Source organism: Schistocerca piceifrons, chromosome 8, assembly GCF_021461385.2.
Source record: "Schistocerca piceifrons isolate TAMUIC-IGC-003096 chromosome 8, iqSchPice1.1, whole genome shotgun sequence".
Lineage (NCBI taxonomy): Eukaryota > Metazoa > Arthropoda > Insecta > Orthoptera > Acrididae > Schistocerca > Schistocerca piceifrons.
In genome coordinates this window covers 408,233,171-408,338,910 of record NC_060145.1, presented here as the reverse complement: position 1 = coordinate 408,338,910, position 105,740 = coordinate 408,233,171, and the positions used below count along the sequence as shown (strand labels likewise).

Sequence of the window (105,740 nt, the reverse complement as noted above, 5' to 3'; positions counted from 1 at the left end):
ATATATTTCTCCAATGAATACCCGTTTATCATCTGCATTCCTTCTTGGTGTAGCAATTTTAAGGGCCAGTAGTGTATGTTCAAGTATGCATTTTTCGCGGTGTCTCCACACTTTTGTCGAACCCCCGTACATCTGTGCCGACACGGAGGTGAAGGTAGTGTCCCGGAAAGCCGCGAGCAGAATTCGCAGCGGTGCGAGCTGCGGGACTGTGCTGGCCAATCAACGCTGTGCGGCGCCGTTCTGCGGACGCTGGAGGGGCAGACGGCCGCAGAGCTACAAAAGCCGACCGCCTCCGCCAGGCGCACTCACGCCGCGGTCCTCGCCATGGCGCTTTCTCCAGGTGAGTTCCAGCGCGTCTCAGCACGTCCTCTGCAGTCCGGAGACTGGCCTCACACAGCTCTGTCCTTTCCGAGGCTCTTCACCTTACTTTCATTAAGCTCTGGTTTCCCTCTACAATTTTTAATCGTGTCAACCCTTACCTCTCCACCAACAAACTTCTCTTCATTATCAAACGATTCTTTTAAAGAGTAAACCGCCATTTGACTGTGTACTGTTATATTTATCTTTTGTACTATCCAGATTTCGGCTTTTATGCCATTATAAAGTACAATTCAAAAGGTATTAGACCACTATTAAGTGGGCCGGCCGTTGTGGCCGAGCGGTTCTAGGCGTTTCAGTCTGGATCCGCGCGACCGCTACTGTCGCAGGTTCGAATCCTGACTCGGGCATGGATGTGTCTGACGTCCTTAGGTTAGTTAGGTTTCAGTAGCTCTAAGTACTACGGGAGTAATGACCTCAGATGTTAAGTCCCATTGTGCTCAGAGCCATTTGAACCATTATTAAGTCATGTCTGTTATGACGATCCAAAGCAGGTAAAAAACGCTGGCACATCTCATAGACATATGCTGGCCTTGTTACCTGCTTTGGACTACCTTAATAGATATTGTAATTTTTCCTCCTATCTATGTAATTATGTAGTTATGTAGTTCTCAATTCGTTCGAGCAATCAATCATTCATAATAGGAAACACAGTCATAACTCAGTCACTCAAAATGATTCAGAAATTTACTTGTTAGAATGAAATCAGGCGATAATTCTTCTTCTCTGGAGGCTCGTGCTTTGCGGCAGTCTGCTAATCTGTATAAAAAAAAAAGCCTCGTATTTTTGGTAGCGTTGTATAATCAGTCGGGAGACCTCAGATCAAGCGGATATATGTCTTTGATGAAGTCTAACCTTCCGAAGAAGTAATGGAGCTCTTGGATTATTAAATGCAGGTTCGTGTCCAGTCTTTCGGAAGTTTCCTTCTGATTAACAACTACACAATATATCGATGAATATCATTAATTCTCAAATGTCAAATAATGTAAATTGTTACACACCGTTTGTATGAAGGAGCAATATATATATATATATATATTTATTTATTTCCCTTTTAATCGTACAATTTCGTATCACTTATCTTTTGTCATAAATCTCAATATTCAGATTACAGTTTTTCAAACAATGCTCAGGCTAATCGGCACGAAGACAATCTCGGAAGCTTTTTTCTAACAACCACCAGAGAGAGTACTACAAAGAATAATTATGCGCTCATGGCATAGCTATTGTATGAAACTACTTTGCGCATGGATTCTGCGAGTATGAAGACAGAAAATTAGTAAACGTCATTCAAGGGTAGAATTGTATCAGAATAATTCATTGAATATAAAGAGATATTACAATATAATTTAATAATGCTCTAACAACTTGTAACATTGTACTTGATAATGGCATAAAAGCCGAAATCTGGATAATACAAAAGATAAATATAATAATACGCAGTCAAATGGCGGTTTACTCCTTTAAAAAGTATTGTATGATTGTGGCTTAACGCCATCGAAAACTTTTCCACGATTTTTTGATGCCTCATGATATCTCCTATCAGCTGAACGCTTCTTTCAGTCAAGTTGTGCCATAAGTTGCTTTTCTCCTCAGTTTGACCCAGTGCTTCCTCGTTACTTGCCGGCCGTTGTGGCCGAGCGGTTCTAGGCGCTTCAATCTGGAACCGCACTATCGCTACGGTCACAGGTTCGAATCCTGCCTCGGGCATGGATATTCTTATGTTAGGTTTAAGTAGTTTTAAGTTCTAGGGGATTGATGACCTCAGATGTTAAGCCATTTGAGCCATTTTGAACCTCATTACTTATCCGATCTAACCATCTAATCTTTAGGACAAAACTTTCTCTTATTGTCCGAACAGTTTATCGTCCACCTTTAATTTCCGTACAAGCCTACACTCCAAACGGATAACTTCAGAACGAAAAATCCAAACATTTACGCTTACATCCGATGTTAACAAGTGTCTCTTAAAAAACGATTTGCTTGCTATTCTCAGTTTGCATTTTAAATCTGCTCTACCTCGGCGATCGTCACTTTCATTTTGGAGCCCAAAGAGCAAAACTTATCTGCTACCTTGAGCGTCTTATTTCTCTATCAAAATCGCTCGTAGTCCCCTGATTTAGAATAACTGCACTCCATTACGCTGGTATTACTTTTTTTACGTTAGTTTTATAATCTCTTTTCAAGGCACTGTACAGTGCGTTCAGCTGCTTTTCCAAGTACTTTGAAGTCTTTGTGAGAAGTGCAATGTCACTGCCAAACCGCAAAGTTTTTATTTATTTTCCGTGATCTTTAATTCCCTTTCTCAATTTGTCCTCGGTTTCCCACACAATGTCCATATCGAATAACATCAGGGATAACCCTTAACTGTGTCTCACTCCCTACTCAACTACTGCTACATGATCTTCGGCTGTTATAACTTCGGTTACGTTCCTGTATATGTTGCAGATAATCTTCCGTACCCCGTATTTTATACCTGTTAAGTCCGCTCTACTTTGTGCATTTGAATCCCCTTCTCAATGTAACCAATATGCTCAAAGTAATAGTGTCAATAAGAATTTGAATACAGTGTCTTACCATGTATTATCCTATTGGTAGTGATGTGCCCTTGCCTTTTTCTGACCGTTGATTGGCTTACCCAGTTATTCATGGCGGAACCGATACTTTTTCTCGAATAACTAAATTTTTCACATTCTCACAGCATTATTAGAGGTGAAAGTCACGATGACTGACAGAAGATCTGCGTACCAAGCAGGAATCGAACCCTACTTGTTTAGACTAGTCTGACAGTCAAAACGCCACCAAGTAATATTTTGCGTTAATCTATTCATCTCCTCATCCTTCGTTCATCTCTACATCCTTAGTAACCTTTTTCAGATGTTTTAATCTTCATCTCCTCTACAATGTTCCCCACCTACTTCTACTTTCAGTCCTCTAATGTTCTTTTCACCGAAAAGTACTTTCATAGTCCTCGTTTCGCGACTCTTTATTTATTACCTCTCGCACATTGTGTAGGCGTTAGCACACTTTTAATATATTAATGACATATTAGTTCTCATTCTGCTTGGAATAATCGTTCACGAAGCAGCTTTTGACCTGCCTGCACGCTAATCACTATGTGATAAAGACAAATATTTGAAAAACTATCAACTTACACTTGGCAAGCGCAATTGAGTATTTTCTTTATAACATTAGATGCCGCACAATCATCTATTGACAGACAGAAAGAGTACGCAGAGGGGTATTATTATGTGCCTTCTTCTTTGACACATATGAATCATGTTTTTCTATGAGATGTTGTAGTCCAAACAAATGTAAGCTGGACGCAATGCTTGTGAAGGTAAAGGAGGATGATTAACGTCTTAACATTGCTTTGACAACGAGATCAGGAAAACAAGCACCTACTGCATGAGGAGGGAGCGCAGAAAATAGGTAGTAGCTTTTCTAAGGAAACATTCCAGTATTCTTAAGTGATTTAGGGAAACCACGTGGAAGTTAAACCCCATTCTTCCCATCTGCGGAACAAGTTCCTGAACCATTGCTCTATCTATCTCAGTAAAGTGCTTAGTGTCTGCTGCTACCTTTATGTATCTGGTTCAAAAAATGGTTCAAAAGGCTCTGAGCACTATGGGACTTAATATCTATGGTCATCAGTCCCCTAGAACTTAGAACTACTTAAACCTAACTAACCTAAGGACATCACACAACACCCAGTCATCACGAGGCAGGGAAAATCCCTGACCCCGCCGGGAATCGAACCCGGGAACCCGGGCGTGGGAAGCGAGAACGCCACCGCACGACCACGAGCTGCGGACGTATGTGTCTGGTTTTCATAAACACGTAGCCCAGAACCACGACTGGTTGGTCATGTAAGCACTCCGATTACGATTCTGGAAACTCGACTGTAGTTGTCCGAGCTCTTCTTACACAGTCGATAATCGCTCCTCATACAAACATTCTACCGTAATTGAAACTTGCTTGAGGGGTGGCCGAGCGGTTCTAGGCGCTACAGTCTGGAACCGCGCGACCGCTACGGTTGCAGGTTCGAATCCTGCCTCGGGCATGGATGTTTGTTATGTCCTTAGGTTAGTTAGGTTTAAGTAGTTCTAATTTCTAGGGGACTGATGACGTCAGCAGTTAAGTCCCATAGTGCTCAGAGTCATTTTTTTGAAACTTGCTTGGGTATCCAGCGTTCTACTTCCTTTTAAAATCGTTAATTACCGTGGACGAAGCGATTTTACTTGGAGTGAAGGTGTTAAGTGAGAAGAAAATTATACATTTCTTTTTATTTGTCATTTGTTCACTATGATATATTTTCTGCATTAATTGAACTGATTGGCAATAATCGTGAACTGAACAGCTGGCTAATTTGTAACTCATATATCCACTATCTCTGTTAATGACATTTACTCTCGTACAGTGAATACCCATAAACCATTTGCTAATTTTGGGCGCAGGAATATGGGTGTGCTTTTACTGATTCAGGAGTTTTCTAGCCATTCTAAATCCCCAAAACCTGGGGTACAACAATCTTCGATCATTGATCAATCCATCCTTTTTTCCTGCAACGCACGTAATTTAGTCAGGTTAATAAAACAGTTTCGAACGCATTAATTGCTGTATTACGATTTTTAAACATGTCTTCTTGCACAGTGTGTTCCTTCGCTTTCTCCTCCTTACGCGTTCACTGACTTCATAAAGACACCATACTCTCTGCTTAATTAAAATATTGCGCTGACGAAACGGACAGTTGATTTACATGCATCACTAACATAGAACAACAGGCGTTCCGGAAACCGGCGTTTCATCGAGCTAGCGAAATCGATTCCGGCCTCACATTTAAACCTGACAGCTAAAATCGGTTCACGAAATTCGGATTCTGTCTTCCGCTTGTGTCATATTTAAAGAAGGCCTGTGTAACATGATGCGTGTGCTAAGGAATGAACGCAGTGGAATGGTAGTTAAAGCCACCTTGTGTGATATTACACACAGCGGTCATAATGTTGTATCACTTTGAAAAAAAATAAAGCCTTGACCTTGAAACTTGGTGACCGTGTTAGAAATATTCCATGTGTGCAATGTTCCTTCAGTGCGACAAAATTTTCCCATCGATGGATAACTTGGCGGAGATCTAGGTTGTAGAAATCTGCATTTTGGGTGTGCAGGAAACGCTCCTCCACGAAACTGATCTCGTCGGCATTTCGAAAAGGCCTTTGAAGGAAGCTTTTTTCGTCTGTGGAAAGAGGAAGAAGGCATAGGACGCAATAGCAGGAGAAAGTGGGTAATGTACCAAAATTTGATAACCATTGCAGAATGTATTGGGGGTGTGCGCACTGGCGGACCCCAATGAGAGGCAATCTTTCTCACGTGCAGTAGGCTGAAAACTAATTCGTTACTGATTTTAATATTTGGTCACGTCGACTGTGATACCTGGGCCTCAGTCTCTCTTTTTATTCATGGCTCTTCACCGACAAATGGTCTGACACTTCGTTCTTCGTCATTCAGACATGCATTACCACGCGGGATGCTCCTGCGTCACCTAAGCCACAGTGATATTTGTTGGTGCATTGTTGCATATTTTCACCAACACAAAATGTATTTCAAAATGCATAGGTTTCTGCGGTCAGTGTCATTCTCACTAAAATCCTCTTGAGTGTACTATTCCTTCCTCTTATAAAACACGTAAAATGCTGAAAATGCTAAAATAACTGACGTGTCGGCTTCGTTGGAGCGTCATAGTCCAGACCCTGATGAAGGCAACAAGACCGAAACGTCAGTTATTTTTATAGTATTTTTAGCAATTTAAGTATTTTTAAAATGACGCTGCAGTACGTCCAGAAAAAATTTTTAATAAGTTCAGCATAGATTGTTGCGGCATTTAATTTTGGCTGCTCTAGCGGCGATATGTCACTGAGGCGCGAAGATTTCAATGTATAGCGAGACTGCAGATATTTACTTGCAAAACAATTAAAAAAACCAACAAAAAACAAAAAAATACGTAACTTATTTTTTTCAGATGATAATTAAAAGTTTATGGCTTACTTGCGGTTCCTAGATACACTATCTGATAAAAAGTATCAGTATTTCGCTGTGTATTGCAGAACTGACCACCAGATGTCACGAGAAGCGGACCAGCCGGTGTGAAAGGAGACGGGAAGTACTCTGTCGTCAGTAGAGAAGCTGTGACAGCGGAATGGGTCGCTCAGGAGAGCTCAATGATTTCCAATGTGGACTAGTCATTAGATGTCACCTCAGTAACAGATACACCGTTGACATTTAAACACTTCAAAAGCTGCCCAAGTCCACTATTGGTGATGTGACTGTGAAGTGGAAACGCAAAGGAACAACCAGAGATAAACCACGACAAGACATACATATTGTGAGGGACAGGGACCATCGAACATTGCGAAGGGCGGTAGTAAAAAATTGCATAAAATCAGAGGGAGGAATCACTCGTGATTCACAAACTGGTATCAGCAGTCCGACTAGTACAGTGACTGTGCGTAGGGATTTAAAAACACTGGTGTGAAACGGTCGAGCAGCTTCTCGTAAGTCATGCATTTCTGTAGTCAATGCTAAACAACACTTGATGTGGCGCAAAGAGCGCTGGAAACGAGTGATTTGGAGTGAAGCACCGCTCTACACTCTGTGGAAATGACGGGAGTGTTTGGCTTTTGAGAATGCCCAGAGAGCGTTACCTGTCACCATGTGTAGTACCAATGGTGAAGTGTTTTTCGAGGTAAGAATGTGGACCCTTCATTGCTCTTGAGAGAACGCTAAATTTGTAAAGCTGTGAACATAGTTGACAGCATTGTGTAATGCGTACAGTTTGGAGGAGACGACTGCTTGTATCTGCTTAACAACGCACCCTGTCATAAAGCAGCATCTGTGAAGCATTAGTTTGTGGGGCATAGCAATAATTAAAAGGACTGGCATGCCCAGAGTTCCGATTTGAGTCCAGTGGAACAGCTTTAGGATGAGTTTGAACGCCGACTTCACTCCAGACTCCAGCCTCCGACACCAATGCCATCTCTGACTTCGGGTCATGAGGAAGAACTGTCTGCCATCCCCCCCCCCCCCTTCCCCCCATAGACATTCAGACACCTAATAGAAAGTGTAACCAGGAGCGTTCGAATCGTCATAGAGAAGAAATGCGGTAGAATTACTAATAGATGTAAGGATACTTTTGATTACATAGTGTGGTAGAATTGATCCACTTCGTCCGTTTTGATGTTAAACAAGTCTTTATTCTGCTTTTACAACTCTTCATTCCTCTCATGACTTCGCCTTTCTTTTATTTACCCTTAAGTCATATTCTGTGCTATGTATCTTGTCCAGTCCTTAAAACATATATTTTAAGTCATTCTTAAACTGATCAGGAAGACAATGTCTGCGTACCTCAGGTTTAGTATCTGCTCCTTTTCAGTTTTATTCATCTTTCAAAACTATTTTTAAGTTCCTGTATTGTTTCGTCAATGTACAAGAAACGGGATAACGACGGAGAACCTACATCTAGATGGGCGGACGGAGATCTGGACTCCTCTCTCGAATGTGTGTCGTGCCCTAACAATTACAGCCTGTGATTCAGTGGCTCAACTATGTGAACACACTGCTCAGGGTAGGTGAATATCTTGGCTGATCAAAAGTATCCGGACATACATATGTGGGCATTGTTTGGGGTGTGTGAACCCTTCGTCTTTATGATGGCTTGAACTCTGCTGGGGAGACAGCCAATGAGGTGTTTGTAGAATGTTTGTAGAGGAACGGTAGCCCAGGGGTCGAAACCAGAGCAAGTAGTGATGTTGGACGCTGGGGTCTAGAGCTCTGACAACGTTCTAAATCATCTCAAAGGTTCTCTGTTGGGTTCAGGTCGTGACTCTGGCAGCTCAGTCCCTTACAGACCAAACCTTTGCCTCACAGACGTTGCTTAGAGTGCGCTGTCACGCTGATACAAACGGTAATCGTCTCCAAACTGTTCACATCCGTCCGCATTTAGCGTTTTGTTCAGCACAATAACAGAAATCACACCTCTAACACGTAAAACACCTCCCATAACGTAACACCACTTCCTCCGTACTTCACTGTTGGCACTACACATGACGACAGGTAACGTTCTCCAGGTATTCACCAAACTCAAGCCCTTCCACCGGATTGCTGCAGGCTATAGTATGATTCATCATTCCAAAGCACTCGTTTTCAATTGTCCAGTGGCGTCTTTTAACACTGACAACAGAAATATGTAGCTTATGAGAAGCTGTTCGACCATTCTACGCCAAGTCTTTTAACTCCCTATGCACAGTCATTGTGGTACCTGAACTGCTGGTACCGCTTTGCAACTCAGGAGTGATCTCTTGTGCTTATTTCATGCGATTTTTTACAACTACCATCCGCAATGCTCGACGATCCCAATATGTAAGCATATGAGGTCTGCCTGGTCTCCGCTTATATGTGGGTGTTCCTTCGCGTTCCACCAACACTCACGATGGGCAGCTTTAGAATAATTGAAATGTCAGTGATGGATCTGTTTCTCAGGTGACATCGAATGGCTAGTCCACGTTCGAAATCACTGACTTCTTCTGACCGACCTACTATACTGTTACTATTTCTCTGCTTATAACACAAAACTGCCCGTCTTTTATATTGGCCTGTCTGCACCTAGTGATATCTGGTTGTCAATGCCACAACACAGAGGGGTGTCCAGATACCTTCTACGAGGTAGTGCAGACCTGCAGCAGACCAGTATGATACATTATTTTAATGAATGGTCAACACAGGAACCATTTTACGAGAACTGAGCCGGCCTCTGTGGCCGAGCGGTTCTAGGCGTTTAGGTCTGGAACCGCACTGCTGCTGCAGTCGCAGGTTAGAATCCTGCCTCGGGCATGGATGTGTGCGATGTCCTTAGGTTAGTTAGGTTTAAGTAGTTCTAAGTCCAGGGGACTGATGACCTCAGTTGTTAAGTCCCATAATACTTAGAGCCATTTGAACCATTTGAACGAGAACTGAAAGGTTCTACTCCACTGCAGAAATTAATAAACGAACAACAAAATAATGGACTTGCAGATCCGTGTCTTACTCACGGCAGTGTTTTGGCTTCCATAAATCCATTTAAGTTATTGTCGCAGGCGCTACGCTGTTAAACGAAATACTTTAGACTATAAAATTTTAGCATCTGTTAATTACGGACTTGAACATATGAGACCCGTACAAGTTTCATCATGCACTTACGAGGAGCGACAGTGCGCGGGAAAAAGGTATGATTATGCAACGACAGTTGCAGTGAAAGCGTAGAGTACCGTTTTGGGAATACCACGAGAAATTGCAGCTCATCTGCGAAAGAAACCGCTAATAAAACTTCACGTGCTACTTTTTCTAAATATTGCTAGGTGGCGTAGGATTGTTACGGACGGTAATTAACATGCACAGGCGGGGGTTCTCCCGTCACAGATCGTGAGAGTAACTAAATTGTAAATTTCTTATAGTGACCGATTTTTGCAGCAGCTATGTATTAACTGTAATCATCAGTTTTCCGCTAAATTAGCAGGTACTTTGTGTCTGCATTTCCTGCCATCCGTTGCTTCCTTCTTAATGCCACTCTATGCGCTGCCGTCCGTCACATCATCCGGGATATAAAATCTCTTCCTCCCTCACCTCCCCTTCCATATATCTCTCTAAGACTGTCTTTATAAGGCCCTCCCTTCTTTTATTTGCCTCATCCACTTTCTTTTCCTCATTTTCATCAAATCCAGTAATTTGTTTGCTCTCCCACTCTTCTGAGTGCCTCTTCGTTTTTCACTCTTTCTATCGAACTTATTCCTACTATCGTCAGCCGTGTCCACATTTCAAAAGTCTGCAGCGATCCTTGCCTTTCTTCCTCAGTGCCCACATTTCAGCACCATACTGTAGGACACTCCATACAAGATATTTAATTAGTCGTTTTGTCAAAGCATTGTCCATGTTGGTAGAGATAAAAAAACTGTAATAATTAGCAAGAAAACTTCTTTTCACACGTTGCACATGAATTTTCTATTTGCACACTGAGACCTGTTTTACGTTTCGAACAAGGCATCCAGAACATACTGACGTCAAAGGAGACTTTTGACATTCTGAATGCTTACAGCGTCATATTTTTTTGACTTCATGACATAAAGTGGACCGAGCGGTCTAAGGCGCTGCAGTCATGGACTGTGCGGCTGGTCCCGGCGGAGGTTCGAGTCCTCCCTCGGACGTGTGTGTGTGTGTGTGTGTGTGTGTGTGTGTGTGTGTGTGTGTGTGTGTGTTTGTCCTTAGGATAATTTAGCTTAAGTAGTGTGTAAGCTTAGGGACTGATGACCTTAGCAGTTAAGTCCCATAAGATTTCACACACACATAAAGTGGAGCTATTATTTTTTCCGGCATACTCCGCAATAACACCGATTAATGAATATTCATAATTTTGCAATGTATACAGCCCGCACTACAGTAATCGAAACACCGTCAGTTCAATTATGTCAACCTGCTACATCTCTTTTCAGCAAAGCTTTACTTGCTGTTGCCTATTTACATTTTATATCCTGTTCCCTACGGCACTAGTAGTTATTTTAATATTCTGCAAGAAAAACTTGCAAACAAATTAATTGCCTTATTTCCTAACATAATTCCCTCAACATCGTCTCAGTTGATTTGACTTCACTATCATTTTCTTTATTTTTATTGATGTTTATTTTATCTTTTTTGAAGACACTATCCACTCTATTGATGTGATTGCCCAAACCATTTGTCATCTCTGACGGAACTATAATGCATTCATTAAACGAATTTTTATTTCTTCCCCCTAAACTTTAGTGTTTATACAGTTAAGTTGATTATTTTAGACTCTCGCTGTTGCTTCTCAACAGCTCAATGTTTGAGTAAAGAAATGGTGAATAAAGACGCTGCTTCTCGTAACAACGCTGAAGAGGAGCACCACAAATACTGAAGCAGATGTTTACAGTGGCTGTAGGAGCTCAACCATGTTACTAAAGTAGCGTAACGTTCTTGGGAAAGCGTAGCAGTTGTTTTTGACTTAGAATGCTGTTAAACCTGACCGTGGGGTGACATTCTTTCCTGTGCGTGGCTATAATTACGACCTTGAATGTACATTTAGATTCGCCGGGCGCTCATTTCATGTCGATCAAGCTAAAGCGAAAGGGAGAGCGGACGGCGAATTCTCAAGGACGCTCCTGCCACACCTTGGTCACGTTCAGAGGCGCACGCCAGGCGCTCGTAGATGGTTGCGCCCGATAGCTCTTTACGGCAAACACCGGCAACTAATGAATGTCCTACTACAACACTCATTAATTACTCTAAGGGACAGACTTGTGGGAGCCTCGTTTAGATACAGCAAACCACTATGGTCGGAATGGCATTGTCAGTGAAGTGAATTTACTGAAAGTTATTAGAAGCAATGCCAATCGTTAAAAACTTTGTCTCCTGAAAGCAGTCATCTCGAACTTACAAGCACCGGTACATTATTTGAAACCTACTACTGGAGGATACACGGCATGTCTTGTTACTAAAGGTCGTTCACGAACACTTCCAAGGCAGACGAATCCACTTATGGAGACTGTAAAGAATGCTGATGAATATTTTTTATCGCTTTTGGAAAGGGAAATGGAAATAAATCACACGGTGAAAGATCTGCACTCTCCGTGGTTGCTGTAGTTCGGAAACAACGTGGTGGTGTCGCGTTGCGTTCAACATTGCAGTTTACTACCATTCAAGCTATCCCGACCGCGCCGATTAAGATTATGTCACAATTAAGTTTGATAGCCGGTGTCTTCCGCGTGTTGGCGATACTTGTGGCACCGCTTCCATCACTGGTAAGAAATTTTTTTCCACTTTCTCTGCTGTTGAGACTGACACACTCATCCATCAATGAAGTCGTTGCCCTTATTTTTCTTTCTTTTACTCCTTCCTCTCACGCATTTACAATTGGGCTTTGGGCCATAACGGCATTTTGGGAAAGATAACCAATGGCGGGCGAGGGGCCAGGCAAGAAAGAAAATATTAGACGTCTATGGAGATAACTGTGTCAAAATTTTCCAGAAATAAAGAGAATAGCACGAAATAGAGAAAAGTGTTTTCAGCGACTAGGCATCTCCTTTAAAATATGATGAATGATAGTCATAGATGTACGCTACAAGAGTTGAAGCGGTACTTAGGCTACAAAACAAGTACCTGTATTTTGGATGTATTTTGTCTGAAGCAGTAAGATCCCTTGCAGTACGTCTTTCATGCTATTACTTTAGGTTTTAGAAAAGAACAAGAGGGCGTACACCAATCTACCAGTTTTCTCTCAACATCCAAGTGAAAGTGTAACCATAACGATGTGATCACTGCAACATACAACGCACAGCATTCATTTGTCCATATGCAATGTCCTCATCACAACTCAAATGGCTATCGCTTCGTTTCAGATGAAACTGCTCTACTCAAGCTTCTTAGATGTTGCCGTGCGAAAATAACGTCTATCAAGTGTCTGTGATGTCCACCCCGATAGCTCAGTGATGCCGACACGATAGCTCAGCGTGTTCGGTCAGAGAGCTGGTTGGCATCTGTAATAAAAAACTGAGTGAAAGAATCAACAACGAACATGAACGGATGTCATGTGACGCCCGCAACGACCAAACACAACGATAAACAACGAAAAAAACAAGTGGTCAGCGTGACGGAATGTCACGCCAAGGGGCCCGGGTTCGATTCCCGGCTGGGTCGGAGATTTTTTCCTCTAAGGGTCTGGGTGTTGTGTTGTCCTCATCATCGTTTCATCATCATCAGTGGAAGACAACGGGAAACTGCCACTGGAATCTCTTCTCAAGACCCTCATGCGGCGGACCTCTCTGACGAGGTTTCCCCCATGTCAAGACTCGCCGTATGTGTCTGTGATAGAAGTATAAAATTACAACCTTCTGTTTCTCGCTTAGATTATGGATCCGCTGTGAACTTCGAGAGAGTTGACGTTGGATACGTCCTCTTCCAAACATTCTTTGGCAACAGCCGTTGTTAGACGCCCCAATTAACACTCATCTTAAAAAAAAATCGGGTCTTCAATCGCTGGAGCGACGAAAATGTATCAAAAAGAAGCCACCAGAAATGCCGAATGAAAGTTTCTTAAGCTATTTACATTTATATTCACTTTGAAATTACATAAAGTCATCATCTGGAATTGCTCCATGCAAACACCAACACGAAACTGTATACGGCGTACTGGTTCTGCGGAGACAGTTTGATACAGCTGATCGACCAGTCTTTTAATGTACCCCGTGTTGTAACTGTCACCAGTACTACTCCATGTCTGTCAACAGTTTAATGCCATAAAGTGGAAGCCTTCTTACCTATTTTAATAATCGCACATTGTCGAAACTGTAATCGATTAGAGAAGATAGTGATAACGTTTATCTAAAATTTACATCAGCAGCCTGTGAATTATTGCAATGTGCATGGCATGCCTTTTGTTACTGAAAGAGCTAGCTAGACTAGCGGTTCTCACAATTTTTAAAGTGATTTAAGCGTTCCAGCCAAACACCACAGTTGTTCTCATGCTTGATACCCAGGAGCTATTGATATGAAGAATAAGAAATGTCGCAGCAACAACCATTTTTTGAACGTATTGTACTGATTGGCGGAGCAGTGAGTTGTCAGTGCAATTTGCAAATACCATGTCTCTCTCAAGAATATTATTTTCTGACGACTGTGCAACATATCTCAGTTCACGCAGAGAGTATAAGGTTTTCTGGTCTACAGAAAAGTCTCCATTACACACAAAAGTTGAATAGGAACCCACTTCGTGTTATGATACGGGCTGGGATGTCATCACGATACCACGCCAGACAACTCACTAAGGGGAATAATCAAGGCAATTTGCCTCAACGCTGCCAAAATACTAAGGATGAATTGAGCAGTAAAATTGAGGAAGCCGGAGAAGCTCTACGGCATGTCAAGGAGGACATGGAGATCTGTGTATCTCTGTGTAAATCAAAATAGAGCACAAACAGATCCTCTCGGTACATGGTTTTTTATATGTAAGTACTCCAACACATCACAAATTGTTTTAAACTGTGGGTCAGGTACTTCTTGGACACATGTTCTTCTATTAGTCCTACCTGGTAAAGGTGTCACACTAACGAATGGTAAACATTGACGTATTGCGGTTGAGCCAAAGGAATGGATACATAATCCAAAAATGTCAAATAAAAGTAAAATATAACAAGAAAGTGTACTGGTGCAGAAGCGACCTTTTTCAGGACAGGCAGGGTGAAGGCATTCTTCGGGGATCGTTGAACTTTAAGCTATGAACTTTCATGAACAAAAAAGAAAATTTCAGAATACAAATGCGCTCGGCCAGATCGGTTTGTGAAATCATTAGCCAGTCAAGGCGCTCAGAAGATGTTGCTTTACAGCATCGGAACGAAGTCCGAGAAAGAGTAGGAACGGAATCACGTCACTGATAGCTGAAACTCAGGGCCAGAGAACTCGTCGTGCCTGGAACCCGCGTTCCAAGCGGTAACCAGAGGTTAACACATAATTTCTCTATCCTTCTTACTGGTTAACCACAGCAGGTCTATTGTGGTTATGTTGTCATTAGTTCAAATTCAACATGGACAAAGAACCTTTGCTGACCATACAATGTAGGCTTTGACGGCCGGTAAGTTGGTCGCAGGTTGTGTTCCAAAAATGAACAGCATAGAGACAGAAGCAATGACACATTGACAATGCTCAAGCACATACAGTGCAAGATGTTACTGATTTGTTTGACTGATGGGGCTGTTAAGTGCTATACCATCTACTGCATTCCCCTGACTTAAGCCCTCGTGAGTTCAACTCGATTTTTAAAGTGAAGGAAACATTTCAAGGCATTCGCTTCAGAGCTGGTACAAATTCGTCGAGCAATAGACCGCGCCGCTCGAACACAACTGGCACTGCTAAGAGTATAATTCGACTTCCACATCACTGGGAACGGGTTATACACAATGCAAGTGTCTACTTTGAAGGTTAATAAAACTTTGAAATACATATCTACTTTGTACGAGCTGTAAATAAATAGTTGCCACTATTTAAGTTCCAACCCTCGTATATAAATGATCTTCCGATTAGTACACAACAAGCAGAATTAGTTATTTTTGCAGATGACACTAGTATTGTAATGAATCCAAGCGTACATGCAGAAACAGAAGAAATGGCAAACAAAGTTCTTAAAAGTATAATTGACTGTTTTTTTGCAAATGGTCTTACCCTCAATTTTAAATATTCAGTTCTGCACATCTAGAGGCATTACACCAATGACAAGAGTAACATATGGTGAGGAAATAGTAAGTAGGATGGAAACTTCAAAATTCTTAGGGTCCATATTGGTGGGAATTTAAACTGGAGAAAACACATCTTCCAACTCCTAAAACAACTTAGGTCAGCCCATTTGTGCTTACAATCATTGCAAATCTTGGGGAAAGGCAAATCAGTATATTTTACACATTTTAATTCAATAATGTCAGATGGTATAATGTTCTGGAGTAACTCATCTTTAGGAAAGAAAGTATCGATTGAGCAAAAACGTTCTGTGAGAATAATATGCGGTGCTCTCCCATGATCATCTTGTCGATATCTGTTAAGGAGTTGGGCGTTCTGACTACTGCTTCACAGTATATTTATTCCCTGATTAACTTTGTTGTAAATAATGCAGTACAGTTCAAGAGGAAAAATGAGGTGCATAATTACAATACAAAAAGGCAAAATGACATTCATTAAGCCACATTAAGGTTGTCTTAAGCATAAAAAGTGGTACATAATGCTGCAGCAAATATTTTTGATCATTTAGCGAGTGTTATAAAATGTCTAATAGACAGCAAAGTAAAATTTGGTAAGAAATTGAGAACGTTTCTCCTTGACAAGTCCTTCTACCCCGTGAAGAATTTCTATTATTCTAATGTGTGAAAGATGGTGGCTAGAAATTACGAAGTCTCATCCGTATATCTATTTTCTTTTTGTAAATAAAAAATTAGAAATGTTCAGAATGTAACAGGATGTACAAATTAATTTGCGACGTGAATGTATCATGACTCGTTCCACATCATTGCGAACTATCGTGCAAAATGATCCATTGTACATGTAACTAACTAACTTCGCAGTGTCGTCAATACGTTGGAAGAGTCACTCGCGGTCAGAAAAGTCTCCTGCGTAGTTGTGAGTACAGTATGTAAGAGCTACGTGCATTCAAACCTGGGCTAATGGTTGGTGCTCGTATGATGAGATCTTCCGTAAGCAAGGAAGCCTAAAGGATTGGTGTTTCAAGCGGCGTCTATCGAAGGTTTATACCGCATGCAAGGAAAGCGGCAAAACATCATTGCGCTAAGCCAGAACGCCCACGAAAGCGTGCTTTGAGTGATCGTGACAGACGGTCTTTGAAGCGGGTTATGACGAAAAATAAGGGGACGACAGCTCCAAAAGTCACTGCCGAAATTAACGTCGCACTCACGAACCAAGTCGGCACCAAAGCAACGCGAAGGGAGGTCCACGAGCAGAAACTGCAAGGCGAGGTGGAATTCCAAAACCACTCATCAATGGTACAAATGCCCGTGACGGCAGAAAGTGGTGCAGAGGCCATAAAAGCTGGACAGTGAAGCAGTGGAAGATGTTATGTAGTCGGATGAGTCTTGATTGATACTGTTTCCAATTTTTGACCGAGATGTCATTGGGCTGGATCAGTCTTGTTTCACACTATTTCGAATTTGTGGCCACGCTTACGTCCCAAGAGTGGATTAAGGCGGGTGTCCGGTGATATTTAGGTCAGCCATATCACACACACATCAAAAAAAGTTTTGCATCACCACGGTTTGCAGAGCTCCTGAAGATAGACGTTGACTGTGGATGTTGTACCGCAGACACAGTCCCTTTGACTATTCGGAGATGTAACTAAACTCTCCGAAAGACGTAAACAACCATGCATGAGTAGCGCCTATTAGACGGAGGGGGTGCGACAGCCGATCTGTTGCAGTCATTCTACGAGGAAGGAGGTACACGGTTCGTGTTGTCTGCAGTTCAACCATGCCTAGGTCGATACCGCTGTTCGATCACGTCCGCATTGTTACTTTGTGCCAGGAACGGCTCTCAACAAGGGAAGTGTCCAGGCGTCTAGGAGTGAACCAAAGCGATGTTAGAAGGTAAGTCAGCGTTGGCCGATCGTTGGCTGAGCTTCCTTCTAATTTTATTGATCCATGGAGTCGCCAGTCAACAAAGCGATGTTGTTTGGACACAGAGGAGATATAGAGAGACGGGAACTATAAATGACATGACTCACTGAGGCCGCCCAAGGGCTACTACTGCAGTGGATGACCGCCACCTACAGATTATGGCTCTGAGGAGCCCTGACAGCAACGCCACCATGTTGAATAATGCTTTTCGTACAGCCACAGGACGTCGTCTTACAACTAAAACTGTGCACAGTAGGCTGCATGATGCGCAACCACTACCGACGTCCATCTTTCCAACCACAACACCATGCAGCGCGGTACATATGAGCCCAACAACATGCTCAGAATTGGCATCACGTTCTCTTCACCGATGAGTGTCGCATATGCCTTAAACCAGACAATCGTCGGAGACGTGTTTGGAGGCAACCGGGACTGGCTGAACGTCTTACACACCCTGTCCAGTGAGTGCAGGAAGGTGGAGGGTCACTGGTGTTTTGGATTGGCATTATGTTGGGCTGACGTACACCACTGGTTATCATGGAATGTGCGTAACGGTTGTATGATACGTGAATACCATCCGATAGTGTAACCATACCGGCAGCATATTGGCGAGGCATTCGTCTTCATGGACGACCCTTCGCGTCCCCATGGTGCATATCTTATGAATGACTTCCTTCAGGATAACGACATCACTCGATTAGAGTGGCCAGCGTGTTCTCCAGACATGAACTCTATCGAACATGCCTGGGATAGATTGAAAAGGGCTGTTTATGGATGACATGACCCACCAACCACTTTCAGGAATCTACGCCGAATCGTCGTTGAGGAGTGGAACAGTCTAGACCAACAGTGCCTTGATGAAGTTGTGGATTGTATGCCACGACGAATACAGGCATGCATCAATGCAAGAGGACGTGCTACTGGGTATGAGAGGTATGGGTGGGTACAGCAATCTGGACCACCACCTCTGAAGGTCTCGCTGTATGGAGGCACAACATGCAGTGTGTGGTTATCATGAGCAATAAAAAGGGAGGAAATGATGTTTATGTTGGTCTCAATTCCAATTTTCTGGAAAGGTTTCGCAACTGTCGGAACAGAGGAGATGCAAAACTTTTTTGATGTGTGTAGCATTCCATAGGTCCAATGGTTACTCTGCTAGGTCACATTATTAACAAGGATTATGTGACCATTTGGTTGATCAAGTCCATGCAATGGTACGATGCTCCCGAATGGCGATGCTGCATATCAAGACAACAGATCCTTACACAGCTCGCATCGTCCGGGTCTGGTTTTGTGAAGCTGCGGACGAATTGTCGCATCCCTCCTGACCACCACATTCACCAGATGTCTTTGCGGTCTACTTCCGAGAGAAGCGTACTTGATCGCTATCCACCTCCATCGTCCTGCCACTATTTCTCAGGAAGAATGGTGTACTTAAAAATCATGTAGAACATACATTTATCCATTCCGAGAGTGGAAGATATACCCGGGTGATCAAAAAGTCAGTATAAATTTGAAAACTTAATAAACCGCGGAATAATGTAGATAGAGAGGTAAAAATTGACACACATGCTTGGAATGACATGGGGTTTTATTAGAAAAAAAAACACCCCATATTGCTAGACGCGTGAAAGATCTCTTGCGCGCGTCGTTTGGTGATGATCGTGCGCTCAGCCGCCACTTTCGTCATGCTTGCCTCCCAGGTCCACAGACCTCAGTCCGTGCGATTATTGGCTTTGGGGTTACCTGAAGTCGCAAGTGTATCGTGATACCGACATCTCTAGGGATGCTGAAAGACAACATCCGACGCCAATGCCTCACCATAACTCCGGACACGCTTTACAGTGCTGTTCACAACATTATTCCTCGACTGCAGCTATTTTTGAGGAATGATGGTGGACATATTGAGCATTTCCTGTAAAGAACATCATCTTTGCTTTGTCTTACTTTGTTATGCCAATTATTGCTATTCTGGTCAGATGAAGCGTCATCTGTCGGACATTTTTTGAACTTTTGTATTTTTTTGGATCTGATAAAACCCCATGTCATTCCAAGCTTGTGTGTCAATTTGTACCTCTCTATCTACATTATTCCGCGATTTATTCAGTTTTCAAATTTATACTGACTGTACGACCACCCGGTATTTATTGGCAATGGTAATGAGTTGTGGTCTTGTTGCTTCCATATTTTTGTGAAGGCTATGTGTACTTTAGTACCTCAGTACTCTAGTGCCACTGTGGGAATCGGAAGTAACGTATAGGTGATGCGTCCGTTTGCAGTGGTGGTGCTGCTGTGTGTGGTGCTGGTGGGGGCGGCGACCGCCACAGACGCAGACGCCGGAGGCAGCGGCGCGATGCGCGAGGAGTTCGCGTGGAAGGAGTCCGCCTTCGCGTGGCCGGACGAGGCGTCCCAGCAGCGGGCGGTGGAGGCGGGCCGCTACGTGGTGGGCAACAACCTGCCCCTGGGACTGGCCCGCTGGGGCGACAAGATGTTCGTGACGGTGCCGCGCTGGAGGCACGGCGTCGCCGCCACGCTCAACTACTTCAATCTCACCGAGGCCCGCCAACAAGGTACGTAGAGAACCGCTGCGCCGTCCTACACAGATGTGAAAAAGTCATGGTGGGCGGCAATATGGCATACACAAGGTATAAAAAGATAGTGGCTTGGCTAAGCTGTCATTAAGGACGCGCGACGGGAATTAACAGACTTTGAACTCGGAAAGGTAGTTGGAACTAGACGTATGGAACGTTCCATTTTGGAAATAGTTAGGAAATTCGACATTCCAAGATTCACAGAGTCAAGAGTGCATCGACGAAACGAAGTTTCTGGCATTGCCTCTCACTATGAACAATGCAGAGGCCGACGGTCTTTTTAGGCCTAGAGCAGAGGCGTTTGCGTAAGAGTTGACTGTTAACAGAAAAGCAATACTGCGTGAAATAACCGCAGAAATCAATGTGGGACGCACGAGGAGCAGATCCGTTAGGACAGTGTGGCGAAATATGGCGTTAATGGACTTTGGCACCGGCCGCTGTGGCCGAGTGGTTCTAGGCGCTTCAGTCGGGAACCGCGCTGCTGCTGCGGTCGCAGGTTCGAAACCTGCCTCGGGCATGAATGTTTGAGATGTCCTTAGGTAGTCAGGCTTAAGTAGTTCTAAGTTCATGCGACTCATGACCTCCGATGTTAAGTCGCATAGTGCTCAGAGCTCAGAGCCATTTGAAACACTTTTTTTTTTGGGGGGGGGGGGCTATGGCAGATGACGGCCGACACGGGTGCCTTTGCTAACATCACGGCATCGCCTGCAGCGTTTCTCCCGGGCTTGTGATCATATCGGTTGGACCCTAGATGACTGAAAAATCATCTTGGTCAGATCAGTCTGGATTTTAGGTGGTAAGAACTGATTCTGAGGTTAGCTACAGGTAGACGCGAATAATATGCTACATGCACAAGAGCGAGAGGAAATAATAAGAGTGGAAGACCAAGAACGACGTAATGACGGAAATAAAGGAAAGGTTCAGGAGTGGAACTAAAATTCAAGGCAAAAGGACATCAATGATGATACTGCTGTCCTCAAGGAAACTGAAGAAGAATTACATTATTTGCTGAACCGAATGAACAGTCTGTTGGGTACAGAATATGGACTGAGAGTAGAGAGAAAGTAATGAGAAGTAGAAGTAATGAGAACATCGAGACAACATCAGGATTGATGGTCAAGAAGCCGTGGACCCAAGTTATCAAGAAGGCTCTGTGCAAGCTGGTTGTTGCTCCATAATGGTGTGGGCTGTGTTTACATTGAATGGACTGGGCGCCTGGTGATCTACTTTAATTCGCAGGATGCTACTCAAAAACAATTACTTAACTTGAGTTTGATCACAATAATGGCGGTAGAGTACCGTGATAGTGCGAAAGCACGCCGCAATAGGTAATTGCTGTATTTCTCCAAGTGATGTATTTAATAACTCGCGTCAACGCTGTAGATAGTCCAAGCGACAAATTATTAAGTTTTGATAATAACTGCCGTGTTGGCTCATGGAGGCTGCAGCATCAGTCGACGGTGGACACAAACTGCCACCACTGATGCATCCGTATCACACCGCTTCGCATTACCCAAAGGACAAATGGCACTGTACTTACATCCTGGTTTCATGCTTCACTTTCGGTTTCAGCAGTGATCTTTCACTACAGAAATTTATCTCAGTCACTCAAATAATGTTTTCTCAGATGAAATTTGGAGGAAAGGCAAAAGTTTGTGTATTCGTGGCGTGGACACCCATCTCAAGGGCTGATCGTTGTTCACCCATTGAAAGCAAAGATGAAGCTGGCCATTGTTGGTACCAGTCAGTCTTGCTATTTTCCGCACCGCAAATGTGCAATCTTCAAGGAGAGGAAGAGGGATTTCCTTATAGCGAAGAAAAGTATTGTTAATAGCAGTTCAGGTTACGAATTATCATCTACAGTGGAACGAGACTTAAGGCTGAAGACTACCGCCTTATGAGATTGGTCGACGGCACGTCGTGCAGGCGCAGATAGTGGTCGGCGTGACGACGAGTGACTCAACAGCGGCGGCCGGGGCTGAGCGTGGCTCTCCCATCCTTGACCAGGTGCCGCGAAACTCGGACCATCGTGCTGACCCCCAGTGTCGTCAGCAACGGAAAGGTCGACAAGGCAGTAGTGGCTGGCATTGGCAAGGCTACTCTCTCAGCTCGGCATTGACTAGTGAAGTATCTTGACTCGTTCGTCAGAATAGGCTTCCGTCTCCGGTAGTCTTCTCTGAGGCTCCAACTGGACAGAACTCTCTCGTAAAGTGTTGTCCTTCTCAATCCCATGATTTGACCATTGCACTGTTCATAGTACCTTCTCCAGCCAATAATGTTTTCGGAGCTACAAACGAGTGGCTTTTACCACGTCTTCTCGCTGCAGTGTGCTCATCCGCCAATCGAATCCTCCCAGAAACACATTAAAATTGGTATTCCCGTATTCCGGAGCCGCTTGATTTTTGCAGTGCGGACACTTCCTTCTAGGATGACCAGGTTCCCATCTACGCGCTGTTTTCTAGCAGAATCTTTCGTGTACTTATATCATCCTGTCCTGGCCGTTTTCCCGAGATGAACGTTATCTGCGAACGACAGCCTGAAGCGCCATGCCAGATTCAAAAATGGCTCTGAGCATTTGGGACTTAACATCTGAGGTCATCAGTCCCCTAGAACTTAGAATTACTTAAACCTAACTAAGGACATCACACACATCCATGCCCGAAACAGGATTCGAAACTGCGACCATAGCGGGCGCGCGGTTCCAGACTGAAGCGCCTAGAACCCCTCGGCCACTTCGGCCGGCTGCACCATGCCAGCAACGGAAAGTTTCAGGAAGACCTGTTCACGTCGTAGCGATATGCCTTTCTCTCCAACGAATTGTTGTTGTCGTACAAAGTAACATGCCATTGATTGAAATCAAATCATACACAAATAGAATCACACTCATTACCACTATATACACGTATTTCTTGTCCAGCAATGGAATATGATGATGCAGGTTACGCAATTGTAGTATCAATTTTGAATAAAATGCCAGCATCAGTTGCGCTTTTGAGTTAAATAGTACTGAAGTTACACAATCAGGCCATTGCGCGTCCAAATTCAAACGGCCCGCCAAGATACAGTTAGTGTCAATTGTTCTCATAGCGTAGATGAAAGCGTACGAGACTGCTCAGCCTTTAGCTCGGATTCGATCCTCACTACCGTCCCAGTTTTTGTATCGGTCTCTTGTTCGATTAGGCGACACTGTCCCTGCCGAGCAGCTTGTACACACAACAAAAAAAGTTTTGCATCAACTCGGTTCCCAGAACCCCTGAAGATAGCCGTTGACTGTGGATATTGTATCACAGACACACTCCCTTTGGCTGTTGAGAGATGTCACTAAACCCGCCCAGAGATGCAAACAATCATGCATGAGCAGCGCCTATTTTCACTGGGGGGAATGCAGTGGGGAAGCCAGTGGGCATTCTGGTGAGATCCTCTCCTGGAACTGCAGGTTATGTAGCAAGAGTAAGTTGATAGAGGAGCAGGAGCGTAAGATCTGTGCCCTTCAGGTGCAGTTGAAAAACGCACAGGAGGAGCTAGATAGGATGAGGAGGGAGAAGGGGGTTGGGGAATGGGAGCTGGCTGTTGGCAAGAGATCTGTTAGGAGAAGGAGATTTTCAGATAGCTTTACTATTGGTGTTTGTAATAGATATGACCAACTGTCAGAGTCTAGTGGAGAGGAATCTCTAGTAGCTGTAGATGTAGGAAGTATGCAGCAGACCTCAGCAGTTACGGTGGCTAGGACAGTTGCAAAGTCTAAGAGAAAGAAGAAGGTTCTGCTGTTAGGTAGTTCTCATGGTAGAGGTGTAGGCCAGCAGTTGCAGGAAGTTTTGGGGAGTGAGTACCAGGTCACCAGCATTGTGAAGCCTAATGCAGGATTGGCTCAGGTGACTTTTAACATAGGGGGGTTATGTAGGGATTTTACTAAAGAGGATCAGGTAGTGATTGTGGGTGGGGCTGGTAATAGTATTGATAGGGATGGGAAGTATGACATAGATGGTGACCTGGAAAAGATAGCCACTCAGACTGGCAACACGAATGTGCATTTCGTGGAACTGTTTCAGCGTCACGATCGGCCTCATCTTAATATAGCCGTCAGGCGTAATAACATGAGACTTGGGGGTGCGCTGATGACAGAAGGCATGAGTCACATTTCAGTGGTGTCGGTGGAGTCTATCAGTAGGACGGGTTTCACTAGACATGGCCTGCACCTCAACAGGTATGGGAAGGGGAGGTTGGCAAAACTTATAGGTGACAGCATAGGTGGGGGTGGTGGGATCACTCATGGGAAAATTCCGGTAGTTGTGGGTGTTAGAGCTGTACCTTTTTTAGATTGAAGTCAGCTGATAGGTATTCCTGCTTAAGGGAAGTCTCTCTAACAAAGAAACCACTTTCTACAAAGCTTGGGTATCCGATTAATGAGGGAATTAGTATATTTCATCAAAATATACAAGGTATTCGAGATAAAGTTAGTAAACTGCTTATAGATGTTGACTCTGAAATTATTGGTATATCTGAACACTTCTTAAATAAGGAGATAATTCAGAGGCTTCCTTTACCAGGATACAGGTTGGCTGGCAGCTTTTCTAGGAGCTCTTTGCGGTGTGGGGGAGTAGCCATGTATGTGAAAAACGGTATCCCATTTGAGTCAATTGATGTTTCAAAGTACTGCACTGAAAAGGTGTTTGAATGTTGTGCAGGTGTGGTTAAATTTAGTGGAGCTAAACTTCTTACTGTTGTTATTTATAGATCCCCAGACTCCGATTTCACAACATTTTTGCTAAAGCTAGAGGAGGTTCTTGGTTCACTTTATAGGAAATACAAAAAGTTAGTTATATGTGATGACTTCAATATTAATTGTATAAGTGATTGTGCAAGGAAAAGGATGCTGGTAGACCTCCTTAATTCATATAATCTTATGCAAACCGTATTCTTTCCAACGAGAGTGCAAGGGAACAGTAGAACAACCATAGACAATATTTTTGTTCATTCGTCATTATTAGAAGGGCATTCTGTTAGCAAAAAGGTGAATGGCCTTTCAGATCATGATGCACAAATTTTAAGTCTAAAAGATTTTTGTGCTTCAACACATGTTAAATATAGTTACCAACTTTTTAGGAAAGCTGATCCAGTTGCTGTACAGACTTTTGTAAACCTTATCAAGGAACAAGATTGGCAAGATGTTTATAGTGCTGATACAGTAGACGATAAATATAATGCTTTCCTCAAGACTTTTCTCGTGCTCTTTGAAAGTTGCTTTCCGTTAGAACGTTTAAAACAGGGTACTAGCACAAACAGGCAGCCTGGGTGGCTGACTAAAGGGATAAGAATATCTTGTAGAACAAAGTGGCAATTATATCAAAACGTTAGAAACAGTCAAAATCTAAATGCAGCAGCCCATTACAAACAGTATTGTAAGGTGCTTAAAAAAGTTATTAGGAAGGCAAAAAGTATGTGGTATGCAGATAGAATAGCTAAGTCTCAGGATAAAATTAAAACCATATGGTCAGTCGTAAAGGAAGTGGCTGGTCTGCAGAGACAGGTCGAGGATATAGAATCAGTGCGTAGTGGGGATGTCCGTGTTGCTGATAAGTCGCATATATGTACAGTACTTAATAATCACTTTCTGAATATAGCAGGTGAACTAAATAGAAACCTAGTCCCAACAGGGAATCATATAGCGCTCTTAGAAAAAAGTGTTCCGAGACTGTTACCTGAAATGCTCCTCCATGATACTGACAAGAGGGAGATTGAGTTAATAATCAAATCACTAAAGACCAAGAACTCTCATGGATATGACGGGGTATCTAGCAGAATACTGAAGTATTGTTCCACGTATGTTAGCTCAGTACTTAGCCATATCTGTAACTTTTCCTTTAGCAGTGGTCGGTTTCCTGACCGATTAAAGTACTCGGTAGTGAAGCCACTTTATAAAAAGGGAGACAGGGATAATGTTGACAATTATAGACCTATTTCTATGCCATCGGTGTTTGCTAAAGTTATCGAGAGGCTTGTATATACAAGGTTACTGCAGCATTTAAATTCACATAATTTGCTGTCAAATGTACAGTTTGGTTTTAGAAATGGCTTAACAACTGAAAATGCTATATTCTCTTTTCTCTGTGAGGTTTTGGACGGATTAAATAAAAGGTTGAGAACGTTAGGTGTTTTCTTTGATTTAACGAAGGCTTTTGACTGTGTTGACCACAAAATATTACTGCAGAAGTTGGAACATTATGGAGTAAGGGGAGTAGCTTACAATTGGTTCGCCTCCTACTTTAAGAACAGAAAGCAGAAGGTAATCCTCCGCAATATTGAGAGTGGTAATGATGTTCAGTCCCAATGGGGCACTGTTAAATGGGGCGTTCCCCAAGGGTCGGTGCTGGGGCCACTGCTGTTCCTTATTTATGTAAATGATATGCCTTCTAGTATTACAGGTGATTCAAAAATATTTCTGTTTGCTGATGACACCACCTTGGTAGTGAAGGATCTTGTGTGTAATATTGAAACATTATCAAATAATGTAGTTCATGAAGTAAGTTCGTGGCTTGTGGAAAATAATTTGATGCTAAATCACAGTAAGACTCAGTTTTTACAGTTCCTAACCCACAATTCAACAAGAACTGACATTTTAATCAGACAGAATGGGCATGTTATAAGCGAGACGGAACAGTTCAAGTTCCTAGGCGTACGGATAGATAGTAAGCTGTTGTGGAAAGCCCATGTTCAGGATCTTGTTCAGAAACTAAATGCCGCTTTATTTACCATTAGAACAGTATCTGAAATAAGTGACATTTCAACACGAAAAGTAGTATACTTCGCATATTTTCATACGCTTATGTCATATGGTATTATTTTTTGGGGTAATTCTTCTGATTCAAAAAGGGTATTTTTGGCTCAAAAACGGGCTGTTCGAGCTATGTATGGTGTAAGTTCGAAAACCTCTTGTCGACCCCTATTCAATAGTCTGGGAATTTTGACATTGCCCTCACAGTATGTATTTTCTTTAATGTCGTTTGTTGTTAGCAATATTAGCTTATTCCCAAGAGTTAGCAGCTTTCACTCAGTTAATACTAGGCAGAAATCAAATCTGCATGTGGAATGCACTTCCTTGACTCTTGTGCAGAAAGGAGTGCAGTATTCTGCTGCATCCATTTTCAATAAGCTACCACAAGAACTCAAAAATCTTAGCAGTAGCCCAAACACTTTTAAGTCTAAACTGAAGAGTTTCCTCATGGCTCACTCCTTCTATTCTGTCGAGGAGCTCCTGGAAGAGATAAAAAATTAAGCAAATTCCAGTGTTACATTCTTGATTTTCTTTATTTAAACTAACGACTTGTTTCATTTTATGTGTTTCTACAATCGTGTTATAATCTCATGTATTGACTCGTTCCATGACCATGGAGACTTCTCCTAAATGTGGTCCCACGGAACAATAAATAAATAAATAAATAAAAAAAAAAAATATTAGACGGAGGGGGTCCGACAGCCGATCAGTTCTAGTCATTTTACCACGAAAGAGGTACACGGCTCGTGTTGTCTGTAATTCAACCACGCCTAGGCGGTCAATACCGCGGTTCGATCGTGTCCGCATTGTTACTTTGTGCCAGGAAGGGCCCTCAACAAGGGAAGTGTCGAGGTGTCTCAGAGTGATGTTGTTCGGTCAGGGAGGAGATACAGAGAGACAGGAACTGTCGATGACATGCCTCGCTCAGGCCGCCCAATGGTTACTACTGCAGTGGATGACCGCTACCTGCAGATTATGGCTGGGTAGAACTCTGACAGCAACGCCACCATGTTGAATAATGGTTTTCGTGCAGCCACAGGCCGTCGTGTTACGACTCAACTGTGAGAAATAGGCTACATGATGTGCAACTTCACTCCCGACGTCCGTGGCGAGGTCCATATTTGCAACCACGACACCATGCAACTCGGTACAGATGAGCCCAACAACGTGCCGAACGGACCGCTCAAGGTTGCCATCACGTTCTCTGAACCGACGAATGTCGCATACGCCTTCTACCAGACAATCATTGAAGACCTGTTTGGAGGCACCCAGGTCAGGCTGAACGTCTTACACACACTGTTCAGAGAGTGCAGCAAGGTGGAGGTTCTCTGCTGTTTTGTGGCGGCCTTATGTGGGGCCGACGAACGCAACTGCTGGTAGTGGGTGGCGCCGTAACGGCTGTACGATACGTGAATGCCATTCTCCGATCGATAGTGCACCTATATTGGCGAGGTATTCGTCCTCATGGACAACAGTCATGCACATCTTGTGAATGACTTCATTCAGGATAACGACATCACTCGACTAGGGTGGCCAGCATGTTCTTCAGACATGAACCCAATCTCACATGCATGGGATAGATTGAAAAGGTCTGTTTATGGACGACGTGACCCACCAAACATTTTCAGGGATCTACGCCGAATCGCCGTTGAGGAGTGGTACAATCTGGACCAACAGTGCGTTGATGAACTTGTGTATAGTATGACACGACGAATACAGCCAGCATCAATGCAAAAGGACGTGCTACTGGGTATTAGAAGTACCGATGTGTACAATAATCTGGACCACCACCTCTGAAGGTCTCGCTGTATGGTGGTACAACATGCAATGTGTGGTTTTCATGAGCAATAGAAAGGGCGGAAATAATGTTTCTGTTGATCTCTATTCCAGTTTTCTGTACAGGTTCCGGAACTCTCGGAACCGAGCTGATGCAAAACTTTTTTTGATGTGTGTATTTGAGCACGCAGCGGCCTCATTGGCTAATTTCAGTGCTAATTATCACGGACACGGCGAAACATATCGAATTTTTTTCTTAACAATTGTTTCTCACCATAACCAACTTTGCAAAGCCCTTACAAGCTTCTCAGTCTGTTTCTGACAACCCTGTATAGCTGGATAATGGCCTTTGGATCTGAAACCAATCGTGGATTTGAAAAAAGGAATGCAACTTACGTTGTCATTTTTATTCAGAAACATGTAGACGTTTCTGTCAAGGGATACAAAATTGCTTCACCATGAAATAAGAAAATTACTATTGTGTTCCTCTCAAGCTCACTACCCATAACTTTTCTTATATCCTAATTACAGGGAGAAACAGGATTCAACTGTTGTAAAAGGTGTCAAAACTGGAGGGTGTTAGGTCATAGGTATGACAGTGAGAAACACAGAAGAGTTTAATAATGTAGGAGAGCATAGTATGTAGCACTGATGAACAGTTGATTTGCTGATACGCCTGTATTTAACGTAAAAACATATTCCTGATTCCTTTCGCCGTGTATTCGCTCGTATGAACCGCATGATCACGATGCTCCAAGGGGTTTCTTTATCACAAGCGGCCGACGTGTTGTAGCGGACATGAAAATTGACAGGCTGAGTCTTCGAGAAGGGTCTGTCAGCAAATCAGTTTCCGCTCCGTTTCATAAAAGTGTGTGCGCCCGTTTATCGTCAGCATCAAGTGGCTGTGAGTCCACTGTCGAAGGTAACTAAGGCCCAGGACAACAGCAATGGTAAACGCAATTTGCGGCGTTTTTACACTTAGGAATTTGGAGTGTTGATGCTGGGAGCAGAATGGTCGACAGTTGCTATTCTGTTTCCTCAGGAAGAAACACTTTATGCAAAAATTCTTATCAATTTCCAACATTCTGTTCACTAAATTTCCTCTACGTGTCAAATATTTTATACAGACGACGAAGATACAAATACCAAAGCACGAGTGACACGAAGACATTGTCCTCTTAAGAGGTTCAAAATGGTTCAAATGGATGTAAGCACTATGGGACTTAACATCTGAGGTCATCAGTCCGCTAGAGTTGGAACTACTTAAACCGAACTAACCTAAAGACATAACACACATCCATGCTCGAGGCAGGATTCGAACCTGAGACAGTAGCAGCAGCGCGGTTCTGCACTGAAGCACCTAGAACCGCTCGGCCACAGCGGCCGTCTTCTTAAAGAGGAACGATTGATTATACATTAAGGCACTTCATAGTGAGCAGTGCTTGAGAATGGCGTAACAGGCAGAAATTGCGATTGTGGTGAATAAACGCATTTATTGGCATTTATGAAAAGACGTTACATTTTAGGAACGGTAAAGGGCGTCAAGAATTTTTGAGAATATTAGCTCCTGTAGAAGAAAAGAATTGTAGCAAATGAGGTCTACAGCGCGGCGGAAGTTGATTTCTCATGATAAACTGATGGAGTTCCCTAAGGTGCCAAGTTACTTTTATTTTATATCCAACAACTGATGTTTTCGAACAGATTGTAAAAATTCGATCATATTCAGCTAACATTACAATTCTTATGAGTCACAGAGAACAATGCGGAGAATGTTCCTACAATATTTTTGTATGTCCATCCTTATGACTGGAAATTTGAGCGATTTCTGATGTTCATTTATGCAACAAAATGGAACACTTATAGCTGTCCTTACGATGCTACTTATTATATGGCTACCAGATTCGGTGCTTCACTACAACACCTTCAGGCCTTAACGGACGCTGAAGGAGTTAACACCGAATAATATACCCGATTCCCTCAGTGGCCAACATCCATGAACTGATTTTCGCAGACTGTTAGTAACAACGATGTTGTGTCTCCCGCCGTCACCTCAGTTGGTAGTTACAGGTAGTCTGCGAAAACCAGTTCATAGTTGGCCAATGACGCAATCGTGTATATGATTGGAGTTAACTCCTTCAACATCAGTTAACGCTAAAAGGTGGAGTACTCAGGCACCGAAACTGGTAGCCGTGCAGTAAACAAATCGTAAGGACGACTGTAGGTATTCCATTTTATTACGCTCCTATAACGTGTCTAGCATTGGAAGCAAGGTAGAAGAAGGTTCCTGGCAGATTAAAATTGTGCGCCAGACCAGGACTCCAACCGTGGACTACTGGCTAAGCTACTCAAGCAAGACTGTTGACCTTTCTCCACAGCGTTATTTCCGTCAGTACCTCATCTCTTACCTTCCAGACTTCACGGAAGTTCTCCTGCATACCTTGCAGAACTGGCATTCCCGGAAGCAAGGAAATGAGCGCACAATGCGCTGCAGAGAAAAAATTCTTTCTGTGAGCAGTCCCTCAGATTACGTCTGCGCAGTTTCCTTTATTCCGCAAAGTATGCGGGAGAACATAATGAAGTTTGGAAGTTAGATGAGGTACTGGAGGAAGTAGAACTGTGAGGGCGAGATTTGAGTCGAGCTCAGGTAGCTCAGTCGGTGCTGCCAGGGTAACCCAACGTTTTCGGTCAGGCTCATGAGACATCTGCCCAGAACCACCGACGAAGAAACAGATCGAAGGAAAGAAAAGTCGGTAGCGCATTTGCTCGCGAAAGGCAAAGGTTCCGGGTTCGAGTCCTGGTTTAGCACACAATTTTAATCTGCCAGGGAGTGTCATATCACTATATATTCCGTTGCAGAGTGAAAATACATTTTGGAAGATTCAAGAAGTTTCTTTCTTTATGTATCTATATACGGAAAACTTTGACTGAGTGGAGATCGAGAAGTGACACTAGTGGAATTTTGCAGTACTAATAGTGTACATTACTGAATATGACGATTGTATGACCGTAATCCAGTGCTGGGAAATCTCTCTCAGATTTTTAGAATATTTGTTTCTGAGGTGCTTTTCTCCTATTAACGTCTTATGATCACTTTATCAAATGTGAATACTGACAAGACAGTGAACACTCTTTTATATGCTGCTATAATGTTTCTCCTCTACTGTCCTTTCCGAGAACATTACCAGGTGCCGCTGTAAATGTGGAGAAAAGATTGATCGTAGTCCTTCTCTCACCTGTTTAACATGACCGGTTGGCGGAATGATTTAAAAACTATGCACAGACAGACGTAATTGAAATGCACGAATAACGCTTTGTTAGGAGTGTAGGTTACATTACAATACCTTGACATTACCTGCGTTCTCGGGTATCAGAAATCTCTGCGTTCCAACTGAGTGAATGTTGTTACTAGAGAAAACCTGTTAGGCGTTCGCCATTGTCTTGAACTGCTCGTCGAGGTGCAAAGATAAGTAGCAGAGAGGAGAAGGCAACAGATGCTTGCAGCATTTGTGTTCGCGTATATGAATGGAGAGTATCCCGAAGTATCGTCATTAACTTAGCCCTGGTGTTGGCAAACAGCAACGCGATATCCTCTTTGTCTAGCGTAAGACTGAAAGTAGAATCATAAGACACGAGAAAATCTAGTTTCGTCTTACGAAAAGGCACGTCACAACTCATGCGTTAGATGAGTATGTGCCAAGCAAGGTCGTAAGAGATGGAAAAGAGCCACCGTGGTACAACAACCGAGTTAGAAAACTGCTGCGGAAGCAAAGGGAACTTCACAGCAAACATAAACATAGCCAAAGCCTTGCAGACAAACAAAAATTACGCGAAGCGAAATGTAGTGTGAGGAGGGCTATGCGAGAGGCGTTCAATGAATTCGAAAGTGAAGTTCTATGTACTGACTTGGCAGAAAATCCTAATAAATATTGGTCTTATGTCAAAGCGGTAGGTGGATCAAAACAAAATGTCCAGACACTCTGTGGCCAAAATGGTACTGAAACAGAGGATGACAGACTAAAGGCCAAAATACTAAATGTCTTTTTCCAAAGCTGTTTCACAGAGGAAGACTGCATTGTAGTTCCTTATCTAGATTGTCGCACAGATGACAAAATGGTAGATATCGAAATAGACGACAGAGGGATAGAGAAACAATTAAAATCGCTCAAAAAAGGAAAGGCCGCTGGTCCTGATGGGATACCAGTTCGATTTTACACAGAGTACGCGAAGGAACTTGCCCCCCTTCTTGCAGCGGTGTACCGTAGGTCTCTAGAAGAGCGTAGCGTTCCAAAGGACTGGAAAAGGGCACAGGTCATCCCCGTTTTCAAGAAGGGACGTCGAACAGATGTGCACAACTATAGACTTATATCTCTAACGTCGATCAGTTGTAGAATTTTGGAACACCTATTATGTTCGAGTATAATGACTTTTCTGGAGACTAGAAATCTACTCTGTAGGAATCAGCATGGGTTTCGAAAAAGACGGTCGCGCTATTCGTCCACGAGACTCAGACGGCCATAGACACGGGTTCACAGGTAGACGCCGTGTTTGTTGACTTCCGCAAGGCGTTCGATATAGTTCCCCACAGTCGTTTAATGAACAAAGTAAGAGCATATGGACTATCAGACCAATTGTGTGATTGGATTGAAGAGTTCCTAGATAACAGAATGCAGCATGTTATTCTCAATGGAGAGAAGTCTTCCGAAGTAAGAGCGATTTCAGGTGTGCCGCAGGGGAGTGTCGGAGGACCGTTGCTATTCACAATATACATAAATGACCTTGTGGATGACATCGGAAGTTCACTGAAGCTTTTTGCGGATGATGCTGTGGTATAGCGAGAGGTTGTAACAATGGAAAATTGTACCGAAATGCATGAGGATCTGCAGCGAATTGAGGCATGGTGCAGGGAATGGCAATTGCATGTCAATGTAGACAAGTGTAATGTGCTGCGAATACATAGAAAGAAAGATCCCTAATCATTTAGCTACAATATAGCAGGTCAGCAACTGGAAGCAGTTAATGCCATAAATTATCTGGGAATAGGCATTAGGAGTGATTTAAAATGGAATGATCAAATAAAGTAGATCGTCGGTAAAGCAGATGCCAGACTGAGATTCATTGGAAGAATCCTAAGGAAATGCAATCCGAAAACAAAGGAAGTGGGTTACAGTACGCTTGTTCGCCCGCTGCTTGAATACTGCTCAGCAGTGTGGGATCCGTACCAGATAAGGTTGATAGAAGAGATAGAGAAGATCCAACGGAGAGCAGCGCGCTTCTTTACAGGATCATTTAGTAATCGCGAAAGCGTTACGGAGTTGATAGATAAACGCCAGTGGAAGACTCTGCAGGAGAGACGCTCAGTAGCTCGGTACAGGCTTTTGTTGAAGTTTCGAGAACATACCTTCTTTCCAAGAACATTACGAGACTGGAATAGAAGGGAGAAGCGATAGAGGTACTCAAGGTACCCTCCGCCACACACCGTCAGGTGGCTTGCGGAGTATAGATGTAGATGTAGATGTAGATGTAGATCTGCTGAAACAAATATTTTTATGTCTCCCTGCTCGTCGTCAAATATGGGGTGTCTAGGAAACCTGCTTTTTCGAATCTCTAGACAACATTCAAACAAATCGTATTATTGAGTTTTCTTACAAAATGAAAAGCAACAATACTTAACTTTGACAATTACACAGACTTGTTGCATACAAACGGCGACATATGAAATAAACAATCTGAAGTCTGTATACACAGAATGGACAAGCGAAGTAACGAGCGTTGATGCTTCAGTCCAAGTGACTAATCTTGAAGCTACTATTGAACTGGGGCGTCGCCAACCGGTCGCAGCACTTACGTCCTCTTCGCGTAGGGGTCGCTGCTGTCGTATTGTCCTGGAGAGGTTGGTCAGTGTTTAACATTACACGTCGCTTGTGCTACTAATTACCAAATATGGTTTAAAACGCACAGTCTGTGAGGATTTTTGAAATTTGACCGAGTTTACCTAACGGAAAGATTGGTATCGAACCTTAATTTCGTAGTAATAGCTGTAGGTAGGCAACACAAAGAAACAATTTTGCAAGAAGTAACAGCGACTGATTACTGTTAAATGAAATAGTTATACGGTCGCCTGCCTAATTAGGCATAATAAAGTAAAACATTATTTATAAAGAACTTATTTTTACGAATTCAAAACGAACTTTCATTAGATACCGTTCTGTGAAGTGCAATGAACGTACCTACCTGGACAAATTACACAGTGAATAGCACTAGTTGTCACTTTAACAGTAAAGTAATCACAAGATTTGCAAATGAGCCCTTTCTCTTGTTTACTTTAATCATTACTTTTGCCTTTAACTAATATAGTCTAAACTAGCTATTCACAACCTACACAAGATCAGATAGCACATGATAATAGTCAAGTACAATTAATGCACACATTTCCTTTACAAAAGCAATAAGGAGACACAGCATACAAACCTTCTCCCTTTGCTTCTCAGTAATCACTTCAAGATTCATTAGCTAGAAACTTACTAATCTATCCTTTTTGTTATGATGCAATAGAAATATGGTTCCACATACTCTCCCTTTCATTGTAGCGACAAAACTCTACACAGTTCCAGAATTATGTAGCTTTAAGGTAGAATTGGGTTTGTCTTTCATCTGAGATCATTAAGTTTGTACTAATTTAACACTCTTTGCCCTCACAATAACCTCTACAAATCAGAGATAATCTCCAGTAAAATTTTACTTCAGACAACATCAAGACGAAGTGTTATGATACATCTTGTGAAGCAAGTAGTTTTAAAACAACTTTAAAGCAACAAACTGTAGTGTCGGCAGACTTGCCAACACTACGTACACTAATAGAAAGAGGCGGCCAAGATGCACGCGCTAACTCACGCAGGGTGGCGTGAGGTCTGAAACAGGATACGTAATGAATGCTATAAAGAAAAGTACGTAGCTGCTGGAATACTTAACTTTAATCCATCATTTGTATACAGCGTTCTTGATGATACAAGTGAGACTCTCTCTAGATAAATGCAATGTAATGCTAATGGCGCCTTGCTAGGTCGTAGCCATGGACTTAGCTGAAGGCTATTCTAACTAGCTGCTCTGCAAATGAGCGAGTCTTCGTCCGTGTAGTCGCTAGCAAAGTCGTCCGTACAACTGGGGCGATTGCTAGTCCGTATCTCGGACCTGCCTTGTGGTGGCGCTCGGTCTGCGATCACTGACAGTGGCGACACGAGTGTCCGACATGTACTAATGGACCGCGGCCGATTTAAAGCTACCACCTAGCAAGTGTGGTGTCTGGCGGTGACACCACACAAACATTAGAACACTTTTGTTTTCCAAGTAATACTCTTTCCTAAACTAATATTCAAGTTCATTTTCTAATTAAGTTTCAAATTACTCAAACATAAACAGTCTCTTTTATGTGTATGAAAAACAAGTAAATTTTACCCAGCACATTAAGAATATTGGCAACATTACTGGGTCGTACAGTAATCCAGATCTGACCTTACGTATGTGTGACTAAGTGGTAGCACAATCGTGGTGGCGGGGATATTGGGGCTAGGTGGTCTTTCAATTGGCAATAATTAGCTCTATTTACCTCTTCTTGGCGTTGTTAACATCATTTTTAGAGTTTTTCCCAAATCGAGAGCACCATTTTACAGCCATATATTAAATCCGAGCCCATTCCATTCCACTTGTAAGCCTCACTCGGCACCTGCGCTGTTTACTCGTCAGTTACTTGCTACCGACTGACTGAGCTCTCTCACTTCAGCCCAGACTGAGCGCCACATCCACCTTTTCCCAGCGCGCCAGCGCACTTGCGTTGCAGAGGGGAACTACTTTGGGTTCTCTTCATACAATACAAAGTCCCTACGTATGAACCAGTAATTACATAGCTGCCAGAAAACGTATTTTAAAAAACCTCATTATTAAAACTCATTAAGAAGTCAACACAAATATACATAATTAAATACCACTTCCCTCCAAATAATACAAAGAACTTGAATTGCAAAGAGTAAACATGCCACACTACCTTTTCATTACTTTACAGTAGATCAAAGACATCATATAATAAAGAATATACACTTGACATTATGCAGCATTAATCAGTACAGTTTATAAACAATACTGATTGTAGTGTTACAAGTGCGCGATTGGCTGACGTCTTCGCATAGCCATCTCATCTCTATCGTTCCGACTAGCGTGCCTGCGCTTGACTTTATGCCGTAACAGTGACAAATATAACATTATCCTCATTAGTTATGATCGAGAGCCTTGCACGATGATTCATTTGGCAAACTCATTGTGGACTCTTCGCTGCAAACTCATTGTTACCCTTCTTTGCAAAGAATCATGTTCATATCTCGAGTTGATGCAAGGTCTTCATCTTTACCTCGAACTGGTGAAAAGATATAACGTCAAGCGTGTCAAACGATTTACAGTGTCACATGGAATGAAAACGCTAATCCTCAGAAGAAAGACATCAGGTGGTTAGTGTGAGAATGCAACGATGGCGACAACTTGCAGTTAATTATTTAAATAGGAGTGAGGAAACTCGGATCCTACATATGAAGTTTGAAGTGAACCATTGGTTCAAATGGTTCAAATGGCTCTGAGCACTATGGGACTCAACTGCTGTGGTCATTAGTCCCCTAGAACTTAGAACTACTTAAACCCAACTAACCTAAGGACATCACACACAGCCATGCTCGAGGCAGGATTCGAACCTGCGACCGTAGTGAACCATTGGTGTTCTATAAGTTTAAAACACGTCATATATCGAACAGCTACATCCAGCGTCAGTGTATGGCATTCTCCATGTCACTGAACTAAGTCAGCCTTATAACTTCATGGTGCGTTGGATACTTTGATACTAAACTCCTCCCAACAGTGTCTCAGATTCCAGCATCTATCACAATCCCAAATCTGCACTCTGTACACGTCATAACAAAATGAAAGAAATCTCATTGGCAAAATAAGCGAAGGATGAGCGTGAAATTCTAATTATCGTTGTGAAAAAATCAAGATGCAACCCTGAAACTTAGTAGTGGTTTCAGTCCTTATCTACACATTCACATTTCAGTGTGGCACATTTTCCCCAACGAGAGATGACCTGACGAGCACCTTGGTTGCATAAGTCGGCATTTTGGTTGTTTAGGAAATGTCACACCTTGGAAATCACCGCGTACACATTAGGAGCGTAATGTGTTTGCATGACACCACGACAGTCAAAAAACAACAACACCTTGCCCTATGATGGTTGACTTGCTCTGCTCCTTTATCGTGGGGTCTTATGATACAATCAGCAATCGTCCATGGTGATTAAGCGACTAAAGAAACCCTCTGGATATGCTTGATACAGCTGCTACATTCCTGCTGATGCCTCGGTTCCGTGGAAGTTTTGAATGGGTGTGAGTAATCGAGGAATCCAGCGGGCAGCAGTCTTAGTCATGTTCAAAATGTCTTGCAAGGTGTTGAAACTTAATTGACTTTCTTTGTGATGCGCCGATCTTGGAGCAACAGGGCCGCCCGTTCTGTTGGGATTCCCGGTACTTCATAGACAGACGGTCTGCCACTGCGTTCTTCGCCTTTCAGAGGTGGTTCAAATGGCTCTGAGCACTATGGGACTTAACATCTCAGGTCATCAGTCCCCTAGAACTTAGAACTACTTAAACCTAACTAACCTAAGGACATCACACACGTCCATGCCCGAGGCAGGATTCGAAGCTGCGACCGTAGCAGCAGCGCGGTTCCGGACTGAAGCGCCTAGAACCGCTCGGTCACCAGCGGCCGGCTTTCAGAGTTGTTTGACCACATTGGAACGCGTTTGCGAAACGTAACGACTGTGCCAGATGATTGAGCATCGTTCCCATACACTGGTAACAGCTGTGCTTGGATGTTGCAGCTTCTTTCCTTTGAAACACAGACAACTAATTACCGCACGATCCACCACTGTATCAGTGGACAGCGCTATTTTGCCGGCCGGGGTTGGCCGAGCGGTTCTAGGCGCTACAGCCTGGAACCGCGCGACCGCCACGGTCGCAGGTTCGAATCCTGCCTCGGGCATGGGTGTGTGTGATGCCCTTAGGTTAGTTAGGTTTAAGTAGCCCTAGCGGCGAGCTACGATACTGAGGCGCGGAGATTACACTGTGTACCAGGACTGCAGACGTGCACCTACAACAAAAAATTATTTATTACGGAATTTTATAATTTCGAAGTGATAATTAAAACTTAAACCAATACTCGTACATACACAGGGTGATTCAGCTGCCTCTATCCAAGGCCTTCAAAAACAATCCGCGATATTTTCATCTTCCCTCACTCACTAAGTGCAATCTACATAGATGACAAAAGTCATGGAATAGCTCCTAATATTTTGTCGAACTTCCTTTTGCCTAGCGTAGGGCAGGAACTTGACGCGGCAAGGACTCAACAAGTCGTTTTGACGTACCCTCCAGAAATACAGAGCCGCGCTTCCTCTATAACCGTCCATAACTGTGAAAGTGTTACCAGTGCACTATGTTGCAGCGAAATTGCCTCTCGACTCTGTCCCGTAAATGTCCGACGAGATTTACGAGAATTGTCCAGAATGTTCTTCAGACGAATCACAAACAGTTGTAACCCGGTGACATGACATCGTTGTCTGAGAACATGAAGTCCATGAATGGCTGCAGATGATCTCCAAGTAGCCGAACATAACCATTTACTGTCAATGATCGGTTCTGTTGGACCACACAACCGAGTACATGCTATGTAACCAGCGCACACACCATTATGGAGTCACCACCAGCATCCACAGTGCATTCTTGATAAGCTGCAACCGGCCGCAATGGCCGAGCAGTTCTAGGCGCTTTAGTCCGGCATCGCGCTGTTGCTACGGTGGCAGGTTCGAATCCTGCCTCGGGCATGGATGTGTGTGATGTGCTTAGGTTAGTTAGGTTTAAGTAGTTCTAAGTTCTAGGGGACTGATGACCTCAGATGTTGAGTCCCATAGTGCTCATCCACAGCTCAGATGTTGAGTCCCATAGTGCTGCATCCATAGCCTCGTGGCGTCTGCAGGTCACTCGGATCCTACCGTCAGCTCTTACCGTATGAAATTTGGATTCACTTGACCAGACAACAGTTTTCCAGTCGTCTGGAGTACAACTGGTCACGAGCCAAGGAGAGGTGATGCGCTGTTAGCAGAGGCACTCATGTAGGTCGTCTGCCCATTACCCCCAAACTTCGCCGCATTGTCCTAGAGGATGCACTCGCCGTGCGTCCCACACTGATTTCTGCGGTTATTTCACGCAGTATTGCTTGTCTATTAACACTGCCTGCGCTATGTAAAGGTCGCTGCTCTCGGTCGTTAAGTGAAGGCCGTCGGCCACTGCGTTATCCGTGGTGAGAGGTAATACCTGAAATTTGGTATTCTGATCACATTCCTGACAATGTGGATATCGGAATATTGAATTCCCTAACGACATCCATAATGAAATATCACATTCCTCTAGCTCCAACTACCATTCCACGATCAAAGTCAGTTAATTCCCTCGGAAACCTTTTCACATGAATCATCTGACTACAAATGAGAGCTCCACCGATGCACTATACTTTTATACCTTGTGTCACCTCCTTGTGTTAGTTCTACATGAAAATGAACAGGACTTTATTGTAGCACATTTAATGTAGTTCAATTTTGCAGCTCCGAATTATTCAAGAAAAATGTACAAAAGTGCCCTTCAAACCAGTTTTTATTGACTAACTCGAGAACTGTGGTCTTCAGTGAAAACGGATCCCAGTACAAAATTTAACTACATTAAATTTCCTAGGAAAACGATCTATTCATTTTTTCCCGTAGGGCTGACAGTTTACGTATAGTGAGCGAGAGAATTTGAAAATCTTGCACGTGGTTTTTGAACGCGTTACAAATTTCGTAAAACCTATCGGTATGGGCAACTGAATTACCCTGTGTATTGTGAACCACCAATGGAGCAGCAACCAAAGACCGTGATAGTGATTTTGGTGGTTCTGGTGGCTAGTCTCTTACTTATCGCGTTAGATCCAGGCGGTATTTGCTGTTGTTCTATAAAATTATTGCCCTTGTACAATGTGATATCGAACATAGTTTCCGAATCTGGTACTTTCGAAAATTCTATCTTTGGTTAGAGGAAAAAGTGTAGCCAAAAAAATAAAATGTTTTCTTTCTTATATTTTGTAAATTATTAAATGGAACGTAAAGAATGATTAATTATGTTATTTTCTTTTCTTGCGCTTATTAAAGTAGCTGTTGCTCACAGTTAGCTGTGAAGACGATTCATTTGGTAATTCTTTCCCTTCGGCAAACATTGGTTAGGAATAACATCGGGCTTCGTAAAATTAAAGTAACTGCACGTTCTAACAGGTGTGCGCAGAGTTATAACAACCGAATTACAATCGCACACCAAATGGCGCTTAAAATGATTGCGAACGAAACGAAAAACGTTTGTATTTAAATAATTCACTTTGGCCGAAAATAAAAACTATTACTTTGACTTTCAGTGAAAGGGATTAAAAATATCCTAGTCTATACCCACGAAAACATTTATTTATTTACTTATTTTTTTGCATGGAACAGTTAACACAAATTCACATTAGCAGATTAGACAGTCTGGAAACAGTCACCAACAGCAATAGCAACAGTAATAATATTTTTTCATATCTACTGATAATAGGATCTTCCCAGGATAAAATTTTCACTCTACAGCGGAGAGCGTGCTGAAAAAAATGACTCTAAGTCAATGGGACTTAACATTTGTGGTCATCAGTCCCCTAGACCTAGAACTACTTAAACCTAACTAACCTAAGGACATCACAGAAATCCAGGCCCGAGTGAGGATTCGGACCTGCGACCGTAGCAGCCGCGTGGTTCCAGACTGAAGCGCCCAGAACCGCTCGGCCACAGCGGCCAGAGCGTGCCGATATGAAACTTCCTGACACATTGAAACTGTAAGCTGGACCAAGGCTCGAACTCGAGATCTTTGCATTTCGCTGGCAAGTGTTCTTGTCAAAAGTCCTGAGTTCCAGTCTCGGTCCAGCAAAGAGTTTTAATCTGCCAGGAGGTTCAACAGCATCTCTGTACTGAGTTTTTATGTTGTTATAGACGATCGCAGCATTTCACAGATAATGACACAAAATAAAATTAAATGCTATTTTATTTATGCGTTTTATACGCGCTCATTTGATATATATTGTTCATGAAACGAAGAGAAAATTTTCGAATTCCGGTTGTGACGCTACAGTTCATTTTCGGAGGCAAATTCGTCAGGCGTGAATGTGCTGGGATGGCTTTGAAGGGAAACAGTGAGAAGAATGCTTAGAGCCGGTTTTTTCAAGGTATCTGGGAACATGTTACTACCGTGCCCTTGTATCGAGGACACATCGTTTAGGCTCCTTTAGGACACGACGCGTCAAGGCAAGACCTTCGTCAAATACGCAAGCGGTCGCAGCGATGACGTTTCTCTCGTACGACAACAAGACGACAGGATTGTACCTATGTCATAAGAAGAATTAATGAGCAGAGGACTGAAGACCAGCAGCGTGAAATTCAGCTCGCTGAATCTCGGGTAATTAATTTCAATTTCTATTTCAAAGCACTACATTTTGCTCCATATTGATTGGTGATAAGCAGGCACGTACCCTGTTATGGTGAAGAGTGGAAACTGATATGCTAACAAGCAGACCATTCAGAAATCTCAGTCGCCCAATATCTGTTGCATTACATTGGTTGCTTACGACAAGGAACTCCTCGAAAAAACGTGACTGTTTGAACCAGGAACTGATGCGTGCGAATGTGCAGCTGACGGTTTTCGGGAATGTGTTTATGCCGAGCAGTGCTGCGTCTGTTACCAAACACAAGACACCGGATGGATACAGTCAATTTATTTCTTTTGTCCCTTTCCTTATGGATTTTTCCCGCTTTCATTGCAGGATCCTGATCATGGTTCTACCATGGCAAATTACAAAAAAGCCTAAATCTGGATAGTCGGATAGCTATTTGAACCCTGTTTCTTTCGAACTTGATTCTCGTGCCTTACCTCTCTCCTTCTTTCTGCGCTAGACCATCTAGATTTAGGTACTCCATATTTCCCCATAATTTCTTAACACAACGCCATGGGCCCAGGTTGTCAACAAGGCACTGCGCAAGATGGTGGTGCCTCTATAGTGGTGTGGGGTGTGTTTACATGGAATTGAATGGGTGCTCTTTATGTTCTGCTACTTTGAGATCACTTGCAGCCATTCATGTTCTCAAACAACGATGAAATTTTAGTGCGTGATAATATGCCAAGTCACCGGGCCACAATTGTTCGCAATTAATTTGACGAACATTCTGAACATTTCAAGCGAATGATTCGGCCACCCAGATCTCATCTCATCAATCGCATGGGAGAATTATTTTACATATTCGAGAGGTCAGGTTGTGCACAAAATCGTGCACCGGCATCGCCTTGCAATTATGGACGGCTATAGAGGCAGCATGGCTCAATATTCCTGCAGGCGACTACCAACGACTTGTTGCGTCCCTGCCGCGTCGAGTTGCTGCAGTAAGGATGTTGCTGCAGAACGAGGTTCGACACGACATTAGGCGATATCCCATGCCACATGGTGCAGGTGTAGCTATGATGTTGCTGATATCTGTCCAGGCTACTCAAGCGTGACGGTGACATTTCTGAACCCGAGGACAGTACGATGGCCAGGCGAGAGCGTGGTTGCGTTGCCTTGGCATTCCGCGGCATGAGAGACCCTTCGCAACCTCCCACCCACCAGCATCACCTCACCTCGAGTTCCAGTCACGACAGCCGGTTTACGACTCTCCATTCACTTCTCTCTCTACTGTTCACGCCTTGGAAACTCCAGCACTGGCTGGAGATGGTCGCTGGTAGATTAAAATCGCTCCTTTGCGATTTCCTCATTACGATCATTTTGTTAGCGTAGCACAAAGCAACGTGCCAGAGTTACCCGGGAGCAGAATTCTAAAAGGGAACACCACGGAAGAGGCATGAAATTTACCTACACTTACATCTGAAAACCACTGGAAAGTGCATGGGAGAGGGTAATTTCCGTTGTAACATGTATTTGATCTTTTTCTTGATGCAGTCACATATGGAGCACGGAAAGAATGATTGCTTAAAGTCTCTGCGCACGCGCGCTTTAATTAGTCCAATCTTATCTACGTGATCCCTACGGTAGTTACACGTAGGGGACTGTAGTAGTACTCCTTGAATCATCATTTAAAGCTAGCTCTTGAAACTTAATGAGTAGCCTTTTATGGAACAATTTGTGTCTGTCTTCAAGCGTTTGCAAATTCAATTTTATCAGCATCACCGTCACACTCTGTCATGTGTCAAACGAATTTGTGATCATTCGTGCTGCTCTTATCTGTACACCTTCAACATTCCCTGTTAGTCTTATTTGCTACAGATGGCGCACAGCTGAGCAATATTCCAGGGTTGGTGGCTCGAGTAAGAAACCACCTTTATAGAATTATTGAATTTTCCTAGCATTCTACCAATGAATCGAAGTCTACCACCTAATTTACTTACGATGGTCCCCAAGTGATTGTTCAATTTCATATCGCTACAAGTTTTTACTCCCATATATTTGTGTGAGGTGACTAGTTGTGGCTTACTGGTATTGCAGCCACAGGCTACTACGTCTTTTCGTTTTCTCAAGTGCAAAATTTGACATTCATAACATTTAAAGCAAGTTACCAACTTCGCACCACTTTGGAAATATCGCGAAGATCTAACTGAATATTTGTGCAGCTTTCATCAAGCTGTATTTCGATACAGATAATTAGATCACCAGCAAAAAGTCTGAAATTACTATTGATGTTGTTTGTAATGTTATTTATATATACCGTATGAACAGCAAGGATCCAAACACACATCCCTGTGGCACACCTGAAGTTACTTCTACATAATTTCGGCTTTACACAGTACGACGGGACTCTAAACACTAAACTATCTTCCTTTTAGAGATAGTTGACTAAGTAGTCATCGTAGCGCTAATATTTATTTGTTAAGGCATATAATCGCCCGGTCCCTTTATTGTTTCTCGATAAATGCCATTATGAGCCACTTTTACCACTTACGTCATAACAAACAACTTATTGGAAAACACATTCACCATTTGTTAGAGGAGTAACCATTCCGAATAGTAAACAGCAGTATGTTTACGATAAAGACCACTTAGAATCCCCAGAAAGATTCATGGATTGGACGAACATACGGAAACAGCAAGAAACACGCATGTTTGAACATAAACGCTAGCCAGGCCTGCAGGTTGCTCTGTTGTATTTGACGACGAACGGCAACTGCGCCACGTCCTCAACAGTTTGTAAGTATCGGTCGTGGTTAGAACGGCGTTCTGTGTAGTTGTGAGTACATTAAGTTGTAGTTAAGTAAATTCAGACATGTGGAAATTGTTGGCAATCATAGTATGGGTGCTTCCGCAATCAAGGTAGTCTAAGTGTTTGTTGTTTCAAAAGGCACCATACTGAAGATTTACATCGCATGTAGGGAAAGTGGAAAAACTTGATCCGCTAAGTCACAACGCGGACATGAGTATGTGCTGAGTGATCATGACGGACGGTCATTGAAAAGAACTATGACGAAGAGAAAGATAGGTGCAAAAGTCACTGCAGAACTGAATGTCGAACTCGTAAACCCCGAGACAACACGAATAGAGATCCATAATGCGGAAATTGCAGGGCGAACTGGGTTTCCAAAACCACTCGCCAGTGACACAAAGATCTTAACAAGAAAGCGTTGTGCCGAAGCCATAAAACCTGGTCTATGGATCAATGGAAGAATGTCATTTGGGTCTTGTTTCACACTGTTTCCAAGGTACGGACAAGTCTGCGTCCCAAAAGTGTTCATCTACATCTACATCTACATTTATACTCCGCAAGCCACCCAACGGTGTGTGGCGGAGGGCACTTTACGTGCCACTGTCATTACCTCCCTTTCCTGTTCCAGTCGCGTATGGTTCGCGTGAAGAACGACTGTCTGAAAGCCTCCGTGCGCGCTCTAATCTCTCTAATTTTACATTCGTGATCTCCTCGGGAGGTATAAGTAGGGGGAAGCAATATATTCGATACCTCATCCAGAAACGCACCCTGTCGAAACCTGGACAGCAAGCTACACCGCGATGCAGAGCGCCTCTCTTGCAGAGTCTGCCACTTGAGTTTGTTAAACATCTCCGTAACGCTATCACGGTTACCAAATAACCCTGTGACGAAACGCGCCGCTCTTCTTTGATTCTTCTCTATCTCCTCCGTCAACCCGATCTGGTACGGATCCCACACTGATGAGGTCGAACGAGTGTTTTGTAAGCCACCTCCTTTGTTGATGGACAACATTATCTAAGGACTCTCCCAATGAATCTCAACCTGGTACCCGCCTTACCAACAATTAATTTTATATGATCATTCCATTTCAAATCATTCCGCACGCATACTCCCAGATATTTTACAGAAGTAACTGCTACGAGTGTGTGTTCCGCTATCATATAATCATACAATAAAGGATCCTTCTTTCTATGTATTCGCAATACATTACATTTGTCTATGTTAAGGGTCAGTTGCCACTCCCTGCACCAAGTGCCTATCCGCTGCAGATCTTCCTGCATTTCACTACAATTTTCTAATGCTGCAACTTCTCTGTATACTACAGCATCATCCGCGAAAAGCCGCATGGAACTTCCGACACTATCTACTAGGTCATTTATATATATTGTGAAAAGCAATGGTCCCATAACACTCCCCTGTGGCACGCCAGAGGTTACTTTAACGTCTGTAGACATCTCTCCATTGATAACAACATGCTGTGTTCTGTTTGCTAAAAACTCTTCAATCCAGCCACACAGCTGGTCTGATATACCGTAGGCTCTTACTTTGTTTATCAGGCGACAGTGCGGAACTGTATCGAACGTCTTCCAGAAATCAAGAAAAATAGCATCTACCTGGGAGCCTGTATCTAATATTTTCTGGGTCTCATGCACAAATAAAGCGAGTTGGGTCTCACACGATCGCTGTTTCCGGAATCCATGTTGATTCCCACATAGTAGATTCTGGGTTTCCAAAAACGACATGATACTCAAGCAAAAAACATGTTCTAAAATTCTACAACAGATCGACGTCAGAGATATAGGTCTATAGTTTTGCGCATCTGCTCGACGACCCTTCTTGAAGACCCTTCTGCTCTTTTCCAATCATTTGGCACCTTCCGTTCCTCTAGAGACTTGCGGTACACGGCTGTTAGAAGGGGGGCAAGTTCTTTCGCGTACTCTGTGTAGAATCGAATTGGTATCCCGTCAGGTCCAGTGGACTTTCCTCTGTTGAGTGATTCCAGTTGCTTTTCTATTCCTTGGACACTTATTTCGATGTCAGCCATTTTTTCGTTTGTGCGAGGATTTAGAGAAGGAACTGCAGTGCGGTCTTCCTCTGTGAAACAGCTTTGGAAAAAGGTGTTTAGTATTTCAGCTTTACGCGTGTCATCATCTGTTTCAATGCCTTCATCATCCCGGAGTGTCTGGATATGCTGTTTCGAGCCACTTACTAATTTAACGTAAGACCAGAACTTCCTAGGATTTTCTGTCAAGTCGGTAGATAGAATTTTACTTTCGAATTCACTGAGCGCTTCACGCATAGCCCTCCTTACGCCAACTTTGACATCGTTTAGCTTCTGTTTGTCTGAGAGGATTTGGCTGCGTTTAAACTTGGAGTGGAGCTCACTTTGCTTTCGCAGTAGTTTCCTAACTTTGTTGTTGTACCACGGTGGGTTTTTCCCGTCCCTCACAGTTTTACTCGGCACGTACCTGTCTAAAACGCATTTTACGATTGCCTTGAAATTTTTCCATAAACACTCAACATTGTCAGTGTCGGAACAGAAATTTTCGTTTTGATCTGTTAGGAAGTCTGAAATCTGCCTTCTATTACTCTTGCTAAAGAGATAAACCTTCCTCCCTTTTTTATATTCCTATTAACTTCCATATTCAGGGATGCTGCAACGGCCTTATGATCACTGATTCCCTGTTCTGCACATACAGAGTCGAAAAGTTCGGGTCTGTTTGTTATCAGTAGGTCCAAGATGTTATCTCCACGAGTCGGTTCTCTGTTTAATTGCTCGAGGTAATTTTCGGATAGTGCACTCTGTATAATGTCACTCGATGCTCTGTCCCTACCACCCGTCCTAAACATCTGAGTGTCCCAGTCTATATCTGGTAAATTGAAATCTCCACCTAAGACTATAACATGCTGAGAAAATTTATGTGAAATATATTCCAAATTTTCTCTCAGTTGTTCTGCCACTAATGCTGCTGAGTCGGGAGGTCGGTAAAAGGAGCCAATTATTAACCTAGCTCGGTTGTTGAGTGTAACCTCCACCCATAATAATTCACAGGAACTATCCACTTCTACTTCACTACAGGATAAACTACTACTAACAGCGACGAACACTCCACCACCGGTTGCATGCAATCTATCCTTTCTAAACACCGTCTGTACCTTTGTAAAAATTTCGGCAGAATTTATCTCTGGCTTCAGCCAGCTTTCTGTACCTATAACGATTTCAGCTTCGGTGCTTTCTATCAGCGCTTGAAGTTCCGGTACTTTACCAACGCAGCTTCGACAGTTTACAATCACAATACTGATTGCTGCTTGGTCCCCGGATGTCCTGACTTTGCCCCGCACCCGTTGAGGCTGTTGCCCTTTCTGTACTTCCAAGGCCATCTAACCTAAAAAACCGCCCAGCCCACGCCACACAACCACAGCTACCCGTGTAGCCGCTTGTTGCGCGTAGTGGACTCCTGACCTATCCAGCGGAACCCGAACCCCACCACCCTATGGCGCAAGTCGAGGCTGCAGCCCACACAGTCGCAGAACCGTCTCAGCCTCTGATTCAGACCCTCCACTTGGCTCTGTACCAAAGGTCCGCTGTCAGTCCTGTCGACGATGCTGCAGATGGTGAGCTCTGCTTTCATCCCGCTAGCGAGACTGGCAGTCTTCACCAAATCAGATAGCCGCCGGAAGCCAGAGAGGATTTCCTCCGATCCATAGCGACACACATCATTGGTGCCGACATGAGCGACCACCTGCAGATGGGTGCACCCTGTACCCTTCATGGCATCGGGAAGGACCCTTTCCACATCTGGAATGACTCCCCCCGGTATGCACACGGAGTGCACATTGGTTTTCTTCCCCTCTCTTGCTGCCATATCCCTAAGGGGCCCCATTACGCGCCTGACGTTGGAGCTCCCAACTACCAGTAAGCCCACCCTCTGCGACCGCCCGGATCTTGCAGACTGAGGGGCAACCGCTGGAACAGGACAAGCAGCAATGTCAGGCTGAAGATCAGTATCAGCCTGACACAGAGCCTGAAACCAGTTCGTCAGACAAACTGGAGAGGCCTTCTGTTCAGCCCTCCGGAATGTCTTTCGCCCCCTGCCACACCTTGAGACGACCTCCCACTCTACCACAGGTAAGGGATCAGCCTCAATGCGGGCAGTATCCCGGGCAACCACAGTCTTAGCCCGATCGGAGGATGCGTGGGACGAGCTGGCCGTCCCCGACAAACCCCCATCCGGGCCCCCACAGTGATGCCCATTGGCAACAGCCTCAAGCTGTGTGACCGAAGCCAACACTGCCTGAAGCTGGGAGCGAAGGGATGCCAACTCAGCCTGCATCCGAACACAGCAGTTGCAGTCCCTATCCATGCTAAAAACTTTTGTGCAAAGAACGTCTGAACTAATCTGCAGAGAGCGCAAACAAATCAACACAAAATTTAAACGGTTATTAAAATACAAGATTGCCTAGTAAATGCAGTAATGCTGCTACTTGCGCACTGCTGACACACTGCTCGGCGGCGGAAGGAGACTACACGATTTTACACTGTTCAGGTACTAAAACGCGATGCTACAACTCTCAAATACTATAATACGCCAGAAATTTATGAATTAAACAATTCAAGTACCAAAAACACGCAAAGAAATTAAGAATTAAACTATGTAACAAATGAGTGAGCTAGGAGTATACGACTTGCTGCTGCAGCTGCTTATCCAACGGCGGCAGGGAGCACACTGACTGTGACCAACCGACACTGGCCGTTCAAAACAAAAACAGAAGACAAACGACTACGCGAATTTACACTATTCAGGTACTAAAACGCGATGCTACAACTCTCAAATACTATAGTACGCCCGAAATTTATGAATTAAACAATGCAAGTACCAAAAACACGCAAAGAAATTAAGAATTAAACTATGTAACAAATGAGTGAGCTAGGAGTATACGACTTGCTGCTGCAGCTGCTTATCCAACGGCGGCAGGGAGCTAATTCATCAATCCTCTGTTGGTTGCTAGGAACAAGGAAGGCGAGGCGCAGGTCGTCCGGGTAATTTCTGATATGGTCCCAGATGGCATAAAAAAACTCCAAGGCAGACATTAGCTGTAAACAATAACATTTATTCAGAATGTAACAGTACCTTTCCTCTTACAAAAAGTAATATGAACTCTATTTCTTACAACATATGTTACATATTTGACCTCACTCTGCACTACATCATTTTTGGCGGGTTCATCACCGGCAATTTGAAGACCAATATAAAATGGATTAGTACCTTGAAACAAACGGTTCTTAGCTCGACATTGACTTTCCAAGTCGGTCCATGATTTTACTTTAGATATATCAGCACTTGTCTCCGGCTTAGAATACGTTACATACTTAAACTTATTCATTCTACTATATTTACGCCATGGAACGCCAGCAGAACGTTCCGCATTAAGGTCAAAAGCATCAATCTTATTAGTACATGCTATACGAACTTTTTCTAACGCACCTTGATCCTCCAATATTTTTTTGTTAGCTCTTTCATCCAACGTCAAACGTTCAATCCTAACATTAACTCTATACACATATGTGACTACTTTATTAATTATTACGGAAGCATATTTATTAGAAAAAAACTTAAATTCGTCTGTAATGTCATAGTGTTGTAGTTTTGCAAAGTTCTTGGCAGTTTCATCACGTTTCTCAACAGCTGGTTAGGTTTGAGTATGGTAAACCATACTCAAACCTAACACCATCTGTCTGCGTATAAAAGGCGTAGTGAGAGCTTTCTTATTACAGTCGATGCTTGTAGTGTGTCTGGAAAACAGCACTTTGTTGACACTATTCTTTCTGTTTGGACTATTGTGGAATATTGTGTATCAGAGGAACCTTTTGCTCAAGGTAATTCCACGCATTTGCATTGTTACATAAAATTGAAGGAAAAAATGCTTTTGAATGAGGTTAGATCTGGTATAGAGTTTATGTTCGGTAGTATTAATGGTGTGTTTGATGTTCAGAATTGTAGGAGTCGAAAGTCGGCACTCATTTACATTACTAAATATGATTCTGTTCCTATTTCCTATTGTAATGAATCTGCTTTGTCATTCAATGTTCGGTTGCGTAGGTGGGCCGAACGTACTAATGCCATTGATTATACTGATCCATTTTTAGTGAATAATTGGTCACGTATTCGGTTCATTGAAAAATATTTCGATTCGTTTCAGGCAAATAGGTTGGTCGTCAGGTCCCTTAGTGAATGTCATCTAAGTTATAATGGCTGGGCGGGTCGCGTTGTACAGTGGTATAACAAGGCCTTTTGGTCCACGGAGGTGCGTAAGAAACAATTATATCTTTATGGTGATACAAATATCGGCAAGTCTACTTTAATTGAAAAAATTCTTTCGCGTAAGCAACACGTGTATCTACCATTTTGCTCAGAATTTGGTTTTGGTGGATACGATGCCCGTGTGCATAATGTAATTGTTTTTGAGGAATTCGAATGGTCGAGGTGGAGGCAATATGCTTCAATTTTGAAACGTATAGTGGAAGGACGGCCTGTCACTGTTAATGTAAAGAATAAACCAGGAATGGTCATTAAACATCGTGGCCTTGTCATATTTGTATCAAATGAATATTCAGTTGGTGACGAAGCTATTATTGTTCAGTGACAAATTTGGGTAGCGACATAGTGTGGTATTCCCTGGGCCCCATAGTCACTCTACAAGCTCGTATTACTGCATTGACTATGTGGCAATTGTGGCTGATCATGTCCATCTGCCATGGCACCATGGTCGTTACCCCATGGTGACGCTGCGTTTCAAACCGACATGGCCTCGTTTCACACAGCTCGCATCGTCCAGTTCTGGTTTTCAGAACACGAGAATGATTTATCTCATGTCCTATGACCACAACGGTTGCCTTGATCTCAATATTATTGACGCCTTGTTATCTACTTCGGAGAGAATGGGTGCTGGTTGCTGCCCACCTCCATCATTGTTACGTGAACTGGCACTATTTTGCAGGAAGTATTTTATGAGATTACACTGAAAACTTTACAGACCCTATATTTGTCCATTTCAGGACAATTGGAAGCTGTCTTGAAGGCCAACGGGTTTCCTACACCGTATTAGTATTTATGGTGTTCCCATATTTTTCTATAAACTCTGTTTCCTTAATATTTTAATTTTTTTTCGTTAAAATTAAATAATTACAGAGTGTTGTAGAATGAACACCCATCTGTTGAAGAACAACAACAATAGAGCGAATCAATAAAAACGAAATTTTTTTATTACTAAATAGGAAATATATTTTTTCCAACTAATGGGCTGACAAAATGCTCCCTAAAGTTTCGGCTCCGACTGCGGTAGACATCTTCCGAAGTATAACAGCAACCGCATCAAGACCTCTAGGTCTATGTAGAGGGCACAGCCTCATAATGCCCAATGCGTGATTATTTCCTGCTGGAGTCATAGTTCTCTATTAAAAGTAGTCGATTGTAAATCTGTTGGCGCAAATTCGGAGTATATATTTCGTCTAAATTAACTTTCTCTTCTTCTCTGGTAAAGTTTTTATGGTGTTAGCAACTCTCTATGGCCTCTCTATACATGATGAAGCTCTGTATTTGCCGAAACGTTGCGCTCAGTGAATTCTAATTCGTGGTATACATTTCGAAAAGCATGTTCCTCTGCGGCAGTTCCTTTTGTGGTGGGTTAAGCAGTTGTTAACTATTATTTCGTGGTCCCGTTGTATGCTTATCCACAACTACAAGGAATTTTATATGCCCCAGGTGTCACTAGCGGATGCCGTACATCTTTTGCCCCTCTGAAGCGTTCTTTTATTTTCCCAGTTGGCGGCCGTTGTTCCTTATTAACCCTGGTGTCTCTCTCTTCTTGGACGAAGTGTTCGATCCACCTTCTTACTGGAGCAACATTTTTTTTAATTTTTTGTTTTAAAAAAAGAATAAAAGCCGACCGCAGGCGATTTAGCTCATCTTGTAAACAAACCGACTCGCCAATTTTACTTACCCTGTCTACCAGGGTTTTAATGATACCTCTTTTTTTGTCCTGTCTGATGGCTGGATTCGCTAAGGAAGAGTCGATCAATGTGGGCAACTTTCCTGCTCGCCTTATGGTCGTAAGTACCTTCCACCAATCTGATTATTAATAAATCTAGAAAATTAAATTTCTCGTCGCTCTCTTTCACCATGTGTTACGCTGTTGCGATGTATCAAGAAAGCATCCAACTCGTCTTCACTATGTGTCCATACTAAAAAGGTATCCACAAGCGCTGGCCTCAGTGAATTTTAATTTGCGGCATTCATTTCGATAAGCAAGTTCCGCTACAGCAGTTCCTTTTGTGTTCAGCTAAGCGGGTGTGGACTGTGCTTCTTGTGGTTCCGAGGTAAGAAATTTTTTATGCTCGATGTGTCGCTAATGTCGCTTTTGCTGTTCTGAAGACTTCTTTCATTTTCTTGATGGGTCTAAAGATCACTTACTGCGACAGGAAATTTCGCCATCTGTCACACAACTGCGACGATACTTCATACACACGCAGTTTGATCAGAAGCCGATTGTGAAATATTTCATAATGGTAAAACGCGGAATATGTTCCAGAGTCCTACTACAATTTGATGTCAGCGATATGGAGCTATAATTCATCAGATTGCTTCCATTTACCTTCTTATGTAATGATGTGACCTTTATAACTACCCATTGCGTAAGTACGGATATTTCGTCGTGCGAGCTGTTACATATGATTGCTGAAAACGAAACTGTTACATTAGCATAGTCCGAAAGGAACGTTATTGATGTCCAATCTGGATCGGAAGATTTATCTTTATAAAGTGACTTAAGCTCGTTCGCTACACCGAGAATGTCTGCTTCTACACTACTGGCCCTTAAAATTACTACACCAAGAAGAAATGCAGATGATAAACGGGTATTCATTGACAAATATATTATACTACAACTGACATGTGATTACATTTTCACGCAATTTGGGTGCATAGATGCTGAGAAATCAGTACCCAGAACAACCACCTCTGGCCGTAATAACGGCCCTGATACGCCTGGGCATTAAGTCAAACAGAGGTTGGATGGCGTGTAAAGGTACAGCTGTCCATGCAGCTTCAACACGATACCACAGTTCATCACGAGTAGTAACTGGCGTATTGTGACGAGCTCAGTTGCTCGGCCACCATTGACCAGACGTTTCCAATTGGTGAGAGATCTGGAGAATGTGTTGGCCAGGGCAGCAGTCGAACATTTTCTGTATTGAGAATGGCCCGTACAGGACCTGCAACATGCGGTCGTGCGTTATCCCGCTGAAATGTAGAATTTCGGAGGCATCGAATGAAGGGTAGAACTACGGGTCGTAACACATCTGAAATGTAACGTCCACTGTTCAAAGTGCCATCAATGCGAACAAGAGGTAACGAGTGGCACCCCCTACCATCACGCCGGATGATACGCCAGTATGGCGATGACGAATACACGATTCCAATGTTCGATCACCGCGATCTCGCCAAACACGGATGCGACCATCATGATGCTGTAAACAGAATCTGGATTCATCCGAAAAAATGACGTTTTGCCATTCGTGCACCCAGGTTCGTCGTTTACACCATCGGAGGCGCTCCTGTCTGTGATGCAGTGTCAAGGGTAACCGCAGCCATGGTCTCCGAGCTGATAGTCCATGCTGCTGTAAACGTCGTCGAACTGTTCGTGCAGATGGTTGTTGTATCGCAAACTTCCGCATCTGTTGACTCAGGGATCGAGACGTGGCTGCTCGTTACAGCCATGCGGATAAGATGCCTGTCATCTCGACTGCTAGTGATATGAGGCCGTTGTGATCCAGCACGGCGTTCCGTAGTACCCTCCTGAACCCACCGATTCCCTATTCTGCTAACAGTCGTTCGATCTCGACCAACGCGGGCAGCAATGTCACGATACGATAAACGGCAATCGTTATAGGCTACAATCCGACTTTTATCAAAGTCGGAAACATGATGGTACGCATTACTCCTCCTTACACGAGGCATCACAACAACGTTTCACCAGGCAACGCCGGTCAACTACTGTTTGTGTATGAGAAATCGGTTGGAAACTTTCCTCATGTCAGCACGTTGTAGGTGTCGCCTCCGGCGCCAACCTTGTGTGAATGCTCTGAAAAGCTAATCATTTGCATTTCACAGCATCTTCTTCCTGTCGGTTAAATTTCGCGTCTGGAGCACGTCATCTTCGTGGTGTAGCAATTTTAATGGCCAGTAGTGTAAGTTGCTTATGTTGGCAGCTGTTCTTGATTCGAATAATGGAATATTTACTGCAGCTTCTTTGTCGGAGATGGACTGTACTAGATGTCCCTGACACACTTAACTTTCAGCCTTTTCTTTGCAGGCATCAAAGCGCCAGTGCTGCACCCGTACCCTGACTGGGAGTCGAACCTGCTGCCCGAGGGACGGACAGACGACGGCAAGCAGCGCGTGGTGTCGGTGTTCCGCGTGAGCGTCGACGCGTGCGACCGCCTCTGGGTCATGGACACCGGGGTCGACGACATCCTGGGCAACACCAGCCACGTCACGCCGCCCAAGGTCAGCCCGCGCTGCGCGCAGCACCGCCGGCTCGTCCGCGAACAACCGGTTTCACAGTTCGTCCGGTCGCCGCCCACACTCACTTGTTGTTGCTATTGATGAGCCGCGGACTTCCCACGACTGCCCTCAGCTACTGAATGGAGCCCATTTGGTTTGCAGCGTCAGCAATTTCTTTCTTCCCTAGCATTGCCCCACTTGGTAAGGGGTGCTCATTGCCAGTCTCCTGAATGCCACGATTCTCAGACATGTGGGTGCAGTATTTCTTGACTTCAGAAAATCATGTGACAGTGTAACACATCTACCATGTCGACATTATGATAATAAAAAAAGCACTCCGTCTTCAGGCCACAAGTGGCCCATCGGGACCATCCGACCGCCGTGTCATCCTCAGGTTGAGGATGAGGATAGGAGGGGCGTGTGGTCAGCACACCGCTCTCCCGGTCGTTATGACGGTTTTCTTTGACCGGAGCCGCTACTATTCGGTCGAGTAGCTCCTCATTTGGCATCACGAGGCTGAGTGCACCACGAACAATATGGTAATAGATAAATCCAAGTTTGTTACTGGACTGAGGATATATTAGTATGGAGGAGCCAGCATCTTATTTTGGATGGAGAGTCATCGGCAGATGTAGAACTAACCTCTGACATTATGCAAGTGATGGAGCTACCTATAATGAAGTATCGTAAACCGGGTATACTTTGCCCGATTTTCAGATTCAAATGTGACCATCGTGACTGATTTTTTAACTTTTGTGATATTTGTGTTGGTGAGTGTAGGGGCTCGTATGAAATGATTACATACTAATACATTTTCTAAAATGCAGAAGAAGTAATGGAAAGAAATGTAGGTGGTCAAAGTTAGCATGGATTTGGTGATACATTGACCGGCCTATGCTTCCACCTTAACTGTTAGCTATTATTCAGTTTGTGGTCAATATTTCAAAAATACAATGAAACTTTGACCACCTAAAAATAATACATTGACCTAAAGTTTCTTAAGTGGTTAATTAAGCCTCATAAAAGGGAAAAGCCTACTCCAGTATATAAACAAATTGTAAATATAATGAAAAGTTTGGTATTTTATCGGTATTCAGCATCAGTAGTTGTATATAATGAAAAACAAACAGCCAGTAGCGTAAAAAGAAATTTAAGTTCTTTGCCGGTTTCGGGCACTTAGTGCTCTTCTTCGGAAGGTTATACCTATCGCATTATCTATGAGTGTCAATAATAAAGTACATACAGCAAAATTCCATAAACCAGAAACATGTTGCATCTAAGAGGTCTTATTGCATTAATGGATTCAGTATTGTGTTACTTATTGCTCCTGCAATTTTTTAGGACCGGGGCATTTTGCCGTATGCTCTTTGTTACTGACACTCGCAAGTAATGCGAGAGGTACAACCTTGCGAAGAAGAGCATTAAGTGACAGAAAACGGTAAATAAATTAAATTTCTTTCATGCAACTGGCTGCTTGTTATTTCATTATATAATGAGAAATACTAAGATGGAGTATCACAAACATAGCTCCAAATTTAGCTGAGCATAATACCTTCAGTTTCATTCATCTTAAACGTAAATCCTCGTTTCAAAATATCTATTGCAGTCAGAATTAAGGTATGTGGTATTTTATCGAAGCAATATCTGGAACTTGTGGCCAAACAAACTCCATTACTTTTTTCGGAGCTATATGACATTATGTGTTTACCTAAATCACTGCCTAAACCGCAACAGCTTGCAGTTCGAGCAATATATGACTGACGTTTGTTTTTATTAGTTGTAGGCAGTTTAACAGTTACGAATGAGCCTTATTTTATATACTGGTGGTTAACGTATGTATTCCTTAGTTTCTCACTGTTATTGACATCAACACCGTTTAATGAATTGTTTATCTGTAATCCTGGGGTAACAGTAATCAGTGGCTAAAGTATCCCCAAAACAGAGAAATCATGCGTGTGACGTCAGTAATCGTAATATACAAAAAACTAATCAGTAGTCTATTTTGAGAATTAATGGATTAACATACATCATTTAGTTGAAAACAGCTACCGTTTTGCAGTTAAATGATATCGGTGGATATTGCACAGCATGATTTTAAAACACTTTTTCATATACAGTTATAAATCACAACAGGTTCAACAACTATTCCGCAAGAAAATCGACGCCACATTGCGCCTTTTAGCGTACATTGATGGAACTTTACCATCAAACGGTGTGTACTAAACAATCAACGCAGAGCCACCAGAGAGCTCTAACGAGTGGTCAATGTAACCACGGTGGTCAAAGGATTTCCGTTCACCGTATGTAATATGCCTATTCAGTGCTACATATTCAATGACTTGTCTTTCATACCAGACGTTAGTAATTGTCTTTAAGTGAGTTGAATTGATAGAAAGATGAAATTTCATTAAGTTGATTATCTTGATGATGGCTTCGTTGAATTGTTTAGAAGCGATTCCTTCTACTACGGAGGGAATTAACTGATGAAATGATTTCGAAACTCGAGTAATTCTCCACATATTGAATGAAGTAAAGTATTTGAACTTTTAAACGTTTTCATTCTGTAACATTTCACATAATATGACGACACAATTAGAACAAACACAACTAATAATTCATTTGCTTTCTGTGGCCTCACAAACGACTCTACTTCCATTTAGAACCACATCTCGTCAAGTCCGTAGACAACAGATAATAACGGAGATGCTATACATGTCAAAGAATTCACATCTTCGTCAGAGAAAATTGCCGGTATATATTTAGTCAAGTTAATAGAAATGAATTTATGAAATTTCGTGTAAAATGCTTCAATATTGTTTTAAATACGTGGAATATAAAGATTTAACGATTAAATAATTAATATTTATGAACATGAATTTAAATAAATTTATTCTTATGTGAACGAAGATTCTAATACCCGCTGGTACCGTAGGATTCCTGATTATCATTGGATTGATTACATCATAATTACTGTCGGAATGCTGCATAAATATCCGGGCAGACTTTGATAAGATTTCAAAGTGGTACCGAGATTGGTAAGTTGCTTTAAATGTTCAGAAATGTAAAATTGGACTCCTTATAAAATCCTAAAACGTGACGTAAATATCAGTGAGTCATAAATGAAATATTCATACAAATAAATGCCTATAATAATTTATGAGGATATGGAATATGAACTGAATGATAACATGTACTCGGTCGCTGGTAAAGCAGGTGCCAGGTTCAGGGGTAGAATACTGGGAAAATGTTGTCACTCTGTTATAGAGATTGTTTAATAAACATTTGTGCTACCCATCCTAGAATATAGCACAATTCTGGGACTCATATCCAATAGGACTAACAATAGATACTGAATGTGTACAAACAAGGGCAGCACGAATGAGTAAAGAAAGAGCGTCCCTGAAGTTGTGAATAACATGAACTGATAGACTCTTGAAGAAAGACATTAACTATCCTGCCAAAGCCTAATTTTTCAGGAACCAGCGTTAAGTGAGGGATCTACGAACATACGGCAGTCCCCTATGTATCGGTCACGTAGGGACCGCGAAGACAAAAGTGACGGATTGCATCTCGCATAGAGGCTTTTAAGCATCCTTCCTCAACTCCCTGCACGGGTGGAACCGGAAGACATCGTAATATATGGTGCAATGGCAACACTAAAAGTATCCTTCGGCATGCACTTCACAGTGACTTACGCAATACGTATGTAGATGAGAGTGTAAATTGTTTTCTGTGAACAGATGTCTTGCCTTGCGTCGCCCCGTCATCTGTCTGGAAACTGTATAATCAGTCGCTGTACGTTTTCGTGTCAAAAAACCCTCGAACTGGCGCAGAAGTTTGTCTTTATTAACAGATGAGTAGTTTCGGCCAGATTAAGTCCATTTTGAAAGCCTCCACATAAGCCATACAACAACATCCGTTACATTTAAACGATGGCCACATAGCGTGTGTGTGTATGACTGACTGGAACATACTGCTTACAAAACTACCGTATAGTCCGTGTGTTGTGTTGAGTCAGAGGCGGGGTGCTCAGTAGAGTGTGGAAAGCCGCTGAAAAAACCACACCTATATTGGCAGCAGTGCTAGACCAGAAGTGTCTTATCTCTATTTTAAGATGGTGCTTAGAATTCCACTCTGCAGAGAGTGCGCTTAGACATATCTTCGTGGCAGATTAAAAATGTATGACAATCCGGGGTGCAGCCTGGAGCCTTTGCCTTTTGTGGGTGTGTGCTCCACCGACTGAGGTATCCAAGCAACACTCATGAGCCCCCCTCACAGCTCTACGTCCGCCAATCCCTTATCTCCTGCCTTCCTTGTAGGGGCCGCCCACATGTTGCCAACGTTGATTCGAATACGCTGCAAAAGCTTAGCTGGGAAGCCCTTACACATCTTCCAGACCCGATCTCTGCCCAAGCGGTTTCTGCATCAACGCGCAATTCGCCGAAGTGGCATGATTTAGAAAGACTTGCACTAGGCGCTCGAACTCTCTCTGACAGGGTCTCGTGGCCAATAATGTCTTACGATAATTTCGTTTCTGCGTAACTACTGTAACCTATATCTACTTGTATGTGCTTACTCTAGTGAAGTCTTAACCTTGCTCTACGATTCCGCTCCTCCGTCCCTACACTTACCTCTGTTACAATTCACAGGATGTATCCTGTCAAGGTATGCATTCTTCTAGTCAAGCTTTAACATGAAACACTTTTCTACTCGATTCGTTTCAGTACTTATTCATTATTGACTTGCTGGAGCCATCTAATCTTCAGCATTCCTCTGTAACGCCAGACTGATTGAGCTCCTTAAATGCCTACGTTTCTCTTTCACATAAGGCTACAGTCCACACAAATACTATCAGAAAATGCTTTCTAATGTTTAAATTGTATGTGAGATTGACATATTTTTTTATTTTACGGAGTAGGTTTCCTTGCTAGTGCTAGTCCGCAGCTTGCATGGTCTTCAGTCAGCCGGTGTCAGTTTCGTGTTTGCCTGTACATCAAACTCGTCTACTACTTTTAGCGTATTTCTTAATAAATCCCCTCAGCATCGCCTGATTTAACTCGGCTACCCTCCATTACCGCAGTTTTACTTTCGTTTTTGTATATCCAACCATCTGTCTTCATAACACTACCTAGTCTATCATTAATGGAGACTGTGTTTACGCAGTAATTGCATTTATTACAGTACAATGTCCTTCAGACATGCTTGGACCGGCGATAGGAAAGTGCTCGGATAGACCGTTCATGACAGGCAGGATATCAGGGTTCGAGTCCCGTTCCGACACAGTAGCTGACGCTAATAAATATGCACAATTTGTGAATCCATTTCACTACCTATTCTCTTCATCTAAACCAAGTCCTTTTGCCGTCGTGCCCAAACTACAATGTCATCGACAAATATTTAAGTTTGAAGCATGGTTTATAAGAATAATAAACACACAACAAATCTCTTAGATGTCTAGGGATAGACGTCCTCCTGTTTTCTAACACTTAACTCGTATAATAACTTAAATCGTGGTGAGAATACGTACATAATAAGGAACCTTTCTTTTCAGCTGATGGTGTTTGATCTGAAGACAGACAAGCTGCTGCGAGAGTTCCGGTTCAAACAGGAGCTGTACAAGGACTCGTCCTTCTTCGCCAACGTCGTCGCAGACGTGGAGCCGGACCAGTGTGACAAGGCGTACGCCTACCTGCCGGACCTCGGCTCCTACGCCCTCATCGTCTACAGGTGGGTCACCAGGCTCAGCCTTCACTTGGGTGCAACAGTAAAAAAGTACAGATGAAGTAACGTTCGGTTGCCGACTGGATATGCCTTTCAAGTGGTGTAACGTTTTATGATAATTAACTCAGCGAGACAAAAGTATCCTAAACAAAGGCATGTGACCGGGCCACTATTAATACTGCAGCTGCAGCTACTGCTACTTTTACCGTCTCCTACGACTGCCTCTAGTAGACATAAACATCCACGCAAAAAAACAAAAAAAAAAAAAAAAATTGGCCTCTCTTGAGAAATACTGATGAGAATCGGCTAAGTACTACCACTTACATGAAAAGAAAAATAAATGTAAATGGAAGCGAAAATTAGTCCTTTATGAGTATTAAATACTGGTTAAAAGACGCAGAAAAAGAAATTGAGGAATGTGGTTCAGAACGTAGGGACGCATGGAACGGTAGAAAATGAATGGGCACGTCCTCTCTACGGAATTATTAGAGTCGAAACACAAGGTCGACTTGGGAGCGATTGAGACATTTGAGAGGAACCATCCGAACATTCCCTTCAAATGGAATGCAGTTGATCGGACAAGGGTTCAAATCACACTCTTCTCAAATGTGAGTCAAAGTTTTCGTTACCTAGTCAGAATTTGACTACATATCCCTTTTTTAATATTACTTATAATCCGTCTTGATTGCATAAAACATTTATTCACATGACCGGTTTCGGTTCTTCTAGAACCATCTTCAGATCTGCAACTTCGGTTACAGGAGTAACCAGTCCACACACAGCAACCTTCACACGCTGCGTCACATATGTAATGTGAGGCAGCATGTGAAGGTTGCTGTGTGTGGACGAGTTACTCCTGTAACCGAAATTGCAGATCTGAAGATGGTTCTAGAGGGACCGAAACCGGTCTTATCCCATCAGACATTATATCTGTTTTTGAAAAATATATCCCTTTATTTAGTGCTTTTATCTTGTCTTCTTGATTTTGATTACGGCAGTCTATAGAGACAAGTATTTTGTAGTTGCCGTGGATAAATAATGTGCGGTGAAGACATTTCATTCAATGAATAGACGTATATAAGGCACCTTTCATAATATGCAACAGAATTCTTTAAGAGTATTACGTGGGCGAGCTAAAAAGTAGTACCTCCGAATTCTTTAAGTGAAAACTTTTAAAACTTTCCAAATAAAACAAATGTTACTAACAATCTGTATCTTTGTTCTTCATTTCTATCTGTTCACACTGTCCCGCCACATTAATGCGAGACGTGCTAGGAGAGGTTGTGGAAGGCAACGAAAGGAATCTGGAGTCAGGCCGACTCCAATACCGCGGCCAGCTACGCTAGCTTTCTCGGCTGAGCATTCGTGGCCCCAGTAGCCCGATCGAGATGGTCTCACAGTTTCTCGATTGGCTTTACATCCGAGGAGTTTGACAGCCATGGGAGTACGGTAAACGTACCCTGGTGCTCTGCAAGCTGTGTGACACTTTGTATGGTCCTGCTAGTGATGCCAGTGTGCCGAGGGGAAAAACTGCATGTAGGGACGCATGTGGTCCCCAAAGACAGATCCATACTTGTTCAGATCCATTGGGTCCTCCAGAATGACGAGATCACCCAGGGAACGCCAGGGAAACATTCCCCAGACAATAACACTCCCTCATACCGCGGAAATTGTTGTAGTGTGTTTGCTTTCAAACGCTACATGCCGTACATGCCAAAGGCCATCTACCCGATGCAGCATGAAACGTGATTCATCCGAAAAGGCCACCTGTCACCATTCAGTGGATGTCCAGTTGCGCTATTGGCGAGCAAATTCCAGCCATTGTCGCTGATGAACAGCGGTCAGCATGGGTACATGAACCAGGCGTTTGCTACAGAGGCCCTTACGAAGCAGCATTCGCTGAACAGTCGTTTAGGAGACACTGTCGGTATCCCCTTGGTTCATCTGCACGGTCAGTCGCTCAACAGTTGCACATCTATTCGCACGTACACATCTATGCAGTAGTCGTTCACCCCTATGATCTGTGGCGCATGGTGCACCGCGGTTGCCTCGGCGTCTGTTTTGAATAGCACCATCTTGCCTTGTACGGTGGTACGGTGTACTTGAACCACGGCGGCACGCCAACCGTTTACAAACTTAGCTGTTGCAGAAATGCTTCCGCCCTTCACCCGAAAGGCAATGTATGCCCTTTTCGACTTCAAATGAGTCGACCAGTTTCCGCGTTACGATAACGATTGCACTCTTTTCTGTGTCCCCCCACCCCCTTCAAAAAAATGGTTCAAATGGCTCTGAGCACTATGGGACTTAATTTCTAAGGTCATCAGTGCCCTAGAACTTAGAACTACTTAAACCTAACTAACCTAAGGACATCACACACATCCATGCCCGAGGCAGGATTCGAGCCTGCGACCGTAGCGGTCGCGCGGCCACACCCTTCCCTGAGACACTTTAAATACTGTCCACTATTAGTGCCGCCACTTGCTGTCTGTCACTTGTTACTGCATGATGACGTCGAATATACGCGGTGTTCAAATTAATGTGACTGGGCCTTGTATTTGTCAACATCGTCACCCTTGCGACGAACACATTTCTCCCAACGAGAAACCAATTTGTTTATACCGTTATGCATGAATGTCTGACGTTGTTGAGGGACCCACTGTGATATCAGCGTTAGATACACACTTGTTAGGGGTTGAGATCGACCGCGATCCGTAATATATATCGCTGGACCCGCGAGTCGCGACTAGCGCCGCTCCGCGGCTTGTGACAAGTATCTAGCGAGCTCTCGTTCACTCTAGCTTGGGACTTCAACTAGGAATATAGCGTAGCCTTCAGCTGATACGAAGCAACCTCTAGCAAGGCGCTTAGTCAAGTATAGCATAAGTAAAGCCTCTCTAGTTATGTTTGTAATTATATGTATGCAGCATATGAAGAAGCCTGTAACACAGGTTAAGTACAATATATATTATTTTTTTACCAACGACTACTAATTATCTCAGACTGTGCAGCCAGCTCCTTACCGAATTCACTGCCATACCTGCAATACATATTTCTACTTAGTATTGTCCACCTGTCATCATAACAACTGACAACGAGAATCACAACACCCGCGACCTCACTCTTCTTGCGCCGCTCCATCACTACCAAGGTGAAGTCTTCGAAGTTGTTTGATGTGTTGGAAACAGATAAAACCGGATGTTGTCAAGTCGGGACTGTATGGAAGACGATCGGCGACGGTGAACCCGAGGCGACGGATTGTTGCAGGCGTTCCAGGGCTCGTGTGTGGTCTGGCATTGTCGTGCTGAAGAAGAGGGTACCCCATGTGTGGACGAACTCTTCAAATTCAAAACACGATCACAGTACTCTGTTTGTCACGCAGTGAGGTAGTTACACGCTACAATTCGGAACCCTTGTAAGGTCGGCATTATGGGTGCCAAAACGTGATAAACTGAATTAGAATAGTAAGAGATCGCTCCACATTGAGTGTAAAAAATATAATAAATGAATTCCATTGATTGAGGGACTGATACGTAAATAAGGTCAAAAATGTAGCGAATTAAATTCAAAAGTGGCAAATACTTCAAAATACCTCCGTTTATTATTATTAATCACAGATAAACAGTAGAAGTAATACTTCATGGCTATTTTGACTGAGCACAGACACGAACTTAGTAACTGGGAAATCATGAAGAGTGAATAACGTCTTTTCACCACTTGCAGGCTTAGGCAACCGATGTGATGCCGGTACGATGTGGTGATCACCTCCGGTCGTGGTTGCAGCTGTGAATGTTATTGTTCTCATGTATGACATCTTTTGTCCATGTTGATTTCCTTCCGGAGGCGGTGACAGTATGAAATTTGGTGACTGACATCAGGCAAGGAAAATGTAGTCGAGTGAATAAAAATTCAAGCATCGGATTTCTTGTCCACGTAACGTGGGATTGGAAATGAATATATCACAAGGTGACGATATACGACGGAATGAATGCATGCATCTGACTCAAAGGCCGAAAATAGGTTTACATGCTTCTAGAACGCAAAAATAAAATATTTAATGTGAAATGGCTTCCCAGGCTCATTAGTGTCCACAGAAAAATCACTTCTTCTCCGGCTCTTCTGTGTCCTCCTCTCACTCATCGATTGATCGTTATCTTCACGCACTGACTGTCCAATCTCTCGATTACTGTCTGACCTCTCCTCTATCTCTGATCTTCTCTGTTCCTGTCTGTCTCCGTGCTAGAGTGTGCTTCATTTTCCGTAGTATCGCCCTAGTCACTGCGAGCGCAATTTACATTCTGACCCAATGAACGGTCAAGATTACATCCTGACGCCTCCCAGTCTTTATATAGGGTGATTGAATTTCCAACCTTGTGAGTCGAAAATTCCCTGGCGGCGGCTGGCGGGTAACATGCGAACTGCCGCCTTGTTCTCACGCAGGCTCCTTGTTATGGCACTTCCGTGACTTGAGTGAAGTCTCCCCAGAGGATTCCAGCTCGGACTTTCTTGTGGACACATCTAAGAATTACTTCAAGTGTTTGCATTCAGTTATCACGAAGGCAGCAACCCAACAACAAATTTACTTGTTTTTAAGTAGAATGCTTCACTCACTTTGTAAGTGGAATGCTTTACTCAACTTGACAGCGTCCTTCTGTTGTCAGTCAGCGTTAAAAGCAGAACAACGCTTTGAGAGCGAAGCAAACGCTTTAGTTAAACCGTACCTGTCTGGCTTTCGGCAAAATGTCACGTACAGATGCAGCCCAAGTGGTCCACCATCTCCTGAGCTCATTGTGGAGAGGTACACTATGTGATCAAAAGTATCGGGACACCTGGCTGAAAATGACTTACAAGTTCGTGGCGCCCCCCATCGGCAATGCTGGAGTTCAATATGGTATTGGCCCACCTTAGCCTTACTGACAGCTTCCACTCTCGCAGGCATATGTTGGAAGGTTTCTTGGGGAATGGCAGTCCGTTCTTCACGGAGTGCTCCACTGGCGAGAGGTATGGATCTCGGTCAGTGAGTAACGGCACGAAGTCGGCTTTCCAAAACATTCCAATGAGATTCAGGTCAGGACTCTGTGCAGGCCAATCCATTACAGATATGTTAGTGTCGTGTAACCACTCCGCCAGAGGCCGTGCATTACGAACAGGTGCTAGTGCGTGTTGAAAGATGCAATCGCCATTCCCGAATTGCTCTTCAACAATGGGAAGCAAGAAGATGCTTAAAACATCAGTGTGTGCTATGATAGTGCCACGCAAAACAACGCGATCACACCATAACCCCACCGTCTCCGAATTTTACTGTTGTCAATACAAGCGCTGGCAGATGAAGTCGGCCTTACGCTTTTGTGCTGTGCATGTCCCTTCACGTTTCCACTTCACCATCACTTTGGAAACAGTGGACCTAGGGATGTTTAGGAGTGTCGAAAACTCGCGTACAAACACAAGTGACACCCAATCACCTGACCACGTTCAACGTCTGTGAGTTCCACAGAGCGCCCCATTCTGCTCTCTCGTGATGTCTAATGGCTACTGAGGTCGCTGTTATGGAGTACCTGGAAGTAGGTGGCAACACAATACACCTAATACGAAAACTGTATGTTGTTGGGGGTGTCCGAATACTTTTGATCACATAGTGTATTACAATGTTATTGTTGTGATCTTTAGTCTGAAGACTGGTCTGATGCAACTCTCCACGGTAGTCTATCCTGCGCAAGCCTCTTTATTTCTGCATTTACTTGAACCTGCGGACTGTATTCGAACCTTGCACTCCCTCTCAATTCCTATCTCCTACCAAGCCATCTCGCACAGTCCGGGATTTCAGAGAATCGTTGTTATACACTATATCACAGGGTCAAATGGTGATAGCAAGTGCAGCATACTCGTGTCTAAAGAACGAAACTTCAACGACTGCTGTGAGTGATTGCTTCTGCGAGCCATTTGTACTAAATAGGAAGTATAGTGTATTGAATAGAGAATTTAAAGGCATCTGAGCATTTACTGTCTTAAGAGGGACATTAAAGGTAGGCTAACTACAACTGTGACAGCGACGTCGCAAGACAAGCAATGGCAGAGGCGAAGCACGTGGGATTGGTTAAGCTCTGGCCAAAGGGGATGCGGAACTGATTACGAACCAATCACTAACTCATTTGACATGACATGAAGAGCCATGGCCAATAAATTAGTGTTACTGTGAGGACACCACAGCCATACTGCGTGTAGTGCCTGTTCAGCTGTGTGAGCAGTTGCTTCAGAACATTCGCTGACCGCACAGATCGGTACAGAGAAATCTGTGACCTTTGAGAAGCTGTTTCGACACCGAGCGTGACGCTTAGAAAATTTCCACTTGACGGAGCGACTGCCAAGCGATGACCACAGCAGCAGACGTAATCCGTAAACACACAGCCTGTTGCCAGGCTTGCCTGGCAGTCTGCGGTCATCCTGGTCTGCATATCGTGAATGACGTTTCGTCTGCAACGCCGACCGGATTCTACAGAGGTATTATTCTGGGGCTGAGAGAATATCTGATGTCTTTTCAGTGATCACAAAATCGAGTGAGATTTACAGCTGACTTTGCAATTGGAGGCCACTTATCAGTTTTGATGTTGCACTCCTTCTGGTCTGGATGCCTGCTCTGATTCGGTTAGGAAATGTGTCATAAATCTGTTGTATTTTCTACTGGGAGAAGCTGTCCCACAACCGTCGTTACGGGGTATGCTGCATAGTGGCACAGAGACGGAGTTGACGTTTAAGCAGGTCCCACACATGTTCTATCAGACACAGGTTTTGGGATCTTACTGTTCACAGGAGTACTTCAACATCATGTAGACAATTGATAGAGGCAGGTGCCAACTGTGGACGGGCATTGTCCTGTTGAAATATGGCACCTTGATAGTGTCACATGAGAGCTAACACACAAGGACTTGACGTACTGTTGTGGCGTCACGTTTTCTTCAGTCCCTACCTCAGGAAAAGCAGTCCGTCAACAAAGGAGGTAGCTTACAAAACACTCATTCGACGGATTCTCGAATGTTGTTCGTCATATGGGATCCCCACCAGTTAGGATTGCTGCAGGGAATAAAGAAGATCCAAAGAAGAGCTGCCCGTTTCGTTATAGGTTTATTCAGTAAGCACGAAAGCTTTCCTGTGCTGGTTAACCAACTCCTGTGGCAGATGTTGCAAGAGAGGTGTTCTGTACCACGGCATAGTCTATTGATAAAAATTGCAAGAGGCTACGTTCCTCCCACGTCTATCTCGGTAAAAGAACTTGAACATAAAATTAGAGAAGCTTACCAGCAACCATTCTTCGCACGTGCCATTCGTGAGTGGAGCAGGGAATGGCCGGGAGGGGGGGGGGGGGGGGGGGGGGGAGCGGAGGGGGGAATTACAGTGGAACACAATCACTCTCTGCCACACAGCCCAAGGTGGCTTGCGGAGTATAGCTGTAGATGTAAAAATGGTCACGAGAAAATGAGAGGATTTTAATGTTACAACGAGCTTTATCAACAATCTTTCTTCCCACGCTATATTCGTGAGTTGAACTGGGAATGCGCCAAATGGTAGAGCATCATAACGCTATGTTCTTTTAAGTATTTTTAACGAGCGCATACGCTTTTGGCCAGTATGTCACTGTTATTTTTTCTATGCTCCTTTTCGTCAGCTTCTTCAAGATTTCCGACAAAGGATTGGTGATACTATATTTCTTTCAGATATTTTTTGTTTAACGATGTGACAAATCAGCTTCATTGGTTTTCGGTCACCATGGTGATCATAGAAGAGAAAATTTCTTTTAAAGCCTGTCCACGGTGTACACATAAACTCATTTTAGTCATGTCAAACTAGATTACAGATTTGAGTTTCTAGGACATAACGCAAAATAAGTGCCTTTCTACAGTGTTACACGCAACGCTCGCTGGAACTCCCTGTAACCTATCGTAGCTCCACCTGAGTTCAAAAGCAAAATGTACAAACAGAAACCAGCACCAGGGTGGAAGTCCCGTTGACAACAAGGTCATTCATTATACACTGATGAGCCAGAACATGATGACCATTGCCACCGCGACATTAGATGCCTCCTGGTGGCGTTGCGAGCACGTGACTCGCTATGAAATGTATGTAAGCAGTGCAGACAAGGACAGGTCACCCTAGCGAAGCTATGGGCTGCAAATGGGAAAATCTATTGACATAAACGACTTTGAAAAATGGCACCTTATTATTACGCAGAATCTGTGAACGAGTATCTCGAGAATGGCGAAGCTGGTCGAATGTTCACGTGCTACTGTCGTGAGCATCTACGGAAAGAGGTAGAAGAACAGTGAAACCAACACTAGGTGCTAAATGGTTGGACGTCCACGATTCTTCACAGAACGTGGATTTCGCAGGGTTGTCTGCTCTGTAAACTAGGATAGATGGTTGTCTTTGGCATTTATGCAGAAAGAGCACAATGCTGGCGCATGTACAAGTGTTTAGGAGAACACACCGTTCATGGTAAATTGTTGAACATGGAGCTCCGCAGCAGACCACCCTTGACCTCTACACATGTTGACCCAACGACATCGTCAATTACAATCGCAGTGGGCGTGGACCCATGGGGATTCGACCGTCGCTCAATGGAAACATGTCGGTTCTTCCGGTGAATCACATTTTTGCTACACTAGGTCGCTGATTGTCTCCGCAAACGCTGTCATCAAAGTGACCAGCGGCTCGAAACGTGCAGCGCGCCACCGACGCAGGCAAGTGGTAGCAGTATTATGCTATGCGAGATATTCTCCTGCATTTTCATGGGACCTCTTGTAGTAATCGAAGACACGCAGACAGCTGTGAAACACCTGCATCCCTTCATAGTTGATGCCTTCCCCTACAGCGATGTCATCTTTCAGCAATATACACTCCTGGAAATGGAATAAAGAACACATTGACACCGGTGTGTCAGACCCACCATACTTGCTCCGGACACTGCGAGAGAGCTGTACAAGCAATGATCACACGCACGGCACACGGACACACCAGGAACCGCGGTGTTGGCCGTCGAATGGCGCTAGCTGCGCAGCATTTGTGCACCGCCGCCGTCAGTGTCAGCCAGTTTGCCGTGGCATACGGAGCTCCATCGCAGTCTTTAACACTGGTAGCATGCCGCGACAGCGTGGACGTGAACCGTATGTGCAGTTGACGGACTTTGAGCGAGGGCGTATAGTGGGCATGCGGGAAGCCGGGTGGACGTACCGCCGAATTGCTCAACACGTGGGGCGTGAGGTCTCCACAGTACATCGATGTTGTCGCCAGTGGTCGGCGGAAGGTGCACGTGCCCGTCGACCTGGGACCGGACCGCAGCGACGCACGGATGCACGCCAAGACCGTAGGATCCTACGCAGTGCCGTAGAAGACCGCACCGCCACTTCTCAGCAAATTAGGGACACTGTTGCTCCTGGGGTATCGGCGAGGACCATTCGCAACCGTCTCCATGAAGCTGGGCTACGGTTCCGCACACCGTTAGGCCGTCTTCCGCTCACGTCCCAACATCGTGCTGCCCGCCTCCAGTGGTGTCGCGACAGGCGTGAATGGAGGGACGAATGGAGACGTGTCGTCTTCAGCGATGAGAGTCGCTTCTGCCTTGGTGCCAATGATGGTCGTATGCGTGTTTGGCGCCGTGCAGGTGAGCGCCACAATCAGGACTGCATACGACCGAGGCACACAGGGCCAACACCCGGCATCATGGTGTGGGGTGCGATCTCCTACACTGGCCATACACCACTGGTGATCGTCGAGGGGACACTGAATAGTGCATGGTACATCCAAAGCATCATCGAACCCATCGTTCTACCATTCCTAGACCGGCAAGGGAACTTGCTGTTCCAACAGGACAATGCACGTCCGCATGTATCCCGTGCCACCCAACGTGCTCTAGAAGGTGTAAGTCAACTACCCTGGCCAGCAAGATCTCCGGATCTGTCCCCCATTGAGCATGTTTGTGACTGGATGAAGCGTCGTCTCACGCGGTCTGCACGTCCATCACGAACGCTGGTCCAACTGAGGCGCCAGGTGGAAATGGCATGGCAAGCCGTTCCACAGGACTACATCCAGCATCTCTACGATCGTCTCCATGGGAGAATAGCAGCCTGCATTGTTGCGAAAGGTGGATATACACTGTAGTAGTGCCGACATTGTGCATGCTCTGTTGCCTGTGTCTATGTGCCTGTGGTTCTGTCAGTGTGATCATGTGATGTATCTGACCCCAGGAATGTGTCAATAAAGTTTCCCCTTCCTGGGACAATGAATTCACGGTGTTCTTATTTCAATTTCCAGGAGTGTATGTTTCGGAATCAGAGACGTGCTAAGTGAGCTACGGATTTGATATAATTAAATTTTCCTCGAGACAGTTGAGTCTCATCTTTATCTACGGTAATAATGGAATTTGAAGAAATGAATTAAAAGGGGTGCTATTCCAATACCGGAGAGCCTTGGCAGTAGCGACGATCTGAGAAGAGGAAAATAAGCTGAAGATTTGAACTGAAGTTTGTGTTAGGGGCGGCATTTGACTGGGGTAGTACGTGCAGCGATGATGCTGTGGTGGTGTAATGGCTAGCGTACCTGCCTAGTAAGAAATGAGACCTGGTTTCAAGTCTCGGCTCCACTACAAACTTTAAATCGTTTCTTCAGCTCCCATCAGTATAATGGTACAGTGGTTTGAGGAGCATTATAGCGAACTTACGTTCGTGTCTCGGCGACAAAACTCGCCCGGTGTAAACCCTGTGGAGTCCATCTGAGTCGCTATCGGGCGCCATCACCGCTTACGCAAATCGGCGGCCCGTTATTTACACGAATTACATGACGTGTGTGTAGACATCTAATGCCACATACCTCCACAAACATACCACCAAACTGTCGGATCCCTGATACACAGAATGATGTTTCGTTCGAAAGACGGACAAACAAGCTATTAATCAGGTGGTCGTATTGTTTTGGCTCATCAGTGTAGATGGAGTAAAAACTCGAATTGAAATGAATGGAGAAGGAAAGTGACTTGGGCACTGTAAAGTTAGTCTGCATACCCTTGCATTTAATATAGAAACGTGGTGTGTTTATTAGCACGCTACGCGAAGCTATCCTCATGTTCCTAATTGGTTTCTAGAAACAATTGTGGGGTACTAAGTGAGATTTACGCTAGCAAAAAAGAGGAAAATCAACAAAAAACATAGACCGGTTCAGGAAATGAAGGATTCGTCCGTGAGGAGATAATGATGAAGAAGGAAACTTTTTTTCATAATTTTATCATTTCAAAACACTAACGTCAACATATTGAGATGATTAGACGTGGCGGATACAACTTTTAGCACTCAGGAAGGGCAGTGTACTGAAAAACTCGCCTTAAGCTAGATAAAGATATTTGCATTAAATTACATGTTGGTTTCTGTACTGACGCTGCATAGTTCTGTTTTACGGCAATGCAACAACACACTGCGAAGAAGAAAAAAAATAGTACTTCGCTGAGGAGAACTATAGAATTCTTGACAGGAACAAGAAGTGGGCTTAGAGAGAGAACACAACAGTAGGTTTTCTTGCAACGATTTAATATTCATTTCGTCAGAGTAAATTTTGTTTGCTGATGCTGTTAAATAAATCGATAGGTAAACAGCGTAGTTTGTATTCACATCTGCCACTGTTGCTATGGCAATGCTGTAAGAAAGAAACCCGGCATTTTGAGTACTCTGCCATTTTTCTTTTGAACGGAATTCAAGTGAGTTTCACGGTGTATTTTACCGTAGTAGAGTGTTTTATTGATTAATTAATCAGAAACGTAGACAAATTTTCACAGTTTAACGAATAGTCGACAGCGAAATACTTTGAGATGCAGAAAGATGGGCAATGAAATCAGCCGAGACCTTTCCAAACTTATCATTTAAGATAATCACGAATAATCTAAATCTGGATGGTCGGACAGGAATTTGAACAACGTTCTTACTGAATTCAAGACGTTTGACGCCGTCCCTGGCAAGCGGCTTCTGATCAAATAGTGTGCCCATAGAGAATCGTCTCAGTTGTGCAACTGGAATCGTGATTTTCTGTCAGGAAAGGCATGGTTGCTAGTATTTTACGGGAAGTTATCCAGGTGAAAGTCTCGCCGTTGCGGGTGGGCGTTATCTTGCTAAAATGTAAGCCTAGGATAACTTGCCTCGAAGGGCAACAAAACGAGGCGTAGAATGTCGATGACATAACGCTGTACTGTAGGAGCACCGCGGATGACAGCGGAAGGGTTCTGGGGCGCCTCTGGACACGATTTCGCTGGTCATTAGGGCTTATTTCGAAGCGGGAATCATCACTGAGTGCATTTATACTCCATTCAGTTCAGGCCGAAGATGTGTCTGGAAATGTCCCGAACAGCAGTGAGATACGAACTCGACTGTTCCCCGCCATACGGCTTGACAACCAGTAGTGATGATCAGGGATATCGTTTCATTTCATAGCAGGACCACTTTGGTTGTCATCCGCGGCAACCTTACAGCACAGCGGTACGTCATCGATACTCTACACCCCACTTTGTTGCCCTTCATGGTATGTAATCTTGGGCTTGTATTTCAACAAGATAGCGTCCGTCGGCACACGGCGAGAGTTTCTAGTGTTTTTCCGTGTGCTTGCCAACCCTAAGTTAGCCTTGCAGGCACGATCTCTCCCCAATTGAGAACGTTTGGAGCATTATGCTCAGCACCCCGAAACCAGCTCGGGATTTAGACTTTCTAATGTGTCAACTGGTCACTGTCAGTTAGTGCCAAGCTGAGCCACTGCTTGCATAAGGGCTAGAGGTGAACCAACGCGCTATTGACTTATGCATTTTATGGACCTCTTTCTCTTGCATAAATCATCCAATTTTTTTGAAACTGTAAGCGTTTGTTTTTCTGTACATGTATATCACATTTACCGATTTTCGTCCCCTTTGGACAATTCCTTCTTGGTGCGATATATATATATATATATATATATATATATATATATATATATATATATATAGCGATGTAAGATAGAATCCGATGAGCCTTTTTACACTGTTAAAAAACGTCAGTTACACGATAGATCAGACAAATTTAATGGCTCTCCTTTCAACTAGATACCTAGGGATTATCATCATGAACACCTTAAATTGGAATGGGAGTAAGGTGAATCAAATATTGCCTTTATTGGCAGAAAGCATAGAAGACGCAATGAAGTAACTAGACTGCCTATAGTATCCAGAATGATATTTTCACTCTGTAGCGGAGTGTGCGCTGATATGAAACTTCCTGGTAGATTAATACTGTGTGCCGGACCGAGTCTCGAACTCGGGACCTGTGCCTTCGCGGCAAGTGCTGTACCAACTGAGCTACCCAAGCGCGACTCACGACCCGTCCTCACAGCTTCAGTTCTGCCAGTACCACGTCTCCTACCTTCCAAACTTCACAGAAGCTCTTCTGCGAACCTCCCGAGTTCGAGCCTCGGTCTGGCACACAGTTTTAATCTGCCAGGAAGTTTCATGCCTATACTACGCTTGTCTTCTTCTTATGTAGTGTTACTGCGCGGATTCTTATCGGATGGGGTTATCGGAAGACATCGAAGGAGTTCAGAGGACGGCGGCTCGTTTTGTGTAGGTTTGTTACAACAAAGTGGATATTTCGTTGTGGCGAGATGTTTTCACTGGATTTCAATCAAGAACTTTCTCCATCGAATGCGGCAGTATTTTGTTGAATCCCATCCCACTGACCATCGCGATAAAATGAGAGAAACAAGAGCTTGCACATGAGGATTTAGATGTTCAATTTTCGACGGCCGGAGTGACCGAGCGGTCCTAGGCGCTACAGTCTGGAGCTACGCGACCGCTACGGTCGCAGGTTCGAATCCTGCCTCTGGCATGGATGTTTGTGATGTCCTTAGGTTAGTTAGGTTTAAGTAGTTCTACGCTCTAGGGGACTGATGACCTCAGAAGTTACGTTCCATAGTGCTCAGAGGCATTTGAACCATTTGTTCAATTATCCCATGTGTTATTCGAGAGTGGTGCAGTCGAGAAATAGTTGGGGTTGGATTGTTTGGGGGAAGAGACCAAACAGCGAGGTCATCGGTCTCGTCGGATTAGGAAAGGACGGGGAAGGAATTCGGCCGTGCCCTTTCAAAGAAACCGTCCCGGCATTTGGCTGGATTGATTTAGGGAAATCACGGAAAACCTAAATCAGGGTGGCCGGACGTGTGATTGAACCGTCGTCCTCCCTAATGCGAGTCCAGTGTGCGAGAAATAGTCTGAAAGGGATCCTACGAATCCTCCTTTGCACAGCAGTCATGTGGCCACAGCTGTAGACGCCGCCTGACCTGCAGATTTGGCGGACCCTTTTTGCAGCTGGGAGGCGGACGAGGCGTGGCGCGTGACGCACCACTACTTCCACTTCGACCCGCTGCACGGCAACCACCGCGTGGAGGACGTCAACTTCCAGTGGACGGACGGCGTGTTCGGCGTGGCGCTGTCGCGGCCCGACGCGCAGGGCGAGCGCACCGTCTTCTTCCACGCGCTGTCCAGCCTGCGCGAGTTCTCGGTGCCGGCCGGCGTGCTGCGCAACCGCACGGCCGCGCTCGCCGCCGGACCCGACTCCTACTACCACTACCGGGACCTCGGCTTCAAGGGCAATTACACGCAGGCCACCGCCTCCTACCTCGACCTCGACACCGGCGTGCTCTTCTTCACGCAGGTGCGTATCACCGTTCTGACACCAAAAAGGTAAACTGTGCCATTGCCCGCCTGCACCTTTACGTTCCTCCTGTGGCTATCGTGGATGCCACAGGCGGTATTCGAGGAAAGGACACTTGTTGGAATGGCCACCCCCAGTTGCACTACGTTTTGCAGTAAGCGGGTTTGCTGACTTCGAAAAAAATGCAGCAAAACAGCATCTTCTATCTACTGACGGTCGCGTAAAGGGTTACCCTTGATGCCTGTGGTGTGCGTACTGTAAGACCTACAGTACACACACCATCAGATTATTCGACTTGTCGCTCCAACGAAGCAGGCGAGTGTCAGCAATATGTCTCGTGGTCTTATCGTGGCGTGTTTATCTTCTGCCGTTAGGTCAGACGATAGAAATGCCACTTGCACGCTTAGAGTAGCAGATTGTCGGTGACCAACTTTAAACAGAACTTGATTAATTTTCACACGCATTTATTAAAATAATAACAAGAATAAAAATAACTTAACTTGGTTCGGGATGCTATTTACAATTGACAATCTGAAGTTCCTTTGGTCTTGGTACGTTAATCTTATTCTCATATCTCTGATACTTGACAAAGTGTCTATTCATTTATCTTCATGGCTGTGTACAGGAATATGATAATCTTGCTAGGCGCAGACTGAAACTTGACTACAGACTAATGCAGACTGACCAATCGGAGGTCTGTACACTTGTTATAATACCTCTAGCGTTCAGGTATCACTGCGCGAGTGTGATCCGCGAGCAGAAAAGGTTCTGCGTTAGCAGCAATCTCATTGGCTGCATTACATATTAATACGCGGGTCGGCGGAAGCAGAATTTGGTCCGTCTCTAAGACAGCGCCGTCTCGTAGTGCGGAGACGGACGAGCGCTGCGCCTGCGCTGTTGTGCTTAGCAGGACGCGCTCTATTGGGAAAGTTGTGTACGCGCTGACTACACAACAATGCCTATCGGATGTAAATGGGAAGGGGTTGAACCCCGTCAAATATTTGTTGTAAGTTCTATGGGACCATACTGCTGAGGTCATCGGTCCCTAGGCTTACACTATCTAATCTAACTTAAAGCAACTTACGCTAAGGACAACACACAAACACACACCCATGCCCAAGGGAGGACGAGAACCTCAGACGGGGCGAGCCGCGTGAACTGTGACAAGGCGCCCCTGACCTCACGGCTACCCCGCGCAGTGAACTACCGTCGCCGGCCGCTGTGACCGAGCGGTTTTAGGCGCTACAGTCGGGATCCGCGCTGCTCCTACGGTCGCAGGTTCGAATCCTGCCTCCGGAATCAATGTGTGTGATGTCCTTTGGTTAGTCAGGTTTCAGTTCTAAGTCTTAGAATCAAATGGTTCAAATGGCTCTGAGCACTATGCGACTTAACTTCTAAGGTCATCAGTCGCCTAGAACTTAGAACTAATTAAACCTAACTAACCTAAGGACATCACACACATCCATGCCCGAGGTAGGATTCGAACCTGCGACCGTAGCGGTCGCTCGGTTCCAGACTGCAGCGCCTAGAACCGCACGGCCACTCTGGCTGGCCTCTAAGTCTTAGTTTTGGTTCTAAGTCTAGGGGACTGATGACCTCAGATGTCAAGTCCCGTAGTGTTTAGAGCCATTTGAACCATTGAACCACCGTCAATTCGCATTCGTGCAGTACAAGAGAAATCGGCAGCAGAATGGAAACGGAATACAGACACTCTGTAACGAGCCACTGTAGACCAGGGCTCCATCTGACAATGTTTGTGAGGGTGAAAAACGACGAGTTGCACCATGGTATAAAGTCCACCTTACAGACGGTCCAGTAACATTAAAGAGACCGTCGTCTAGTTTCGACATCAATGTACAGTAACCACTCTCAGACACCATATGGCAGCATTAGCAGTGGAGGGTATATAAGGTGTGTTAGGGGAATGCGGCAACGGAGCAATTTATTTGATGTCCAAAAGGGGCTTGATTATTGGCTTTCGGTCTAAGGGTGGAGGCATGTCGAAATGGTTAAGTTTGTAACCTGTTGGAGTGCCGCCTTGGTTAAAGTATATTCTGACCGCAAAAGTAGATGGCCGCTGTGGCCGAGCGATTGTAGGCACTTCAGTCCGGAACCGCGCTGCTGCTATGGTCGCAGGTTGGAATTCTGCCTCGGGGATGGATGTGTGTGATGTCCTTAGGTTAGTTAAGTTTAAGTAGTTCTAAGTCTAGGGGACTGATGACCTCAGATGTTAAGTCCCATAGTGCTTGGAACCATTTTTATTTATTTATTTATTTTTTGACGGCAAAAGTAACGATCCAAAACGGTGTTGAGGCAACTATAGTGCACGAAGTGCGATAGATGACAGAAGTTAATGACGGCTACAGAGATGTGTACAGACGAATAGCCACTGACCGCCCAGATGAACCAAGGGCTTACAAACAGTGTCTCCTCAATGACCGTTCAGTAAATGTTGCTGCGTGTCGGCCTCCACAGGAGATATCTGGTTCGTGCATCCATGGCGACTGCTGCTCATTGGCGAAGAAGGCCGGAATTTGCAGGCCAATAGCGCAACTGGACGTTCACGAGAGGCGACAGGTGGCCTTTCCAGATGAATCACGCTCTGTGCTTCATCAGACAGAAGGCCGTTGGCATGAATGTCGTGAAACCTCTGATAACAAACACCCTGCAACAAGCGTCAGAAGGGTCCAAACCGGAGGCATTTCCTCAGTAAGCTATCATCCTGGATGGCAAAGTGGATCAGCAAAAGTATTCCTCTATTCTTGTGGACCATGTCCACGCCGACGAGCAGTTTCTTTTTCGTTAGTACGATGGCATCTACCAGCAGGGCAATGCAATGTGTCACACAGCTCACTGCGTGTGTGGTTCGAAGAGCACCAGGATGAGCTTACTGTACATCAAAGTCGCTGGACCTAAACCCAATGGAGAATCTACGGGACCACAGCGATCGGGCTATACGTGCCATGGATGCTCAACAGAGAAACCTAGTGCAGCTGGTCACAGCATGGCTTCACAGCCCTGTTGGTACCTTCCAGAATATCACTGAGTCTCCTGCACATCTTCAGCGGTCTGTGCAAGAGGTGGTTATTCAGGTTTTGGCAGGTAGTTACAGTAATGTGACTGCACCATGTGTAACTGGGTAAATAGCTTCAAAGGTGGGAGGAACGCAACAGCGTTGGAAGAGGGAAAGGGATCAACGGAAATGTTACCTTGAATGGAGAACCCCTCAAAGTGGTAGAAAGTTTCACTTCCTTAGGGAGTGAAATATATAGTGATGGAAGAATAACCAACGGAATTAATAGGAGGTTACAGAAGGGAGGCAATTTCTACCAAACAATAAAACACCTGATTTGGATTAAGGAAGTTTTAGAAAAAACGAAACTCCTTTTCTATAAGAATTATTACTTCCTTATTGTCACCTATGATGGAGAAACATGGACAATGGCAGAAAGGGACTGCAAGCAGGGGAAATGACATTTCTCAGAGCAGTTAAGGGAAAAACAAGAATGGACAGAGTAAGGAATTTAGAGATTAGAAAGGACCTTAAACAAGAAAGTATGAGAGAAGAAATTGAAAAAAAGAGATTTATATGGTATGGGCATGGTAAGAGTATGCATCGCCAGACTCTCCCCAAAATTATGGAAGAACTATGATGGATGGAAAAAGACCTAGAGGGCGCCCAAGAACACAGTGTAAAATGGGAGTGGGAATATCTGTGGAAACGTGTGACCTGGCAGCAAGTGGAGGAAGAAAAGTGGTGGGAGGACCGAGCCAAATGGAGAGGACTCATCAGCGCCTAGACCTGGCAGTAGCTGGAGCGGGATCCGGATATAAATAGATTATTCATAAAATTTCGCGGGAACTACCAGATGTCTGCAGCTTGTTGCCATGATATTTCGGCGCCGAATCTTCTGGCCTCTTCAGGTGAATATTGATAGGAAACGCACTAAGCTCACGTAATTAAGAGCCCGCCGGCACATGCGTGGTGTGTCCAGCTGGCGTTGCGCATGCGCCGTTTGTCTTAAATATTTGAGCGCAGTGCCGTTGCTGTCAGTATTCACCTAAAGATGGTCAGAAGATTCTGCGCCGAAATATCATGGCAGAAAGTTGTCCGACAGTTCTCCTGACATTTCATGGAATATTTGTCAGAATGTTTGTCACATTGCGTTGTTGTTTCCGTTCCAGCTGAACCGCAACGGCGTGGCGTGCTGGAACACGCAGAAGCCCCTGGAGCCGGCCAACGTGCACTTGCTGGTCAGCGACGGCGAGCGCTTCTCCTTCCCCAACGACCTCAAGGTGGACGCCGAGGGCACCCTCTGGGTGCTCACGGACCGCCTGCCCGTCTACGTGTACAAGGGCGGCCTCGACCCCAACACGGTCAACTACCGCATCTTCTCCGCGGCCGTCAAAGACCTCATCAAGGGCACCGTCTGCGAGGCGTAGTTGGTCGCCGAGGCTCGACGATGACGCCGCAGAACTGTCCAGCGCAGCACTTCTATTCAGCTCCCCTCCTCGCTCTATTGTTATGCTAACAACTCTGTGAAGGCATATAGTCATCTGAGGACCTGAACTTTTCATCAGTTATGTTTTTTCATTCAACACTCTCGTCTCCGCTCGTCGAAACCTCTTAGTCGGCGAAACTCTAATACTTTTTTTCTTCTGCTCGTGGAGCAACGATTAGTCAAAAGAGCACTTGGAACTCGCCTTATTAAAGGACTAGACCCTTTATCACACCGCACCCAATCTATCAAAGCATCAGTATTGCTGTATCAAATTATAATGTGGGTTTAGGTCCATCAAGACCTGACTTTTGGCAGAAAAAACGCTTACGGTGAACAGTGAGGTGTGTTTGGATGGACGTAGCTTAAGGTAAAGTCTGGGTTCCAATCTTTTAATCTCCGTGAGGGGCAGAATATTCCTCTGGTGAACAGACTGTTTTATTCATGAGCTACAAAAACATTTGTTCTGCGGTTCGTTATCATCAAATTAAAATGTTTTCGTTAATAGCTCATAATAAAAGGACGTCCATTAAAATGGAAAAAAGTAATCTTGCATGCGAAATACAAGATAATAAGTGCCAAAATATACGCACATATCTTTAAAAAATTATATGTAAGCTCATTTTCTTCCATTTAGAGGTACACTGTCACTTTTTAACATGAAAAAGAAGTACGAAAAAGCTACGGCACAGTTACAGCGTGAAAACTGCGAATGAGAACGCAGCGTTATTCTTTCCCCGTACTATTTGAGGAACTCAACACTCCTTTAAAATGACCCGTAGTATTTGAGGAACTTAGCACTCCTTTAAAATGAAATACGTACCTGTCCTTTATTTCTGGAGGCAACAACTGCAACATATTACACTTATGTCCAATACGTGTTTGCTATGTGCCACTTTTTGCTATAATGCTATATGTTTCGATACAAGAAATGTGCTATAGTTTGAGCAAGTGCAGAAAACGTAAATACTTAAGACATATACGACATATTTTATAAATGCCTTTTGTTTCAGTGACCTTATGTTTGATAATGGGCGTATCCAGTATTAAATCACCAAGTCGTTTGTCTGTGTGCTCTAATTTTATCGATAAAATTTAGACACCGAATTTCCCATTAACAGTGCAGTCACTGCCGTGTGACTTCATGCTAATCTATCATTCCTCTGACGAATGTAACAGTTCAGTAGTTCAGGGAAATGATGTACTAATAGCTATTGAGTCACAGCCACATACAAGTGGGAAATAAACAGAGATGTGGCGTTAAGACACACACTTACAGATACACAGGAAACGAGAGCAAATGTGGTGCTGAACACAAACCGATAGAGGTGGACTTAAATTTTATATTATGTTTTCTGAAGTGTATTATATTTCGAGAAAGGAAGGTATTGAATATCAGCTGCCCAAATTACGTTGTGAGTAAATACTTCGTTTCTACGTGTCTACATATATGAAAACACTTGAACTTTGTATCTGAGTAATCGATTCCCGTGCATTTGCCATACTTCATTTAAACATTTTCTGTCTGCCCTTATCGTCTCTTTTCTGACATTCTGTCATTCAAGTACTGCAGACAGTTCACTAGAACCATTTGTACCAACCAGATATAAAGAAAACTATGGGCAGGTGCTCCCACGTTACATAGGAATATTATATTTCTTTTGTTGTTAAAGTATAAATTGATACTTTTCATGATGAGAAAGTAAACTGTAATTCATACACAAAAGACGACATAAAAGTAATAAAATTTTTGTACATTTTTTTTGTGTTTTCGATTTGTCGTTATCCGTTCACCTTATGCTCCTTCCTGTTTTTCACTCTCTAGCAAATACACTGACGGAAAGAAATCACAACACCAAAAAATAATTAATTTAGAGTAATGAAATTTGCCGGCCGTTGTGGCCGAGCGATTCTAGGCGCTACAGTCTGGAACCGCGCTACCGCTACGGTCGCAGGTTCGAATCCTGCCTCGGACATGGATGTGTGTGATGTCCTTAGGTTAGTTAGGTTTAGGTAGTTCTAAGTTCTAGTGGACTGATGACCTTAGAAGTTAAGTCCCATAGTGCTCAGAGCCATTTGAACCATTTAGTAACGAAATTTCGTGAATAAATTTGTCTAGGTAACATATTTAAGTGATTAACACTGCAAGATCACAGAGTAATGTAAGTGAAAGATATGTCATTGCAAATGTGAAATGGTGGTGTATTAATAACCGCTGTAACCACCAGAAGGTTGGATGCAAGCATGGAAATGGGCATGTTTTGTACTCTATCGGAGCCGGATATTAGTTTTTGGGATGGAATTCCATTGGTCGGTCAATACAGGGCGGTTAATGCTGGTTGTCAGTGATGCTGGAGTTGCCGCCTGATGATGTCCCATACGTGCTCGACTGGAGACAGGTCAGGTGATCAAGTAAGCCAGGCAACATGTCGACACACTGTAGAGCATGTTGAGTTACAACAACGGTATGTGGACGAGTGTTATCCTGATGGAAAACAATCCCTGAAATGCTATTCATGAATAGTAGCTGGACAGGTCGAATCATCAGACTGACGTACAGATTTGCCGTCAGGGTGCGTTGAGTAACCCCGAGAGTACTCCTGCTGTCATACGAAATCGCACCCCAGACCATAACTCGAGGTGTAGGTCCAGTGTGTCTATCACCAGACAGGTTGGTTGGAGGCCCTAAGCTGGCCTTCTTCTAACCAACACTCGGCCATCGCTGCCACCGAAACAGAACCAGATTTCATCAGAAAACACAACAGACCTTCACCCTGCCCTCCAATGAGATCTCGCTTGAAACCACTGAAGTCGTAAATGGCCGTGGTTTGGAGTCGGTGGAATGCACGCTACAGGACGTCTTGCTCAGAGCTGTCTGTGAAGTGCCCGATTTTTAACCGTTCATTTTATCACTGTGGAGCCAACTGCTGCCTAGATTGCTGCTGCGGATGCAATACGATGCACCAGAACCATATGCCGAAAACGGTGGTCTTCCCTCTCGATAGTGCCACGTGGCTGACTGGAGCCCGGTCTTCTTGCGGCTGTACTTTCTCGTGACAACAGCCGCCACTAATCATCTACAGTAGCTACTTTCATGCCAAGTCTTTCTGCATTGTCGCAGAAGGAACATCAAGCTTCTCGTAGCCCTATTATACGACCTCGTTCAAAGTCACTGAGGTGTGGATAAAAGCGTCTTCGTCGGCTGAAAGGCATTCTTGACTAACATCAGCTCACCACGTCCAGCCTCAAAAGTAACTAAAGCACAGCGTGTATTTAGAGCAAACCTGATTTGCATACACATAGTGGTGCTACTAGCGTGGCTCGAAATCTGAATAGATATAATTTTTCGGATGTAGAAACAGGCCTACCAAATTTCGCTTATGTCGCACAGCTTCTTCTTGGTGTTGTCATTTTTTCTTGTATAAACAAACAATATATGAAAAATAATGATTTGTCTGGCGTTGCTGGATGAGAGACCTCAACGGATTGTTCAGCTGGAAAGGGTCATCTTCGTCCACGTACAACGGCCCATTTTCACACGATGTGTGAGAATTATTGTTAAGTGTACCTAGGAGTGTTCGTGACTGTAATGGGGGTTTGTATATTGTGGTGTCAGATTTGTGTTGAGACGGGGTGAGGTCAGGTTCAGACAAGTGGCCTGCTCAACTCCAATAACAGCAAGGAGCCCTCCGGGTTTACGTCCCCGTCTGACGTATTGATCACCATCAGGTGTGTCACATGCTCTCACTCCACGAGACAGAAACGAGAATTTTAGAATTTTATCCATGTCGTTAGGGCGAAGTCTTTTGACATGGAACTTTATACCCCTTGTTAGTCGAATAATGGCGGTGAAAATTTCTTCCAACACGGCTTCCTCTGAGTCGAGCACAGCTTCGGCTGTGGAGGTGGTTAAAAAGAAAAAAAAACCGCTTGCACTCCAAACACAACGTTAATCAATTTCTTTCACTTATCATTACTAATGAAACGACGCATCGTTCATAATACGATGCGAAACACGCAGTCATATTATAGCACCTGTACGTACTTTGTGCCAAATATGACGTTAACATACAGTAAGTGTTACCCTCTGGAAGGAATTTTGAAGTTTGACCGTGTGTTTACCTAATGGACAGAGGGCATCGAACATGAATTTCTTATAAATTGCAATTAGTAGGAAAACTTTAGTTTTGGAAATAATGGAAGTAGTGAAAGTTTTCGTGAATGAAATAATAAACGGTCGCCAGCATAATTAGGCATAATAACTTTGAAACGTTAAGTTCAAAGAATTTAAATATAATTTTGCGAAAAGGACTTCCATTCTTTTTCTCTTTGTAAAGTACAATGAACACACACGACTACCAGACGAAATGAACAGTTTATAGCAGTAGTTATCATTTGCATAAATTGGCAATCACAGAAAGAAAAATGGAATTTTACCCCTATTGATAATAATTACTCAATCATTAATTAAATCAGCACCAGAATGTTATCAAACACATTACGAGACTAAGTGAAGCGTGACACGAGTCTTGGTTTAACACACAAACATCACAGATGCTATAAAATAACACTGTACAAACCCTTTTTTATACTTTTTCTTTTGTGGAAATACTTCAGATCCATTTAGCAAAAGCAATATTTAGTTTAACTTTCTCTTTATAGAGAAGGATATAGTGGGGCGCATAAACTATCATTTACTCTAGAAGCAAATTCTATAACTATTACAGAGACAAACTGCATTACACTAATGTGAATTTCTAACCCCACTTGAATTTGTTTATATTTCAATACTATATAGCAATTTACACAAATGTTATTCTCAAATAAAACTTGAGAAATTAGTTTATGGTAAAAGTCAAGGCCAAATCAAATTTCCTGTAAGTCAAATTATGTACCTTTTCTATTACTCGTGAAGCAGGTGGTTTAACTAGCATCATTTATACTCTACAGCACTGAAACTTTGGCACGTTCAAACTCGAAACAAATCACTGATTATTCCGAAACAAGACACTTGGTCTTGCGCACGTTAAGGATAGGACCCTGTATAGGTTTCATGATCAGGGCAATTTCAAAGTTCAAACACGTATTTGTATCACTGAAATTATTATTGTATAACACACACAAATGTACTGGTCCATACTAAAATACATATCTGATTTCCTGAAGTTAGTGGAGCAGTGGCGCCGCGCAGGATTAGCCGAGCGGTCTAGGCGCTGCAGTCATGGACTGTGCGGCTGATCCCGGCGGAAGTTCGAGTCCTCCCTCGGGCATGGGTGTGTGTGTTTGTCCTTAGGATAATTTAGGTTAAATAGTGTGTAAGCTTAAGGACTGATGACCTTAGCAGTTAAGTCCCATAAGATTTCACACACATTTGAACATTTGATTTGGAGCAGTGGCGGAATAGTGGTGGCAAGCATGTGGCGGCTATCTGATCTCACCTCTTGCTGTTTAAGGCTCCTTTCAAATTTCTTCTTGGCGACGTATTAATCATTTTACAGCCATTCCATAATACAAGAGCACCATATTATAGCCGAAACCACATCCGAGGCAATTTCAACATAAATTGGCTTCCGAATGCCTCACTTGGCACCTACGATGTTGACTGTATAACTGCTGGCCACTGACTGCGTAATGTGCTCTCTCTCTCTTGCCGCCCTGATTGACCGTCAATCCATATTTTATCGCGCGCCAAGACCTTTCCGTAGCGAAGGGGGTTCCCTACACCTTTTCCTTAATATATTATTCAACTTACCTAAGTATGAACCAGTATTCAAAGTACAAATTCTCTTTTACGAGCAAACATATTTCATGAAGTTTCATTATTTTTAAACATTATTACATCTTTACAATATATACATCATAAACTCCCATTTCCCCTTTGACAATTCAAAGATCTTAACTAGTACAGAACCGACACGTTGTTTGGATTTTTCACTGAACTATAGCTCTTCTTTTCTCAGTTTGATAATGAGGGTAGATGAAGGACACGTAGGTCGCCGAAGTGGCGTCCAGTTGAAAGACTTGCACCAGGGATTAATAATAACAATAATAATAAACTTATTATTATTATTATTATTATCAACATCATTTTAGTGTGTCCTATGGTCATGGAGTCATACTCTTCCACAGTTCGCCATTTCCTTTGGAAATGGAGTGAAGATTATAAAAAGTTAAATGTGAAATTCGAAATTCGAGAGCTCATAATTCGTTCACTAAATGATACGTAGAGAACGATTTGTTTTATGTTTAAGGATAACGAGAGGTTAACTTATTGTCAGTTTGCCATCGTTAAGGACCGAAATCGAGAAAATACTGTAGTGTACGCAATAAGCATTGCATGTTTTTTTTCTTCTTCTGATTATTGTTGTTCTATGAACAGTACTTCAACTTCTTGAAGAACTATTTAATTTTTCTCCTGGAGTGCGTAGGTCGATACATGATACACGTACGAGTATATGCTAATGGATGAAAAGCAGTTGCTCAGCAAAGTAGCGAGCCTTAAAAAATGGAGCAACTTTCTCTATTCTACAAAATTACTGACGTATTTGTAACTAGTTGCACATTCCTCAAGGTGGAATCTACGGTTCCCGATTTGTGGGCGGGAAGAGTGACGATTACGTTATTTTTCACCTGGTGTTTGGGTATCTATGCCACCAGAGGTATTTCCATTTCATCAGATTCCAGTGACGACGAAATAGAACCGTTGCTTTATTGATTGTGGCAGTCACTGAAAGCCAAAAGTTTGTTACGTGAATTTCGAGACTCCATACCAACAGAAGCTATTTAAATGTACAGTACAGTTCACACCTTTGAATGTCCAAAGGCCTTTGACGTGGGTGCCTGCCGTTTGTGTTGCTGTCGGGGCTACGATTTGCAGTACTTTTTTTTCGTAGCCACTATGTCTCCGTCACTCGTTTCACGCTAAAAGAATTTCACACTGAATTTATAACGAGCTTGAACAAACCCCAGAAAAATTGCCATTACATACTGTTGAGCCAAAATAGCATGTTGCGGTAGTCCACTTCTGGATCGCAATACAGTTGCGAGTCCGCGTGGCCTGGATTCAAGAAGACCTTGACAGGTTTCCCAAGTTATTTGGCAACAGATACCTATTCACAGCTCACTCAACTCCCGTAACTTCGGGGCCGACTTTTTTGATGGCGCGTGTCTGGTGCCCGATAATGTTCCACATGTGTTCCATAGGATTCAAATCGGGTGAATTTGGTGGCCTAGACATCAACGTGAGTTAGCTATTGTTGTTGTTGTTGTTGTTGTTGTGGTCTTCAGTCCTGAGACTGGTTTGATGCAGCTCTCCATGTTACTCTATCCTGTGCAAGCTTTTTCATCTCCCAGTACTTACTGCAACCTACATCCTTCTGAATCTGCTTAGTGTATTCATCTCTTGGTCTCCCCCTACGATTTTTACCCTCCACGCTGCCCTCCAATACTAAATTGGTGATCCCTTGATGCCTCAGAACATGTCCTACCAACCGATCCCTTCTTCTGGTCAAGTTGTGCCACAAACTTCTCTTCTCCCCAATCCTATTCAATACTTCCTCTTTAGTTATGTGATCTACCCATCTAATCTTCAGCATTCTTCTGTAGCACCACATTTCAAAAGCTTCTATTCTCTTCTTGTCCAAACTATTTATCGTCCATGTTTCACTTCCATACATGGCTACACTCCATACGAATACTTTCAGAAATGACTTCCTGACACTTAAATCGATACTGGACGTTAACAAATTTCTCTTCTTCAGAAACGCTTTCCTCGCCATTGCCAGCCTACATTTCATATCCTCTCTACTTCGACCATCATCAGTTATTTTGCTCCCCAAATAGCAAAACTCCCTTACTACTTTAAGTGCCTCATTTCCTAATCTAATTCCCTCAGCATCACCCGACTTAATTAGACTACATTCCATTATCCTTGTTTTGCTTTTGTTGATGTTCATCTTATATCCTCCTTTCAAGACACTGTCCATTCCATTCAACTGCTCTTCCAAGTCCTTTGCTGTCTCTGACAGAATTACAATGTCATCGGCGAACCTCAAAGTTTTTATTTCTTCTCCATGAATTTTAATACCCACTCCGAATTTTTCTTTTGTTTCCTTTACTGCTTGCTCAATATACAGATTGAACAACATCGGGGACAGGCTACAACCCTGTCTTACTCCCTTCCCAACCACTGCTTCCCTTTCATGTCCCTCGACTCTTATAACTGCCATCTGGTTTCTGTACAAATTGTAAATAGCCTTTCGCTCCCTGTATTTTACCCCTGCCACCTTTAGAATTTGAAAGAGAGTATTCCAGTCAACATTGTCAAAAGCTTTCTCTAAGTCTACAAATGCTAGAAACGTAGGTTTGCCTTTCCTTAATCTATCTTCTAAGATAAGTCGTAAGGTCAGTATTGCCGCACGTGTTCCAGTATTTCTACGGAATCCAAACTGATCTTCCCCGAGGTTGGCTTCTACTAGTTTTTCCATTCGTCTGTAAAGAATTCGTGTTAGTATTTTGCAGCTGTGACTTATTAAGCTGATAGTTCGGTAATTTTCACATCTGTCAACACCTGCTTTCTTTGGGATTGGAATTATTATATTCTTCTTGAAGTCTGAGGGTATTTCGCCTATTTCATACATCTTGCTCACCAGATGGTAGAGTTTTGTCAGGACTGGCTCTCCCACGGCCGTCAGTAGTTCCAATGGAATATTGTCTACTCTGGGGGCCTTGTTTCGACTCAGGTCTTTCAGTGCTCTGTCAAACTCTTCACGCAGTATCGTATCTCCCATTTCATCTTCATCTACATCCTCTTCCATTTCCATAATATTGTCCTCAAGTACATCGCCCTTGTATAGACCCTCTATATACTCCTTCCACCTTTCTGCTTTCCCTTCTTTGCTTAGAACTTGGTTTCCATCTGAGCTCTTGATATTCATACAAGTCGTTCTCTTATCTCCAAAGGTCTCTTTAATTTTCCTGTAGGCGGTATCTATCTTACCCCTAGTGAGATAGGCCTCTACATCCTTACATTTGTCCTCTAGTCATCCCTGCTTAGCCATTTTGCACTTCCTGTCGATATCATTTTTGAGACGTTTGTATTCCTTTTTGCCTGTTTCACTTACTGCATTTTTATATTTTCTTCTTTCATCAATTAAATTCAATTTTTCTTCTGTTACCCAAGGATTTCTACTAGCCCTCGTCTTTTTACCTACTTGATCCTCTGCTGCCTTCACTACTTCATCCCTCAAAGCTACCCATTCTTCTTCTACTGTATTTATTTCCCCCATTCCTGTCAATTGCTCCCTTATGCTTTCCCTGAATCTCTGTACAACCTCTGGTTCTTTTAGTTTATCCAGGTCCCATCTCCTTAAATTCTCACCTTTTTGCAGTTTCTTCAGTTTTAATCTACAGGTCATAACCAATAGATTGTGGTCAGAGTCCACATCTGCCCCTGGAAATGTCTTACAATTTAAAACCTGGTTCCTAAATCTCTGTCTTACCATTATATAATCTATCTGAAACCTTTTAGTATCTCCAGGGTTGTTCCATGTATACAACCTTCTTTCATGATTCTTAAACCAAGTGTTAGTTATGATTATGTTGTGCTCTGTGCAAAATTCTACCAGGCAGCTTCCTCTTTCATTTCTGTCCCCCAATCCATATTCACCTACTATGTTTCCTTCTCTCCCTTTTCCTACACTCGAATTCCAGTCACCCATGACTATTAAATTTTCGTCTCCCTTCACAATCTGAATAATTTCTTTTATTTCATCATACATTTCTTCAATTTCTTCGTCATCTGCAGAGCTAGTTGGCATATAAACTTGTACTATTGTAGTAGGTGTGGGCTTCGTATCTATCTTGGCCACAATAATGCGTTCACTATGCTGTTTGTAGTAGCTTACCCGCATTCCTATTTTCCTATTCATTATTAAACCTACTCCTGCATTACCCCTATTTGATTTTGTGTTTATAACCCTGTAGTCACCTGACCAGAAGTCTTGTTCCTCCTGCCACCGAACTTCACTAATTCCCACTATATCTAACTTCAACCTATCCATTTCCCTTTTTAAATTTTCTAACCTACCTGCCCGATTAAGGGATCTGACATTCCACGCTCCGATCCGGAGAACGCCAGTTTTCTTTCTCCTGATAACGACATGCTCTTGAGTAGTCCCCGCCCGGAGATCCGAATGGGGGACTATTTTACCTCCGGAATATTTTACCCAAGAGGACGCCATCATCATGTAATCATACAGTAAAGCTGCATGCCCTCGGGAAAAATTACGACTGTAGTTTCCCCTTGCTTTCAGCCGTTCGCAGCACCAGCACAGCAAGGCCGTTTTGGTTATTGTTACAAGGCCAGATCAGTCAATCATCCAGACTGTTGCCCTTGCAACTACTGAAAAGGCTGCTGCCCCTCTTCAGGAACCACACGTTTGTCTGGCCTCTCAACAGATACCCCTCCGTTGTGGTTGCACCTACGGAACGGCTATCTGTATCGCTAAGGCACGCAAGCCTCCCCACCAACGGCAAGGTCCATGGTTCATGGGGGGGAGTTAGCTATTACGCTCCTCAAATGACCGTAGCACGGTGGTCGGCATAATGTACTCGTAGGCCACAGCCGTTTACGATAACTTAAATGTACAAAATATTCACATTATCGGTTTTGGGAAGTAGTTACCATCTTCAGGTGTGACTAATCCCCTAATAAACTTCGTAAAAATATGCAAGAAAAACAATTAGACAGTGTAAGTATCATGAAGTCGTCTGAAGTATTTCAATGGATTTACATCAGATCCTCACTTCTAAAAAAGAGTATGGCCACGCCGCACAAAAAAAAAAAAAAACAATCGCAGATGCACCTACGGTCTGAGTTACACAATTCACACACTGTGAGTCCTTACGGTTGTCGTGGGCTTCAGTCCGAAGACTAGCTTAATGCAGGTCTCCATGCTACTATGTCCTAGCTTCTTCATCTCTGAAAAACTGCATCCATTTGCAACTGCTTACTGTATACATGCCTAAGTCTTCTTCTACAATTCCCCTGCCGCCCCCCCCCCCACACACACACATACACACATACAGTGTCCTCTATTTGCAAATAGATTGTTCCCTGATATCTAACGATATGATTAACCGATCCCTTCTTTTAGTCAATTTCTACCATAAATTTATTTTTGCCAACACTACTCAGTACCTATTCGTTAGTTGTTCGATCCACCCGTAGTATGGTGCTAAGTGAAAGTAAAAATTGTGATATAAATTTATTTTTCCCAATACTTTTAGTACCTTTTCATTAGTTATCGATCTACGCGCCTAATCTTCAGCATTCTTACGTAGCACCACTAAACTGGTATGGTACTAGGATCTGGGAGTAGTAAGGCGCTGAGTGAAAATAAAAAAATGGCCAAAAGAAAATTACTTATTTATTTTTATATCAGTGAGTCTTTAATTTACAAAACCATGTATTAGTTGTCCATTCTCAAATTTTGTCAAAAACTTTTCCCTAACAGCAGTGGCTGCTGTACACATCATCAGATAGCTGACACTGGAAATAATACTCACATCAAGAAAAGTTTTGCATCTCCCCGGTTCCGAGAATCCCTGAAGATACACGTTGACTGTGGATATTGTATCACAGACACAGTCCGTTTGACTGTTCAGAGATGTCACTAAACCCGTCCAAAGATGTAAACAACCATGTATCAGCAGTGCCTATTAGACAGAGGGGGGCCGACAGCCGATCATTTCCAATCATTCCACCAGGAAGTACACAGCTCGTGTTGTCTGGAGTTCAGCCATGCCTAGACGGTCAACACCGCGGTTCGATCGCGTCCGCATTGTTACTTTGTTCCAGGAAGAGATCTCAACAAAGGAAATGTCCAGGCGTCTCGGCGTGAACCAAAGCGATGTTGTTCGGACATGGAGGAGGTACAGAAAGACAGGAACTGTCGATGACACCCCTCGCTCAGGCAGCCGAAGGGTGGATGACCGCTACCTATGGATTATGGCTCGGAGCAACCATGACAGCAACGCCACCATGTTGAATAATGCTTTTCGTGCAGCCACAGGATGTCGTGTTACGACTCAAACTGTGCGGAATAGGCTGCATGATGCGCAACTTACTCCCGAAATCCATGGCGAGGTCCATCTTTGCGACCACGACACCATGCAGCGTGGTACAGATGGGCCCAACAACTTGCCGAATGGACTGGAATCACGTTCTCGTCGCTGACGAGTGTCGCACATGCCTTCAACCAGACGATCGTCGGAGACGTGTTTGGAGGCAACCCGGTCAGGCTGAACACCTTAGACACATTGTCCAGCGAGTGCTTCAAGGTGGAGGTTTCGTGATATTTTGGGGTGGCATCATGTGGAGCCGACGTACGCCGCTGGTGATCGTGGAAAGGACCGTAAGGGCTGTACGATACGTGACTGCCATCATCCGACCGATAGTGCGCCCATATCGGCAGCATATTGGCTTCCACGTCTTCATGGACGACGATTCGCGCCACCTGCGTGCACATCTTGAGAATTACTTCCTTTCGTATAATGACATCGGTCGACTAGAGTGGCCAGCATGTTCTCCAGACATGAACCCTATCGAATATACCTGGGATAGATTGAAAAGGACTGTTTATGGACGACGTGACCCACCAACCACTCTTAAGGATCTACGCCGAGTCCCCGTTGATGAGTGGGACAATCTGGTCCAACAGTGCCTTGGTGAACTTGTGGATACTACGCCATGACGAATATAGGCATGCATCAGTGCAAGAAGAAGTGCTACTGGATATTAGAGGTACCGGTGTGTACAGCAATCTGGACCACCTCCTCTGAAGGTCTCGCTGTATGGTGGTACAACGTGCAGTGTTTGTTTTTCATGAGCAATAAAAAGTGCGGAAATGATGTTTATGTTGATCTCTATTCCAGGTTTCTGTACAGGTTCTGGAACTCTCGGAACCAAGGTGTCGCAAAAATTTGTTTGATGTGTGTAGATACGTCTAAGACAGACAGAATAGGCTGTAGTGCCAATAAATACCGGAACACATGGGTGAAAGAATTAACAGTAGAAGATTTATATAGAAGGGAGTAAAGCAGCCAGAGGAATATTATCTCGCTGATACGTACAGTAGAAAATTTAAAGAAATTATTTATTTCTAACAACAATTCACATGTGTTAACAGGTGCCCGAAACTTAAAATAATATGCCCATCTGTGAAGCATACAGGACAGACTGAAACATCAATAATTACCGAAACACGTACACCGAAATATGAATTAAAAAATTAAAAAGATGCATGCATGATCCATTACATTTGTGTTAATAACACAATAATATAATTATTAGTTATATTATATCTAATTAATCCTTATCTTCTGGCGAACTCGGATAACTTTGTACCAGCTAACCCAAAGTAATCAGAGGGGATTGTAGTCTCAGTAGTTCGTAAAATCAGGGAAGACAGAAAATTTGCAATGTCTAAATCTACGAATCACACTTTTTCATCAACGTACTTCAGTTCCACAGATTAGGAAATTAGTTTTAAAAAAATTTAATACTTTACATACACCTCTATGAAGCGGCCAAAAACAATTTCTATTTCACTGCTATGCGCACTCATAGAAAACGAAAAAATTAAAATAATATACACATCTGTGAAGCAGACTGAGGGCAATAGCAAACACTTTTATGAACAATAAAATCCCAGGCAACCGAGGACAAGAATTAGGAAATTACAATAACGGCACAATTTCGGCCGACCTTCCAGACAGTTACTCGACGAATTCTAAAACATACAAATTAAATTTACGCAGCAAGTGAATGGTAGCCAATACGTGAACGCCAACCACAAGAGAAACGAGACGCCTTACAAATCCGACCATTTGGCTCCCTAGTGCCAAAAATAAGAAAATATTTACAAAAATGGTTCAAATGGCTCTGCGCACTATGGGACTCAACTGCTGAGGTCATTAGTCCCCTAGAACTTAGAACTAGTTAAACCTAACTAACCTAAGGACATCACAAACATCCATGCCCGAGGCAGGATTCGAACCTGCGACCGTAGCGGTCTTGCGGTTCCAGACTGCGGCGCCTTTAACCGCACGGCCACTTCGGCCGGCGAAAATATTTACAAAGACACTTAAATACGGCAATGGCAAACGTTGAAACTATAGTTCAGAAGACACGTACACCCTCTGAAATTGATGTCCTTCTGCAGTTTAGTAATTATTTAAACAGGTTCTTATCGCCAGGATACTGATCCACATAAAGGGAATGGCCGAACACGGCCAGCAGAACGATCCGAATCAGTTTGCTGTCAAATAACAAACGACACTCAGAAGTAACAGTGCATAGCAGAGGGGGTTGTGACGACGGAGGTAGGGGTAGGGGTAGGATAGTATAGGGTAGGGCAGATGAGGAGCGGGTCGTTCTCTCGCGAATCATGAGCAACACTCAACGCCCACAAGAACTGGTGCTCACTACCGCTCTGTATCACGTACAAGCGAATTATCATGGATGGTGTATGTGGCCACCTCCACCAGCCAAGCAGCAAGAACATGCCCGAAGCCTAATTCCAGAATATGACCCATCAACGCACAGAGAGTGCAGAGTTTCAACTCCTCAGCAGATGAAGGTGATGTGCACGTTAACCGCACAGACACGACGAGCGACCACCACAGCTCTCAGGTATAAGCCCAATGCCACGCAAGACTTCACGAAAACTGTAAAACACTAGCAGTGTGAGAGCTACACTCGCAATTAAATCCCTTGTTGAGCAGCCGAAGCCCCACCACTCTAGACAGGAAGGAAATAGTAGCTGGGCAACAGTAGGTAAAGAGTTTCCCCAACACAGAAATCTTTATAACCCCACACATGGCTCAACCACATTTCAAAAGCTTCTCTCCTCTTCTTATCTGAGCTGCTTATTGTCCACATTTCACTTCCGTGGAGGGCTCTACTTCAGACATCTATCTTTAGACTTCTTGACACTTAAATTTTATATTAGATGTAAATACCTTTTTCCAGAGATGACTATTGTGCTATTACCAGTTTGCATTTGTTGCCCAAGTAGGAGAACTAGCCTACCACTTACACTGTATGATTTACTAATTTAATTCTCTCAGTATCACCTGATTTAATTCGACTTAAAACCAACCTAACCCCCGTTCGAACAGGCATCGGAAGGCTCAATGCAATCGATTGAGCGCATGTCAGTCGATAGGCGTCACTCGATGCGGATATGGAGGGGCATGATGAGCACACTGCTCTCCCGGCCGTTGTCAGTTTTCTTGATCGGATTTAATTCATCTACATTCCATTACTCTTGTTTTATTATTACTCACGTTCGTTTTATAAACCCTTCTCAAGAGAGTATTCATTCCGTTAATTGCTCTTCCGAGTCTTTTTCCATCTCTGAATGAGTTACGTCATCGGCAAATCTCAAATTTTACTTCGTCTGCCTGAATTCCCTTTCGAAATTTCTCCTTGGGTTTCTTTAGTGCTCCTGCAACGAACGGATAGAATAACATCGGAGACGGGCTACAACTCTGTCTCACCCCCTGCTGAACTACTACTTCTCTGTCATATCATTTGACTCATAATGCGGTCTGTTTTCTGGGTAAGTTATAAACAACCTTCCAAACCCTGTATTTTATCCCTGCCGCCTTCAAAGCTTCAAAGAGTGTGGTCCAGCCAACATTGTCAGAAGCTTTCTCTAAATCTATACACGATTTAAACATGCGAGTTATGTACATTAATACCTTATTTTGTGATTGTAATAAAAATCTTATTGGAGACCATACGCGTTCCGCTTTATTTTAATCTTCGGTGGTCAGGTTTTTTTATTTCTTACACCCAAACCTCCACGTGCCAGACACACCGATCGGTACCCAACGTTGTATGTCGATCGAGTATCAATCAATACTGTGGTCTAGTCCGTACTATACGCTGTCATCTAGCAGAACGAGCGTAAACGTAAATTAAAAGTAACACCAGATTTACGGGGCACAAAAAAAGCATAACCGTCAGGTACGGGTAGGTGTGCATCCCGTGGAGAAGTTGATAGTACGTTGGATCAACGTACAAATAGTCCTGGGTTCAAACTCCAATGACGACGTCTCTTTTTTTTTTTCTTTTTTCCGAACTATGCGTGGAAGTGTTATATGCAACAACGTTTTTAGCACATGTAAAAGGTTTGTTTTGAGTTTACACCAATCTTCTCTTGACAGTTTTCTTGCGCTTCCTTTCTAAAAAATGATTCAAATGGCTCTGAGCACTATCGGACTTAACATCAGAGGTCATCAGTCCCGTAGAACTTAGAACTACTTAAGCCTAACTAACCCAAGGACATCACACACATCCATGCCCGAGACAGGATTCGAACCTGCGACCGAAGCGGTCTCGCGGTTCGAGACTGACGCACCTAGAACCGCTCGGCCACCGCGGCCGGCGCTTCGTTTCTCTGAGAGCAGTAAATCTACAATGAAAATTTTTAGTTTTACAGAATATACAATCACAATAGAAAAATAAAGAAACAGCTGCATCACACGTGCTGAAATAACAATAATAATAATAAATAAAATACATAACGATCAACTAACGAAGCGAAAGCAGATTATCAAAAGAACATTACTACAAACTAAGAAAAATCGTAGTACATTTGAGGAAAATGTGCCCTCTTATGGGTATTACGCATGAGCAGTTAAAAAAAATTGTCACTCTTGGGTTTGAACGCAAGACCTTGGTGCGACGACCCCAGGCTCTACGAACTTTTAATTTTTCCGTCATTTTGTTCTCTATTGTCGGTTGCATTTGATCGTGGCGGACGCTACATGACACCCGTTGAAGTTCATTGTTGATCCCTTTACTCAGTTCCTACTGAGCTACCGTACCGGCATGAGCTCAGCCGACAGCCACGCGAGTTTTACACGACATTGACCGACAGATACGTTTTCCTGTGATCCCTAGTTCTGGTGTTACTTTTTATTACGGTTTATGCATGTTCTACTAGACGACAGCACACAGCACGAACTAAGTCGGTGTTTTGTTTGATGCTCTATCTACTTGCAACGTTTCGTACCGATCTGAGTGTGTGACATCTGGGGGTTTGTGTGTTACTTCATTCTTAAAGTTTTTCTAAACATACGCGTTACATTCTTGTACACATCTCTTTCACTGACACGAAATGTATTTACGGTTTTATGTTGTGTGGGTCAGCTGCAATCTCTTCATTTCGTGTATCTTGTTTCGATACCATTGTCCTGTCGCAAGATGCCTGCAAGACAGTCGCATGAGGAATAACACATGGCGATGCAGGAGGTCCATGACCTAACACCGCAGTGTTTTTCCAAAACAGGAAGAACGGGACCTCTTTCCAGGTCTCCGCAATACTTGCTGACTGTGGTCATAGGGTAGCACTCATCTCACGCTAGGTGAGGAGAGTCCTACGTCATAGTGACGTAGGCACGCGTCATTATGTTTCATGAGTTGTCCCATAGACTGTCGTGTGAATTCTGTTGTGTGCGTCTTCAATCTTGTTCATAGTTCTTAGTTGATTTGCAACATCAAGTCAAAATTAAATTTAACCAGATGGTTTAATATTTCCAGCAACATTCGGAATTATCTTCGGAACTACTTCAATTTCTCAATTTAACGTTTCTACCTACATTAATTACGTACAATTCATTGGCTTTTATGAAAATACGATACACTTTAATTTCCCCCTATTTCACGTTTTTATCCACATGATGTATGTACGATTAATCGGATTAAAAAAATTACTAGATACTATTTTATCTTTCGTTATGGTTATGATTCCTTCATTCAGATATTCGTTATGTTCAGGAAGCACACTTAACGTTTATGTCCACACGATTTATGCACAATTCATCAGATTAAAAAAAAATGACTACAAGCTTTTTTTTTACTTTCGTTATGGTTTCTTCGTTCAGACATTCATTATGTCCTAGAAACACACAATAACATCCCAAATTGTTGGGATTACTGCTTAATAAATAATTCAACTGGGATGAGCATACCACAAACTCCTGACACTCCGTATGTGTACATGTATTTACGTTTAGCTTTGATATTACTGATACAACTGCAAATATCGATACACATATTCCTGTACTCGATTTAGGTTATTTACGTCACTTAGTGTTACGTCACTGTGACGTAGGGTTCTCCTCACCTAGCGTGAGGAGAATGCTACGGGGTAGCACAGAATCGCGATTCATCGCTGAACACGACGCGACGTCATTCTCCAGCAGCCAATGCTTCACTGTCAGGGCACCAGTGGAATCGCAGCCTAAGTGTAGGATGGTAACTCCCTAGCCCGACCAGTGATGTGGGTTGACACAAAATGCAGCAAGGAGTCTATTACTTGTTCTCGGATAGCAGGGACAGATGTGAAGGGGTTACCTGTGCTTGAAGCACAATGTAACGATACTTGTATGGACAGATGTGGTCCTCCGGAACCCTCATGACGAGTACCCTCCCCTTACGTTCCCATACAGTCCAACCACGGGGCGTGAATGCTGCAGAAGTGTGGACATTGCACTATCCGACCAGCCAGCCAAATGGACGTCCACAATGAGGCCCCTTCCAGTCAAGTGCTGATAACACTGTGTCAGACAAGTACATGGTATCTCTGTGTCCTTCACAGCGATCACTCAATATTTAACACTGTTAACCGCCCCCCCCCCCCCCCACCCATATACTCTAGCAGGACGCCTAAAAACACTAAACACGAAAAACGCTAACGCATCCTGGTGGCAGTTCTACATGTCACAGAGAACTGCAACTCTATAATAATTCATGTAACTGCCGATGGTGTGTACATGTACAAAGTTACATCGACATCCGACAATATCTTTTGCGTGTTACATGTTTTTTTGTCAGGTAGTGTATTTACAGGATAACTTATGTGCTAATGTTTCTTTCACAGATAATAAGTGAAATTATCCACAAGAATGTGGAATATGTAAGATTTATTTCATATTCTTTCTTTGACACATCAATACAAAAGCCACTACGAATTTAAAACCGTATACACACTAAAGTGCAGGAGGATGGTGGAAAACAATTTACAATGATTTTATACAGATGAGGTACACAGACGTCGCATATTACATTACATTCACGTTATGTGATATTTGTAATAATATGTAAGTCATTTACTTCTTCTAAGAAACTTGTCAACTAGATACAAGGAGATGGGAACCAGAAACTCCTCTAGGCTCGTCTTAAACAGTAATTTGACTACACTACAAGCTGGTTACAGCATTCCCTACAGCGTAATTTATGAAAACAGCTGCCGTGTTCTCCAAGCAAAATGGCTAAAACAGGTACTAGGTTGTAGAAAAGATTTTTTTATGGTTGCTTATAACGTATAAGTATTCCTGAATAACGAACACATTTTTGGGCTACAGACAGCGACTTTTAAGTCTTTACATGATTTCGTAGTATTTGGTTTGATACAAAGATATACGTTGCTTATTATAGTTTTGACTAAGGAATACGTATACTGAGTAGCAGTATAGTCTACCGAGTTGTTTGGAGAGGCTTCTGCTAGATTTTATGAAATTCACATAATAAATAATCAGTATTAAACAGCCTGGGATCAGGAAAGCAGTTTCGCTTGAAATACTATCGCAGAATATGATAATGTATAGTACTGTGGAGTGAAATTGAGCAAAGTCTACCAGCATTTTTATTTTTGGTTCTCATAAGTCTAAGAACATTCAATTCTTCATTTGTGTGGCCATAGTGTCCTTAGTTGCTTTATAATTCTTGAGGATATTTTTGGTCCGTTTTTGCAATTACAAAATGCGTGATTTTTTTTACCAGACGCGTTTCATTTTATTGAGGTAAAGCATCATCAGTGATCTGGAATTATTTACATTTTGATTTGCTTTTTTAGATCTAAAACAGTTAGTTAAGAATAGGTTGATTTGTACTTACTATAAGTACAACAAGTGCATACAAGAACCGATCAACAATCTTGTTTCAGCGTCAAGTGAGCTGCAATGAACAAAGTGGCCAGCTCTGGTGTACTTTCTGTTTTGTTTTAATGTCCAGCAAAATACTTGGCTGTCAATGGAAGATCTAAATGTGTGTCTGTTGGCTTATAATCTCTCTGATTGGCCTTTTTCCACGAAAGTAAGAGAGATAAAGGGAGGGTAGGGGAGTGGAGGGGGAATGAAGACAGGTATGGAGCAAGATGATATGCCTTTTCCCGCCACAAGGTAATCAAACTGAAGGTTCAAGGTCATTTTGTATACAAAGTCGCCATTGCATTTCAGCTGGGTTCATTGGTTAATAATTTGTTGTATTTGGGTCAGGAAGATGGACAAAGATCTTTAGTTATTTGGTGCAGTATTACCTGTGGTGTGTGGATTACGCAGTGTGCAATCCGGCAGATGTTGTATGCTGGGCAATCATCGCAAACGGTGGTTGTAAGAAGACCTGTGCCTGCATATCACTGACAAGATGACTTCTGATGATTTTCAGACAGTTTGATACATTTCAGTGGATGAAGACTGCTAATTCAGTTTTGTTGCCCTGTGCTGTAATGTAATGTGCTGAGGCGAGAATTTTTGATGATTCGTGGACAGCCGAGAAAGACATGATGCTGGATATATTTTAGTGGGGGTAAAACTGTTGATGTCGTTCCATTGGACTGAATCTGAAGATGGGAGCTTGTTCTCTCGAAACACAAAGTTCAAAAGTAATACACAATCATGTGGGTGAATGTTAATAATTCAAGGTAAATTATTAAGTATCTGACAAACCCTCATTGCCCACCAGATTTCAATTAGAAACGAAAACAAAATAATTAATTGTGTTTATAACGTAACATCGGAAAATTTCATTTCTGTGTGTTATTGAAAACACCTTTGAAATTATGAAATAGTTTCTGAACGCTGGATGCAGCTACTTCGCGTGTCTGCAACGCGATTTTGTAAACGACTCTACGGCAAAGCCTCATCATTGCTCTATAGATGTCCATTGTTTTTGCCTACAGCCATTTGCGATTCCAAGTTTAAAGCTGTGAAAAGCGCTGCGAAGTGTCACGGATTTCCTTCAGCTGACTCGAATGTAGGAATGTCTCAATAGTTAAGACTATATGTATTAAAACTTGACGCATGATAATGCATTTTTTCACGCATGTCAGCGTTTATGACATCATATCTATTGAACTATGAGTCGTAGAATGATATATTTGTGTAGGTACATTCAGCAGCGTGCGTGGATACTGTCTGCCAAATACGTTGCAAATAATGTTAGTGCAAAGAGGTACTATATTTAAACGTCCTGCATGATGTGACAGTTTTTCATGCATCTCAGTGTTTATGACGTCATATCTCTGAACTATGTATGGTACAATGATATAATTCTGTAGGTGCATTTAGCGGCATATGTGGGTACCGTCTGTGAAATTTATTACGAATAGAGTTACTAGGACACACGTAATAAATTTAAATGTCATGCAATATGCAGCAGTTTTTCACACATTTCATTGTTTTTGTGACGTCATATCTTCTTAACCATGATAGGAAGATGGTTTTTACCCCACAGAGATTGTTATCTGACAGTATATGTATACATAGTCTGCTTGAAATCGGTCAACCTGTTTAGGAGGAGATGTGGAATATACGTACTTACGCATATCCGTTTTTATAATATGCATGGATAATAATCTAAATACTGTCTTAGTTGCATTGTACGTCAAAACAAGTAGAACTAGGTTCACAGCTTCTGACACTAGCATAATGTTTCTGGATCCAAGGGGACTTGACGTGGCTAAAGAGATAAAATATCCTAATATTTACATTTGCTTAACAGTTTCCACTGATCTGCAATACGTTCTCACAGTGACATACAGCCTCCAGTTGTGATGTCTTCTCAGTGGCCCCAATAACAACATAACGCTGCACCATGGTGATCATCCAGAACAGACGTTATAACTTCTGGAACTCTGCAATGCCTATGGCTCCACAATATGGACTTCAACACATCTCTACGCCCTCATCTTTACTTGTATTTATTTATATAACAGGTTTCTTCATTTTGTCTTTTTTATTTGAATGTAAGTATTCAGTTGTCTCTCCGATATCTTTTATGAATTTAGGAACCATACTGCATAGGGTTCTATCCCTTATTTGAACTCCTGCATTCCGAAAAATCTCTAAAATGTTTACAATGACAGAGAACGTTGACGGGAGTTCCAGTTTTTCCTCAGTCACAGTTACCGAGACATATTTCTCTCAATATGGGGAAGAATGCATATACAACTCGTCCTGTCGTACCTGTATCTCCATCCTCCTGCATTACGAAACAAAGTAACTCATCATTTGAGTTTGGCCTTTGCCTTATTAATATCAGTACTTTTTTCTGAGTTTCCGCTCTGTATTCAGTATTGCGATCCCTTCATTATGATTACCAAACCTAAGGAGCATAATCCTAATAATATAAGGCAGAGCTTCTACTTCTAAATTTGCATTTACATCTATTTTCTGATAAATGCAGTACTGTGCCTTGCAGAGAAAACTTCCAATTTACCACGTATTTGGGTTCCTTCCTGTTCTGTTTGCGCATGGCGCATAGGGAACATGGCTGGTTGAATGTCTCTATGTGCACTTGAAAAGCCTCTGTTGGATTCCTTTCATGTTAATTTCTTAAATCTGTTATCATTTACGGCTTAAATTCCTCTTCTACATTTACTGTGGCGTTTCTTACTATCTGGGAGGAGACTGAGTAGTGGAACGTGTTACTTTTACACATAAACAAGAACGATCTGTCACACTACTACACTTTAAAACGCAGTATATATGTAATTCATGTCACACAGTCTCATACGGAACCTACATCCGCTTTCTTTTATATACTGTATATGATAAGATACTGTCATCCCCCTTCCCTTCTGTGTGAGAGGATGAATGAGCAAATGTATTTCTAGTTGCATGCTTGAGGGTAGCAGACAAACGTGTCTGCTAGAGAACAGCAGGACCAACGTCGGAACAGGTAGCTACGCTTTCTGAAAGCAGAGAGATTTCTATTCTTAGTATGGTCCTGTCCGTCCCTTGTCATGTTAGTATAGGAAGCTGCCTCTCTGGTCACTTCTGTTTGTTCTGTTAGCACGCTCGGTAGGAGCAGGTCAGTCTGTCCCCGGCGAGCGTCTGAAGTGGTAAGATCTCCTGCTAAGCGCGTGTCTGCTAAGTACGCAGGACAATGGATTTCTTAAGTTCAGCCTAACTGAAAATTTAATCACCTTTATTTCAGGTTTAGATCTAAAATATCTTATGTTATCTTAAATTGCAACGCAGTGTAATTCGAGTGTGAAGTTCAGAATATATTCCGGTTGTTGCTTTGTCACTACTTTGTGAGTAAAGTGGAACCATGTGTTGATCAGTAACTCTAACTAAGTTCATCAATCTTAAATGGGAATATGCGTGAGATTATAAGGTCTCGTCTCGACAATATTTTTCAACATAGCAACTTTTCTTTATGTTCAACCCACGTGAGGTGTACTTTGTGAGACCAGTACCACGTGCTTATACAACTGTTTGACCCATCAGGTTAATAGTAAGACGATAGTAACCAGTTTGAGGTTTTCCTTTTGTAAATTACTTTTAGATCTAATTTATTTTAATTATCAAAATTATTGTGGAGTTACACTCTTTGTGTAAACCAAGTTGACCACGTGAAGCATGTGGTGTAATCATCAAAGTAGCCCTCAGATAATCTTTTCGGGAAGATTTCACAGAGAGTTAGTATGAATTTAGTATACCAGTGTGTGGTACTTACATGATGGACAGGATTGCGCTACGAACGTAACTTCTTTGGGTGAAAATTGAATCGGTTGTTTGTGGTTAATTTCCTCTTGCATATGTTTCAACGTTCTTTGTGTGTTATTTTATTGAATGCAGTGTTGTATGCAGTCTCCCAATCTTGGCTTCATATTTGATCTGTTCTGTAAGATTAGAAACTCACATTTTCACAATCCTAAATAAGGCACCAGATTAATTATGAATCAAGTTTAATATGCTGAAATTTCTATGATCAATGTTGAAATAAATTTCCAAATATAAACTGATTTATTTCCTTTTATTTAAATTCACTTTTTTATATATATATCACTGGTTGTCGTTTGACTATTAAAAGATTATAATTAATGTTAGTCTGGTTGAGAATTTGGTAAGTTAGACTGGGTACCTGGTGGAACACTTGCGCAGTAGTGCAAGGTTAACTTCCCCAGACAGCTCACAGCTTTAACCCGCTTTTATTGTCTATCAGTAGCGCTTACACCACAAATAATGCAACAACATTTCACATGGCGACCCTGTTCTGTGATTCCTCTAGACTCTGGAATCTCTGAAACGTTAGATTGCGAGCGTTGTATAATCTTAATTTTTTTTCCCTGCAGCGCTCAAACAACTTCCGCGTTGTTTCTGAGCAGACTTTCAAAAGATTCACGGCGTTGTTGAGCGGCGTGTGTTGTTTGTCTTGTTTTGTTTTCTATATTTGTGTGTTTTACATGTATGTGTTTTTCTTCTCGTTTGTAAACTGCACTGACTTCGATCAAAGATATAAATTTGTTTTGCATGTGAAAAAGTGCGTACTAGGTTGGGTACCTTTCGTGTGAGTGTCGTAATTTTTGCGTACTGAGTATAAATTGAACTAATGCAGACACGTAACCAAGCTAAAAGTAGGCGGTCCAACAACTTAAGCATCATGGAGCAAGAGGATAATTTGATTTCGAATATTAACGCGTCGGACAGTTCCGAAAATGCATTGGGGAATACTTCAGAGGAAATGCAAAACAGGTCGAACGGGGTCACATCAGAGCCAGATATTAATTTGCCTCTAACTAACCAAATTGATATGGCAGAACTCATGAAAGCCTTATTGCAACAAAATAAAGAAAACGCAGAGAAATCTGAAAAATCGATCTGCGAGCTAGGCGAACAAATAGACGAAAAACTAATCCAGCAGACAAATAAAGTCGACAACTCGATGCAGAGAGTGTCCGATGATATCTCACAAAGAATAAACAATCTGGCAAGTGAAATAAAAAGTGATATTATGAAAGCATTAGGCCGTACATTTTAACAAATCGATGATCGTCTGCCTTAGAACAGGGCAAGTGGAG

The 105,740-nt window shown here is 43.2% G+C and overlaps 1 protein-coding gene across 1 annotated transcript; it reads left to right on the top strand.

Annotated features, from left to right (window-relative positions):
- The first annotated feature begins 284 nt into the window (after positions 1-284).
- LOC124711797 (protein yellow-like) lies at positions 285-82,337 on the top strand. The gene is made up of 6 exons (XM_047242019.1): positions 285-340; positions 19,862-20,152; positions 55,468-55,661; positions 61,210-61,385; positions 75,733-76,078; positions 80,264-82,337. Exons 1-6 carry the CDS (start codon positions 325-327, stop codon positions 80,519-80,521), a joined length of 1,281 nt encoding a protein of 426 aa, XP_047097975.1. The 5' UTR covers positions 285-324; the 3' UTR covers positions 80,522-82,337.
- The last annotated feature ends 23,403 nt before the right edge of the window (positions 82,338-105,740 follow it).

What these genes read in the sequence shown, in the direction of transcription:
- LOC124711797 (XM_047242019.1), top strand. An exon ending in CACCGAGGCCCGCCAACAAG is followed by an intron (nt 20,153 to 55,467) that starts GTACGTAGAGAA and finishes TTTTCTTTGCAG; the next exon opens with GCATCAAAGCGCCAGTGCTG. An exon ending in GCCACGTCACGCCGCCCAAG is followed by an intron (nt 55,662 to 61,209) that starts GTCAGCCCGCGC and finishes CTTTCTTTTCAG; the next exon opens with CTGATGGTGTTTGATCTGAA.